Source organism: Lemur catta, chromosome 14 (assembly GCF_020740605.2).
Source record: "Lemur catta isolate mLemCat1 chromosome 14, mLemCat1.pri, whole genome shotgun sequence".
Lineage (NCBI taxonomy): Eukaryota > Metazoa > Chordata > Mammalia > Primates > Lemuridae > Lemur > Lemur catta.
Window position 1 is genome coordinate 10,115,366 of NC_059141.1, and position 144,179 is coordinate 10,259,544.

A 144,179-nucleotide genomic window follows, 5' to 3' on the forward strand; every position below is an offset into this window, starting at 1 on the left:
AAAAGAATTTGGGGCTGTTCAGGTGTATATAAATATTTAAAAATTGTATGTGTAGACTGAAAAGGGTCTCAAAAGCAGGTTTTTCTGCTTTTGAGAAAAGCTCTGAATGCCACCACTATCTAGTTACATTACACTATATATTAGGGTGTCAGTTTCCACAGTGCTAACTACTCCCATTGCCCCCTCTTCCCGTCTTAAAAGGCAAGACCTACAATCTATATTGAGGCCATGAATGAAAACTACTCAGATGAGAGCAAACAGGGTATTTATTTAGAGCAGAAACTCAAAAGCAGGCAGGGCGATGGGGGGCGTGGTTCATAGCAAAGGTAAAGGAAGACGTCACGCATGCTCTGACCGCAGGCCGCGGGCATAGGAAGCTGAGGCAGACTAATTAGAAATGGGGTGTTTTATGTGACTGGTCCTGAGTTGGAAGCAGGGGCAAAAAATAGGGGTGCTGGCAGTCGGGGGTCGGGGCCGACCTTTCTGGCCAGCTGCTGCAGAGGCTGTGGCTTGGCTTCCGGGCAGGTTGCTGCTAATGTTGTGGATCAGAGATGTGTCCTCCCCTGGGGTCTGGCCATTGTCTGTTTGTATATTCAGTCTCTCCAGAGCCATCATAGAAAGCCCCTCCTCAGCGTGGCATGAGGAGCTGTGGTCCTGAAACTATTTGTGTGGACTTTATTGGGGTGACGGAGGGACTCCATTTTTCTAAAGGCACTTGCCACCCATTTTCCCTCGGTTATGCATGATGCTTTCTTTGTGCCCAGTATAGGACTTTGCAGGTGGTAGTCTCACAGCAAAGGCTTTTCTGGAGGAAGAAAAGAAGAAGGAAGGAAAGAAGGAAAAAAGGAAGAAGGAAGGAAGGAAGTGACTGTCAATGGAAAAGAAGACAAACTGTAAAATAATTCAAGGAGGTTTATTCTGAGCCAAATTTGAGGACCATGGCCCGGAGCCAAACCCAAGGAGCCTTGAGCAAGTGGGCTCACTGTGGCTGGGTTACAGTTTGGTTGTATACATTTTGGGGAGACAGGAATTACAAGTAAAGTCACAAATCAACACACAGAAGGCATACATTGGTTTGGCCCAAAAAGGTGGGACATCTCAAATCGGCAGCTTACAAGTTATGGGTGGATTTAGGGATTCTTTAGTTGACAATTGGCTGAAAGAGTTAGGCTTTGTCCAAAAGACTAGGAATCAGCGGAAAGGAACGCTTGAGTTAAGATAAGGGTCTTCCATCTTTTATGTGATGCTACACCAGAATCAGGTTGGGAAGTAAACCACATCATAAAAACCTGTTTACTGAGATTTTATCATTTGTAGGCATGACTCACCAGGCCCCCTTAGAGAGGAATTTTTTGGGCAAAGAAAAAGATCAGAGTTCAGTCCTCAGAAGGAAGGGAGGGAGGAAGGGAAGGTCCTAGGTAGGGTTGACAGATAAAAAGCAGGACACCAGTTAAATTTGAATTTCAGATGAATGAATAATTTTTTGTATGTTTCAAATATTGTATTGTAGGTAGATTTAAAAATATTGCGTGGGACGTACTTACACTAAAATACTTCTCATCCTCTCTCCGAAACAAATTCAACTGGACCTCCTGCATTCCTGTTGCGAAATACAGCAACTCTGGTTATAGGGCAAAAACCTAACCAAACTTGAAATTAGTCTGACTGTGAGGCTCAAAGAAAATCTCCCTGGTCCACTCTTCCCTTCCCCAGTTTGCAAGAACTGTGCCCCTGGGGCTGTGCATGCTTTGCTGACGTTGGGCTGACGAGATAAAACCCCAAAGGCTGGCTCCTTCACTGGAAATCCGAAAGCAGGGCTGGCGGTTGCCTAGAGAAGCTTGGACGCCTCTAGGGGAGGAGAAATGCATGGAATGTTAGTGGGAAGACCGGGAGGAGTCCTTAAAGGGCCCTTTCCTAAGTCCCAGGCACTTCCTTCTCATCGGAAGATACGCGGTAACTGTGAGCTACAAGGAGGACGTGTTCCTCTGTATCAGGGAGGCCTTGTCTGATGATGCGTGGTGTGCAGAGAAGCCCTGCATGGTCAGGCGAGAGGAAAGGACAAAGGTTGGTCCACACTGTGCGCTGACTCCCTTCTGGATCCCACTTCACCCTTGAAATCGTGGGGAGGACGTGTGCAGTGGGTTGAATGATGACCCTTAAAACCTGAGAATGTGACCTTATTTGGAAAGGCGGTCTTTGCAGGTGTCATGAAAGATCTTGAGATGAGGAGATCACCCTGCAGTATCCGGGTGGGCCTGGATAGGGACACATGGAGGAGGAGACAGACACACGGAGGAAAAGGCAACGTGAAGACGGAGCAACGCAAGCCAAGGAGCGCTGGAGCCATCAGAAGGTGGAAGACGCAGAAAGGATCCTCCCCTCGAGCCTTCAGAGGGCAAATGGCCCTGATGACCCTTCTACTGCAGACTTCTGACCTCCAGAACTGCAAGAGAACAGATTACTGTGGTTTTTAGCCACTGAGTTTGTGATCATTTGCTAGGAACGCTACAGGAAACTAATAGGACATAGGGCTAGAGTCCTAAAGCAAAAGGCACTGTTTCACATTTTAATATCATGTGCAGAACCACAAACCAGTGGTCTCCAAATGGGGTGTTTGACACAATCCACTGGGCTGTGTGAGAAATACTGGAACTTTGGGGCTAAGAAAATAAGAAAGCAATTATACTTTCCTAATCTTTTAAGATTCAGATTGACACTAGTAGCTGCCTTCAGTGGGTGAGTCAGAGGGTCCTCTGTTACCCACGGCTCGGGGACATGCTCAGAGGCTCTGCAGTGTGGGGGCCAGTGGTGGTTAGCCACCACCTGCAATCGGTGCTGGGGGAATTTGCGATATTACAGTCTACGTGCACTTGGGTAAGCAGATTTACAAACAGCATGATCTAGTTTTAACTAATCTTTATGAAATGAAAAAATGGTTTTAATAGATTATTATAGAGAGACTGAGGATTAAAGGAAACATGAATAGTACAAGTCCAGAAAATAAGAAATTAGCAGAGCATACGTGGCTAGTATGAACTTTCTATTAGCACATTATGAGGGAAAAATGAGATCTGACAGGAATTCAGCCTTCTTGTTCCCCTAAATTAAAATTATCAAGAAGGTCCCTTGAAAGATGGATGTTGTTCACGATAAAGCTCACCCTTAGTGTATATTGTGTCTTGGAATATTAGTTATTAATAGTAAAAAAACCATCAAAAGTAACATTTAAAATATTTCTTTTCATCTTTAATTCATCTATTTAAAATTTCTATCTAATGGAATGTGCATGTAATATATACATAAATATGCACACATTGTAGATGCAGAATTTTAAAAGTTAGAGATTTCTATGGACTGAATTGTGTTCCCCCAAAATTCATATGTTGAAGCCCTAATCCCCAGCATGACTGTATTTGGGGATAGGGCTTTTGGGAGGTAATTAAGGTTAAATGCGTTCATAAGGGTGGGGTCGTAATCCAATAGGATTGGCAGCCTTCTAGGAAGAGGAAGAGAGAGCTTGCTCTCTTCACATAAGCGCATGGAGACGAGGCCATGTGAGGACTCAGTGAGAAGGTGGTCCTTCTCCAAGCTAGGACAAGGGGCCTCCCCAGAACCTGACCATGCTGGCACCCTGATCTTGGACTTCCAGCCTCCAGAAGTGTGAGCAACTACATTTCTGTCGTTTCAGCCACTCAAGTCTGTTATTTTGTTACGGCAGTCTGAGCGGACTAGTACAGGGACATATGATCAAAAACATTTGGGGACCACTGAGAAGTGGGTCAGTGTGGTTGATCGTGGGAGTAATAACCCTGTTTGTTCTCAATTCCCTTCTTCCATGCCCTTGGGTGGTTTCTTCCCACAGGACTCTGGCCTTGGCCTTGTGACTTGCTTTGGCCAAAGGAAAAATGGCTAATGTGTTGTAAGAAGAGGTTTAGAAAGTGCTTTTGGGTTGGAGCTTGCCTTCTTTCTTACTGTGCGACCTTTTGGCACCTACTGAATAGCCCACCATAGCCTCCTGAAGGTTGAGAGACCATGGCAGGGGCAGCTGCAAACATCCCAGCTGAGACCCAGGACCCACGTGTGAGGCCGTCCTGGACCATTCGATTCTGGCTGGTCTGGTCCAGACCACAAGAATTGCCCAGATCACCCACAGAGTCATGAGAAAGTAGAAACATTTATTGCTTGAAGCCACTAAGTTTTGGGATGGTTTGTTATATAGCAAATGCTACGTAGTGCAGTAGGGTGGGTGCATTATAAGATCTTTTGCCCAGTTTAAATGCATTGCAATCTACAAAATAGACGATCATCAGATGAGAAGACTTTGAACAGTCCTTCCAGTTTTGTCTTTGCATTGCTAGAGCCTAGAATAGGACCTAGCACATATTAGATGCTCGAAAACATTTGTTGAGTGAGTGAATGAAGAAGATGAATCGTAGCAAACATACATTGAGCATTTTTAAAATACTTAATCCTTCACCTAAAATATGAGGTGGGTACTATGATTATCATGCCCATTTTAAATGGGGCAACCAAGGCTTGGAGAAGTCACCTGTCCAAGATCAGATCATTGGGAATAGCTGAGTAGGGACTGGAGCTCTCCCTTCATAGTAGCCGCTCAGGTACTGTGCAATACTACCGACTCTAGACTGCCTATCCTTCTACATGGAATGAAATTCTAAGAATAAAAGCTAGAAACAGTCTTTAGAGAGTCCCTCTGTTGCTTCAGTTGTCCTTAGCTCATCAGGTTCTTGCACGCATACAGTGATGGTTGGAGTCTGATCACTTAGCTCTGAGAATCAGGTTTCTCATGACAGTGGCAGCTGTGGGCCTGGCGGGCCCTGCTTGATTGGGAAGAGGTCACCAGTGGAGGTCATTAGGAGTAAAAGACACATGGCCCAGGAGCTGGCTGCCTCGATGCCAGTACCTGGGAGAGGAGCCAGGCTGCTGCTCCAGCTTGGGCTCAATGAGAACTAATTGATGCCAGTTGCATTCCCTAGCACCCAGGTGGTGCCCATTATGCAAAGGAACAAAGCCAGCTCAGGGGAGAGACTGTGCTAGGCAGGGCCTCTGCAGCCAACAGCTTCCCCTGGTAGCAGTCTGTGGGAGGCCTTCTGTCTGTCCACCCTGACGTCCATTCATCCTCAGACAGAAGAAGCACAAATTGGATTAGCCTGGTAGGGTCTGTGCACAAACTGCATGCTGGTGCCACTGGGGCTTTGTTCATGGTAAGCTCCTACTTAAGGGGAGCAGGTCTGGCAGCTTCCAGAAGAGGACTCTAATAGTAACTGGTGCGTGTGCTCAGAGTGTTACATCAGGTTATTCTCTCAGTTCTTGAAGGGGATGAGTTCCCAGTTCCCAGTGCTTCCATGCTGTTATTCTCCACGACAGTGTACTGTTCTGTGCTTATTCTGTTTGCTTATTTATTTGCTTTCTTTACCATCTCTCCCCCATTGGACTTCCAGCTCCATGAAGGTCAAAATCTTGCTTGGACTTGGAATGCCTTTTTTGCTATGGTATCTTCAGCATAATGTCTTGTGAATAGTAGATGTATGATAAAAAAAATGTGTTAGGTAAATTCTTAAAGACAGATATTATTATTCTTATTTAATAAAATAGGAATCTAAAGTTCAGAAATGTTGGGTGACTTGCCCAAATTTATACAGCTAGTAGATATTAGAAAACCAAATTCTAACCTGGGTTCAACTGACTTCAAAACATATGAGATTTTTCTAAAGCATGAGGCATCTACCACCTGTGGTAGGAGAGAGAATTTAAGTCATGCGTAAGTACATTTAAGAAATACGATATTATGATGCAAAAGTCATTTCCTTTCCATTTATCTTTCAGTTCTGATTATTTTAAGAAAATAATTTTTCCAAAAAAGAGCAGACTTCAAGCTCAGCACCTGAATATCAGGATGAGGTTTGGCTGTGAGAGGCAGAAAGCCTGGTAAGAGTGGCATAACAGGATAAGCTATGTTTCTCTCTCATGTAAAAGAACCAGAGGCAGACAGCCCAGGGTTGGAAAGGCAGTTCCATGATTGTCAGGAACCCAGACTCCTTCTACTCTGTTGCTCTGGCATCCTTATCATGTAGAGTTGACTTTATGGCCCCAAGATTGCTGCTGCACTTCCAGCCATCATGTCCACCTCCCAGCCATCAAGAAGAAGGGGAAATTTCTGCCTCATTCTTTCAGGATCACTTCATGGAAGTCATATGCAATAATTAGGTTTATAGTCCTTTGTCAACTAAGAAAATTGAGGAAGGGAGGAAATAATAATTTTGTTCCTATCACTGTGTGAAGAGCCTAGCTTTCACAAGGCCCGTGGGCCCATTGCACTCAGCAGAGCCTCCAACCTGGAAGCTTTGATCAGAAGCCCAAGAAGTACTTGATTATTGGACAGGCTGTAAAAACAGGACTTGCCCTGTGGCTCTGGGTCCAAGAATGATGAGGACAGGGAGTCACTCGGTACTGGGCCTTGTAGGGGAGAAGAAATGTCCTTTCCTTCCCACGGTGAGTGAGTGTGTGTGGGTGGGAAAGGGCCTCTCCCCTCATTGTGCCGCCAAGCCCAATGAAGGGGAAAGATTGCAAAGGAATCCCTTGCAGGGCTTGGGGTGCTCACAGGAGGTAGAGCCTGACAGTCCATCCCAATCAGATAGTGCCTGGGCCCTGGACACTCTGATCTCTGGATGGGCCTCATTGATCAGGGTAGAATAGGGGTAGAAAGAAATGCCAGAGCAGAGAGCAGGCTGGGGCAGGCACCTGTCCACCCATGTGTGGCCCTGAACACCCACGTGTGTGAGTTTCCCAGGCGTCCAGGGTTCATGGTGGAAGGTGGCTGCCTCCAGGCAAAAGGACCCCCAGCAGCTAGAGGCTGCCAGTGTGACTGCTCAGGTGGGGGGTGCAGTGGAACCAGACCCTCACATGAGGAAACTAGGCAAGGGGAGGCCCCCTTGGGTCCAAGGCACCAGCATCTGCCCCCAGTAAGTGTTAGCCAGGCAAGAAGCACCCACAACACACTGAGGACTGCAACGGGACAGCATCACCAGGAGACCTCTGCGCTCTCCCCTGAATTTCTGACTCCCAGCATAGCCGCCACCCCTGAGAAGCTGCAGAAGGGGAGGGCAGTCCCAGAGGCAGACCATGCTCCCCTCCACTCCCAGGTCAGAGAGGAGGAAGAAGAGGAAGAAAGCAGACTGCCTGGACCCCCAAGCCCAACCGTAATGAGGAAGGGGCCACCTTGGAATCAGATGAGGGATTAGAGTTCTAACCTGGACCCGGCTGAGTTTCAATAGGGAAAGGGATCCAAAAGCTCTGAAATCTGCCCAAGATCTTGTGAAGCGATGGGAAAGGAAGAGTTAACAGAGCCCGGTTCATTCTTTTATTCACCAAGCATACTTACCCCCTACTACGTGTCAGGCACTGCCATGTGCACAGGTCTCCGTCCTCATCAAGGAGTGGGAGAGACATGACGGAAAATAAACACACTCCAGGGTCAGGAAGCGAAGAGTGCTGAGAAGGACTAGTGGGGCAGGGAGGGAGGTGGCCAGCTCTGGGTGGGGGGCTACTGAATGAGGGCTTGAGTGAGGGAGGAATTCCTGAGACTGCTGGGGGAAGACTGGTTTAGGGAGACATCAGCGTTTTCTCCTTCCTTGTCACCGGAGGTGGCCCAGCCAGCCTGGTAGGGGCTCCCGGAGTGTGTCAAAGCTGGCTGGTAATTAGAATCTCAGATCCCAAATCCAACCCTGGGATTCTATCCAGTTGCATGAGGAGGGGGGCCAGGAACCTTTCCCAAAACTCCTCATCTGGCAGTCGGAGAGCCGCTGGCTGAGTCAATGCTCACAGCTGCCACTCACCAAGCACGGGCTGGACTGAGGAGGGAGTTAGAAGCGTAGGCTCTGAAAGCTCTCACTGTGTATCAGGTACTTGGTGAACCACTTTACCTGCATTATCTTAAAAAATATAACCCCCCTTGCAAGAACACTGAGGTGGGTACTATTATTCTACCCATTTTATAGATGAGGAAAGCAAGGCTCAGAGATACTAAATAATCTGCTTGCGATCACAAGGTGACAGGTGATGAGGCCGGGTTATGGCCTGGGTGTGAAGCTGCAGCCCTGCCCTCTGCTCTGCAGAGACGAGATAGACACCCACTAAGGGGATCCAGCCACTCAGGGCACTAAATTCCAAGTGACGAATGGGAGTGGACCACACGCAGCTTAAGATTTCCAAGGAAAGAAAGAAGCGAGTGAGGCCTTGATGTTCAAGTACAAGGGCTGGCATCTCCCTGGGAGGTGAGCCCAGGAGTGGGGGAAGCAAGCAGAAGGTGACAGCCTGGATGCAGCGTGAGGGACAGCTGCCCAGAGAGAAGCAGAACGCAGGGCCCACACAGGTTGGTGGGCCGGTGGAGATGGTACCTGCCTCCGCTCTTTGCGGCAGGACTGTGGGTCCCCATCCCAGGGCGGAGGGAGAACAATGGAGCCTGGGCACCACAATTTGCCTGGACAAACCCCTAGCAAACTGGAAGTTCCATGTTCAACATATCTAAGACAGTAACTCAGTGCAAAACCAAAATAGTAACCATTCTCTACCTCTATCTTTGTGGCAGCCCCCTTGACTGACTCGGGGACATTTGTCCCTTCTGTCCTCCCCCTTAGCTGTGCCTCTGATAGTTTACAGGTGCTTGGATGGACTTTGTCTTCTGTCTCCAGGGCTCATGAGATCTTGGTGGTCTTCTGATAAACCCTCCCTGTGTTCCAGTTAGTTCGAGTGGTTTCAGATCCCTGCAGCCAACATAGCCCTGTCTAGCAGAGAAATGACGGAATGGTTTCCGATATAGGCAAGTTGAGATGCGGGAGTGGACTGTACCTGTAAACTCTACCAGGAAGCTGGGAACTGAGAGCTGGAACCTGGGTGATGTATTAGTTAAGATAATGTCAGCTGCTGTGACACATAAATGCTGAAAACCTCGGTGGCCTAATACAAGTTTATTTCTTGTTTGCACCAAGGGTGTGGCTGTTCCTGGTCAGGCAGCCTCGCCAGGGAGCAGGTCCTTCCACCTTGTGGCTCCTCCTGGCCCTGTAACCTTGGAGTCCTCTTAGTCAACCACACATGGGCCAAGCCTGTAGGAGGCACTCCTGCCCAGATATGACAAAGATGCCCTCACTCACTTGTCATTGGCCAGAACGCATCATCGGTCACATGATCCCACCAAAATGCAAGGGAGCTGACGCTGTGGAAAGCAGTGTGGCCATCCCTCAAAACGGTAAACACAGAATCACCTTCTGACCCAGCGATTCCACTCGGAGTTATAGACCCAAGAGAATTAAAAACAGGTGTTCAAACAAATTCTTGTACACAAGTGTTTATAGCATTATTCACGATAGCCCAAAGGTGAAACAGCGCAAATGTCCATCAATGGATGAATGAATAAATAAATTGTGGTCAATTCACACAATGGACTATTACTCAGCCATAAAAAGGAATGAAGCACCGATACCTGCTATGACACAGATGAACCTGGAAAACGTGGTGAGTGAAAGAAGGCAGACACAAAGGGCCAGATATTAAATGATTCCTTTTATAAGAAATATCCAGAATAGGTAAATCCATAGAGACAGAAAGCAGTTTGGTAGTTGCCAGGGGTTAGGGGAAGGGAGGGATGGGGAGTGATTGCTTAATAGGTACAGGGTTATCTTTTGGGTGGTAAAAGTGGCACTTGGAAATTCAGACTCCATATAGGAGGTGGCCACACAATGTTGTAAATGTACTAAATGCCACCGAATGATACACTTTAAAATGGTTAGTTTTATGTTATGTGACTTTCACCTCAATTTTCTAAAAAGGCAGCAAGGGGGCTGGGAACTGTAGTCCCTGGCTGGGCAGCTGCTCTTCCCGAGTGACGACCACACACTCCAGAAGGGGGTCATGTATGTTTGGTGACCAGCTAAATATCTGCGTGTGTATATCTGCCCACACAACGCTCCCAGAATTCACATTCACCTCCTCCCCAAGGGAGATAACCCAAAGACCTCTCAGGTCATTGCATCCAGCTCAAAGCTGAGGATGTGCCGTCCTCTCTCCAGTTTTTGGGTGTTGCTTCTCGTGCCTTGGTGATGTGTAAACTAAACGCACGAGTTATCTGAATTTGTCCCTCCTCCTCCCTGCCTAACACACAGGTGGAGTGGAAACAGCATGACTACACTCCAGTTTTATATCCAGAAAGGGGGAGAATGGCAAGAAGACAGCAGCCTGGGCTATGGCAATCATGAGAACCTGCTGGGCAGGCATTGAAGAGATGGGACCCGCAGTGAGAAGCCCCTCCAGTTAGACCCCATTCTGATTCCTGGGAGGAGCACCCTGATCCATTTTTCTTTATGGCCCAGACTCCACCCTTGGAGAGATTTCTCCTTGATCGTCATCTCCTGGGCCACATCTAAAGTGAGTGTTGGGGATTTACCCCACTTAGAGGATGTGCAGCTTGCCAACTTCCCGCCTGTGCAATCTTGGGGCCCCAAGGGTTGTTTAATGCCTGAACAGTCAACATCTTTCCTAGTTTGGGCTCATCATTTCTTTGGCAATGAAATGCCCTCAAAACTGTAGTAGGCTTTTTACCAGACACAAGAAGTACATACTATATGATTTTAGTTATCATGTTCAAGAACAGGCCAAATTAAATGGTGACACTGTGTAATGGCAAGTACTTTATGAAAAAGAATCCCTTTAATTGGAATCGTACAGAAAAGGAGACAGAAAGAGTCTCAGAGGGACTGAGTGACTTGCCTAAAGTCACACAGCCAGGTTGAGCAGAGGCAGGACTAGAGCCCATGTCTCTAAATTCACAGCCCGGGAGCTCTTTCACTCTAGTAAGGACTGAACAGACACAGCAGTTACCAAATGCAGCTTTTTCTTTTGGTGCTTTTAATTAGCATATATGAAATACACTGCCAATCTAATTTAATTATAATTAGGTAACCAGAAGGCTGATTATGTTGTAAATTTAGATTAAAGAGCTGTTGTTCTCAATTAGGCTTGATTGTAAAGTGCTTTGACACTCTTCCTGGCCTCAAAGAAAGTTCATTATATAATTTCCCACTTACTTTCATTTTGCCCACAGGTCTGGGGTGGTAGTAACTGGACTAAAGTTCCCAGGGTTCCCCCAGTCTGGGACAGATCTGGACCTGGTCCCTATGCTGTTGGTGGCAAGGCCCCCAGCCGCTGTTGGGCGGTGGTGTTGGGGTGCTTTCGGCTGTGTGTAGTGGAGGATCCAACCGAAAATGCTCAAACCTCAAGAGGACTTAAAGTCTCACATGGAGGTAAGGCAGTTCTAGGGTTGGTTAATTTGCTTTCAAAACATCCCCAAGGACCCAGATTCATTCCATCTTCCTGCTGCGCCGACTTCAGCATGTTGGATTCCATCCTCAGGGTAGTCCCTAACTGGTTTTGTGATTGCTGGAGCCCCGAGCTTTCCCATCCACCCAGAGGAGAACATTTCCTTCCTTGCTTCCCTTGAGCATCCAGTAGGCTTCCTCTCATGACTCCTTGGCCAGGATTGCAGCACGGACCTGTTTGTAGGTCAATCACTATTCCTAAGGAATCACCATCTTGTCGGGTCTTTCCTGGAGACCACGGTTGCCTGTTGCCTGCCAGCAAGTTAGTAGAGGCAGTCGGGATAGGGTGTGGCTGTTGGCTGGGTCACCAGCAGTCCATACCTGCAACCAGTGTGGCCACACCCTAGGCAGGCCTGGCTGGGCCCAGCCTGAGTGTCCAGTGTGATGACCGAAGGACTCCAGCTGCAAATAATTGCTTCTTGACTCTCCATCAGACGTCAGCCTTCTCCTGTGGGCTGGGCTTTTGCATGGCTTGCAGGTATCAGCAGTATACGGCACAGTCAGGTAGGGAAAAGGATAGGAAAGAGGGGAAGAGAGAGGACCTTCTAGAAGATGATGAAGGCACCCCCACAAGCCCTGTTGTCTCTGGGGAATGTCGAGAGATCTTCCCCTTGGAAAGAGGGTACCAGAGAGAAGGAAGCTGGCCCTCAGCACCTCGGCAGTCCTCAGAGCAAAGTATTATCTGCCCAACTTTCCCTCTACTGGTCCCTTGTCCCAGGCTACCTCCAGATGTGACCATGCTCTTGCTGGCCAGCCACCTGGGACTTCTCCAGGGCCTGTGCCACCCATGGCCAGCTCTGCTTCCCACTGCTGCTGTATGTGGCTGCTTCTGGGCAGAGTGTGAGGGGCAGGGACACAGCCCAGGGGCAGAATCCTGTGCTCATGTCCAGCTCCTCTTCCCGCTGACCTTGGGAATCTCCTCACGTTCTCTTCGCCTCAGCTTCCTTGTCTGTAAAACCTCTACCGCACAGGCTTCTTGTGAGGATTAAATAAAATAAGGGCCTCCAAGCTCTTTCGAACATGACCCTCAGTAAGAAACGCACAATTTATATAATGACACAGGAAAATGTATAGCATATAACCATTGAAATTAAGTGTGATCCATTCTGGTGTTTTCTGTTCTATTCCTTTCCATCCTGTTTCTTTAATAAAACATGCTGGTTGAGACCCTTCGGGGAAAGAAAAAAGAAAATGCTTAGCACAGTGTCTGGCACATAGTTAACATGCAGTGAACATTTGCTATTATTATTATCATCACTGTTAATAGTAGCCCTAGTGTTGCTAATACAGTCATGCGCCATAATAATGATGTCTTGGCCAACGACGAGCCGCATGTATGACAGTGGTCCCATAAGATTATCCTGGAGCTGAAAAATTCCTATGGCCTAGTGATGCCTTAGTGATCCTACCCTTGTGTGGGTCTAGGCTAATGTGTGTTTGTGTCTTAGTTTTTACTTTAGTTTTTTTTAATTTTTATTTTTTAGAGATATGTTGTCCAAGTGGGCCTCAAATTCCTGGGCTCAAAAGATCCGTCTGCCTCAGCCTCCTAAGTAGCTGGGACTATAGGTATGCACCACTGCACCTGGCTGTGTCTTAGTTTTTAACAAAAAAATTTAAAAAGTAAAAAAAGAAAAAAATTTATAGACTTAGGATATAAAGAAAGAAAATATTTTTGTATAGCTGTACAATGTATTTGTTTTAAGCTAAGTGTTATTACAAAAGACTCAAAAAGTTGAAAAAAATTTAAAAGTTTAGAAAGTAAAAAAGTTATAGTAAACTAAGGTTAACTTATTATTGAAGAAAGAAAAATACTTTCTTTATAAATTTAGTGTAGCCCAAGTGTATAGTGTTTATAAAATCTACAGTAGCATAGGCCTTCACATTCACTCACCACTGACTCCCCCAGAGCAACTTCCAGTCCTGCAAGCTCCATTCATGGTAAGTGCTCTATATAGGTGCACCATTTTTTATCTTTTATACCATATTTTTAGTGTACCTTAGATATGTTTAGATACTTACCAATGTGTTACAATTGCCTACAGTATTCAGTACAGTCACATGCTGTACAGGTTTGCAGCCTGGGAGCAACAGGCCGTACCATGTAGCCAGGTGTGCAGTAGGCTATCTTGTCCAGGTCTGTGCAAGTGCATGCTGTGATGTTTGCACAATGACAAAATCGCCTATGATGCATTTCTCAGAATGTATCCCTGTCGTTAAGCCATGCTTGACTTACTATCCATGGTGCTCTGGGCCACATGGAGAAGCTGGCCAATGCTCTAGCCACCACGACCCTCGTACTCCTCAGGACCGGTTTTAATGGCAGTTCTAGTCCAGAGGAAAGGCAACCCATGCCCTGGTGTGGGGCTGACACACAGCTCTGCACAGTAGCCATGAGTTGCCTTCCCTGACTTAGAATTGTGCAGCCACCTTGGTGACATTCCCATTCTCTTTCCCATTCTCAGACCTCAAGAATGATGCTTGAATTCCCACCTCGGAGACACCGCACCCCTGGAAAGAGGTTTGCATTTTGAATCTCTGATGGCTGCAGAGGTGGGCCTCTGCTACCTCACACGGTTGGGTCAGCTGAGTGCATGGAAGTTGAACAACCGAGCCACTTCGCTGTGAGAGGCTGGTCTGTTCTCATAAAGCTGAAAATATTAATATTATAAAATCTTCAATGTCAATTGTCCTTTTCGACAGTCCCTGACAGTACTTGGTTGCCTTTTGGATTTAATTTTGTTCTTTACAGTTGAATACGTGAGTGACCGGCTGAAGTCTAGAGAATGCCTGATAGAGATTAGACTCCCTGCTGCCTCGCTCCTAATGATTTCTCTCTGTGCCTAAACTGGGTTCACTTTATAGCTTTTTAAAAATCGCTGGTATTAGTTCATCCAGTTTTCCATTTTCTAATCATTTTTATAAAACAATGAGGCAAAAAGATGCAATTTGTATAAACATATACCGTCGACCAGATAGAATGTTGCTGACCACTCTGAGCTGTGGGCTGGCAGGAAGCACCATTGTGCCAAAGCTGGGAATGTTTGGGCGTAGGGTGTAAATCTGAGGTACGATGTATGCAAGGGCTTATTGTGTTAAAGAAATGAAGTTGAGACTCATTCGTATCTGCTTCATCTTAAATGTGACAAGATGGATACCAACTTCTCCTGGATGATCAGTGTGGCCTTTAAAAGGCACCCTGGCCTCTACCCAGGGCTCATCCACTGAGAGTGTTGGTGCCAAGTCAGGAAGCATCTTGGTCCAACCACCTGGAATGCCAGTGAGAATCGCCTGGGCTGACTGGCCATGAAGAACCAGGTGTCTTGTGCTTGCTGCCGCCAACCACAGATCTGCCCGTGGCACCTGCCAGTGATGGCTGATGGCAGAGGGCCAGTCCCACATTTCAACCCCAGGAAGGGCCTCCCTTGCAGGACACAGCTGAACTGTATTAGGCCTGAGTACCCTCTTCCTCTAAGACTCCACAGGGATTGGACGCACGGGACCACCCAATGCTGTTTTATCCTCTGAAGTGGAAGCAATGACTTTCAATAAACTTCCGAATTCTCATCTCCAAGCTTCTCTGTAATCTTCTGACATAATCTTTCACTCCTTTCTTCCAGTGCGCCCCCTTCATGGTGCCTTCTGGAACTCTTGCTCCGCAATCAGCACATTCTTTTATGTATTTTTTCTTCAAACACTCCCTCCAAATCCTTGCCTTAATCTGAATTTAGCTATCCTCTGAGTGCTTCTTCCCTTGTGACCAATCAAGGAGACACTCACTTCTCATGCCCTATATTCCTCCCACAGGGAGGTAGGGTTGGCACGTTTGTTCCCATAACTGCACCCATTCCATCTTCCCTTCCCTCTCGTGAGCTCCACTGAGGCTCACGCCATTGGGGTTTTCTACCCTGCCTCCTCCTAGTGACTATCTCCCGGTCATTACCATCCCCTCACTGTTGTTCCTGGGTCACCTTCATCTCCGTGCCAACTCCTGCCATGGTCCCCATGAGTAGCCCTCCCAGTCCCCTGGCTCGCTCTTTCCTAGCCTCCTCACGAGGCCCAAGTCTAGCATCGGCAGCAGGAATGCAAATGGAGGCTCATTTGTACGTCTAAATATTTAAATGGTGTAGATCCATTCAACAGCTGTTAAATAACACAGGTCCTGTCCTCCTTCCTTGACAACGATACCTTTAGATGTTGACAAAATAAAAGGCAAAGTTATAGTAAAATATTAAGGATGACTTAAAGTAACTATTATTGTATATGCCAAGGTGCTCTTTTGATGGGCTGGCAATATTTGGGTAAATGATAAAAAAAAGTCCTACATAATTCACAAATTATATTTGTATTTATATATTGCCCTCTTTTAAGTAAATTACTAATTATGTTGTTATAACCAAGAATTTCACTTAATTTGTATTCTATTGATTGTAATGACAAATTGGACCATCTTTCTGGGGACATTGTTGTTCTTAGGGCGTTTTTTCCTTAGTTTCAAAATGGAGAAAATATATTCTTCTGAGGTCAGAGCAACTGGAATTGTCAACTACATTCTTAAAGCAATAGTTAGATTGGAAATGAACCACAAATATAAAATATGATGCTCAAACATTTTGTTGGAGTTAGATTGTATATGATCAATTATTGTCAAGGAAAATAGTACAAAATATTTTAATTTCTTTATATAGATTGCTATCACTAATATCATAGGTTTCAATGTCTCTTAAAACAACAGCAAGATCCATACAGTATTTTTAAGTATTTTCCTTTAGACTTCTTCAATGCTGGGATATAACAAGAAAATTGACAACTGCAGCATGTTATTCAATTTGTTGAAATCTTTCTTCGGATTGCATCTTGATCTATAAAGGGCAAAAATAGTCTCTATAGAAATTCAAGGAAATTTTGGGAAAATTGTACATGAATCTGCCTCATAGTCATGCAAACATGTTTGTTTCCTTTGAAATTTTCTTTAAAAGTTAAAAATGATTTAATCCTTTAAAAAGTGAAATAGACAATCTTAACTCTGGTTTTCTTTTTTTTGAGACAGAGTCTCACTCTGTCGCCTGGGCTAGAGTGCCGTGGAGTCAGGCCAGCTCATAGCAACCTCAGACTCCTGGGCTCAAGCAATCCTCCTGCCTCAGCCTCCAAAGTAGCTGGGATTACAAGCATGTGCCACCATGCCTGGCTAATTTTTTCTATATATTTTTAGTTGTCCAGCTAATTTTTTTCTACTTTTTTTTCAGTAGAGATGGGGTCTCACTCTTGCTCAAGCTGGTTTCGAACTCCTGAGCTCAAAGGATCCACCCGCCTCGGCCTCCCAGAGTGCTAGGATTACAGGCCTGAGCCACTGCGCCCGGCCTCTGGTTTTCTTTTGTAAGCAATAGTTCACACCAAATAACTGTGGATAGTGCAAATGCTAAAGTAATTTCATTTTCCACTAAAGACCACAATTCACTCATATTTGAGGATCTTTTATTGTTCCGCTTAACTCTTCAGTGCATCTCATCTATCTTGTCTAAATTAAATTACCTTAACATAGCGAGTAGCTCCAGGACCTTAAATTAGAAAACAAAAATGGACACTTGGCACAACTGGGAAATGATACTTTGTATGCAAGAATCTATTGCATTAATGCCAAGTGGAAAGGATTTGAGAAGTTAATTAATTTGTTTTCTCTCTTGGTTAAGTGCTTCCGTTGCTCAGATATTTTCTGTGCTCTGAAGTGGTCTGTCTCGAATGCCGGTGGCAGATACCGCCCAGAAATTTTCATGGCATCCAGATGTGGTTGCTTTTTGTTTTAAAGATGTAGAGTATAGAGAGGCACTTGCTGGGAGCTGCATGGTGAGAATGAATGTGCAGGGTTGTGCTTATGTTATACCGTTTCTGAGCACTGAATCCCAGGTTGCAGAGGTGCACACATGTCCTTTGATTAGCTTAGCATGTGTGTGTATGTGTGTAGTATGCAGAGCCCTCTAAAATGTGGGGCTCAGGGCAGTGGCCCTCTTTGAGGTGAGGTCTCCCTACCTCTAGGGACTTCTGCTTCCTTTCCATCTTGGCCAGCCTTTCCCACAGTCCCACTGTACCTGTCTGTATTTTTGGTTGCAAACAACAGAAACCAACTCTGTTTAAAGTAGAAGAAGAATTTATTGGAAGGACATTGAGTAGCTCGTGGAATCAGCAAGACTTTTGGAGAATCTGGCCTGGACCACAGAAACCAAGCGAGGCCGGGCAGCTGAGGATGCAGCCCTGGTCACGCTAAAGGGCCGTCTGGTTAACATATTGCCTCTAGTGCTGCCCTTACTGTGAGACTTGGACTCTGCACATGTCATGAATCATTTCCAGTGACTCCTGTGGTTTTGTGTCACTCTCTTTAGACTTGAGTACCTTGGCAGCAGGGCCTGGTTGGCTGAGCGTGGGTTGTGTGCCCTTGCTCTCGACGGTGGCGTGTAGGGAGAGGGAATGTCTGGCACCCTTTGGCTTCCTGCACAGCAGTAGGCAGGCACTTGCGTCTCACCAAAACACACAAAATGTGAATGTATCCAAATGAGAAAGCAGTCAGGGGCGTGGTAGCCAAACAAAAAGACAAATGTCCTCTAGTCCCATTGTAGGTCTTGTCACCAGCAGCAACTGCAACACCCTGGAAATCATTAGTACAGGCAGTCTCCCTTTGGGTTACCACCTACCCTGCTAGTTTCTTGCTTAAGGACAGACATCCTTGCAACAGCTCTTCCACTCTCATCCATGAACAACCCTGCTTCTCTCTAGCCATCTGCTCCATCTGTCTTTACTTCCTTATCCAGTTGGAGTCCATAGCTGATTCATCATTTCCACCGCTCACCAACCTTTCCTTCCATTGCATGTATCTGATAAATTCTGCCTTTGGAGAGAATGTGATCATCTATCCGGGTCTATACCAGAGTGAGTTACCCTTGAAAGCTTTCTTTCCCTCACCCTCAGTGTCTAACCCACCATCAAGTACTGTCTATTCTAATGCCAAAATCTGCAGCCTTCCAGTTCTTTCTATGTCTACTGCCGTTCCCCTAGCCCAAGCCACTGCGATCTTTCCCCTGCAGCAAATCCCTAATTGGTCTCTGTTTTCACTCTTTCCTTTTGCACAGGACACTCCCCTCAGGGTGGGTAGATGCCCTTGTAAAGTGCAACTCACAGGATGTGCCACTTCTCTGCCTCTTTTCCATTCAAACAGAAACACAGAATCCTCAGAGGGACTCACAAGGACCAGCATAGTCCAGCCGTAGCCTATCTTTCTGCTGTTCCGTCCTCTTCACTCCACTGGGGTCATTGTCTTTCTTTCAGTTCATAGATAGTGTCAAACACCTTCATCCTGTTGTTTCTTCTGCCTGGAATGTTCTCTCCCTAACTTGTTGTCTGGCATGCTTCTACCCATCCTTTCGTCTTAGCAGAAATATTCTTTTTCAGGGATGTTCTCTATGATCCCCCAAAGTCAAACAATTTTCTCTCTAATGCCCTCTGATGGCACCTAGTATTTTCCTTCATAGTGCCGGCCATGCTTCGGCTTGTGTGGTTAATTGTTTAATGCTTGACACTTAAATGGAATGAAAACTCCATGAGGGGCAGAAGTGTTTTTTTGGCTTGTTTACTCTCATAGCCCCAGCACAGTACCTGAACACAAAAATATCTGTGAATGCCTAAATGAAAGGTATAGCCCTGCAATGGGGTGCTGGTAGGAACACCTTATTTTTTTTCTTTTCCTACGTCCTCTTTCAGCCTAAAGTCATTTTCTTCAGCTCCCAAATTTATCTGGTTTAAGAGAGAATGTGCATCATTATCTCTTGTTTCCCTGCTAGGATGGAATTTAGGATTCAGATGCTAAGACATAAAAGGAAGGAATAAAATCGAAAATGGAAAGAAATACTGAATAGAGAATACTCCCCCGAGTGGCTACACATCTCCACTGTAAGCAGTCACCTCAGTGTGCTTGAGTTATTTACACACTCTAATCCTCTTACCTTTTAATCAAGATCATTCCAATAGCTTTGCATTTAGACTTCTAACTGCATTATACATTCACAAATCATTTCTTTGTCAACACTGCACAATTATAATCTCCCAGAGATTAAAATGGTATTCATTCTTCTTTATCCTAATATAATTTATCTCCATCAAAGATGCATTTTTAAGTTTTCCATGCTGATTCTTTCACATAATTAATGATAAATTTAAAATGAATAACAATGAAAAGAAATCATCTATATGTATGTTGTCTTCTACAGTCTTCTCTGACTCAATTATTTCCTACTTGACTATTTAAAAGGGTCATGTACACTTTCTGGATTTTTTTCAATTTTTTTCTCCTTTTATGGCTCACTTTTAAGCAATTTCATCTTTTACTAACAATGCCATAATTAGATAGGTAGGATAGATGAAAAGATATAAAAATAGCAATAATAAACTTTGCTTTCTCTTAGGGAAAAATGTATCTAATAGTATAGGCTATGTTGTAAGATTTGACTAAAGAAAAAAAGACTGTTGCTGTGAAATAAGATTTCAATTAGATTTAAGCTAGCTATGCATTTATTCATTAAAAATATTGAACAATTATAGATAAATATTTTGTGGGAAAGGTGACACTAATGTATTTAAAGCCATAAAAAGACTAATTCTTAGTGACATAGTCTCTGCAGCCTCTTGTGTTTAACTATTTTTGACAATTATGCATTTTGTAATTAAATAAACATGAGTTATGTCTTTCTTGGTTCTAACCAGTACATACACAAGTTTGCAAAGATATATTGACTAGGGAGGTATTTATGAAGGGTAGGTAGTGGAGAGGTTGGGATGAGGTTAGGTAATGGATGGGTATCAGGAGATTAGGTGCTTTGGCCTATAATGGACATCGTTGCCTACCAGCACTCATTGAAACCTCCCAATTGACCCCAATATTTGTTGTTAGCCAACGTACTTAAGGAGAAACTGATCCTACTCTGAGTTCTAGGGATGGATCTCATTTTCCAGGAATAAATCCATACTCTTTCCTGCAAAGGGCTCCGGAATCGATGTCCAAGTGCCATGTGGTTAGTTCAGGAATGGGCCAATGAGATATTGAGAGCAAGTTTGCTGAGGGCTTCTGGGAAGAATTTGCTTATAACAGTGAGCTACCAGAACTCACGGGCCCTCTTCATCTTGACATTCTTGTCCATATATGTGAGGACTGGGGCCGTGGCTGCCATTTTGCTGGCAGCCTGAGGGTGAAGCCTGCACAAGAGAAGAGCAGGACAGAGAACAACTGCAGAGAAGCAGGGCTGAGCCTTGCTGAGCCCTGCCTCACCTCCGTCCTTCCTAGACCTTCTCAGTCTGTCAGCTAATGAATAGCCTTGATTTTAAGCAATTTTCACTTGAGATTTCTGTTTCTGGAAGCCAAGAAAAACATTTTAACCTATGGAATCCCAATTTATAGTTCCTTAATGCTATTTTTTATTTTGTAAAGAAAACACTGAAAGATACAAAGAAGACTAAACCATCCATAATCCCATTATCCCTAGATAACTGCTATTAATGTTTCGAGTTAGTCTTTTCTTTTTCTTTTTCTTTTTGTTAACTTTTTTCCCCCAGGGAGACTCAGGTAAAACAAAGGTGTGTTCCCTAGTCTTTTCTTTATGCATACAAACTTACATAGATATTTTACATGTATTTATTCTCATAGTATAGTGGGCAATAGAAACAAACCAAACCAAACCAGAAAACCAAACAAATGGATTGTTAATGGAAAACACACACACACACACACACACACAAACTCTGTAAAATAATTTAAAGAGGTTTATTTTGAGCCAAATATGTGTGATCATGGCCCACAGAGTCATGCCCAAGGAGTCTTGAGCAAGTGGTCCTGAGGTGGTCAGGTTACAGTTTGGTTTTATACATTTTAGGGAGACAAGAATTGAAGGTAAAACCATAAATCAATACATGAAAAGTGTACATTGTTTTGGCCTGAAAAGGTGGGACACCTTGAAGCCAGGAGCAGGGTGGGCAGATGAGAAGGTGGCGGTTGCAGGGCCTTACAGGTTATAGAAAGGTTCAAAGATTCTTTGACTTGTAATTGGTTAAATAAATAAAGCTTTGTCTAAAGGCTTGGAATGTTTTAAGATAAGGGAATCTTAATCAGAGACAAGCCACAATATACTCAATATATTCAGGTGACCTGTTAAGCAAATTGATGGTCTGCAGGTGATTTAACCTCTGCCTTGCATGGCCTTAGGTCCTGTTAGTGATTTAGTATCTTATTGTCACAAAGAATTTGTTTTGTCAGTCTTATGATCTCTGTTTTAACATTAACGCTGGTCAATTTTTGTATCTAAACTCCAAAAGGAAGGGGGTCTAACAAGATATGTCTGACATCCCTTCCCTTCATGTCCAGGAACTCAGTTTTAAGGCTTTTCTGGAGTCACCTTGGTCAAGAGGAGGTCTGTTCAGTGTTTACTCAGTGGGAGCGGGAGGCTCAGGCTCAGGATTTTATTTTAGTTCACAAGATAAATATCTGTGACTAAGGAAGGTTGTAATAATTATTAACCTATGTTCATTTTGGGGTCAGTTTTATTAATAATGTTATATCTCATGTCTGAATCTCAGAACACATCATCAAAGATTTTAAGTTAACAACTATTAAAATAAATATGCTTAGAGTATAATATAACAATGCCTCATAATGCCCACAAAATCAACCAGTTATCAATATGTTCATTTGGTTTCTCTTCAGTAGGTGGTGCTTCTTACTTATGGCAAGTTGTACCCTGTCAGTGACCACTTTGGCCCAACCCTTGTTAGATTTTGCCTTAATGGCTTTCCCAGTATGTTCAATTTTTGTAAATGTTTCTTGAAAGGAATGTGCATTTTGCAGCTGCTGAGACAATGTTCTACACTCATCTATTAGATTAAGCTTGGTAATTGTGTTATTCAACTCTTTTAGTCCCTTAAAGATTTTTTGGTCCCCTTGATCTATACATTGACTTCCTATAACTAGCTGCTGCAACAAATCATCACAAATGGGTGGCTTAAAACAACAGACGTGTATTCTCACAATTCTGGGAGTTAGAAGTCTGAAATAAGTGTGTGGAGGGTCACACTCCCTCTGGAGGCTCAAGAGAATTCATTCTTTGCCTCTTCCAGCTTTGAGCAGTTGTGTGCATTCCTTGGGTATGGCTGCATCACTCCAATCTCTGCTTTTGTGGTCACATCACCTCCTCCTCTGTGTCTTCTGCTTGTCCCAAATCTCCTTTGCCTTTCTAAGGATACTTGTCATTGGATGTAAGGCCCATCCCAAAATCCAGGATGATCTCCTCATTTCAATATCTTTAATTACATCTGCAAACATCTTTTTTTTTTTTCCAGATAAGGGCACATTCACAAGTTCCAGGGATTAGGACATGGACATATTTTGTGGGGGCCTCATGCAACTCATTGCAATTAGGTATGTGAAAAATCACCTATTCTGATGGTGGATTTCTCCTTCTTGTTCTTCCGTCAATTTCTGCTTCATACAGTTTGTAGCCATGTCATTAGAGACACATTTATGACTCCCGTATCTTCCCAGTGTATTGGATCTTTTATTGTGTAGAGACTCTTCTTTATCTCCAGTTACACCCACCCACCCATCTACTTAGAAAGTCTGTTGGTGACAAACTATCAGTTGTTTGTCTGAAAAAGACGTAATTTGTCTTCCCTTTTCTTTCTTTTGCTGCATATGGAATGCTAAAGTTTTATGTTTTTTCCCCTTACCATATCACTTAACTCTGTTTTACTTAAAAGAAAATCTTTTTCACATCTCCAAACATCGAAGGGCCAGAGAATTAAAAACGTGTTGATTCAAAAAATGTATGCCATTGATTAAAATGAGGCAGCATTGCCTAAAATCGAATCACTGCAAGTGATTGGTGAAAACGTTCCATCAAATATAGTGCAGAATATATTGGGAAAGTATATGTAGAGAAGCTGAAACGAATGTGGGTACTGAAGTACATGGGATGTAACAATTTCTCAAGTGGCTGAAGTGATTCTTCACACTAATTACATACCTCGTGGAAATAAAGATTCATTATCCGCTGACTTAAATGTGACAGAGGGTTTTTCTAGACAACTTATCACCAGTAGCCAGAAAAAGCTCCACAATAAACAATTATATCCTCATATGATATACTACTACTATTGGTATAATTTGAGAATGCAAATTAACTCTGAAGAGTGGAGGAAATTATAATAGAATGCACAATTTTCTTCTTTGGCCTTCGCACACAACCTCCAATTTGTAGTCAGACTGGCGAAATAGTGCAGGCAAAAAGCTTGGCATTTTTTTTTAAAGCTGCATTTCTGGCCTCAGTGTGTAAAGGAGTTATGGAACTTTAAAAACACCCACGAATATCTCAAACGCATTTATTTTCTCTGCCACTCTGCTATGTGTGATTCAGTTTTTATTCTCGGAGGGTTTGGGTCAGGGAGCTGAGGACCGGGCCCAGGAACAATCCGACCAAAGGCTGCTCAAGGCGGTCTCACCCGTTTATATCTGCTACTCTCTGGGTCCTATATCTCTGTCCCAAACAAAGGCCAGGCCTGCGAGGCACTCAGAGGTGACAAGGCCCGGTAGGCCAGGGGAGCGCGAGAAAAACACCTCCGAAAGATTGGCCAGTGCCACAGCGACCGCCAGGCCCGGCTTTGAGCGCACCTTCAGGAGCTGGCCGGCTCCTCGTCGTCTTGGTAACCAGACTGCGAATGCGAATGCGCGTGCGCAAACCAAACTCCTTTATCACGTGAGGCCGGGCAGGGGGCGGGGCCGAAGAATGCCAGTCCGGACCCGTCGCGCCACGCCTCTCAACGCCTGGCCGAGGCGGGACGAACCTCTGTCCTATAGCGTGGGGCTGACTCGCAGCTTCCGCCCCTTTTCGATCTGCTTTCTAGCGGCTGGTCTCTCGCACCACGTGTCCTCCTGGCCGCTCCCTCATCAGCCCTTTCCAACTGCCTGTTGGAAGCTGCTGTAAAATGTCGTGAGGGACGCCCCTGCTTTACGGCTGCCTCTCCCAGACGCTAGCCCCGGAGCGCCCACCGCCGTCAGCGGTGTCTTTAAGCGAGTCTGCTCCGCCGAGATCAAGGGAGCCGGCGCGCCACTGTGGTCTCCGCTTCGCCTGTTCCGGTCCCTGGCGATGTGAGCTCGTGGAGGCAGCGGTGCCCCCTGGCCCGGGGTTGAGACGGGCAGCAGGTGCCTGTGAAGCGGGCGGGTGCCGGGGCCAGCAGGATGGAGGAAAGCATGGAAGAAGAGGAGGGGGGCAGCTACGAGGCGATGATGGACGACCAGAACCACAACAACTGGGAGGCCGCCGTGGACGGCTTCCGGCAGCCCCCACCACCTCCGCCGCCCCCCTCGTCGATTGCAGCCACTGCCCGAGAGCCTCCGGGGGGGCAGCTGCTGGCGGTGCCCGCGGTCTCCGTGGACAGGAAGGGCCCCAAGGAGGGGCTCTCGATGGGGCCGCCGCCACCGCCGGAGGCCAATGGGGTGCTCATGATGTTGAAGAGCTGCGACGCGGCCGCAGCTGTGGCCAAGGCGGCCCCCGCCCCCACCGCCAGCTCCACCATCAACATCAACACCTCCACCTCCAAGTTCTGTGAGTCCAGCCTTTCCCCCAGCAGCCTTGGCTTTTCTCCTCCCCACTCGGACGCCGAATCCGCCCCCTCTTGGAGCAGCCCGGCTTCCTTTGTTTCAGGCCTGGGTCTCTCTTCTCTTCTCTTCCCGCCCCACCTCCCCCCTCCTTTGGTGTCTGCGGCCAGCGCCTAAGTGGCCCTGGCTTCTTGTATTACCTGGCCTAGAGAGGAAGCCTGGTACTCACACAGTCCCAAGTTCTCCTACAAACTCGATTCTTATCACAACTGGCTGTCTCTCAATATTAGGAAGCTCTTTTCTCATCTATCTCCCCTTAAAGTTTCACCCCTAAAACTGAGGGGAAAAATCAGGCTGAGTTTCGTTAGGAAATGGCCTTCAGTCTTTTTCTGCAGCCAGAGAGAAAAGAAATCTGGCAACTTGCGTGCTTGTGTTTTTAGCCAGTATATGTTAAATAAGTCAGAAATTTGAAAGTTGGCCCATGTCTACCGTGTTCTTTCTCTTCTGTGTACACCCTTGCATCCTGCTAGGGAAATGTGCTAGTTGCTTTCCAGTGCAGTGGCAGCTGCGACGTTTTGAAGCTAATCCATAAAATCACTTTTCGGAGCATACACTCATAAAAATAAGCCATTCAGCACGTGTCCAAACCCAAGCTTCTGTTGCACGTTGAACTTTGTTATGTTAGTGACCTGTGTTAACGCTCAATTGCAGGTGGAAAGATTTAAGACCAAAATCTGTTTGTAATCTGAAATTCCCTCCAACCACGATGTATGTTTCCATAGCTAGGAAAAGAATGTCCTTTTGCTTTGAGTGGGTTTTTTTTTTTTTTTTTGCTAGTGGGTTGGTGAAAATGAATGTGACTGTCACAGCCAGGTTTTTCTCTCCTATTATTAACTGCAAGTTTTGAATGGCATCTGGTAAAGCAACTGGAGATTTCGTTTCTAGTTACTAATTTTATCAAGCTGTACCAGTAAGTGTCCAATTAGCTGTGCAGAGAAAATATTTGCCTTGCTAAAGATATAAAGTCACAAATGACACGAATTTTTGTGTGTGTGTGAATAGCACTTAAATCTTATTTGCCTTCAAGATACTGCTTTAGTCAAAGACTGATATGTAGGTATGATTGGTAAGATTTGTATATGATTTTTTCTCCTATTATGCAAACATGGGAATAATGTTTATATTGTATAGTTTGTGTGTTGAAGGCTGTGCCGTGAAACCAGAGGTTGTACAAAGTGGCTGGGTGACTTACCTAAATGCTGAAGGAAGCTTGCTTTAGTGCTTAAACAAAGTTCATTTGAAGAGTTCAAAAAACAGGCTAAAGTTAAGAGCAGAAATCAGTGAAATTGAGAACAAAAGAAGAATTTGCCAAACCAAAAGATTATTCTTTGAAAAGATTTATAAGCAAGACAGACCTCTGATAAGATTGATCAAAAAGATGCAAATAAAATAAATGAAAAATGGAAAACGACTGTAGATTAAAAAAGAATATTATGAAAAACTATAGGTTAATACATTTGAAAGCCTAGAAGAAATGTATAATTCTTAGAAAACTATTAACTGAAAATTGGTATCATAAGAAATAGATAGCTTGAATTGACTAATAAGCTGAAGTAGTAAAGACCTCCCCTTTTAAAAACTTTTGATCCAGATACTCTTATAAGTGACTTCCATCAAACTTTAACACTTAATTGCTTTTTACAAGTTGTGGAAAATGGGGTATGGGGAGATACTAGGCTCATTTTATAAGGTTAATGAAATCGTGATTCTAAAACTAGATAAAGACAATGTAAAAAGAGAAAATTACAGGTCTGTTGCATTTGTTAGCTTAGAAATGAAAATCCTACACAAAATACTAGCTCATCAAATCCAATAGTGTGTTAAAAGAATAATGATCCATAGTTAGTCCTAGGAATTTAAGCATGGTTCAACATCTATTTATCTATTAATGTAATTTATCTCATTAATAGACTAAAAGCAAAAAGTCATGATTATCTCAATTAGTGCCATAAAATCATTCAATAAGATACAGTACCCATTTATGATAAAAACTCTTAGCAAGCTAGGAGTACAAGATAACTAGGTAAAGGTCATTACCAAAACCCTATAGTAAATAATAATACTTAGTGGAGAAATTTTAGATATATTCGCTTTAAGACTGGTAACAAGATAAGGATGCTCCCATCACTACTGCTGCTTAATATGGTAAGAAAGGTCCGGGATACTGGATTGTAAGGGAAGCGATAAAACTCATTATTTGCAGATAATTTGATCACCTACCTAAATGAAACATTAGAATCAAAAGAGAAATTGTTAAAACTATTAAGAATTTAACAGGATTGCTGGATTTAAGATCAATTTACATAAATTGATAGCATTTACTAAACTAGTGATAAACAACTAGTAAAGGTAATCACAAGTAAATGTATATAATAATAGTAACAAAACTATAAAATTTCTAGAGATTAACCCAAGATTACACAGTACTTTTAAGGAGAAAACTTTAAAGAGAAACTAGAAGATGATCTAAATAAATGGTACAATTTTCCGTGCTCTTGGATTGAATTATTTATTATCATAAAAATGTCAGTTTTTTCTATTTTAATCCATAAATTTAAATGCCATGAAAATTACATTTGGTTTGTTTGCCAAACTCAATAATCTATATCTAAAATTTATATGGTGGGTGGAATAAAGTTTGTGAATAACTAAATCAATCTTAAAGATTTGTTTTTTAGAGGAGAGAGGCTTTCTTTATCAGAAGTTAAGATAATATTTCAAGGCTGTAGTAATAAAAACTGGGATAAGTACAAGAACAGAAAAATAGACCAAGGGACAAAGTAGAGAGCAGAGACTTACCTATATATGTATATTTGGGAATTTAAGGTAAAGATGGTTGAGCTGGGCACAGTGGCTGTAATTCCAGCTGCTTGGGAGGCTAAGGAGGGAGGATCACTTGAGCATAGGAGTTCAAGACCAGTCTGGGCAATATAGCAAGACCCTGTCTCTATATAAAAAGAAAGATAAAGGCGTCATCATAAATCACTGGAGAAAGGAGTCATGTTGTTATGGAGAGTGGCTCACGATATGGAGAAAAAATAAATTTAATGCCATATACAGGCTGAACTCTGAATGAATTAAGACCTAAATATGAAAAGAACTATCAAGTTAATAGAAAATGTTAAAGAACCTCTTTCCCTAGAGACAGGGAAGGACCTATTAAAGCTTTAAAAGCTTATAAAGGTGAAAAATTAATGATTTTAATTATATAAAAATTAAGGATTTTTATTTAGCAAAGAACAGATAAAAGAATGAGGAAGATATTTACTATGCCTGAAATTGACAAGGGATTGTTACCTGATTAGACAAGAGACTAGTATTCCTCAACAATAAGAGAGCAAAAACCTCTGTGGAAAAATAGACAAAGGGGATTCATAAGTAGTTTACAGAATAGGAAATACTGATAAGAATAAGAAGAGAGGAAATTATTAATAATCAGAGACATGCAAATTAAAACAATGGAATGTCTTTTTTCACCTATTAGGTTGACAAAAATTAGAAAGCTGTAATATAATAGTGCCAGGTGTAGGTGGGGATATGGAGCTATAGGAAAACTCATACTTGCTGGTGGGAGTAACAATGTAGTGAGTGGACTTGTGAAATATTGAGATGCCCAAAGTCTCTGTGGACCAGATAATCAAAGATGGCTGGAGTATTGATAAAGCACTGAGCTATGACAGCGAAGGTATGCTCAGGACTATAAGGTGAAAACAGCTCTGGTGGTCTTTGTTTTGGGATAGAGAAAAAGCATTTTTTAGCTTGGTTGATACATACTAAGTTACGAGGGCTGGTGTTAATTTGTCCCAGTGAAGAGACCATATCTGGAGCAGCAGCTAAGATTGGAGTCATCATTGGATGTAATTTACTGTAATCCATAGTCATTCTCCTTGGAGAATGGACCCATCTTGTCTGCTCTGGCCAAATAGGCTAGTGAAATCAAAATGTTGTAACAATCACCATTCCTATCTTTCAGGTCTTTGAAGCTGGTAGTGTTTTCTGCAGTTCCTACAAGGATGTGATGTTTGTTGCTCTGTGTTTATGATTTTGGTAGAAAGGGGCACACCTAGAGGATTCCACTTGGCCCTTCCCTCACTGACAGTCCTGACTTCATAGGTCAGGGAGCCGTTAGCTTGTGTTCAGGAACTGGGGAAATATCAGGGTGTGACCATGGCCCCACTGGCCCCACTGTGAGATGGATTGAGGTCAAAGCGCTATTTATCACATGATGTCCATAAGCCCCTGAAGTGCCTATTATAATCATCATTTCCAGTTTATATCTGAGAGTTGTTTCTACTTATCCTTTGTCACTTTGGAAATTGAACTATCCCATTGAAATCAGGGAGCCCCTTTTAATGGCGGTATTGTCCTTCTTTAACTCAGAACTGCGAAGGACAATCTCCACAGCATTTTCTAAGGATATTAGTGCATCCCTCACCAATATATTTCTCAATTACTTGGTGAGAGACCTTCTCAGAGCACAGTTTAGGATGTGTGTGTGTGTGTGTGAGAGAGAGAGACGGGGGTGGGTAGTATATGATAAATCCACTCTTTTTTTTAATTTTTTTTATTTTTTTATTTTTTAAAGAGACAGGATCTTGTGTGTCACCCAGTCTGGTGTGAAGTGGCATGATCAATTCACTGCAGCTTCCAACTCCTGGGATCACTTCCAACTCAAGTGATCCTCCTGCCTCAGCCTCCCAAGTAGCAGGGACTACAGGTGTGCATCACCTCACATGGCTAATTCCCTAATTTTCCTAGAGACAGGGCCTTGCTATGTTGCTCAGGTCGGTCTTGAACTCCTGGCCTCAAGTGATTCTCCTGTCTCAGCCTTCCAAAGTGTTAGGATTACAGGCATGAACCACCGTGCCTCGCTGATAAATCCACTGTTAACATTTCTGTCTTCTAGTCTAGATTCTTTTCTCCACAAAGTAAGGAATTTCTCTTGTCCTAGACCTCCCCCTCCTATTCCCTCTCTCCTCCTCTAGCTTTTCTTCATTTTCCTCTCTTTCCTCCTCTTTTTCTTCCTTGTTCATTTCCTTCCTTCTATACCTCTTCTCCTCCCTCCATTTATATTCAATAAAGTGTACCCATTTTAGGTGTGTAGTTTGAGTTTCAACCCATATAACTGTCTTATCTGGGATTTGATTTTACCCTACTTGTAAGCAAAAAGCTAGCCTATTACTGTTATGGGTTGAGTATCCCTCATCTGAAATGCTTGGGACTTTTGTTTCAGATTTTGGATTTTTTTGGATTTTGGAATACTTGTATGATACTTACTGGTTGAGCATCCCAAATCTGAAAATCTGAAATTCTCCGTTGATCATTTTCTTTGATCATCACGTTGGTGCTCAAACTGTTACTGATTTTGGATTTCAGATTTTTGGATTTGGGTTGCTCGACTTGTATTACTGGTTGCTAATGGAAGCCAGGAGACTTCTGGGTCAGAGACAAAGGAACATAGCACAGCACACAGCATGAGAATCACCATTATTTGGATAGATTTCCCTTCCCAGGTCCCAAGAGGGTGACACACTAAGGCCAAGATGGATGCTTTATCAGTGGGTTCATTTTGCAGCTGAAGAATATCAAACTTGAGAAATATCGTGCATTTATAGAAAACAGTAAGCAAGCCTGCTCTTTGTCCAGGGGGAGTACTACCACATCTTTCAAAGTTATCAGGTGTGGAATGGCCCAGGTTCAAGAGCAGTTGTTCACAGCCTTGCATTCCTGGCACACTCAGTAAGACATGTAGGAGTGCATGAGGCCCAAGGAGGACTGCCTTTCTAACAGTTAACCACCACAACAATCAAGAAATGGAATATTTCTGTCACTCTAAAATACTCTCCTATGTCTCTTTGCAGTCAGTAACTCTGCCCCCAGCCCCAGACAGCCACTGATCTGCTTTCTGTCTCTGTAGGATTTCATATAAATGGAATTATACAGTCTATATTGTACTGTACTTGGCTTCTTTCCTATTACTCTGTTTTTGATAGTCTTCCATGTTCTTGCATGTACCAGTTACTATTCCTTTTAATGGCTGAGTAATAGAGTAATAGTCTTTTTTTTTTTAATATACGACATGTTGTTTATCTGTTCATCTGTTGGTGATCATTTGAATTGTCTCCAGTTTTGACTGTGATGAATAAAGCTGCTGTGAACAGCCATGTGCAAGATTTTGTATAGACCTGGGTCTTCATATAGATGGAATTCCTTGGTCATATATTATTTGTATGTTTAACTTTTTGGGAAACTGCCAAGGTATTTCTAAGGTGGTTGTACCATTATATGTTCCTACCAGCAATATATAACACCTCTAGTTGCTTCACATACTGGTACTTGTACTGGCTAGGTTCTCCATTCTTGGTATTGTCAGTCTTTTATTAATAAATTTTGGATACATGGTTTGTCAGATAATATGTATTATGAATGTTTTCTCTTTGTGGCTTTTTTTTTAACAGTGTCTTCTGAAAAACAGATGTTTTTAATTTTGATGATGACTAATTTGTCAGTTTTTTCTTCTTTGGCTTCTGCTTTTTGTATCCTAAGAAATATTAATATTTGTGTACCCAGCAAGATTTTTTTCCTGTGTTTTCTTCTAGAAGTTTTATGGTTTTAGCTTTTATATTTAGACCTGAATTATGAGTTGATATCTGTGTACAGTATGAGATAAGGATTGTGGCTCCTTTTTTTCTATATGGATGTCCAATTGTGTCAGTACTGTTTGTTGAAAAGACTGTCCTTACTGAGTTACTTTAACTTTGTCAAAAAAGAATTGAACATGTATGTATGGGTCTCAATTTTGTTCCATTAATCTGTTAGTTGGTGCATTACATTTAGGGTTGTTATGTCCTGATGAATTGGCTGTTTTTTCATGATGGAATGTTTATCTTTATTCTTGGTAATATTTTTTATGCCTAAAGACTGTTTTTTTTCTTATAGTCATTCCAGGTTTTTCAGGATTATTGTTTGCATGATATATTTTTTCCCATTATTTTATTTTTAACCTATTTGTGTAATTAAAATGTATTTCTTGGGCCGGGCACGGTGGCTCACGCCTGTAATCCTAGCACTCTGGGAGGCTGAGGCCGGTGGATCGCTCAAGGTCAGGAGTTCAAGACCAGCCTGAGCAAGAGCGAGACCCTGTCTCTACTAAAAATAGAAAGAAATTTTCTGGCCAGCTAAAATATATATAGAAAAAATTAGCCGGGCATGGTGGCGCATGCCTGTAGTCCCAGCTACTTGGGAGGCTGAGGCAGGAGGATTGCTTGAGTCCAGGAGTTTGAGGTTGCTGTGAGCTAGGCTGACGCCACGGCACTCACTCTAGCCTGGGCAACAAAGCGAGACTCTGTCTCAAAAAAAAAAAAAAAAATGTATTTCTTGTAGACAGCATATAGTAGTTGGATCTTGTTTTTTTTTTAAATCAGTCTGAGAACCTCTGCTTTTTAATTGGTGTATTTAGACCCTTTATATTTAATGTAATTGCCAATATGGTAGGATTTAAATCTGTTTTCTTGCTATTTGTTTTCTCTTTGTCCATCTGTTCTTCTTTTTGATAAAAATCTCTTTTCTTGTCTTTTTGATTATTTTTATGATTCAGTTTTGTCTACAGTTTGTCTTACTAGCATGCTTTTTTTTTTTTTGCTCTTTTAGTGGTTACTTTAGGATTTACAATATGAAAATTTAACTTATAACAGTCTACCTTCAAATAATATTAAGCCACTTCACATGCAGTGTAAAAATCTAATAGCAGTGTACTATTATTTCTTCCCTTCTGTCCTTTATGCTATTGGTGGGATACATTATACTTCTAAGTATGTCATAAGCCCCAAAATGCATTATTAATTTTGCTTAAAACAGTCATTTATCTTTTTAAAAAATTGAAATTCATGTAACATAAAATTAACTGTTTTAAAGTGAACAATTCAGTGGCATTTAATTCACAGTGTTGTGCAACTACCCCTCTATCTAGTGCTAAAACGTTTTCATTACCCCTAAATAAGATCTCATACCCATTAAGCAATTAGTCCCCAATCCTTCCCCCACCCCCACTCCTGGCCTCCACCAATCTAATTTTCTGTCTCTTCTAGATACTTCATATGAATGGAATCATAGTGTGTGAAATTTATCTTTTACATAATCAAAAACTGGAAAATAAGTCTTTTTGTTACCATTTCTGTCATTCTTTGTGTAGATTGAAGTTTCCATCTCTTATTTTTCTTCCATCTTAAGAATTTCCTTTAGTATTTTTTACAGTGCAGTTCTGTTGGCCTTGAATTTATTCAGCTTTTGTTTGCAGAAGTCTGTTTTACCTTCATTTTCTGAGGATATTTTTGCTGGATATAGAATTCTAGATACACATTCTTTTTTTTTCTCTATCAGCTTTAAAGATGTCTTTCCATTGTCTTCTGAACTTCATTTTTATTTATTTATTTTTATAATAAATGAATAGTCTTATCTTTGTTCTTCTTTATATAATGTACCCTTTTGGGGGGGCCATATTTAAGATTTTCACTTTGTCTTAAATTTTCATTGATTTGATTTTGATGTTCTTTGGGGTAGGGGCTTTTATGTTTATCCCTTTTGGTGTTTATTAAGCTTCTTGGATTTGTAGGGTTTTAAAATTTGTCACATTTGGAAAATTATCATTCATTATTTTCTTTTCAGAACCCTCCCCCTCAACACAGTTACACATACGTTAGATCACTTGTTATTGTACTGTCTGCTCCTATTCCAAATACATTAAATGAATACAGAGGTTCCCTGAATGTGTTGGGGAACGGGGCATGTGGGACTGAGGGTATGAGGATAAAAGGCCATGAATGAGTGGAGGATCTTGCACTCACTGATGATAATGTGCCGTGATCTGAGGAGACTTATTAACTCAGCCCAGTGCACCAAAGTTTTCTCCCCTAGGTGAATAAAAGCTTCACAGTATTTTAAACTGGACTCAGTGAAGTTATTCTATTTTTAAAAATTAACTGGTTCAAAGATGTGTTAAAAATTGACTTCATAATTGAATAAAAGTGTTAACTGATTTTATTAAATCCTAAATAAAGTTGCCTTTAAATTGATCAGGTCCTATCTCCCTATTTGCAGATAGGTTGATTGCTTTATAAGTGGATCATTTAATGTATTCAAGTCTTAAAACATGCACTGTTTGCAGCATCTGTGGGGTGGTTCGGCACTTCTTCCATCTTAGTGGAGTTGTGCTGCAACAAGCATCACTGTGATACTGACCCACCGGCTGAACGTCAGGATCTTGTTGCAGATCTTGTCTTGCCATTTTTTGACATGTATTGTGCAAATTGACATTGGTGAAATGCTAAGAGAAAGCCATTTTAGTATTTACTTAAGGCCCAGTCCCAGATTGCAAAAGAAAATGAATCCTGTTTACATCTTCTGTAAACTATAATTCTGTATACTATAGGTGATCACATGGTAAACTGTTAAACAGTTCATAAAAATTTGTTGTTGATGTCCTTTAATAGTATGTCTTGGCAGGGCAAACTGGCTTCTATTTCTCCTCCTACATTTTTGGGTATTGGGCTGTTAACATCTATAGATAGGGTTGCATAGATCTGTAATATATAGTTGTAGTTGTGCTAATTAGACATCTGAATGGTATTTTATTCAACACCTATTCATTTATTTATTTTACGCCAAAGTGTTATTTTAGCTTCTGGTAATGAGTGAGACACAGTTTAATATGGAAGATGATGGAAGACAGATAATTATGATACATTATGATTAAATGCTATAGTAAAGTTATATAAAGAGTATGTGGGGGTGGCATGGGAGGGGAGCTGGACTTGAAGAGACTTCCTTGCTGAGGGGCAGCCTGTGCCAAAAACCTGGAGTTGATGTTATTTTTTGGAACACAGAATGTGAGGAGGGAGTGGCACAAATTAAATTAAACTTGGATATATAGAAAGGGCTAGATAGTGAGGGACTCACCATGTTAGAGGAAGGATTTTCTTCTGTAGGATTGAGAGCCACTGAAGGGTATTAAGGGAGTCAACTTGGTAAAATTTATCTTACTGTGTTGATTTATATTTGAATGGAGAGAGAATAGAGGCTTAGAGACTAGTTAGGGGTTGTATTTATTGTAGTCTAGACAAGATGAAGGCTTAAACAAATAAAGCTTTGGAAGAGAGGAGGTTTCAGATTTTAGGGATACTTAGAGACTGGAGTCTACAAAAGTTGAGGGTCGGGGAGGGTGAATGAAGATTCAGGATTGCTGGCTTAGATGACTGGGTAGCTGGCACTGCCTTTGACCCATATATGGAAGAAGTGGAGGGGTGTTTGTGTGTGTGTGTGTGTGTGTGTGTGTCTGTCTGTCTCTTTTCAGGTGTCTGTGGAACATTCAGATGAGAGGTACAGAGACAGTTGGTAAATCTTGAGCTTTCTCATTTCCTGTGCCTCAGAACATTGGAAATCCTGAAATAATAATTTAACTTCAATAGATTTGTTTTTCTGTTTCTGAGGATTTGAGATTCACTGAACTCTTTGGACTTCAACAACAACAACAAAAACTTTGCTCTTATTAAAATAATACAGGTTTATAATTTAAAAACTCAAATGGTTTGAAAAGATACATAATGAAAATGTGTGGTTCCCTCCCCTACTCTTTCCCATTCCTAGACCTGTTACCTAAAGTCTGCCGATTGATTCATTTAACTGTTTCTTCTGGTATTTATGCACACATTTCAGTGTTTTAATGTAGCTATTGCTTAATTTATCACTTTTATTTATTGACTTCCTGTTACTAAGATGAGTATTTAGCTCTCTTATACCTCTACTTACCTCACCTTTCCAGTTCTTTTAATATCATGATTTTTGGTTTAATCAATAATCCATATTTACATTATAGTTGTGCAAATATTCACTGAAGGGCCAAAAGTGTACTCAAGATTACATTTTCTTTCCCATAGTACTTTGTTATTGCATTGTTTGTGCTTGCGTAATTTTTGTTGAACTTAATCTTAAAACTTTTTAACAACTTCACTAGATTGACCAAATAACTGTCACTGGTGTTTTTGAAATGCTGAAGGTCTTTTTGTTTTTTGTTTTTGAATGCCTGTGAAGCTGTTAGTCCTTGTTCCTGTTTATTCCTTAGGGCCAGTGCATAGTTGCCACTCATAGATTTCCCAGATAGTTGGAATGATTGCTTCTTTATGTCTTCCTTTTTATTGGTGAATTCGTGTGTGTGTGTGTGTGTGTGTGTGTGCACACGCACACGTGTAGAACATATCTTCTAGTGGCTTCCTGAGAAAGAATGTGTGGATAGTTTCCAGTCTAAAAATGGCTGCTTTCACACTTGGTCGATAGTTTGGGTATAGAATTCTTAAGATAATTTTTCCCTGGAATTTTTAAAATGTTGCTTCATTAATTTTAAGCTTACATGTTACAATGGAGAAGTCAGGTGCCATTTTAATTCTTGTTCTTTTGTGTGTGACATTTTTTCCCCCTGAGAAAATTCCTGGGATGTTTTCTTATATTAATGTGTCAGTGTTTCTCTTCCTTTACCTTTTCTCTATTCTCTTTCTTTGGAATTATTGGTAGTCAAATGTTGAATTTTCTGTTTTGATTTTCTAAGTCTGTTAACTATATTTTGCTATATTCCTTTTCCCTTAATGCTCTGGGAGAGTTCCTTGATGTTGGATTTTTAACATGGCTATATTTTTAACTTTGAGAGCATTTAGATTGCTTCTTTTTCATGACAGCATTTTTTAGTTTTTATTTATTTTTTTGATGCAGGGTCTCGCTCTGTTGCTTGGGTTAGAGTGTGGTGACATCATCATAGCTCACTGCAACCTCAAACTCTTGGGCTCAAGGGATCTTCCTGCCTCAGCCTCCCTAGTAGCTGAGACTACAAGCATGTGTCACCATGCCGGGCTAATTTTTCTATTTTTTGTAGAACTAGGGTCTCATTCTTGCTCAGGCTGGTCTCAAACTGCTGGCCTTAAGCAATCCTCCCACCTCAGCCTCCCAAAGTGCTAGGATTACCAGCATGAGCCACTGTGCCCGCCAGCATTTTTAATTTTTATTGTATCTCTCTGAGGATGATAATTATAGTTTTGAAAAAAATTTTCTTCTATTCTCTGAATTATCTTTGTTTTTAGCTTTTCAAATTTTGTTTGTTTTTATCTCTCTTGTCTGAAACTTTCTGTAAATCTTTGGTGATCCTTAGCTGTCTATTCCTATTTAAAGGTAAAAAAGGCTAATTGCTATTTCTGTGTTTATGTGGGACCTTGCCAAGTTTAAGTGTTGGGCATCACTTTAGGCTGATTGGATGCAGAGCTGCAATTTTGTTGAGGAACTGCCAAATATTAGTACGTGGATGCCTTTTCTCTGGGACTGTTCAGTTTCTCTAGGGAAGGATTTTCCATTCTGAGAGAATGGTAGAGTAGATAGGTGGAGAAGGAAGTAAAGTGCATTTTTCCTGACTGATGGCATTCTAGAGAAGGAGCAGAGGTAAATGTTTGAGCATTTCTTTTTTCTTATTTTGACTTTTACTTAATCCACCACTTTTATGCTTTAAACCGCTCACCCCTGCCCCTGTGTATCGAAGTCTCAGTTTCTCTGCAGAATAACCCTTCTCTTTTCTTTTTATTGTTTAGTCTGCAGATTTTTGCAACTAATCTCTACCCCACCTGCTACCTCCCACCCATTTCCAACTCTCCCTGAAACCCACATTCATCGTATCCTGCCCTGATTCCTAAATTTCTCAGGGTCTTGCAGGGCAAGATTAGTTTTCTTAATATTGATATTCATTTCAGTATCTGCCTTATGCTACTACTTCAAGGTTCAAACTTTCCTGGTCTTAATGCCAAGGAGAGATTGACTTGTTTAAATCTTGGAAGATACCACAGAATTTCAAAAGTATGTCAGACCGGCAGTTAGCATGGTTTACACCTATGTAATCTCTGTGGACCAAATACTTTCTATTTTGAATTTTGAATACTTGAATTTTGTGAGATTTTGGATTAGGTGGAGTTGGAGCCATATGGATGTCTTGATAGCCCTTGACCTTTTCTTTTTTCTTTCTTTCTTTTTTGTTTTTGAGACAGAGTCTTACTCTGTTGCCCAGGCTAGAGTGCCGTGGCGTCAGCCTAGCTTACAGCAACCTCAAATTCCTGGGCTCAAGCAATCCTTCTGTCTCAGCCTCCGGAGGAGCTGGGACTACAGGCATGCACCACCATGCCCAGCTAATTTTTTCTATATGTATTTTTAGTTGTCCAGCTAATTTCTTCCTATATATTTTTTAGTAGAGACGGGGTCTCGCTCTTGCTCAGGCTGGTGTGGAACTCCTGAGCTCAAACGATCCTCCCGTCTCGGCCTCCCAGAGTGCTAGAATTACAGGCATGAGCCACCACGCCCGGCCCCTTGACCTTTTCATATATGTATGTATCTCATAACATGCTCATTTTAGGGACTGTGTCACAGGTGCAAGTGTGATGTTGTAATTGTAAAACAGTGCTGTGCAGTAGATCTCAATCTTGCTGGTAGGCCACTGCAGGCAGGTTTTGATTTTTTTTAAGATAGTAGTGATGATAATAGTAGAAGTTTCTTCATCACTACTATTTTAAGAAAAAAAAAGTTATTTCATTACATTCTGAAGTTGAAAAATGTGTGGGTTTTTAAGCTGTAAAGCAGTAACAATGTATTACCTATACACGTTTTACAGTGCTTTGGGGGAAGAGGCACTTCATTTGAAGCAAGGAAAAGCAGGTTACACAGTTTCATGTAGTTGGTATGTTACAAGCCTTATCTGGACCAAAATGTTTTCTTGTTGGGGGATAGGGGACACAGAAGCCTTAAAGAATGTGTTAATGAGGACTTTTATAAATGAAAATAAGAGATCAGTGTTATCTGGTTATTTGTTTACATGAATGTAACTTTACCTTCAGGTAAATGTTTACATAATGTAACGATATTATGAAGAATGACTTTTAAATTGCCTATTGTGCTTAAATTGAATTATGCAAACCATAAACCCTAAAACTGAGAAATGCCCCAAACACCTAAAGCACGCAACTTTTAAAAAGCTTTTAACCTATCTTAGAAATTGTTGCTTCATTAAGGACTTAATATTTGCTGCCCTCTTCTATTGGCAAATCAAAAGATAACTGAGTAGGTGGTACAGGTTTTTTTCTTCTCCTAATAATAAAAAAAAAAGATGTGTAATGCTTTGCTTAAGGATGGGGATATGTTCTGAGAAATGTGTCATTAGGTAATTTTGTAGTCATATGTACATTTTAGAGTACACTTACACAACTTAGATGGTATAGCCTACTACACATTTAGGTTGTGTAGTATAGCCTGTTGCTCCTAGGCTACAAACCTGTACATCATTTTACTGTACTGCATATTTGTAATACTTGTAATACTGTGGTAAGTATTTGTGTATCTAAATATATCTAAACATAGAAAAGGTACAGTAAAAATATGATATAGAAGATAAAAAAAGGTACACTTATCTAGGGTACTTACCATAAATGGAGCTTCAGGACTGGAAGTTGCTTTGGGTGAGTCAGTGAGTGAGTGGTGAGTGAATGTCTTAAGTCCTGGGACATTACTGTAATCTTTATAAACACCGTACTCTTAGGCTACACTAAATTTATAAATTTTTTCTTTCTTCAATGATAAATTAACCTTAGTATACTGTAACTTTTTTATTTTCTAAACTTTTGAATTTTTAAAAACTTTTAGACTTTTTTTGTAATAACACTTAGCTTAAAACACAAACACATTGTACAGCTGTACAAAGATATTTTCTTTATATCCTTAGTCTATAAATGTTTTCTGTTAATTTTTTTTTACTTTTTAAACTTTTTGTTAAAAATGAAGACACAAACACACATTAGCCTAGGCCTGCACAGGGTCAGGATCATTCATCAGTATCACTGTTTTCTACCTCTACGTCTTGTCCCACTGGAAGGTCTTTAGAGTTGTAATAACATGCATGAAGCTGTCATCTCTTATGATAACAATTCCTTTTTCTGCAGTACCTCCTAAAGGACCTGCTTGAGGCAGGTACAGTTAAATTTTTATAAAAATAAGTAGAAGAAGTACACTCTAAAATAAATAAATACTCTCTAAAATAAATAAGATAAAAAGTTAATAGAGTAAACACATAACCCAGTAATGTAAGTCATTTCTTATCATTATTAAGTATTATGCACTATACATGATTGTATGACTGGTAACACTGTATGTTTACACCAGCATCACCACAAACACATAGTGTTCTGATACACTTAGAATGGCTACAATGTTACAATGCCTCCTACCATGTCACTAGGCAATAGGAAGTTTTCAGCTCCATTATAATCTTATGGGACCACTATCATATATGCAGTATATGTAGTCCATCATTGACCCAAACTGGCCAGTTCTCTTAGGAGCAAGTAATTATCACTGTCTCCTTTGATAGTATCAAGTTATTGTATTTTCTTTTTGAGAAAATATTAGCTGGGATTTTCTTTTTTTAAAACAAAGATTAACACCTGCCCATTTATTTGTTAGAATACAGTATTTTGTTCTGATTCAGATTCTCTTCTTCTACTGTGACCATTTCTTTATTCCCAAGGGCTTCTTCTTTCGTGTTCCTCAGATTTTATTCTTGGCCCTCAGATTCTCCCTGTCCAGTACTTGAAAGAGTTCAGTCATCCCTTGCACAGCAGGGAGCAGAAGATTCTGTCAGAACATTTAATCAGATTTACTAGATTATTCATAGATGGGCACACTGTGGTAACAAGAAGTCATATTTTTTCTTTTAGATAACATACACTAGCTAGATTTAAGTAGGTAACCCAGAGCTCTTTTCTCCTCATCCATTCTGTTTGATTATCTAGTTATAATTAATTATGGTTAATCTAAAAAGTCATTATATTTTAGACATAATTTAGCCTATTTAATTTGTCTTATTTGTTTTATAATTGCCATTGCTGTATTCTTAAAGTTAATTCTAAATGAAGGTTGCTTTTTTGGTAGGGAGAAGGGATATGGAAGAGTAGAATTTTAGTGAGTCTCTGGTAGGAAAACAGATGCTTAACTGCCCTTTTAACATTTTCTTTTCTATATTCACACCTTTATTTGACCCTCCAATTCAACTTGTTGAGAACAGACAAAGCATGTGTTAGCAACTGAGAAAAGAGGACTGACCACCTACCACCTAAGTGATCCCTGACTGTCCTGAGCTGCTGAAGTAGTAGCCTCAGGTGGTGGTTTTCAAACTTTAGCTGGCATAAGAATTATATGGAGGGCCCGTTAAACAGCTTCCTGGGTTCCATTCACCCTGAGAATTTCTGATTCAGCAGATCTGAGTTGGGGTCTTAAAGTTTGTTTATATTTGCAGCAAGTTTCCAGGTGATGCTGATGCTGCTCTGGATCTCACACTTTGAGAACCACTGATAAAGGTTAATGATCAGTCTTTGTAGCAGACCAAGAATAAATTAATAGTGCCTGCTATGATTTCTGAATTTCTTCTTCCCTTACAAAACAAAGAAATAACAACAACAACAGAACTCAAAAGTATTATCTAGTATGGCTAACCTGATTTGCTTTAGCCTGTGTTAAATTATATCAAATATAATTTAAGCTTTGATTCCAAAACAACCAGTAGGTAGTGTGCCTTGGACTAGTTTACTATTAAGCATTTATTTTGACTTATTAAGTTAATTCACTTTACCGATTTTATTGAGTACCCACCATGTGTAATGCACTATTTAGAGTTGGGACTCTAGCAGTGAATTCCTTCTTTGTGGGGCTTATATATCTAGTTTGAGGGTGATAGACAACAAACAAATAATATGTCAAGTTTTGATGTTATTTGGATTAAAAAAAGTATGAGATTGAACATATTTATTCCTGCCTGTTATGAATTATAATCTCTAATGATTTCCTATTTATTTGCAACCTGATAATATTTCTTGTATTTCTTGAACCTAAGATTCCTTCTATTCCATGTGTTTCAGACTTTGTTTCATATTATGTTAGTAGAGGTCAGTTAAACTACTTTCTTTTTCTTTTCTTTTCTTTTCTTTTCTTTTCTTTTCTTTTCTTTTCTTTTCTTTTCTTTTCTTTTCTTTTCTTTTCTTTTCTTAGGCAGAGTCTCACTCTGTCGCTCGTGCTAGAGTGCAGTAGCATCATCATAGCTCGCTGCAACCTCCAACTCCTGGGCTCAAGTGATCCTCCTGCCTCAGCTTCCTGAGTAGCTGGGACTACAGGCGTGTGCCACCACGCCTGGCTGATTTTTTTCTATTTTTAGTAGATATGGGGTCTTGCTCTTGCTCAGGCTTTTCTTGAACTCCTGGCCCGAAGTCATTCCCCCGCCTTGGCCTCCCAGAGTGCCAGGATTGCAGGCATGAGCTACTGCACCTGGCAGTTAAACTACTTTCTCAGTAGGATTTAGGCTGTATAAGCTTGTTATCTTATAAATGTGTGTTTCTAGGTTTAAACCTTGTGGCGTGATGTTTTGAAGCTTATCTAAATGTTTTAAAATTATTTGAACTTGAATGTCTTTAGAGGGTCTGTGCATTCTGCAATTCACTGAAGCTCTCACCACTCCTTTTTTATCCTTATACTAGGCCTGCTTCACTCATTTATGTTACTGATTTGGCCTTTGTAGGCATTTGAGTTTGTGGTGCCTTCTTTAAACAATTTAAAAAGTACTCTGTTATTTTCAAGCTGAAAAATCTAACCTAAATGAAATGTAATAATTTAATAGTAATTTAATTTTGTTTAGATTTCATGCTTTAATTTTTGCTCTTATTTGCTGATATTGCACATTATAAACAGAAGAGGAATTTAGTTAACTACCTAAAGAGTAGAATTCAAGGGATTCTTTAGTTCTGCTCTGTATATACTCTTTAATCATATAAAATGTACATTGAGAAAAGACTGGCACTGTGCACCAATATATTAGTAGTGGAATTATGAGTGGTTTTTATTTCTTCCATTTGCGTATCTATTTTCTAATGTATACTTAATACTGAACTACTAAAATCAAGAAGCAAAAAGTTGAAAAATATTGTCTAAATTATGCAGCCTTGCAGGTCACCTAAGATTACTTCATGGTGCTCCATCTTGTAGCACTCCATGTAATCTTTTAAAATTAGTAAAATAGCTATTTTCTACATATAGTATGAATTTTGGCTACTGTTTCTTTTGGTCAGTCTAAACTTTTCTATGGGCAAAGTTGAAAGTGAGTACATTTCTCTGACAGGAGGATCTAGTTTTAAAGTCCAAGACTGTACACATGCACACACTCACACACTGAGGCTGTATGTGTCAAATGTTAAACTGAAGAAAAAGCTAATGGTTTTTGTTTTTTTAACCAGGGATTGGATTGAGATAAGGAAGTAAATAGCAAATATCCGGTTAAGTTTACTGGACTGTCTTTTTAAGTATTGACTGCACATCGTTATGAAGAACTGTCCTAATCTTGGCTAAGAGTGTGTACCAACTAGGGTGTACCAACTTCAGCCTGTCTCTAGTTCTGCAGATGCTTGTCTGTGTTCTGTTATTCTCTTGCCACTGTGGTAAGATTGGCTGGTCTCCTGAGAAGAAAGTTTTGTTAGCTAGTATGTAAGGTCAACTGAATTGGCTTCCTGTTTATTGTTCAAGTAAAATATATGTGGAAATAGATGTATATTATATATAATACACATGTGGAAATAGATTCAGCTTTTTTTGTATGTGGAAATAGGCTTTAAGATTTTCTACTGTGACTCATGCCTTTTTCAGTTTGCTTTTTAAGTCTCTTTTCAAAGATATTTAAAAGCAGAGTATTCAAAAAGAAATGCCACATGAAAGAAAGATACCCGAGAGGCATCAGCAATCACTGCTTCTGTAGTGAATCTCTGTCTGTACTTTAAACTGTAGGACTTTACATTTTAGTTTCCTTTTCCTCCTCCTGCCAGTCATTGATTTGATTTGCTAAAGTGTGAAGCCTGTGCTTGAGCAGTAGGAGTGCTCCCAGCTGGAGCCATGGGGGATGTTTATTGAACTAAGCAGTGGAGAAGCCCTTGGGATTGGTATGTGAATTATTGGCTTTCCTGCTTGCAGTTTTCTTTGGGAGCACATCACTTACCTTTTTCAAGTCTCAACTTTTGGTATAGAGCAGGTATATGATGTGGTTTAGGTGGTACACTGATAAGGGATTCAGTAACTCAGAATCACACAGTGAGAATGTAATTTCTTTCTCTGTTTTCTTTGAATCCTGATTACATAAGCAGAAAGATAGTATTTTGGAACTAGTGTGTAACACCTTTCGACATCTGCCAATCTTCCTTTTTAACAGGGAAAGCAAACTTCAGGCTCAGAACCTTTTAGGACCTAGCTAGAATTTAAGAACACTGCATTTATTTCTATGTTGTCTTCTGTTTAATGGCAAGTGACACAGCTTTTCTATTTTTGATAGATTCGTCTTATTTTTTGAAAGTGCAAGTAGTTTTTCAGTGCAAGAGAGTGACCCTGGGAAGCAGCTATAGGGAAGTTGGGGAAGGGGGAGACAAGGGAGGTAAGGAAGTTGGTTAAGTCAGTCACTACTGTGGGCAGCTAGAGCTTAATCCCTGTGGGGAACTCTGGGAGTCAGTGTAGCACATGTGGCTTAGAGCTATCTCAGCAAAGGCAGAGGGACACCGAATCCTCAGTCATTGGTTGAAGGCAGCTCTGGGGATGTTAATTCTCCAGAACTTCCGGCCTGCCTCTCCTGCAGGTCGAGCAAGCTCTGGCAGCCAGACAGAACCCTGAGACAAGTAGTCCTAGGTGTGGACGGGGTAAATGGGTGGGGCACCAACAGTATCTGCTACACTCCCAGACAAGCTAAGTTTTTCCTGCAGTCCTCCTCATCTTACTAAACAACAGCTTCATCCTTTGGTGCTCAGGCCAAAAACTTTGGAATCATCCTTGACCTTTCTCTCATGTGTCACATCCAGTCCATCAGCAAATATCATTGGCTCTGCCTTTAAAATATATTCAGAATCTGACCTCTCCTTATTATCCTTAGTGCCACCACCTGGCCCAACCCGTCTCCCTCCCGATCCCCTCACAGCCTCCTAACTTAGTTTACTCTCAACACAGCTGCGGGAATGATCCATATAAAACCTAAGTGAGGTCACATCACTCTGCTCAAAACCCTCCAGAGACCCTCATCTTACTCAGAGTAGAAGTCAGAGTCTTTACAGTGGCCCATAAGACCCTAGGTAATCTGGCTGTGTGTGGTGTGTGTGTGCCTGTGGGTTGTTTTCATGTCCGAGCACGTGTGTGAGCATGTACCATGCTTTTTGTCTTTAGTCGTACATCTAGTGAAAACACTCCTCTCCTTACCCTTCCCTCCAGTGTCGGTTATGTGATTCATTTGTGAATTAGGTCATTTGTCACAATTTGCATTCCATCTTTACCACTACAGCCTAGTTGATTTTTTTTAAAAAAAATTTACATACGGTAAATTCACTTTGTGGTGTATAGTTCTGTTGGTTTTGACAAATGCATGGAGTGATTGTATCCACTACCACAGTTCGTATATAACAGTTCATTGCCCTAAAAATTCTCCTGTGCTCCCCCTACATAGGTAAGGTTTGTCCCTACCTTCCAGCCCCCTGGTAACCACTGATCTGTTTTCCTCCCTACAGATTTTTCTTTGTTAGTGTCATGTAAGTGGGACTCTTGCAGTATAGCCCTTTGGGTCTGGCTGCTTTCACTTAGCAAAATTCATTTACGGTTATGCCATGTTGTATGCGTGTTTCTCAGTAGTTTATTCCTTAAGTGTCCATTAAAATAAATTTAAGTAAAAACAAAAGTGAATTAATTTAAAGAAAATATTGAATAAAAATGGTATAGGTGGTACTGAGATAGAAAAAAATCTTGAGCCTGAATGACTAGGTTTGGAAATCAGGAATGTGATAGAAAGATGCCTGGAAAGGCTTTGCTTTACCTGGGACCTCTGCCAGTCATTAGCTGTGTGGCCTTGGGGAAGTCACTTAACTGCTCTGCTTCCCAGTTTCTGGTGTAAAATAAACAGTAAAAACCTGATCTAGAAGTTGTTAGCTCCTATCTCCAGGGCTAACTGTGGTTCATAAGACACAGATACTGGTAGGTTATTTGGGTAGCTAGTTAACATTAGCATTTCATTGCTGTGAAGCAGCTGGCTCCCCTGGTTTTCAGAGTTATTAGGACCAGCCGTTATAAATGGTTTGTAAAACTTAGAGTGAGGGAGTAGGGCCTGTCAGTAGGAATGAAGAAAGCCTTCAGCGTAAGGCTCCAGTTTATTGACTTTTTTCTGTTGGGCTTACCCAGTTTAAGAGATAGTAAGAGCCTGAGTTAGAGCTATAGTAATGTCTGAGAAGTACTGGTGGTACCATAAACTCAGCAAATTTTCTATCAACCTCTTTTGTGACTATAGCATTTGGATCTTAATCCCCGTAGTCCTATCCTTAGGTGAGTTTCCCAGGGATGTCTATAAAGCGTGATGGTCAGTGTCCACAGTTTCCCAGAACATTATTGTGGCTCACTAATAAGCCACTTTGTCACATAATTGACAGTGTACGTTTGAAGGTCAGAGCATGTTTGAGATTGATCCACTGATGACAGAAACTTACAGAAAACCAAGAAGGAAACCAATGAAGATTGCTTGTTTTGTTATTTTTAAAGATGGACGGATTCATAGCAATTCCTTTTAAACTCATGGCTGCTTAAAATCCCTAACCAGGTTGCCTTTTTTTTTTTTTTATATTGAAATGATGTTAGGTGTTGGAGTGTCAATGTTAAATCAGAAGTGTAAGTGAAAGGAATTTAAAAGAGCAAAATTGCTATGATTTGTGTTTCCTTTGCATGTAGCACATAGTAATTTATTTTACCTTTTACTTTTAGTAATGAATGTTATAACTATTGAAGATTATAAGAGCACATACTGGCCAAAATTGGACGGTGCCATAGATCAACTTTTAACCCAGAGTCCTGGTGACTATATCCCCATTTCCTATGAACAGATATACAGGTAAGTCAAGATTTAATTTGCCTGGGTTTGAAAGGGTATATATATTGAGTTTTAGGGTAACTTGAACTTACACAGCATGAAAGCATGTAATTAATATATAATACATAAGGTGAGGCTCTGTAAGTATATATTCCACACTTACTGATTGGAGATTTGATTTATACTTTTTGATCCAGAAGTGGTTTTTAAGTCAAAATGGATTTGAAACCACACTCTGTTAGACTTCCTCCTACCTCAGCCTGCCACCTCTGCCATACATAATGCAGAAACTGGAGGTCAGTGTAAAAAGCAAGAATGACTGAAGTATCTGGTGTAAAAATATGTGTTTTCAGTCTCGCAGGGAGACCCTAGTTTAATCTGTTGATGTTTATTGACATACAGTTCTAACTCTCTTTGATTATTTTGTTTCCCAGCTCCTGGTAAATACAAGCAGCAAATTAGGAACTGGGGTGGGATATGAGATCAGCACAGTGCCAGGAGGAGGAAGTGACAACTGTGCTGTTCCACATACCTGATGTACAAAGGGTTGTATTGCAAACATTTTTCTGAGTTGGAAACTTTCTCTTTACTGATTATCACTCTTCCTTATTTTGACATTCATTTAAAGGAAAGAGAGCAAGAGAGAACCTGATTTATAAGTAGTTATCATATTCAGACCTTAGCTTATCACCCAATGTTAGATTATCTAGTACTGGTTAAATTTGTAATAGACTACTCCAAAGAGATTATTTGCAGCTGGTGGTACTATCTTTTCTATCTCAACACTGATTGGGGGAGGGCAAATTTTTATTTAAAAACTGTGATTGGTCACTTTTTTTAGATCTGAATTTCACTGTTTTGAGATCTGAATTAATTATTTGATCAGTGGCTGTATATTGAAAGTGTGCTTTAACCTTAGGTTGGGTTAAGTGCTTCATCATTAACTTAGTTTTTTTTTTTTTTAACAGTTGTGTGTATAAATGTGTATGTCAGCAGCACTCGGAACAGATGTACAGTGATCTGATTAAAAAGATAACAAATCACTTAGAGAGAGTCTCGAAGGAGCTGCAGGTAAAGAACTGATTGTATTGATTTTTGCTCCCTTGAGTTTTTCTGATTGGAATTAGCCTAAAATACATTTGGAAGCCTGTTAATTTGATTATGATACAAATTTATAAACATTTTCTAGATGAATGTTGACCAAATCATCTAATTTTTGGAATAGATTATTAGTTTGAAAATTTTGACATAAATTGTGGAAATTTTTAGATTGAGTATATTTCAGACCTTATCTGATTCCATTTATTACTATGTCAACATTTCTTTTATTTAAAACCTTATTTTTCACTGTTAACTTTTCATATTTGGTGACTTTTATAATATAAAAATATGTGTGTATTTTTTGGTAACTTGTATTATCTTTGAAGAGTGGTTTACCTAATACTTGCCAATATGAACAACTGAAGTCAATACTTTATTGATAAACCTCCTATAGATGGGCATCACCCCAACTCTAAAATCTGGGTCAGGTTGCAGAAAATATTCTAAGAGGGAGCACTTGGCTTGATCCCCTAATTTGCTGTCCCTCCCTGCCTCAGTAAAGCTTCCAGTCCTTGAAGGTCAGGTCCTATCTTTATGTCAGGGCCAGATCCCAGTTTAGTTTTGGTGTAGAACTAACGTAATGCCTAGAAAGATCGCTCAGCAATAGATCTATATACCACTATTAAGAAATGGTCCAGCATTTTGCAATATTAAATAACTACTGTTTCTAGCAAGTGCTGGGGTGTGCTTTTGGCTCAGATATTGTTCCTCATATACTTTGAGGTCTGAGGTATCTTAGTGTTTTTTTTTTTTTTTTTCCGCCTAAACAGTTGTCCTAAGTAGCTTCTTTATTTTTCCTTTTTTTTTTTTTTTAAACTATAGCTAAGGCTGTGTTTTATCATAGTCAAATATATATTTTTCCTGTTTGTGTAAATTGTTTTGTTTTTTTCCACTAAATACAAAATCTTTGTTCATTAAAAAATATATTTAGTGCCTAGGCATTGTATATAAACTATAGATGAAACCCAAGGTCTGTGCATTATAGCTTTGAATGATTTGCTTTCTAATTCTTGATGCCACTCTTTCCCTGAATTCTCATCTGAATCCAGTTTATTGCCAAATCCTGTTTACTCTGGTCTCTCTCTGGACTTCATGCACTTCTCTTCACTTGCTGGTATCCTAGTCAAGGTCACCAACATCTTGCAAGTATTCTACTAAAATGCTCATTTCAACTGGTTGCTCAGCCTTACTTTATTGATGTGTGCCTTAATTTATTTAACCAGTTTTTGATTGATGAATATTTAGGTTGCTTCCTGTCTTTGGCAATTACTAACAAACAATGCTATAGTGAATAATCAGTCTTGTAAGTAATGTCATTTCCTAAGTCCATATTGTGGTTCACAAAAGTTTCAAGTTGTACTCCTACCAGTTATGAATATATCAGAGTGTCTGTTTCTCTCACTGCTAATATAGTCTATTAGGAAACTAATTTTCAGCTTTATATTAATATAGGAACGATTCTTATTAAAGATTAAAACATAGATAAAGGGTGATATCTTTTCTGATGTTAGTATTTTTAAAAGGGATAGTATGTAAAACCAGGGAATTTAGTTTATTTGTAGAATCAATACATGTCTCAGTTTCAGTTCAGCAATATAGTCGTATAAAAAATCTTGCTTCAAAATAATCCTTTTTATAGGATTATAAAGTTTGTAACACATTATTAAATAGCAGGGTGGAATGGTTAAAGCCCTGGGGACTGGGGTTCTGTTCTTACTCTGCCACTCAATAGTTGTATGTGTGCCTCTTGATCAAACATGCCAGTGTCATCTTGTAAATTTTCTCCACATTAAAATGAAGTAGATTTATCCTTTACACTAAGTTGTAAGATATTTTTTTCTTCTGCTTCTTGCCTAGCAAATCCTTCTTCATTCTTTTCTCAGGCTTAAACTCATTTGTGCTTGTCTGTGTAAAGCCTTCCTGGAACATCTGCACTCCCCTCAGAACAAAACAGGACAGAATAGACTATTGGCATTTCTTCTTCTGTGGACCCATTGCATCTTGGCAGTAACAAATCTATTAGGGAAATGATTGTGTTATTGTTTCTGCTTGCACGTCTAACTATTAATGCTTCATAGGCCCTCCCTTGAGGGCAGGGACTCTGTCTTGTTTGTTTTTTTATCCTTAGTGTCTGGCACAATTACAACTCAGCAAATGTTTGTTGAATGAATGCTCAGTAACTATGACCTAAACCAATGAAAAGAGTAGCATGATTAGCTTCATAGTTTTTTTATTAGCATAAAAAGACCACTAATCTTTATGTTCATTAGACACATAGGCATTTTATTAATTAATTTAGTATCATAAGTATGTGGCCTGGTATAATCTCTTATTTTATAGAGATCATAAGGCAGTTTTCGTGGGGGACAAAATAAGAGTATATACCAGGCCTCAGGAGCCAGAGACGTTTTATTTGGGTGGAGCATTTTGTTTGTAGCTCTGGTTTTCATAATGAAATATTGTTGTTAGGAGCCAAAGCAAAAGTGTGGGATGAGTTGCATCTGGCATATAATCAGAAATTGAGTGTTGGAGTTGATAAATCAATGAGTTAGACCTACGAGGCATCATCCTCTGTCTGTCAAGGGCATCTTAAAATAGCTGTGGGTTTGTAAGTTTATATGTCAGAGTGACTTATCTCTATCCAAAGGCATAATCCTATTGGGGAGACTGAAGAGTATATGAAATAATGTTCCATACACCCCAGTTATTTTTGATATTTACTAAAAAATCTAGAGAATACTGTTTTTGGAGATTTTAAAAGATTAATGTGTTGAATGTAAATATTTTTATATGACAGTATAATCTAACTTGCTGCCTCTTTAAAAAAAAAAACAACACACATTTCTTTCATTTTCAGAATAATGACTTTTCTACCACTTCAGTAACTTCGAAAAGTTTTTCCTGGCCGGGTGCAGTGGCTCACGCCTGTAATCCTAGCACTCTGGGAGGCCGAGGCAGGCGGAATGTTTGAGCTCAGGAGTTCGAGACCAGCCTGAGCAAGAGCGAGACCCCGTCTCTACTAAAAATAGAAAGAAATTATATGGACAGCTAAAAATATATAGAGAAAAATTAGCCAGGCAGGGTGGCGCACACCTGTAGTCCCAGCTGGATGAAGTTTGACAACCTTACTAAATATTGCTGACAAAAGGCACATCTAAAATACAAGGATACAGAAAAACTGAAAGCAAATGATGGAAACAATTATACCATATAAACATTAGCCGAAAGAAAGGTGATACAGCTGCACTGATATCCTGAAAAGTAGGTTCAGAGCAAGAGATATTATTGAATGTAAAGAGAACTTTTTATTATGACAGAGGGTTCAATTATTAGGAAGATAACAATTCTAAATTTGTATACACCTAATAACATAGCCACAGAAATTAACAGACCCAAAAGGAGAAACATAAATTCACAGTCATGGTGAGAAGCTAATACATTTTTCTTGGTAACTAAGTAGACAAAACCAACAAAAAACAGGAATCTAGAAGATTTGAACAACATGATAAATAAACTTACTTAATTAGAGCTCTGCATGCATTAATTGCAGAATACATATTCTGTTCAAGTCAACCCAGATCATTTATGAAAATGACTATGTTGCTCATAAAGTAAGTCCTAACATATTTTAGAAAATTTAAATCATACAGAGTATGTTCTCTGACTTACAACAGAATTAAAATTAGAAATCATTAGCAAAAAGGCAACTAAAAAAATCTCTATATGATTGAAAATGTATAATAAAAATATACATTCAAAAACCCATGTGTGAGAACAGAAATTATAGTGGAAATAAGCACATGTTTTGAACTGATACGTAGTGTTAACACTACATATCGGGCCTTGTGGGATTAAGCCAGAGTCTTTTGGGGGAAATGTAAAGCCCTAAAATGCATATGTTAGAAAATAATAAAGTCTGAAAATCAATGGCTTTAACATTTTATCTCAAGAAATTAGAAGAAGAGTAACAAATGAAGCCCAAAAAGGATTAAATGACCGTCTCTGCTAGTGGACTATTGAAAGCATAAGAAATATTCAGGGCACTATGGTACAAAGCAGAATAAGGAACGTGCTGTGTCAGAGAAAAGGTGAAATTATCATAGTCAGGTAGAATAAAGAGGAAGGCAGCATTGGCAATGGTATGTCATGAAGAATGGGTAGGTGTTGGGAGAGCAGGTGTTTGGGCTGAGAGAACTTCATGAGCAAAGGCTGCACTTTGGAGAGGTTTGGGATGTACTCGGTAATGAGTATTCTATGAATATAGAATATCTATGAAGATAGATCGTAAGGTATTCCAGGAGATTGGGAGGAGATAAGGCTGAAAAAGGCAGATTGGAGTTGAATTTGTAGAAGCCATTAAATGCCAGAAACTGCATCTTGGAAGATCAATGTGGTAAGAGAATGGATTGGAGTAGGAAAGAATGAGATATGGGGAAATGATGATTGTGGTAGACTAGGTGAATTGCAGGTCTTCAGTCCTGTATCTGTAACTCCAAAATCCAAAGAATGCTTTGAAAATGGGAAGTTTTAAAATAAATTTGTTGCCAAAACTCATGTGGTAGTAAAATTTGATCTAAACTCACGTGAAGAACTTGAATGGGAACATTCTTTCATTTTCTGCCAGAAAGATCGCTGTGTTGTCTCAGTTCCTACTGGGTATTTTGCATAGTATATGGTATATGTATCATAATACTTTCTAAATTTGAAACGTTGTGAATTATGGTACATATCTGGCCCCTAGGAGTCATGAATAAGAAATTTCATACTTGGTGAGGAAAAGGGAGGAATAAGTGTCGGGGGATGCATTGTGGAGGTCAAAGAAACAGTATAAGACTTAGTAAGTTACCAAATTAGTAACTTCCATATTTGTAAGAGAGGTAGAGTGAGAAGATTCAAAGATCATTTTAGTTTCAATAGAAATGTTAGGATTTTATTAGAGGGGACTTGAGGTAGGGAAGGAGAATGATAGTGGTTTTAGAATGTTCAATTCAACAAACTTTTTGTGTCCATGTGCAAGGCAGTGTGCTAGATGCTAAGGGTATGGAGCAATTAAAATATGTGTTCTTCTTTAGCACCTTTTAGGTGAAAGATATAATGATACTTTTAATATACTAGAATTTGATGGGTGATAGGATAGGGGAATAAAATGAGTTCTAATTTTCCCCCTTGTGAAATGTCTCAAATTTATCCTCTCCACCTCCCTAGTTTGAGTCCTCGTTGGTACTTGACAATAGAAAAAGATACCTAGTTTGTATCATGGCCCTGTATCTTCCCCAAATCCGTTTTGTTTATCGTTCTCAGACCTACTACGTCACCTCTTTTCGTAACCTCTTGACTCTCCATTTACCTAAAGAGCAAAAATCATACTCCTTAACAGGGATTTAAAGGCTCTTCACACTCTGAACTTAGTAAGATAGTGCAATAATATTTTGCTTTTTAAATTTAAGGCGTCTGTGTCTTTTCATCTTTCTGTCTTTTCTCTTTTGATTTCTTTTGCCACTACTTTGCTCCCTCTCTTTCTGCAAGGGGGAGGCTTCTTTTTGTCTGTTAGGTTTTGCTCAGCTTTTAATTTCACTATTCCTGGAAGGCTTAATCAAGTTCTCTTCTTTGCTTTTGTAGTACTTTATTTATGTTGCTACTATAATCTTTAGTTTAGCACTTTGATATATATTTAATTACCAGTCAGGATTTCCCCTTTGCAACATTGTGAGCTTCTAAGAAAAGGATCTTAATTTACTAAACTATGTTTCTTTTAGCCTATTGTAGTCTTGAATTAAGTAGCCATTAAATAAATGTGCTAGTCACAGTACTATTGACTAGATGTTTTCAGTTCTCTTCCTTTTGGATACATGGTAGGATTGTACTTCTGTGTCCCATTAAAGTTAGACTTGGTCAGGTGACTTGGTTTGGCCTATGAATTGTGAGTGAAAATGAAGTTGTGTATGGTGAAGTGTGTACCCAAAGAGCTGAATCCTTTAAGATTGGTTCTGCAATTTTCCTGTTTCCCTTTCCCTGCCACAATGTTCTAGATGGTAGAGGCTCACTTAACCCTGGGGTCCAAGTAAGGATAACATGGAACAGGCCCTCAAGATAGGCATTTAACATGAATGAGAAAGAAAGATTTGCTGTATATTTTTTTCTGATTTTTAATCCATTTAAAAAATTCATATTTTATTGAAATATAATTCACATACTCTAACACCCTTTTAAAATGTACAATTCAGTGATTTTTTAGTATAATCACAAAGTTTCGCAACCATCACCACTAATTTCAGAACATTTTAGTCACTCCAAAAAGAAACCAAAGTACCCATTACTTTTTGTTTGACTGATACAATAAATATTTAAATTGACAACATTTAGAATATTCTGTTTTGCACCACTGCAATTTGGATAATTGACTTTACAATAGTTCCCCCTCTGTATCTGTTGGAGGAATAGTTCATGACCCCCGGAGGACACTGGAAACCACAAATAGTAATGAACCTGATTGCCATCAACACATTTCTGTTCATGTCTTTAATACCTTTTTCATCTTAACTAAGCCCTTATCATGCACTATGGCTGTAACTTTTGCAGTTTGAGGTGCCACAGCAAAACTAGCTTGGATTTCTTTTTCCTTCCTCACAATTTCACAGTTAGAAGATTCGTTCTTATTGTAGGTCCTGGCAACCTCAGCATACAATTTCTTTTCTTTCCTTACTAAGTGGAGAACATTTACCTTTTCATTTAAAAGATGGCTTCTCTTTGGCATATCCGTATTGTCAGTATCACCCCTTGGCACTTTGGCGCCATTGTTAAATAAAATAAGGGTTTCTTTAACCTAAGCATGCGATATTGGGACAATCCATCTGATAACTGAGATGGCTACTAAGTGACTAACGGGCAGGTAGCGTGGACAGTGTGGGTACGCTGGACAAAGGGATGATTCATGTCCCAGGCAGGATGGAGCTGGATGGTGTGAGATTTCATCACGCCATTCAGAATGGCACAGAGTTTAAAACTTATGAATTGTTTATTTTTGGAATTTTCTATTTAATATTTTTGGACTGCAGTCAACTGTGGGTAACTGAAACCTCAGAAAAGGAAACTGGAATGGGGGGGTGCTACTGTAACGGATATATAATCCTTTACTCTTAAAACTGTCTTAAATGAGACTTCCATATTTTGATTTTTGTGTGTGTGTCTATCAGAATCCAAAATCCATTGGAATAATTGTGAAGCGTTTTCTTCCCAAGTAATGTTGATCAATTTATTGTTTATATTAATGTACTTTGTCAAATTGAGAGTATGTTTTCAATTTCACCAAATAAAAATACTCTGACATTTTGATGTAGTAGCTTTATACTCAGTAACCCATTAACCACGAATGTTCCTCCCAACAGTTTTGTCAGTGGTTTGGACCGTACACTGTACGTTAGCCCTAGTAAACAATGTTTAAACAGATTTGGTTCCCAGATCAGGACAATAACTTAAAGTGGGAGGAATGGCACCAATAATACTAACCTGAGTTGAGGGCCTTGAGGAGGAGAGGCCATAAAGACAAAGAAGGGGAAGGAGGAAAATGTTCCAATTTTTATTCTCAATAGGGCTGAATTTATAATAGTTTAAATGAGTATTTGTCAACTATCTTAATTAAATGGAAGTTAATTATATTTAACCATTCATTTTAATAAAATTAGAGTAATTTTGATGTCTTTAAGCTAAATATATCTTGGTTTTAAGCTAAATATATAATTTGACTCTAAATCCAATTAATAATGGAGATTCATAGAAACTAAACCATAATCAGTCAACAGTACTTAACTTTGATTCACTCTACACAGACACCAGACTGCATGTAAAAGCTTTACTGCCAAACTGCCAATAAAGTGAACAAGAGTCCTTTGGCGTTTAAAATCAGAACAAAGATTGCTTTGCTATTTGTTTTTTGTCCAGTGGGTGGCAGCATAACTCAACTAGTTGTATGTGGTCATTTGAAATTTTATATATTTTTGAGAGGCTTTAATTTCTGTATCTGTTGAACTGCAGAGTGTGTTCCAAGAAAACTTTCCTCCCCCAAATACACTATTTACTCCTTGCTAGAGTGAAGAAAATTTTAGATAATAAGAAAATTGCTTGATATGCTTTCTTCATGGATTTCAAGTAAGATAAATATCATTTAAAACTTGTAAATAGCTCCTCACGTGCATTTTACTGAAAAATTTTCAAAATGAATTATTTGGAGATTTATTTTTTACTCTAAGCTAGAACTTAAAGCAGTTGTTATAGCAAAGTTATTATTTCAGAGAATTTGCCAGTGAGACACCGTAACCGTCAGTCATTCCATAAGCTATCATTGAGACTATAATTCTAATAAGTTTACTATTATCCTTTAAAAGCAGGGACTGTTTGCTTTTTCCTGTGCCCTCATAGAGCTTAATATAATGCCAGGCCCCAAATACAGATCCAGTTAAAGTACTTATTATAAGTTAATAAAAAGCATGTGCTTGGTTTACAGCTGATATTCCTAGAAGTATCTACTTGTTACAGTTAAAACAGCATCTTGAATTCAGAAAATGAGGAAAGTAAAATCACTTAAATAATGGACAGTTACTTGCATTTGTTTGTTACCACAGTGTACAGAGTATTAAATACAATTATGAATTGTATTCTTTTAAACATACAGTCTTTGTTTTGAGATAGAGAGTGTACTTAAGTTGGAGAAGATAAGGGAAAAGGTTTCCTTAAAAAAAAAATTAAGCAAATAGCTATAAGTAGTGTTTGCTAAGTGTTATGAAATGAGGTACAGAGGAAAGTGAGAAGTCATCCTGGCCTGTCTGGCTTCTTTGGATATTTTCTCCATTAAGTAATCTTTGAACCTTTTATAACTGCTCAATGTTAGAACCCAGATTATCTCATGGTTGTGTAGATAAACTAGAGGAATCACAGAGTCCAGACTTCACTTTATTATTCAAGCTGAAATAGTATTTGGAAAATGAGAAAAGTCTTATTTTAGAAATAATCAAGAACAATTTTCCATATGGCAATAGTAGTAATAATAGCAGTTAACTTTGAGAGGTAAGAGATCTAAGTGAAAAGAGAAATGTCTACTATCTTGTTAGACTCAGTTGGACTTCTTTATTGTAGCTTTTAATTGAAAAGTATTCTTAAAATTTATATTAGGAATGTTTAGTATGTGTATTATAGCTCATAATAGCTCCTGAAGATCATTTACCTTGTATATAACTTACTGTTTTTTGGACATTATTCTGCTGTGGAAAATAATATCTGCACAGCAAGAATGGGAATGGAATGAGAATGTAATGCCAGGTATAGTTGTCTGTTTAGTCCCTGGTAGTCCCTGTGCCCCTGAACCTTGGGAGTGGGGCGTTCTCAGTGTTCCCATCCTCCTCCTTCTCACCCTAGTTGCAGATAGCCTTTGCATCTCCTCAGCTGAGGGTCTAGAACAGGGATTGGTAAACTTTTTCTCTTAGGGGTTAAATAGTAAATATCTTCACAGGCCTTATGGTCTTTGTCTGATTTCTATACTCAACTCTGCTGTTGCAGCCATAGACATTATATAAATGAATGAACATTGCTGTGTTCCCATAAAACTGTATTTGTAAAAATAGGTGGTGGACCAGATTTGGTCTGCAGGTTTTAGTTTGTTGATCCCTGGTCTTGAGCATAGGTGGGTTCCCCCTATCCCATCCTGGGGCAACCAAATTTTGTCTTGTATCTTTGGGGGTCCTTGGGAGTGAGCAGGTTTCCTGCACTTCCATCAGCAGCAGTATATTTTTGCTTTGTAATAGTGTAGAAACCTGGGCATGAGTGGATTTTATACCATGCTGAAAATGGTAGCTGAACTTTGCCTGTCATAGGAGGGCTGGATGATTACCTGCCCATCTTCCATTGGCAGACAGTTTTTGCCTCAGGTTAAAGAAGGGTCACCAAGGTGCTGGTGGGTTTGTTACCCCTTCCTTTCAGCAAATGGCTTTGCGGTTCCAAGGCACAGAGAGTTTTTGTTCATGTCTTCCATTGGCAGCTAAATCTCCACCTTCTTGCTTGTGTAGGACCTGTATGAAGTGTTTGTGGGCTTTTTAAGGTATTCCCAAACCTGGCCAAGCCTGGCACATCTGTGCCAGGAGACCGTGGCCCTCTCAGTTCTCTTTCACTGCCCTCAGACCTTTTCTTAATGACCCAGTGGAAGCTCATTGAAAAAAGTTGGATAATAGGTATGGAATGTCTTTGTGTTGAAGCTCCCAGGAATTCTATTCTGCTAATTCACACTTGGCCTTTAATGATTCATTACAACTTCTCTTGTTTTGTTTCCTGCTTTGATGACTGTCATCACCAATGGAGAAGAGTTTCATGTATCCTTTTTTTCCTTAGAGGAGCTTGTTATTCTTTGGAATTCATTTCACCTGGTTGGACATTGCAAATGGAAGGTAAAGAAACCTTAGGTGTCTGATGAGCTAAAAAACATCAGGATCATTTTGGTTAATCAGCTTTTTCTTATCATAAGGGTGGGAGTGGTGTTCTCTCACAGCTTTCTGCATTCTCAGCTGAGGTGGAATTTCACAGTTACGTTTTAATAACTGTGTAATCACTGAATTTGATACTAGTCAAGAAGCTGTTAAATTTTAAAAGAAAAATTCACCTATATTTTACTGCTACTGTTAAAATGTTAGTGTGTCATACTTTCACTAATTTCAGTAGAGTTTGCAGCTAAATTGTCTCTTGTCACACAGTAAATGCCATGTGTTGCATGGGTGATTGCTGCTCAGCTTTCTCTTGAATCCTCCAGACCTCCTTCCTGTAGGGAAGGCCTACAGGCCTCTCAATCCTTTGAGGAGGCCTAAGGTAGAGGCTTCTAAATGCTTAACAGCTGCTGGGCCAGCTGTTTACAGAATCCCTGTAAGTTCTCATTAAAAATACACAACTCTGGGTAGGTTCTCAGTCAAAACTTTGGAGTGTGGCAAAGGAATCTGTATCATTACCAATCTCTTCAAGATGATTTGGAGAGTAGCATTCTTTGGGGTCCTCTAGCTTATGGAAAATGTACCGTTATTCCTGAACTTGGTCTCTCTCTCCTTAAGCCGGGGAGTGCAATGTATCTTATGTTTAAGATTGTGTTGCTGCTAAAGCCACTCAACACATCTGTACCACCAGAGTGCTCATCTGGATTACAAGCATCCACACAAACCTGGATAATGTAAACCGCAGAGCACAGCCTAAGTATCCAGTGATGATGGACATGGACAGTAACATGTCCAGACAGTTGTTAGAATTCAGTTGTGGAAAGAAATTTGACCTGGGAGAGATGTTGATGTATAGCTAAGTGATAGAAGCAGGTTACAAAATAATCTACATTTGTTTAAGAACAGATACATACACACAGAAGAAAAGGTACAAAAATGTTAATAGTAGTTATTTACCAGTGTTGGTAGTGGTTATTTTTCTACAGTTGCATTTTAAATTTTTAAAAAATTTCAGTGAACATGTATTACTTCTAAAAATATGTTAGCGGCTTTGTTATGTTTTTTAGATCCTTCTCTCCCATCCCTTCTTTCTCCCTATTTCATTTTAACATGCAAAAGTCATTTATTTATTTGAAGACAATCAGAATGCTTTTATGTAGATAAAAGCACATATTCTTAATTATTTTCGTGTTATCATCTCTATGAGGTGGGATGAGGGTAAGTAGAGGAGGAAGGATATAAATATAAAATGTGGGATATAAATATGTTGCTTGTATTTTACATCTGCATTGTCAAATCAGCCACATGTAACTATTACAATTAAAAGGAATTAAAATGAAACAAAAAATTCAGTTCCTTAGTTTCCTTAAACACATTTTAAGTCCTCAGTGGCCACATGTGGCTAGTGGCTATCATATTAGTGCAGATGTAGAACATTTCTATCATCACAGAAAGTTTCACTGGGCAGTACTGACCTAGATCAGAGTATATTTAAGTCTATTGCCTAGTAAAATTATTTAAAAAATCATCCTCTTCTAAAATTAATGTAAGTCTAACTAGGGTGACTGACCAACCAAACTTCCTTGTTTAGCTTTGAAAATTAAAGATGACAAGCTTGCTTTCCCCTTCCCTTCTGTGATGGTATAGTATGTATATCAAATCTCTCCTCTCTTCTCCTGCTCTGAGGCATTTCTCACACTTTACTTACTAGGACCATATATGTGTGTGTGTATGTGTGTGTGAGTATTTTATTTTCCTTTTTAAGAGACAGTGTCGGCCGGGCACGGTGGTTCACACCTGTAATCCTAGCACTCTGGGAGGCCGAGGCGGGTGGATCGCTCGAGGTCAGGAGTTCAAGACCAGCCTGAGCAAGAGCGAGACCCCATCTCTACTAAAAATAGAAAGAAATTATCTGGCCAACTAAAAATATATATAGAAAAAATTAGCTGGGCATGGTGGCGCATGCCTGTAGTCCCAGCTACTCGAGAGGCTGAGGCAGTAGGATCGCTTAAGCCCAGGAGTTTGAGGTTGCTGTGAGCTAGGCTGATGCCATGGCACTCACTCTAGCCAGGGCAACAAAGCGACACTCTGTCTCAAAAAAAGAAAAGAGACAGCGTCTCAGTCTGTCACCCAGGCTGGAGTGCAGTGGCGCGATTATAGCTCACTGCAGCCTTGAACTCTCGGGCTCAAGTGATCCTGCCGCCTCAGCCTCATGAGTAGCTGGTACTACAGGTGTGTACCACCATGCCGGGCTAATTTTTAAGTTTTTTGTAGAGATGGGGTCTTACTTTGTTGCCCAGGCTGGTTTCGAACTCCTGGCCTTGAGTGATCCTCCGGTCTGGGCCTCCTAAGTGCTGGGATTACAGGTGTGAGCCGCTGCTTCTGGCCTGTGTGTCTGTATTTTCAGTAGTATTACTATTTAGCAGATTGTCTATTTAAAACTAGACACTAAAATTATTTTCTTTTTATATGATACATAAGATTATCATTTAGTTCTATGTTTTTAAAATTTTTCTTTGAAATTACTGCCTACAAAATATCTGTATGTTATTCATTGCAACATGGTCTGTGGTAACAAAAGATTAGCAACAAGCTATCAACATGGGATCTGATTAAATAGTATACTCAAGCATTGTATTTACAAGAATAGATCTTAAATTGTGTATGTTTCTAGGACCTCTGAGGGTTCCGAAAACTCTTTCAGGGATCTATAAAACCAAAACTTTCCAAAAATATTATTAAGATGTTATTTGCCCTTTTCACTACGGTAACATTTGCTCTGGTACTGCAAAAGCAATGGTGGGTAAAACTGTTGGTGCCTTGGCATGAATCTTCACTTCCACATGCTTGCAGTAGGTTTTTTTTTTTTTTTTTTTAAACAAGCCAGTTTTACTTAAGACTATCCTAGATGAAGCAGTGAAAATTATTTTTAATGTTATTAAATTGCGACTTTGAGTATACTTTTAAAACTATTTTGTGTGAAGGAATGGGAAGCTGCAAACAAAGTACAGCGGTTGTTTTGAGAAAAAGCACGTGTGGTTGTATGAATTTTGAGCTAAACCAGCCTCACCTCAGTAGAACACTATTTTTAGTTGAAAGAATGACTGACAAACTGTGGTTATTTAGACTTCAGTGTTTGACATTTTCTCAAAAATGAGTGAAATAAGTCTGTCACTTCAAGGAAAATGACTAACAGTACCTGGTGCCAGACAGAAATTTGAACTTTGAAGTGAAAACTAAAATTTTGGAAAATTTGTACGTACAACTATGATCTTGGTAGTTTCCCAGTATGTAAACAGATTCTTCTGATGAGATAGGTGGTGATACTAATAAATTTTTTTTTGATATTGGGTAATGAAATGTATCAACATTGGGAAGATTGCATATAACTCGGTGAATCAATATTTCCCAAATGACCAATTCATGATGTTAAAAATGTGTGTGTAAAGGATCCATTTAAAGTAGAAGATAGACCAATGGGCTCTAATCTAATAGAGTGCAAAAAATCCATTAATAGTTTCAGATTTCATATTGCAACTAACCTTTTAAGAAACTACCACTTACCAATTTTCAGAGAAGAATATCTGCAATTATCTGAAAAGACCATTCAAGTATGCGTTCGTTTTCCATCTACATATCTGTGTGAGGCTAACTTTTCTTCATATATTAATACTTCAACCAAAACAACATATCACAGCCAATTGAATACAGAAGCAGATAGGAGAATCCAGCTGTTCTAGTAAGCCAGGCTGTAAAGAGACTTGCAAAAATGTAAAAACAATGATACTTTCCTACTAAATTTTTTTTGGTTTTGGAAAATAGTTATTTTTTGTAAAAATATATTAAGATGCAATGGGTTTATTATTGTCATTTTAGAATGAATACATATCTTTAAAACCCAGTTTTAATTTCTATTATGATAAATAGTCATAGATATAACCCACATATAAACAAAAGCTTTTTGGAATCTTCAGTTATTTTTAAGAATGTAAGGGGTTCCAGAGACCAAAATGTTTGAGAATCACGGAATAAAACTGACTCCAAGGTACATTGTTAGGGAAAGTGCAGATCTGTGTGATTATACCTTATCATTTGTATAAAAAGAACTGTAAATAGGAAATTTATTTTCTAGTGTAGGCGTAAAATCCTTCTGGAAGGATATAAAAGAATTAAGTATTGGTTCAGAGAGGAAGGAATGAAAGGTAAACTCTTTTTTCTAAACCCATTTGAACTCACTTGAATTTTAAACCAGATGCGAATGTATTACTCATCAGTGAAAAAAAAAAAAAAAAGAAAGAAAAAAGAAAACATTCCCACCCAGCTAAATTGCAAAATTAAAGGAATCTAGGTTTGTTATGAAAAGTTGGAGCAAGTTTGGAATAATGGATATTATTTTTCTGGCAGCTTATTTTTTCTTGTTTTGTTTGAGAGAAAGTGAAGCTTGCTTATTTTAAGGGTAAAAAATTTCATATAATATCCAAGCCAAATACCAATCATGTTGAAATAATGTAAATCAAATAGGTAACATTTTTCTTAGTGGGGCCCAAAGTATTCCAAAATTAACTTTTAAGGAGGAACAATTTTACTAGATTTTTTAAAAATGGCATTTATTTCTAGGTTCCTTGTAAAGAGATTGGGTTTATTTTAGAAGACTGTTATGATTTACCATCCTGTCATTTAAAAGGTTTTGAATAATTGCTGCATGAAATGTAGAAGTAAAAAGGCTAAGTAAGTGTTCTGATGTTTGATTCAGTACAAAAAGTACCTTTTAATACTCTTAACCTTTGAGGCTTCGAGAATTCTTGAAAAGAATAACTAAGGAATTCAATTTTATTTATTCTGTCTACTATTAAATGTGCCTTTTGATCAGTGTTCATACTTTTAACTTTTGGATAGATAAAATGTCCTTTTACGAAAACGGAAAATTATTTTAATGCAATAGCTTTTAAGATTTTCTTTTTTCATATAATTCTTCTAAATTTTATTTCTTTGAATGCTGAAATATCATTTCCAGAGTTCTTTGAAACAGTTTAGAAGAAGATATTACATGTGGTTCTGTTCATTAGTTATAGTTAAAAGTTTGCCAACAATGTTCAACCATTTTCCCCTAGTTCTTTAGTAACAAAGAATACTTTTAAAAACGTTAATGGATTTTTTTTAAGTACTAGACAGATGGGTAGTTAGAAAGGAGTTTTACTTACTGTTACTTCGTAGCATATACATGTATAATACCTGAGATTTTTGAAAGCACTTACACATTATTTTCTTTGATTCTCAGCACATCCAGGAAGTAGCACAGTATTTTTCCTACTTTAGATGTATGGAAATTGAAATTTAAAGGGCAAAAGGAATTGCCTAATGTCATACAGTCTTGTTAAATAATAAAATAGGATTTTAGATTAAAACAAAACTCTGTCCTTGCAAAAAAATGCATTTATCTATATCTACTACGTTCTAGGCACTGTGGTTAGCAGCAGAGATAAACAGATAGGACGCCTCTTGCTCTCCAGGGGCTTGAAGTTAGTGGCAGAGGACAGCCAGTGGGAGAAGCTCATAAGTGCGGTGGTACCCCATTGAAGGGCCATGTAGCCCAGACATTTTTGAGGACGTGACACAAATCTTGAGGAATGACTAGAAGTTAACGAGAGTGAGTCTGATTAGGGGCACAGAGAGAGATGTTCAGGTAGAAAGGGCAGCAAAAGAGGCCTTAACACACTGGTGTCTTTTGAGAAGTACTAGTAGTTCTGTTGTCAGTACGTGAGAAGGAGCAGGCTGTGAAACCAAGAAAGGTAGACAGTGTACTTGAAATTGAGAAGTTTGAGCTTTAAAAAAGAAAGGTTTCAGGGTGCCAAAAAGGGAATTTAAATAGGTGTAGAAGGACTCAGATTGACCAAAATTTGAGTCTTAGTTCTTGGGCTTATTAGCTGTGGAATCATAGTCTCAAGTGGCTTTTTCTGAGCCCAGTTGCCTCATATGTAAAATGGAAATAACATTCAATTTGCAGGTAGTTAGGAGGACTAGAAAAAGAAATGTAAATAAAGCATCTAGCATGTCCCAAGCTTGTAAGCACTCAGTAATGGAACATGAATTAGGAGAAATAAAGATAGTTCTCCACACATATGCTAAGTAGTAGAACTGAAAAAAAATGAATTGAATCTTATTTTAAAATAGTATGGAACATTTAGACATTTCTAAAATAGCTGGAATGGTTTTATAGTTTCACATGTTTAAATTTAATATTTGGGAATCTTTTGGTGTAGCATTTCTTAATATCTTTGTTTGAAAGCAAGACCTTATGTATAAGATATGGTTGTCAGGTTATAGAGACTTCTACAAATTAGACCTTGTTTAGAATCAATTTTGTTTGCCTTGTTTTGTACCTTGTCCATCCCCCAACACTCTGGCCTAGAAATGAGTTCTTAGTTGGAGGATCTGGATCTGTCATTTGCTAACACTCTAATCTTAGGCAAATTACTGACCCATTTAGGTGGTTCTTTAGTATTAAAATGGTATACCTAATTAATTTAGCTTTAGAGAATAAAATGAAATAATACATGGATGCCCTTTTGTAAAATACAGTGTCTTCGCTTAGGCTGCCATAAGAAAATGCAATTGACCCTTGAACAACATGGGTTTGAACTGCATGGATCCACTTATACATGGATTTTCTTCTACCTCTGCTGCACCTGACACAGCAAGACCAACTCCTCCCCTTCCTCTTCTTCCTCTTCCTTACCCTACTCAACTTAAGGATAAAAACCTTTGTGATGATACACTCCACTTAATGAATAGTAGCTGTATTTTCTCTTCTTTATGATTTTCTTTAATATTTTCTTTTCTCTAGCTTACTTTAAGAATATAGTACATAATACATATAGAAAATATGTTAATTGACTGTTTATATTATTGGTAAGTCTTCCTGTCAACAGTAGGCTATTAGTAATTAAGTTTTGGGAAATGAAAAGTTATACACGAATTTTCAGCTGTGGGGGGTGGGGTCGGTTCCCCTAACCCTTGTGTTTAAGGGTCAACTGTACCACTGACCAGGTGACTTAAACAAAGAAATTTCTTTCTCACAATGCTAGATGCTGAGAAATCCAAGATCAAGGTGCTAGCTGATCCAGTTCCTGGCGAGGGCTCTCTTTCTGGCTTGTAGATGGCTGCCTTCTCACTGCAGTCCTCACATGGCCTTTTCTTTGAGCCATGTGGGGCAGTGGGGAGAGAGCTCGTACACTCTGGTGTCTCTTCTTGTAAGGATACTAATCCTATAGGATCAGAGCCCCAACTTTGTGACTTCATGTGGCCTTAATTCCTTTCTTACTCCAAACAGAGCAGCACTGGGGGTTAGGGCTTCAACATATGAATTTTGGAGGAACATAGGAATTCAGTCCATAACACAAAATGAAGTTGGAAGTGCTCTCTTTTGAGGACTTTATGATTTGGTATTTTGTAAGAATGAGTTAATACAAGGCATGTATTGTATTTTTACTACTCTCCAGAGTTGCAGATGTATATGGATCATTTGAGTCCATGCTTTCTACCTAATAATGTTTATAATTGATTAGCTACAGAAGCTGTTTACAACCAAGTTAGCATAGAACTCAGAATATTAGTGTGCCTAAGGTAATTATAAAAACTCATTAGCCTATTAAGTATACTATTAATATACTTAATATTGTATTAAGGTAATATCACTTCCTTGAATTTCTCCTCCCCCAATCCCATTCCAGGCTGAAATATAGTTTGGTTTCCATAAAAAATGTCCACATATTTCAGTGATAATTTAAAAAGTCGTACTGTTCATCTTAATTTTGAATATACCTTTTTACTCATGAAGAGAGTAAGCCTTTTAATTAACATGTTAAGGTTACACAGTTTTTACGGATGGCTAAATAAAACCTCAGTTTTACATAGCAGATTTTGGAACAAAGATAGAAGTTTAACTAAACTTTGGGGTATTACAGGCACCTTCCTTTTCTTTATTGTGAATCTCGGTATGAATTTTGAATTCCTTCCAAGTCTATTTTCATTTCAGATTGTGATGGAAGGTCTTTTACCTGGTTTCCCAGAATCATCACATTTATGTTCTTTCTCACAGGCCAGCCCTCCAGATCTCTATATTGAAAGATTTAATATAGCTCTTGGACAATATATGGGAGCATTGCAGAGCATTGTGCCTCTTTTCATATATATGGTAAGTTAGAGCTGTTGCCTCCTTTCAAAATACCTGGTTGTATTGGTCTAAGCATGTGTAGATGCAGAGAATTAAGCATGTTCTATTTTTCTTTCACTATATTTTGTGTTAGAAATGGAAAATAAGTTATTTCGGTGATGTTTGATAGTTGTTGACATAGAAGAATTATTTAGTTATTTTTCCTTTTTCTTTTAATATTACTTAAGTAACAATTGCTGAGTAGAGAAGTAAGAATTAATGATAAGCAATTACCCAGTGAGCATTTATTTTATTTGTGCCATGTGAAGGCACTGTGCTTGGTCCTGGGAAAATGAAGATACATAAGATTTTTCATCCTCAGAAAGTAGAGAGTTAAGACATGTATCTAAAATACGATGTATTATAAATGCCAGGTAAGTCATTCCATAAAAAATAGAACAATAAAGTATTTCTTCTTTCCTGATGATCTCTTATATTTGGAGTTATGCTTATGGGTATAATTTGTAGACTGTGACTTTATTGATTTGCTTCCTCCCCATTTTAAATATACAAAGTCATAGAATCTTAATGTTATTAGCTCTTGTTGAACAGAGGGGCCATTAGAAACCATTATTACCCCCAATTCTTTGTTTATTAGATTAGGGAATAAAATGCTTAGGTGGATCCTACGTTCTATAGCATATAGATTGCTATATGTGCATACCCATCTTAAGAATGACTTAATCACCATAAAATGCACTTTACTTACAGAAAAAATTTAGCTCCACCTTTAATTTAGAAGGCACTTTCCAAAAGATCATGTAGTACTTCATGATTTTTATTTATACTTATTTATTCCTTGGATACTGACAACAATTTTAAAAGTTAATAAGAGTTTTCCAGTTAAAATAATGTAGGAGAGGCCAGGCACAGTGGCTCACGCCTGTAATCCTAGCACTCTGGGAGGCCGAGGCGGGAGGATCACTTGAGGTCAGGAGTTGGAGACCAGCCTGAGCAAGAGTGAGACCCCATCTCTACCAAAAATAGAAAAAAATTAGCCAGGCGTGGTGTTAGGCACCTGTAGTTCTAGCTACTTGGGAAGCTGAGGCAGGAGGATCACTGGAGCCCAGGAGTTTGAGGTTGCAGTGAGCTATGATGATGCCACTGCACTCTACCCACTGTACTCTATCCAGGGTGACAGAGCAAAACTCTGTCTCAAAAAAAAAAAAAGGCAGAAGAAACTGGTTTTTGCCTTCTCTTTTACCAAGAGTTATCTTAGAAGAAATTGATAATAAGGCTTTTCTTTTGGTTTAAATGCCAGAACTCCTTTATGAATCATGAAACTAGTGAAAAATATTACTGATGATATTAGAAATAAGTTCATCTGAGTTAGAATTAACTTCTTGGAAAGGATCAGGAAACCTGGGAGGTAGCCACCATTGTATCATTTTGGTGAAATCCTTTCATGGTTTATTCACCAGGAATGTATGTTAGGTCTAAGTATCTTGTACTTATAGAGGTAATATTTTATTTCCATTCTAGCAAACGCCTTACTCTGGCTGTTTTAAAGTTTTCAGTGGAGACTGTGAATGGAAGTGGAGCTGAAAGACAGGGCCTATTTATGGATAAGGGCATTAAGGGAAGGTAAATAGGTTTCAAACTTCCATGTCTACCATTTTAGTGGCATTTACCAATAAGCATGTTGGCTAGGTGCATTAGTAATTAAAAAAGGTCTAACTTATCATGACTTGGATTTTGAGTGAAAACATGAATAGCTAATTTGTAAAAAATTAAGACAGGAAAGTGATTTACACTTTTCTGCAGTGCCGTTTTTACTTTCTTAAACTTTTTAGTAGGATCTTGGAGTTTTTAAGAAGTCTGTATCATTTAAGAGTAAGTGAACTTCAAACTTATCCTTCCAGCTAGCAAAATTCAAGTAAGGCATCTTAGGTTGTAAAGTAAAACTTGTTTTTCTTCTCTCACATTTGTGAGGACAGAGATATTTTTCTTATAGATTAAGAGCTTGAATTTGCTTTCTAGTTATTTGTGAAATTTTGCTAGTAAATTGTTTTTATTGTCCAGAAGATAGAAATTCTTCAAACTTTGGTATTGTTTTGTTGGGAAAGTATATTACTTAAAGAAAATAGCTTGAAATGTTAACCTATTAGGGCTATAATTGGCAAAATGTCCTTTCCAACAAACCATGGAAACAGAATTTTTTTAAAACATTACTTATTATTTAAAATTAGTATCTTTGTTATAAGTCTGTCTATATGAATATTTTAAGAAATCAGTCATTAAACTAGAAAATAAATTGTGTCTAAGACCCTCAGTTACCAGAAAAGATTCTTACTAAAAGACACAGAGGTCAAATAAAGACATATATTTTTGTTTAGAATTTTGAAACTTAACATTATTGTACCTGAGAAAAAGTTGAATATCCTCTATTATTTAAAGAGGTAAAATGAGAGTTTCTACGTACTTTTGAAGTTTTCAGACTATTTCTATTTAATGAGTTCTGGTTACTTAGTAAAGAGTAGGAAGGGCATGTTACAGTGCTGTGCATGAGAGTCTTAAACGTTAATAGGACAATATACCAGGAGAAAAACACACTATAAATGCAGAAAAATTTCCTTTGGGAGTTAAACAATTATATTACCTTTTATTCTTGTGTATAAACTACAAAGTTTCAAAGAGATGGCTAATTTACTTCAAAGACTTTAAAGTATACTGCCAAATCAACTTTTGCTTTAAATTTTGATTTAAAAATCTCCATTATAAAATTAGCTTTATAGTTGAAATTTTTTATTATTTTAATTAAAAAATAAAATTTCACTAGATATTTCCAAAGAGGAAAAGAAATTCTTAGAAATGAAAATGGCAGACAGTTAACTTAATCGCATGTGATAAAATTCATGTGGGGAGAAAAAAAACCCTAATAGTTAGGAAAAGTGCTATAAAAGTTGAAAAAGAAGAGGAGATTCAAGTTCTTTTTCATCTCTTTGCTGTCCATACATCTGTTTTATCTTGTTCTCTTCATGGTTATAAGATCACTGTAAGAAAACTTTTCCCTCAACCCGAGGTTTGTCTAAGTCCGAGTGGGCTGCCTTGAGTGTCTACCTCTAAACCAAACAAAGGTGGTCCCTAGGGAATGCCATAAACATTAGATTAATCATTGAAGTTGAATATGCATTGGTGAGTCAGGCAGTACGTGTTCACTGCCTGCTTTCAGCCTAGATCATTGATAAGTGGTGAACCTTTCATTAGATGATGATGTATTTTTAAAGGGCATGCCGCACAGTATGGTTCCATAATGTCTGTATATTCATCTTGTTAATGTTGGGTATCTTCATTGTTCTTTTGGAGATGTATGGTTCATAGCAGTTTATCTTTTCATTCTTTCAACTCATGCCAGAAAGACATGTAACTAATAGTAGCAGGGCTTTTGTTGTTCGATGTTGGTTTTTTTTGTTTTAATTGATGCTTTTATTCATTGTTTCCTAAAATAATATTTAGTAATATTCAGTGCTTCAAGTTCATTAGACTATTCGTTTCCCCAGTTGATACATGCAAAGTAATTTATTTTCTTTTTCAGAATAAGTTTTACATCGAAACCAAGCTTAACAGAGACTTAAAAGATGACCTTATAAAGCTGTTTACGGAACATGTTGCAGAAAAGCACATTTACAGCCTAATGCGTAAGTAATAGTTCAACTTAGAGGGGTGATATAATACTATCAGTTATCTTTTCTTTTTCTTTTTTTTTTTAAAGTCTAAACACTGTCGTATAAACCCCAGTGTTGGCATCTTCTGAACCAGATAGCAGGAAGTGTTGAATCCCACCCTATTCTGTAGGGAGAGACATCGAGGAATTGAAAATGTGACTTGAAGGTCACCCAGTGAGCTAGGAGCAGCTTAGCCAGGTCATGGGACATGCTTTTGTGTCTGGCCTGATGCTGAGTTTATCACATACTTATCGAGCAATTACCAGGCATTATACTTAAGAGTAAGGGATACAAAAAGTGACTGCTAGCCTTGTTGGGTTGGGCTTCAGAACAAGGGGCTCTATAGATGTTTAACTATGCTGTGTGGATGATCATCAAAAGGTTTTTAAACACACACACACAGTTTATATGTGGTAGGACCTGTTCCATATGCTTTACAAATATTAACTTAATTCTCACTACCCTGGAGGGTAGATACAGTCATCACCTCCATTTTATAGATGGAGAAACTGAAACAGAGAGAGGTTAAAATGAATTTAAACTAGAATAACACAGCTATTAAGGATTGATGTCTTGTCTCTAGTTATACGTTTTCCTATCATTTACCCCCTTACTCCAACAAAACAAACAACTGCACTCAGTTCCTGTGATTTTCTAAAATCTGATCAGTAATTTCCTTCTTGTGGCTTCAGATACACTTGGAAATGCTAGTGTTCCGTTTATTATTGCTGGATAACAAAATCATCCAAAAACATAGTGCTTAAAACAACAATAGTCTTTTATTTTGCTTTGTGATTTAGGGAGGGTTTGGTGGGGCAGTTTAGCTCTGCTCTGCTCAGCACTGGCTGACGTGGCTCACCGGGAGGCTGGGGCTTTCCTTGTGGCTCATTCACATGGCTGGTAAGTGGTGCTAGCTTTGGTTTCTGTCCTCTTTACTCCAAGAATGATTATTGAAAGATATGGGAAATGGAAACTGCCAGTTTCTTAAGTCCTGTACTCAAAAACTGGCACAGTGTCACTTTTGCTGTATTTTACCGGGGAGGTGGTCACAGAGCCCAGATTCCAGGAGAGAAGACATGGATCCCTCCTCTCAATGGGGGATTCAAAAGAATTTGGGGGCCATGTCTTGAAACCAAATAACAAGGCCAAGTGAACACCCTCTCTGCTAATAAAGAATTGATACTCAAATGCCCCATATTATTCATTAATAGTATGTTTCATGAATGAAGACAGTGACTTCTTACTGGAGGTAAAGCTAGTTTTCTGTCAGCTCCATGGTATAATCATTTATGTATATATTTGCTTATAAAATAAAGTGGCTTCTGTTTTTGGCTGGTAGTAAAATTGTTTTCCTTTGAAATTAATTTTTAGTTTGAATTAAACTCTGAAAACAGCAGAACTACTAGGATCTACGTTGATCAAGGTATCTACGTAGTATTGTTGTGTTGGTGATTCTAACGAAGGTGACAGAATAAATATGTAGCAATGGGGTCAGCTAATGGTAGAAATTTCCTGAAAAAATGTAATATGTTGGATTTTGTAGTTGAAGATTCATAGTTCAGTTTGCATAGAGAGTTTTTAATGATTACATTATAATAAATTTCCTTAGAAAATTCTGCCTTTTAGTTCAAACACTTGTAGTTTGAAATTTTTTGAAGTCAAGAGTTAGTTTTAGTTATGATTTTAAGAATTGATTCTCAAACTAGTAAAGGACAGGAGCCCCTGAGCAAGCCTGTAGCACTCAAGAATACTTGAATGAACACAGAAGCTTGGTTCTGTTCTCATTTCAGGTATAAAAAGGTACTTTTAGTAAGGCACTTACTTAACCTGTCTAGACTGGAATGTCATAATTTGTGAAGAAAGAGATTAAGATTGGAAGTTATCCAGTTATCTAAAAAACCACAATACTAGTTTTTAAACTGTAAAGTTTATTGACATTTATGATCAGCGGGGTTGTTAGAGGACGCTTGTTTGTTTCTTTACTATATGATTTTTAGAAGAAAACTGTTACTAAGGGTAATACATTATATATTAGTTGCATATAAAAGCAGCATTTCAGTGGTGGTATGGTAAAGTAGAAAGAGCACAGAATTTAGAGTAAAACACAAGTTCTGGAACCTCTTCTGCCACCAGCTAGCTCTGTTACTTTATATTTTTCTTCTTCTATTTTTATTACTTCTCCCCCCATCATAGGAAAGCTCTGTGACTTTGGATGACTTACTCAGTGGGTTTTGTTTTGTTTTGTTTTTAGCCTCAGTTTCTTTACCTGTTTTATAAAAATAAGTAGATGATGATAAAGTTTGTGAGAAATTCAATTCTAAATTAAATAAAGCATGTAAGAATTAAACATATGTAAAGTACCTGGCACCTGCTAAATACTCTTTCCTCTGTCAAGTTATCTCTCCTTCAAATTCCTATTTCCTTTTCCTTAAAAGGGGAAATTAGTGAGAAAATCTTTTAAATTCCTGAAAGGAGTTTAGGTGGAGAGGATTTTAGTGAAATGTTGTAACACTTCCTCAACTCTAATAATCTTTTGTTATTGAGCGTAATTATTTTCAATTATTTCATTTCAAATTAATTTATATACATTTTTATGTATATCTTTGTAGCATATTTAATTTATCATTCCTTCATAGATAGCTATCAAATTTGACATAGGTGATTATAATTACGGTAGGGGTTGTTTATAAATGTATATACTTGACCACATAAAGAGTATGTGGTTGAATATGAAGAGTTAGTGGGAACAAGGCTAATTAAAGTCCAAAATGGTGAAAAAGTAGGAAGATGGATAATACAGAGAGCCCTTGGATTTTGGGTACATATTGAAATTAGAACCTTGAGTAGAAGAGACTCTCAGAACCTAATATTTAGAATTTCAATAACTAAACATTGCATTTTAGAGCAAAAGATTTTCTGAAATACTTAACATTTTTCTTCTTTAAAATTTATCCGTGCCATTCAATATTGTAACTATTAACAGATGATAAAATTGGAAGGACAAATTTGAACAGTACACCTTTGATGATCTTCCTCATATAAATTCAAATGAAACATTGTATGTTTGAAACTATAAAATTCTCATTGGCCTAGTAAAATGACAGTTCCATTTTTAGGAAGGCAGGGACAGAGGAAAATCACTTTATATGATTTTGCAAGCCTGGCTTAATATAAAATCATGCTGGGTTTTTTCTTGTTAGTAAACTGCAGGTCTTTGAGAGATAAATTAAAAATGAACTGTTTTAGGTTAGTAGTATCTGTTGTATCCACTAAATAATGGAATTTGATTATATCTCTTAGTAATGTTATCTAGAGGAATTACTCTTAATCATTTAAAAAATTTTTAAATGTTTATGTGGCAGTATGACAACCTAAAAGAGAACTAACTCTGTTGTCATGTTTAGAGTCAGGATCATGTGATTACCAAAGTCATGAAAATGAGAAAGACGGGCCATCATCATTTCTAGCCCTTAGCTTTCGTAAGAAAAAAGTAGATGCAGTTATGGCATTTGGAAAAGTGAGTTTCCGTCTCTGATCACAGTTACTAAAATTACTAATATGTGTCTTTCAGAAAAATGGGAAGAGCCTCAAATACGATGACTTAGGGAAGGAGAAATGATTCAGGGGGGTTATTTTATGATATTTTGTTCCCCAAATGTAATGGAAGCACTTTCAGTTCACTTACTAAGTACCATGAATACTATTGCTTTTAGATAGCTTTGCTTTACTTCTCAGAATCTCCATGAATTGATTCATTTCCCTTAGTGTTCCAGCAGACCTTTATGTATTTACCTGTTAGATTGAGCTCTGCTATACTGGATTTTTTTTTTAAATTTCCTTAGTGTATAATTTTAGTTTCCTTAGTAGATAAACTCTTGATTTGTCCTCTTGGGCTGTTCTTTCTTACACTTGTTTACCCTTCAGTCTCTGGGTGAAATAGTAATAGAGAAATCTTGACATTCAGATTAAGTTTACATTCTTTTTAACCCACTTTCTCTTCTTATTTCTCTTCTTATTTCAGCTTTACTTCTAGAAGCCCAGTCAACACCATTTCAGGTTACACCTTCAACTATGGCAAATATTGTGAAAGGCCTGTATACTCTCAGACCAGGTAAATGTTCGTTACTTCTGTTGTTGGACCTGTTTGTTTATGTTGTAGCCTTACCCAAGGGGGCAGCGGTTCTATGTGTGTTTTGTGAGGCCTAAAGGTATTTGGATTTGCTAGAACAAATTGAGTAGATATTCATTGTTGTGAAATGTAAACTCAGAACTCACTTGGAACTCTTTCTCTGCTCGTGAAAACCAACCAGTTTGATTTTTGTAGGACCTGTGAGGGAAATACAAGAAATAATTTGTAGGCTACACATTCGATAAAACTGAATCTCATGTTTGGTCTGAATCTCTGTGTTTGTTATTAGAGTGTTTCTCCTTCACTTCCTACCCCATGCTACAATGCACAGACATACACATTCACAACTCCATCTTCTTGGGCCTATTATGTATCTTGCAAGGAATCGAGAAGTGTTGGTTAAAAGTTATAGTTGGTTAAAGTTATAGTCATTTCATAAGGATGTTTTGGGGAGAGATATAATCAGAAGAACAGAGTCAAAAAACAAAGATCACTATATTCAAAGGCATGGTTTATAAATTATCTTAGTATATGTATTTTAGAATAACAACATTGTTGATATAAAGGAATCCCAAGGTGCTTTTATATATATATATCTTCCTGTTTGTAAGCCAGAATCTCAAACTTGTCGTAGAGTTGTCTAGCCAATTACAAAATGTCTACGGGAGAGAGATTATATAAATTGTCAGGGTAGAACATTATTCTGCAACCCATAAACACAAGGGATGCTTTTTAGACAGTAATTACCTTTTCATGAAATTCTTTTGTTGTGTGAGGATTAAATGAAATAAAACATGATGTAAAAAGCTTAACACAGTACCTAATAACATAATAAGCATGCAAACATTAACTGCTGTTACTACTATCACTTTGAGTTTAATGGTTATTTTATAGTATTTTAATTAATTGATGCTTGTTTGCCTAAGTAATTTAAAAGACATGTCAGAATTTAGCTAAAATGGAAACCAAGTAAAAACTGTGGTATCAGCAGCATGGACTGTGATTTTAGAAGCACCTTCTTAGGCAACTTTAAACGATTAGTGACTTCTGGAGTATTCAAATTTGCAGTTATCTAAATTTAAATCTAGGTCTTGAGCTCTATTCTTTATAATTTTTAACAGAAATTACTTGTGTAAAGTAATTATTTGTATAACATAGCAAAAATATTTTATCACATATGTCCAATAAACTGATATGTTTCTTTTTCTAGTTTCTCAGAATTTTGAAATTTATTTTACTACAATGTGATGAAAATGGTTCATGATTTTTTTGTATGTACTAGGTTATGAATGGTTTTTTTTTCTTTTATGTTGGAAGGCATCCAAGTGTAGTATGACAAATTCTACCTCCCAAGTAGACAGCTTTATCAGCTCTGGCTTTTATCATAAGTAACAAAATTGCCGAATAAAGCTAATCACTAAAGGTAGCAGAAATTGTAGATACATGTTTATCTAAAGCTATTTTATCCAGGTTCAAGCTCTTGTAATAGGATTTATACTACTTGTGAGGAGAATTCTGTTTGAGAATTGTCCTTTTGAAAGGCGAATTTTATCACTAACTTACCTTTTGCTGCCCTAGGCATTTTCTGAGATACTTTTAAACAAACTTTGACATTTACATGTCTTGCCAGTGCCCATTATGTTCCTGGTTTATTAAAGCAATTTTATTCACCTGGTAGATTAAGGTTAGAATATTTTAAAAGCTGAATTTTGAATGTAAAAGTTTCTTGCATTGCAGTGGTTTTCAAGTGCTGGTCTTCATGTGACTACATCTGCATCACCTGAGAGTTTTTCAAGCTGTAGATTCCTGGGCTCTAACTCTTAGAGATTCTAATGACTTGCCATTTTTGTTTAGTTTCTGTCTGGTCTTTAGAAGCTCAGTTTAGAAATAGTTTCAGCAATCCTATTCTGACTTTTTTCATTTAATACACACACTTTCTTTGTTTCTTCGTCTTTATTTTAATAATCACCTGGAGTTCCATAAAATATCAGATAGGTTTTCCTTCTGCCAGCTCTGACTGGTTAGTGGTTCCCGGGAGCATGTTAATTGAGACCTTTCTAAAGCCATATATGAGCTGAGCTAGATGGAGAGACACTATTGAAAATGTTTTGCCATGAGTTTGTGCAAGGTGAATGGTTTGGCCCTTGTATTATTGAAGTACTTATTTGCCATCTTTAACTTACCTATTCTCCTGTTAGACGTTTTTTTACTTGCACTTTTTTTACTTGACCATTGACACAGCATGCCACAGATCAAATGAGGCTTTTTCTGGTTTAGAATTATTTACTCAGTTTATAGTTTTAAAAGTGGGCTTACTGGATTAAAGAGCATTGACACTTTTATGGTGTGTATATATATGTATATACATGCATATATGTATCTCCAAAATGTTTTCCAAAGGGGAACATTTGAAAGGGCTAGATTGCTAGCTAGATTAAAACGATTCAAAAGGGATAACAGTGTTAATTGAGGACCACCAAGGAAGGAGAATACTGGTTTCATCATGCCCTTGATGCAGGTGGGTATTATTTATATTTAATGTTCATTGAGTAGAGGGAAGAGACTATATTTATTTTAGCTTGAATTTTTTGAATATTAATTTTTGAATATTCCGTTTATTTTTTCTTGTGAATTATCCAGTCCTGTCTTTACTCATTTGTTTGGTCTTACTGATATTTACAAATTATTTATAATAAAGATACTAATTCATCTTTGTCATGTCTGTTGCAAATATTTCCCTGTGAATTCTCTTTGCCTTTTTATGTTCTATAGATTAGTCTCTTGATCTTTTTCTTAATAATTTGACAACCACTTAATTCTCTTATATATATTTAATCTGTTCTAATTTAACATAGGTGAAAAAAGATTTTTATTTTCAAAGTACTAACCAGTTATCTCTAGCTCACTTATTAAATGTTCAGTCTCTGCGCCCAGCCCTTTTTGTGTTGCCTCTTTTTTTTCCAGTATGTTTACTTATTATTACCTGTACTGTTCTATTCTGGGGCCAGTATATTGTTTTATGAGGCCATTAAATATGAAATGTCTGATTTCTAATCATAAGTTTAGTTTATTATATCTCAAACAAGAAGCAGTGCAATTAATCAGTGTGCCTAAACTATCAACACAGTTTTGCCACCTTAATGGTAGCTTGCTTATGCCAGCAGTGAAGAAGCCTGGAGAGCAAGTGGTGATGAAATCGTGAAAGGCGTTTTCCACAGCTTGTTGAGAAATGAATGTTTTTCCTTGTAAGAAGTGGATGGTCAGTTGGTGCAAGGTCTGGTGAATATGGTGGATGACAGAGAGTTTCCAGGTCTAATTTCTGTGGTTTGAACAGCATTGTTTTTTGCAACATGTGGTCTTGCAAGAGGATTGGCCTGTCTCTATTGACCAGTCTCGGCTGCTTAATCACAAGCATCCTCATCATTTCGTCCAACTGGTTGCAGTAGACATATGCTGTAATTGATTGACCAGGTTTCATGAAGGCTGTAGTAGATGATATGAGCTCTGGACCACCAAACAGACACTGTTAGCTTTTTCTGATGAATATTTCATTTTGGACAGTGTTTCGGCACTTCATCTTTATCCAACCATTGTGCTGAACACTTGCAGTTGTCGAAAAGAATCCATTTTTCATCACATGTCACAGTGTGGTATAGAAATGGTTCACCTTTATGTTGTGACAGCAAAGAAAGGCAAGCTTACAGACGATTGCTCTTTTGATGCTTGTTTAATTTGTGCAGAACCCATCTCTCCAGTTTCTTTACCTTGCTGATTTGTTTCAAATGGTCTAATATTGTTGGAATAGTAATGCCAAACCTTGCTGCTAATTCATGTGTAGGTTGAGATGATTTCACTTCCACTATAGCTTTCAGCTCATCATTTATCCACCTTGATCTCAGGTCACCTGCATGGCTCATTTTCAAGATTAAAATCACCAGAATGGAACTTTTCAAACCATTGATGTACTGTGCATTCATTAGCCACGTCCTTCCCAAACATGTCATTGATATTTCAAGCTCTCTGTGCTGCATTGGTTCCACAGTGTAACTCAAACTTTTGACTTACCCATGGTTTCACAAAAATTGCTGTAAAAAATTTTTTTGAAAGATAATTGTAAGCCAAAACATACATTTGAAAGAATGAGGATATATTTTCACAATAAAAAAAAACAAACAAGAAGTGTCAAAGTGAAATGTCAGAGATATCGACTGTGTCAAAGTTAGTACTTAAGGAAATCAGACATTCCATACTTAATAACCTAATAATTAATGGCTAATAGGGCTGGTATTTCTACTGAGCCCCTTCCCTCCAGGTCCCCTTCCATCCAGAATTCTTTAGTAATCTCATACATGTTTTCCTCCATATTTAGAATTTTCTATAAGATCGATTAAAAAATTTCCTGGGGATTTTTATTAAATTCTGTTAAATCAGTAAAATGTAAAAATATTTGCTTTCTTCATACTATAAATTCTTTTTAGAAAGGAAATTTAACTTCTTTGTTATGTTCTTTACCAGAATGAGATTGCATTTATTTTTTCCCATTTTAAATTTCCCAGTTTAATTTACTCTTTGAACAAAAGACGACTTTCCCTTTTGCATTTCATTTAGTTTGTCTATATGATTTTCTTCATGAATCTTTTCATTTCCTCACAGAGTGGGTTCAGATGGCTCCAACTTTATTTTCTAAATTTATTCCAAACATTCTCCCTCCGGCCGTGGAATCTGAACTTTCAGAATATGCTGCTCAAGATCAGAAACTTCAGAGAGAACTTATACAGAATGGTTTTACAAGGCAAGTTGCTTTTTTTCCTTTAGGTACAAAGTTATATTCATTTCCCTAGGCCAGGTTGGCTTGGCAGGGGAGAGGTGTCAAGGTTCTTAGAATGGGAACTAACTGTCCACTGCAAGAAGTAGTTGTTAGCTCCTTGTCTGTAGAAATTTTAAGCCGAGTTTTGATTTTGTGGAAGTTGCTCTTCATTACATGCATTTTGAAAAAGGGATTTCTCCTTGGTTGGGCAGTTAGTTGGGGAACCTCCAAGAGCTCTTCCAACTTTGATTTTCTCCTATTAGTCCTGAGCATGTGGAAAAACATTGTAGAGATTTTATGATCAGTTACAATGTATTTTTATGACTACACTGGCAAAGAGGCTTTAAATTCTATATTTCATGTTTTTACTTTTGCTCTAAATTCTAGTTATTTCTTTAAAATTGGGGTATTTCTTTATACATGTCTAGAAAATTTGCCTCCCTTGGTTTTGATATATATACTTTGCTCATTTTTTTATATTTTTTGCAACTCATTATCATGGCGCTATCCCAGAAAATCTTGCAAAATGTATTTTTCAACTAAAATACATTAATATAAAATTTTTGTGATTCCCCATGGGAAAACACCCTGTTACATTACCAAATCATTTAAGTAATACATTTTCATAATCTATACTCTTAGCACTTTTGCATGTCTTCTGTTATTTGGATCCCTGACATTCAGGAAGAAAGCTGTAGAAAGGAGTATGCCTGGCATTTCTTATGCGTTGTTATGTCTACACATAAGAAGGTTGAGTGTTGGCTCACTCATCTGGCTAGGGCAGGGGTTGGATATTTATCTTTCAAAGGTTCTGAGGCCAAACTGAATTTCAGAAAAACCAGCCTTGACTAGAATCACTGTTTCTGAGTCTCCAGTTTCAGCACAGATTAGGAAAGAAAGCAGATAATTTGTTGTTTGTTGGTCCGTGGATTGGCATTTATTCCCTTTTTGTGTCCTGTATTTGTGTGGTAGTGGAAGCACTGAGTCATCACTGATCATTTATACCCTCACTGGCAGCTTATGCAGGAAAGGCTCAGTGAAGCTGTATAGGTAAGCCTGGAACACCCGGCTCACTGTGGCTAGGGGGGAAAGAAGGGCCAATAGGAAATGCTGGATGTCCAGAGCTAGTTTCACCTGCATGTGGAGGGGTTGGGTGTATTAATTGCAGTATTTCTGACATTAATTGCAGAATTTCTCAATTATTAATAGAGTGGTATTATTTCCATATACAGAATGAGGCCATTTAATGCCATATTAATTTTACTTAATCTCTTTTGAAGACTAATTAGTATATTTATGTGGTTCAGACATCAAAATGATATAAGAAGTATACATTGAGAAGTTTTGCACCCACCTGTCTGTCTACTCCCATCCCATCAAATGTCTATTTGATTAGTTTCTTTCTTGTGATTCCTTGTGGTATTTTTTTTTTACATACAGATACAAGCAAGTACAATATCTGTCCTTATTTTTATTTCTTACACATTCCATTATGCAGATATAGTATAACTTATTTAACCCATCTCCAGTAACTGGCTAGTTGAATTATTTCTAGTCTTTTGCTATTACAGGCAGTGCCGCAGTGAATAACCTTGTATGTGGATAATTTTGGGCCTCTTGCAGGTATATCTGGAGGGTAAATTCCCAGAAGTGGGAAAGCTGGGTCAAGAGTACGTGTGGTTGTAATTTTGATTAATATTACCAAATTGCCCTTTGTAGGAGATTCTGCCATTTTGCATATTCACCAGCAAAGTTTGAAAGTGCCTGTTCTTTGTGGCCTTGCTTGTATAGTATGTAGTTATGCTTTTGGATTTTTACCAATGCAGCAGGTAAAAATTACTTACTCGGAATTGTTTTAATTTGCATTTTTCTTACTATAAGTAAAGCGGAGCATACTTTCCTGTTTGTATTTCTTTTTCTGCAAACTGGCTGTTAAAGTCCTTTGCTCATTTTTCTATTTGTTAGTCTTTTTTTTCTTGATTTCTAAGAACTCTTTCTATAGTGAAGAAATTCTTTGTCCAAGACAAATATTTTTCTCAATTTGTCTTTGCTTATAGGTGGTTTTTTGTTTTGTTATTCAGAAGTCATACAAAAGTATTTATTTTTGTCTAACTATATCAGATTTTCAGGTTTTTTTGTGGCTTATGTATTTGGAATTATAGTTAAAATTTTTTCCTTAAATGTTTTTAAATACAAAATCTGAGCATAATCTTGTTTTTTTCTAAGCTCACCGTAATTTTGAAGTCTTTTATGGTCTTATTCATGGTTTTATTTTTTATTGTAGCTGCCTTTTACTTTTGACTTTCATACATGTTGTATTTGAATGTTTGCTTTTAATTTGGGATGAGCTTATTAATACCTTAAAAAAAAAGTCTTCTGGAAACTTTTATTTGTGTGAAGCAGCGTAGGAATATAGCTCTCGTGGCCTTCTGAGCACCTTGAGTTTGCTTTCTGGTACAGTGTGTGGACTGTTTAAATATGTCCAGAGACACTTCCCTAATCCTAATTTTGGAACCGGAATAAGACAACAAGGTGTAGGACTGCTTGGCATGTAGTGGGTCTTGTGTCAAATTTGCTTGGGATGAGATAAGTAGGTAACTGGGTCGTTAAATAGCCTCAGGTAACATCACCTTGAAGGACTCACATGGCATTGTTCAGCTAAGGCCCAGTTGGTTGCATTCAGGGAAATACCTTGGATTTTTGGTGTAAGGTGGAATTCTTGTATACAGCTTCTGGCTGAGATTTAAATGTTAGGCAGTATTTGAAAAGGTGATAAAATTATAAAATGTTTTATTTTACAAACTGAATTGGGCCATTTTATAATTAAATTAAAACTTTATTATACATTTACTATAAGGATTAAACTCTGTCTCATAAATTATTCTGACAGGTACTTTGCACAGAGTAGGCCCTGCCAAAGCCGACCTTCCCATACCTGCTTCTGAGCTTACTCGCACTGGCCAGAAAGGACATGCACACGCCATACTTAGTAGCTGATGGAAAGGCTGTCTCTGCTCTTTTGTATGGATCTTCCACATTAATGTCATCTTTGATCACTGTTTGGCTAGGATTATTTTGGAAGAAGTGGTGTCTAGTGATGCAAAAAAAATTTGAGAATATAGTATAGGCTATCTAATAAGAATTATGTTGCTGGCTATTCTGATATGAGCAGTCATTTTATGGTTTATGCCTAACCAGCCCATGATTCCTGTCCAGTGTTGTAAACTACTTTTCCATGTAAGATGATGTTCTACTTAGGATGTGGGGGTCCTAAATAGGTAGCACATAGCTTTAATGTGGAGGGTGCAGACTAAGTCTTTTAAATAATATGTGGATGTTGTCAAATTTATCTTCTTTTGCAGTTAATGGACAGATTCTCATTTGAGCTGGAAATTTTGTGAAACATATTGTTTAGGTGCCTGGAAATATAGGGTAGACTTATTTCAAAGCTAGAATTATATAAAAGCAATATTTTCTTTTTATCTCAAGACATAATTGAATTGATTGGGGAGAGGCTGGTGTCTGTTGTCAAAGATCACTGTGGAGGATGATGACTAGATCCAAGTGACCTAGGTAAGAAGAACCTATGTATTTTAGCTGAGAGGGTCACCCCCAAATTTGGGTTTTTTCATTTAGTAGTGGGTCTAGTTTTGAGATAGCTTTCCAGACTTCTGGAATTAGACAACATCTTTGGCAGCACTTTGGTCCATCATATTTATATTCTTTCTTCCTGCCTCCTGTTGTTTTCACATCTGCATTTTTCTCCTGTTATGTTTGCATGTTCACTTTTTATTTACCCCTAGAAGGGTGGTAATGAAGGTTGTGTCTAAAAGTTGAGGCTGCAGATACAAAATTCTCTTCTTTTTTGATCATTAACTTATTTGTTTCAGAATATTTGGTGACTGCTACTGTGATAATACTAGCATAAATATAACAATGTAAGACACTCAGTTGGCTTTGGCTAGGTGTAGTGTTAATAATAGAGATATTTAAAAAGTGGCACGAGGGCCGATCTGTTTAGAGCTCTTTAGCCTGCCAAAGGCTAGTTCATGCTAAATGTTGTGCCTGGAGAAAAACCTTTCAGAGGTCACGTGATGTGTCCTCTTTCTGCCAGTCATAAGGCTCTTCACCCAGCCTAGCAAGAGGTTTCTGCCCTGGTCCTAAACGTGACCAGAGAAAGAAAGTGGGGAACTTTGGTTATCTGGGAGATTATTCAAAAGCAGGAAATGATGATCTGGGATAGCATTTTAATCTATCTATGGGACTGTTTATGAATTATTCACTGATTTGTTAATTCAACAAATATTTATTGTGCCTTCTATGTGCTAGACAGTACTCTAGATACTGGGTTGAACAAGACAGGCAAAGTTCCTGTTTTCATGGAACTTATGCACTAATGTTGGAAGACAAATAATTACATGTAAAAAATAATTTCAAGTAATAATAAGTACTATGAAGAAAATAAAACAGAATAGGATAGAGAGTGAGTGATGAGCACGTGTGGAGGCTGCTGCAGCCAGTGTGTAAGGTAATGCCTTCTGAGGAGGCGACAGTGCAGCCAGCGCATAGACAGCGCATAGACAGTGGGGAGACAGTGTGCAGCTGCCTGGGGTGGGGGCAGAGATGTTAGTAAGTACAAAGGTGCTGACATGACCTAGGGACGAGAGCCAGGCTAGCTGAAGTGAAATGAACAGGGATGGAAGATGAGGTTGGAGAGGTAGGCAGGAGCCATGTCACAGGGCTGGGAAAATGAATTGGAATTGATTTTTAACTGTAAGGGGAAGCCACTGAAGGACTTTAAGTAGAGGTGTGAACTAATCTTATTTATGCCTTTACGTAAGATCTCTCTGGCTCTTGTCTGGACTAACAATAAGGCTCGTGCAGTTGTGTAGAGAAGCGATGATAGTGGCTTGGATTGGGATTGTAGCAGTGGAGTTGGTGAGGAGTGGTTGATTTTGGATAATGTTTTAGGTCAGAACGCTCCGGAGTGAGAGAAAGGGGGCAATCAAGGATGACAGGGGACTTTGGCCCTCGTGGTTGGATGGATGGGGGTGCTGTTCATCGAGATGGAGCACTGAGAAAGGAGTGGGGATGCGGTGGAGCCAGCATCATATTCTGGCTATGGTAAACTGGCAGTATATCTAGTCACCCCGGGACATGGTGACAAGGCAGTGGGACCTACAAATCTGGAGTGTAGGGAGGAAATCAGAGTTGGGTATAGAAATCTGGGAGACTCTGGCATGTGGAAAGTATTTAAACCATGGGGCTTTTATGATCACTATCCTAGACTAAGAAGAATGTCCATGGAGAAGAAAAGATGGCCAAGGACAGACTGTGGGGCAGATCCAACAGAGGAGACTAGAAAGGGAGGGTGGAAGGAAGGTCGGGAGTGTGTGAAGCCTAAAGGAAAAAATGTTTCAGGAAGGAAGAGATCAACTGTAAAAATTCTGCTTAGGAGACTGAGGAAAAAGCTAGTGAGTTGGTCATTATTACTCACTACTTAAGCATTTTAGTCATTTGTCTGGATTATTGTCTGAGAAGCTGGAGAGACAAAAATAGGATTGGTAGGTAGCACGGAAACCTACTCAGAACATCTATTGCCTGAACTCTAAAGTGGAACTAGAACTTCTTCTGTGTGTATTTGAGGATGAACTGGTTAATATACATAAAGGTTCATGTTCTTCCACCTGCAAAAAGGGTATTAAGATACATTAAGATTGTGAGATTTTTTTCCAAGGCTTTAAGCAGTTTTTGGTTTCAAAATAGGGATTTTAGGGGAAGATTTTTAGTTACCCTCTCTGTTTTGTATTGGAAATTTGCCTTAATATGTTCAGGTAAGGATGTTGACAGCAGAACCCAGGTTTGTCTTCAAAGATGTATTTTAGTCTGAACCCATTTCCAAAACTCAGTGTAAACCATCTTTATAGATGATTTTTCCTTCATTTAATAGCTTCCTATATTGAAAAGACAGCTCTCTTTAGCTAAGAATATTCAGGTTATATGTTATAAACTCAGTTTATGTTTAAGTTTAATGTCTATTATAAAATATGTTGTTGGGTTAGAACTGAAATATCTGCTATATTTCCATTATCAAATATGTCAATTTGTTTCTCCTGTTTTGGTGTGTAAAGTCAGTTGTTGACTGCATCTTCTTTTCTTATCCCTAGAGGTGACCAGTCCCGGAAGAGAGCTGGGGATGAGTTGGCTTATAGTAAGTAATGATGTTCCTTCTCATTTTGATAGTTTTGTGACATAAGGCACACAGTGGTGATAACTGCGCAGTGAATGTGATCATATCCATGGTGTTCTTGATAGTGTTCTCATAAGGCATGATGTGTGATCAAGGTCAGGCTATTCTGCAAGCTGTGGCAGCTCTGAAGGCCAGTCGGTGGTGGGGTTCTCAGGCAGTTGTCAAGAGGCCACCAGATTCTTTAGTGGCTGTTAGGATAAGATAACGATGATCTCGGCCCCCTTGCGCTGCCCTCCAAGCCACATGGTTTTAGGGGGTTGGGGAAGAGGTGAGAAAAGTGTGATGAAACAGGTTTCTGCCATTATCAAATGCTGTCTGCAATTCACACTAGTTCCTCTTCTGATGTGTTCTCAGACAGCTCATCAGCATGTGCAAGTTCCAGAGGGTACAGATAGTGAATGTAGTGAAAGTACTTTCCTTCCTGAAAAGAGGACACACTGGAGCTGCAGAGACTGTATTCAGAGCACAGCGGGGGCCTGCAGACACTCAGGAGCTCTGTCACAAAGCTGTTCTTAGAAGAGGATGTTGGACTTCTTACTTTGGTTTGTAATTTTAAAAAACAAAAAACTAACAAAAAAAAAAACCCGATAAAAACAGTTGCTGCTAGACTTGGGGGTGATTTTGAAATGGGACAATCTTTTAATGAGTTTATATATTGATTCTTTGAGGAATAAGCATCTTGGAAAGTGACCATTGCTAAGTGAAATTCAACAACCAAAATCAGCAGTTTCCTCCAAAAATACAAAGCAGAAGAATCTTTTTTTTTTTTTTTTTTTTTGAAGCACTTGTTTTGTTCATTGGTGTACTTGACACTTCGGCATATTGGTTTCACATGTCAAGATATCTTTTGCTTTAAAACCAGGCAGATCATTACAATACAGTATTTTTCACCCATAATCAAAACAACCCCCTTTAAAAGAGTTGGTCTTTGTTTAGCATTAGAAAGTCTTGTTAAAGGAAAATGCTAACTCTGCTTTTGCTAGAATGTTATCCCCTATCAGTTCACAACTTTTTTCTACTCTGTGCCTTGAGCTTTGTGTACTTTGCAACTGCATAACCATGTTGTCAAACTCACAAATGCCTCCTGGAGAAGTTTATGGTATCCCAAACTAACCCACAAAGATGGCAGGTGTGACTTTTTGCAGGATGCTGATTAAGTGGGAAAATGGAAACCTGTTGCACATTGGTCAGATTTGCCCCTGCTTTGCCAGAGCGTGTTCATATTAATGTTGGGGACCAACTCTTGTAGAGCATTTCCATTCTCTGTCACTTAAACACGATTTCACCAGCTGCTGTAGGATTGGCCGTACTCTAGTTTAGGGGTGGGTGGTACTTTAGCATTAAAACTCCCCTTTGAACGTTGTTGAGAGGCTGCTTCCTGTGATGCTCTAGGAAGCAGATACAGTTATTAAATCCAAATATAATCAGTGGTTTGGGGTTTCTGATCCATTTCATTTTAAATGAGTGAGATAATTACTTTTTAAAAGTCTGCAGTCTGCATCTTTTAAACATTGTATTTGAGTGTGATAGAGAAGTGGCACTGCTGTTTTAAGACTCCCTTCCAGCTGTGGCAAAGCTGTATTTTGTTTCTCCCCACCCACACTGTTATTTAGTTCTTCATAAAAGTCTCTGAAGCTTATTCTAGCTGTTTTTGAAAGACAAAAATAGAAAGATATGGCAAGGGAAAAATACTTTTTCTTCTCATTTTGCCTGAATCTAAATTGAGCATAGACTTCACTCTATTGGGCTATGTCAGACTAATAGTATTTACTTCTTCAGAGAACTTGAGGGGAAAAAAGATATACCAGGGACACCGTCACACTTCTGATTTGCAGATCTTTCATACAGCTGCCTCTGTATGATGAGTCCAGTGAGTCCAGTTTGTCATTTTGGGGTATGGGGCAGGTGGGAGAGTTAGAAGTGCGATACTGGGAGCAAGTCAGTCATCTAATAGTAGAAGTCCTTGATTTGTAAAATCATGATGCAGAGAAGTAAAAGTAAAGGTTGTCAGATTTATTTATTTTTTTTAAGTACTTATCAACCAGAGTTGGTGGATTTTGTGGAGGACTTTAACTGGACTCATTTAACTCCATAAACATCTTGGATTGCATTGATGAACACCAAATTACTGTAAGAATTTATACAGGCTCTCACTATGACCTGTACAGTTTGATTGCTACCCCAGTAACATTTTATTATCACAGAAGAATTCCATTTTATCATGGTGATCAAATTTTACTTTTGTCAATGGAATGCTTGCTGCAGGTTTATAAATGACACCTGGAATGGAAGTCTCTCTTGAGTGGTTTTAATAATTCTACAAGGAGTAAAATTGGAACATTTCTTTAAATGTGGATGAATTCTTCAGGATCCTATTAATATACCCAGGTGCTTTTTGTGGGAGAGAACATTCTTTTTTGGCCAAAAACAGAAGAACTTTCCCTACAAAAAGCATTGCATTATGATGTGAATTAGCATTAAAATCTTCGGATGCTTTTGCGTTATTAAGTTAATGGAGAAATATTTTATAATTCTTTTAATTATTGTGTATACTAACAAAAGGTTAAGTAAAGTTTGCAAAATTTAATTTCTCTAAATTTTTGCACAGTGACTGCAGCCAGCTATATGGGTCAGGGCTTGGTACTACAGAGCCATGGTTAGAAGGCACTCTAGAAAGGTGTACACATTCTCCCAGTGCGTGTGTCCTGCTCGTTACTCATCTTGACTCCTGAGGTACCTTGCAGTATGAAGAACCTATTTCTTTTAAGTTGAAATTAACTTTGCTTATTTATTGGAATTCTTGACAAAATTCTTAGTTTGCAGCATGAGAGGAAACAAAATTTTCCATCCCTTCCCCCACCATCTTGTATTGACTAAACACTATTTGCCAGAAAGTATTTTCTTCTTATGTTTTCTTGTATTCATCTTGCCAGTACAGTATACAGTTTTTCTGCCCCAGTGAAATCCTGGCTTTTGTACCAAACCATTGAAGACAGAAAATTATACATGTAGATTCATTGTCAGGTTAGTCAACACGTGCAATTGATTTGGCTAAACTGAGGAGTATGTCTCTGCAGCCTGAAACTAAAAAGAAAAGTCAGTCATCTTGAAATAATAACATGTGAAAGTAAATAGATCATAATTGTTTTGAGAGATGGTACATATTTTAAAGGTAGGCCTTAAGCTTCAGTAACAGTGTCAATTTCATGACCTTTGTTATCACAGCTGTACCCTAACCTGACAGGAATTACTATTTTCTTTTCTGTGGGGCAGAAAGCAAAACCTGGTATTGTGACTGTTAGCCTAATATAGTTCTTATAAGAAGAAACACAAACCTGGATGCACGAGTTACGCATTGTTAAATTTTGTAGAAATGTTACTTTTTTTCCTGCCCCTCTTGTAAGTTTGCAGCAGTTACCTTCACTTTCCTTGAGGTCTAGGATGAAAGCTAATTTGTGGGTAGATGAGACTGCAGAAGAATGGATGCTCAGCCCTGTACAGCTGCCACTCCCTTGCTGTATGCCATGCTTTCTGTTGGGTTGCAAATTTGCACACATGAATAATTCCTCAGGAAGAGTTTGCACGTGTATCACCTTGCAATATTCTGTACTGACCGAATAAGGGATTTGAATGTTTTTCAGAACAAAAGTGTAACTTCTAAGTGGTGGTCTGTACATGTACTAGGCAAAGGTAATGGTGATGTAGCAAACAAAATTGGTTTCTGCAGTTATAAAGTGAGCAGGCACACTTGTATCATAGTATTTAAATAATCCTGCTTAATCTCCCTTTAAACAGAGTAACCCTTCCAGATTTTGTCCTATTATTGAGGTTGGCTGTATTTTCTTCTATTTTTTCCTGATTTATAGCAGTTAATTATTTCCGTGATCATTATTCAAAAGCATTTCCCTTGAGCTAAAATTTAATTGTTTAATAAGCAGCTATTATTAAAATAACAGCATTGTTTTATGAATATACACTAATCTGAGATACTGAAAAGCTTTACAACTAAAAGCAAAACAGAAAACGTACATTAGCTATCCAGCCATCGTTTGGATGTTTTGAGTTGATTTTTTACGGTGTCTCATTGGGTTTTTTAGCTTGGAATATTATGTTTATTTTAATCCAAGTCTAGGCCTCTTAAGGGAACATAAAAATTAAAGGTCAGAATGTCAGTCCCTTGACTGACACCTAGAAGAGGTTTATAGGACCTTTTGGTTGTGATTACTGTTTTCAATAAGACTGTATAAGATGAAGTTCACTTTTATCAGAAGTTAAAATGGAGGTCGTAGGAATTCATGAGAAATTGCTCTCCTGTTATTTTCATTACCTTGTTGAAATTCACCCTAGTTTCTGGCCATCAGAATATATGAAAGGAGCCCTGTTCTTTTCTAACTGAAATGATTACTCTTCTGTCTCTATGGTTGATTAACTGAAGTCATCACTGACACCTTCCCTCCTCCACTGGCCAAGATCCTACTTTGAACCTCTCTTTAGAGCCGAGTGGAATGAGTCACATACACTGTTTCTGCTTATGTTGATGGAGGGGCTGTGGGGGAATTAAAGAAAATGCTCATTGGAGACCTATTCTTATGGGAATCTAGTATATATCGCACCCCTGCTGGTTGAAAATTACCTTCATTTCTGGTTGAACTGCATTGTTCAGAAAAATGTTAATGGCTTACAATTCTGGGAAATTTATAGTATGACTCTGGGGTTAAGAATTCTATGGTTTGGAAAAAAATAAATATTTTGTATTGATTCTCACATGTCATTTTAATGTTGTGACTGTGTACCAAATGCAATAAGACTGTGGATAATCTCTTAGAAGGGTGTGTTTTGTTAAACAGATGGCAATTTACTTGCTCTCATTAGTCCTATTTGTCAATATTACAGCCATGCGCTTCAAGAGAAATTATTCAAATGTGAAGTTGTGGGGAGCTATGGCTAGAAACAGGAATCCATATGAATAATTTGGAGGTCAAGTACAAGCAAAAGGCTTTTGCCACCCACCAGCACAGCCAGAGCAAGGATGAAGCAATGAAGTCTAGTCCCTGGTGGTGCTTGTTTGTCAGAAGTCATGGTGAGCTCAGAACAGGGTGTTCTGTACATCAATTCTTTATTAATCCAAGAAAAACAAAATGGTGGATGACACTCTTATTGACCTGGAATACAAAGCCACTGACTTTGGCTCTTGACCTTTAACTCTTGGTGGATTTTGAATCACTCCTTTTGTATTAGGGTGTGTGCTATCACTCTAAAACATTGTGGTTAATGAAATAAATCTTGTACAGATGTCCTTGGCCTTGTTATGTTATATTATAAGCCTTGTACAGATGTCCTTGGCCTTGATATGTGGTTCACTGGAACTTTGTTATTAATAGAGAACATTTGATTTTGCTTACAGTATATTCATAATGCCTCCAAAATGATAACCACACTCAGCACGTCTGTTGCCATAGTTAATTAGCCGGCAGGGTGAGTGTCGATCTTGACCTCCGTACCAGTGACAAAAAAACAAACTGTGTGTGTGAGGGGGGTGTGTGTAAACATACACACACACATGTTATATATATATATGGTATATATGTATATGTAGTTTTTTTTTCTTCTAACACTGGTACAGTGTCTTTGTGGGCTTTTAATCAAAACTTTCAGTCTCTGGGGTTTTTTTTGCATGTGTCGTATCATGCTTTTTCTATAATCGTTTGTGTTTTCTTGCTATGAAATTAATAATATCCCCTAGGTTTTTTGTAACGTTACTTTATGATTTTAGTTTTTCTTGCTGTCTCTTTAGAAGTGTCCTTTCTTACAGTGTTCTCAGAATTCCAATTCTCATCCCCCTCTTTTTTTTAACCTTAGCTCTGTTGTAATATTATCTACTTTTTAGAATTCAGTGACTATCTTTTCTTTTTCTTTGCATTTAAATCATCTGACAGCTTCCCTTTTCACTCTCCCCCAACTCCCCAAATAAGGTGCTATTTAAACCCTCTCCCTTTGTTTAACAGATTTTTTTAACTGAAACAAAAAACAAAAACTTTTTTATTAGAACCAGTTCTATGTGTTTATATGTATTTATTTCCTCTATTTGCCTGTTTCTCAGTAATACAAAACTCTAAAACATCTGGAATTTCAAAAACATGATAGTAGAAAGAATATAACCCAGAGAATCTGAGAGCAAAGGTTTGTCTCAGCTTAACTAGTTGTGTTCTTGGGTTATTTCTTTTGAAACTGCTTCCCCGTATTAATAGTAAGCACTCCTCCCTCCTTAAATTATTAGTGGTAGAGAGCCAGTAAGGCGTAACAATTCTAAACTTTCTAATAATGCTCTTAAGTGTCTAATAATATACCTCAAAATATATAAAGAAAAAATGGATACAACTCCAAGGAGAAATAGATCGATCTACCAATATAATGGGCACAGAAGACCAAATTATTAAGATTATTAAGAATATAGATTTAAATAGCATAGCTAGTAAATTTGATCTGATGGATATCCAGTCCTGTATCCTTGGCAGATTAGTTCCAGGACCTCTGTCCACAGATACCAAGATCCACCCATATTCAAGTCCCATAGTCAGCCCTCCGTATATGTGGTTTTCGTATATTGTGAATACTGCAGTTTTAATCTACCTTTGGTTGTGGATGCAGAACCAAAGATGTGGAGGGCTGACTGCATTGATTGAAAAAAATCTGTGTATAAGTGGACTGACAAAGTTCAAAACCATGTTGTTCAAGGGTCAACCGTATGTACATATATACACGCACACACATACATATATTTAAAAAATTGCACTTTTCAGTAGGAAAATAAGCACTTTTTGCAAACCAAAACTAACAATGTATTTAAAGTATAATAAATCATGACCAAGTTGGATTTATCTTAGGAATGCAAGATTGTTTTAATATTAGAAAATCAATCAATGTGACTCATATTAATGGATTACAGTTTTGTGATCAGATTGTCTATGAAAATTCAAAGAATTTACAAGACAATTTAGAAGACTTAAGAGTTTATCAAGGTTTTGGGGACAAAATCAATATGCACATACATGTCAATTTCATCTTTTTATGTAACAGCTACAAGCAATAATGGGTTTTAAATTTTTTAAGTAAATGAAGAAATTCAATTTATATTTGGAATAAGAAATATAAAATACCTAAGAATAAATCTTAATAAAAAAGTATGTAGCCCTTAATGAGAAAACAATTAAAAAAAATCAAAACTTAATGGACCTTAACAAATAGAAGGATGTGATGGATAAGAACACACCCAATATTATCTAGATCTCAACTCTTTCTCCAAATTGGTTAATAGATTCCATATAATTCCAATAAAAATTCCAATGGTTTTCATCATGGAAGTTGACAAACTGATCCCAAAATATAAGTGGAAGAGCAGAGGACCAAGGGTATACAAAACATTCTTAAATAGAGTATGAAGAAAACTAGCACTACAGGATTATAAAACTTACTATCAAATGTAGAGATTAAAACTAGGTGGCTGTGGGGTATGGAAAGATTTTATAAATAAGATAGAAAATTCAAACCATGAGCTGGGTGTGGTGTCCTGTAATCCCAGCTGCTTGGGAGGCTGAGGCTCATAGGATCACTTGAGGCCAGGAGTTCAAGACCAGCCTGGCCAACAGAGCAAGACCCTGTCTCTTAAAAATCAAAATAATTAGCTGGGCAGGGTGGCTTACCTGTAGTCCCAACTGCTTGGAAGGCTGAGGTGGGAGGATCACTTGAGTCCAGGAGTTCAAGGCTGAAGTGGGCTATGATTGTGCCATTGCACTCTTGTGGGTGACAAAGCAAGACTCTCATATCTTAAAAAAAAAAAAAGGCAAGCCGTCAATTAAAAAATAATTTGGCTACATTTATAGTAAGTACTTTTGTTTACCAAATATGCCATAGAGTGAAAAAATGAGGCCAATCTGGAATAATATACAGATATTCACAATATATACATAACTATATTACTGTTAAAGAGCACCTGAATGCAAATTAGTAATGCAAACAACTCAGGAGAGTTGAACACGAAACACAGGCATTTCATAGAAGAAACAAATGGCCTATAAAGATGAAAAGACATTCAGCCTTATTAGTAATCAGGAAATGCACATTAAAACCATAAATACTATTTCCTAGCCACCAAATTTGCAAAAGTTATAAAAAGTCCTGTGACGACAGGAACCCTCATCTTATACATTGGATTTGGAACGCATGCATGTGTACCAAGAAACATGTACAGAATGTTCATAACAGCATTATCTGTAATAACCACAAGGAAGAAAGGGAGAGGGAGCCAAATGCCCATCTACCACTGTACAATGACTAAATGAGGTGCATTTGTGCAGTGGAATTCTGTGGAGTGGGAAGGTCATCATACCATCACAGGAGTCAACATGGATGCGTCTCAGAAATCACATGGAGTGAAAGAAGCAAGTCAGAAGAATAGAGCCAGTTCTTCATATAAAGTTCATAAACAGGAAAAACTAAACATAGTGCTTAGGGATTCACCCGCAAGTAGTAAGACTATAAAGAAAAGAATTATTAATCTAGCATTCAGGGTCCTGCTCTCCTTGGGGGGTGGGGAGGTAGAGGGGAATGGAACAGGGAAGGGCACAGGGGCTCATAAGCACTCGATAACAAGAACATTCAGATCATGGGAGACATGTCAGGTTTCTTTGAATTAATACAAAAATTCAGTGCAAAGCCAATCCAAATACCAAACAGTATTTATTTTTAATATAATTAAAAAACTTACATGCAAGTACAAACAGATAAGAATAGGAAAATCTTTATTGAATGAGGAAAAATAGAAGGAACCTGCTGTACCAAAAAATTCACCACTTTAAAAAAATATGCAATTAAAATGGCTACACTGGTGTGCACATAGACACATTAGTGGAAAGTAGTTTAAAAAATAAAAACAAACTTAAATACTTTTAAGAATTTAGAGTATGTTAAAGGTGGCTTTTTGAAATTCTGGCTATGATGGAGTATTTAATGAAAAGTACTGGTGTAAATGGAGAGAGACCCTGAGAGACCCTGAAACAGAGAATTTATCAAAGCTGTGCCCAGATTGCTGAGCCAGGGAAACCCTGAAAGAATGTGTAGTGTTTTAAGCTACTAAAATTTGAGGCGATTTGTTACACAGCAATGGATAACTATTACATACCTGGCAGGTATGATTCCTTTCATACCATTCACCAACAGAAATTCCATGTGGACTAAAAAAGAATTGTAAAAAATAGAAGGTAATGTTGGGGGGGCAGTGGTTGGAGAATTTTGTTCTAAGGATACAAGCAATGGCATAAAACAGTAAACTGTGTGTAAAGCCACTCACCTGCCTTTGAACTCCATAGAGTGCTCACCCCCAGCACCGTGTGTATATGTATACATACATATATATTTTTAAATGTTTAAATTTGAACATATGCTACTATACTAATACACATAAGACAGAAGAAATAGAAAATAAAAAGATGAGGTAAAAATGTTTTAAAATATTGTTTGTGGTATTTGTGGTTAAACAAAACTTTGCTCTTTGTAAAATTTTATTTTCTTTTAATAAGAACCATATGATTAAAAATGCTTTGTTTTTGAAACTCCTAGCTTTAACACTTTATAAAAACAATGTTCTGGTCTTAAGTTTATTTTAATGTTTGGTTTTAATGGCTATTATAGCTGAAAAAGCCACTTCATTAAGACCTGTGGCTCTGAATATGGCTGTGCTTACTGAAAAAATTTTCCAATTCCATCCACAAAAAGGTATTTGTGACATGTTTATAATACATTTCCATCTTCCTCCATGTCAGTTGGGAATGACATTTCCCAGTGTTGTTCTTGCTGAATAATTAGAAGTGTTGCATTTTTATTATTGCTAACAAATGCGTTCAAACTCTACTGAAACTTATTTTTGAATCTTGTTTCCCAAATTTAAGTGTGCACTTTTAAGAGTTTTTATACGTGACAGTTTTGGGCAACATGTTTTCATCTGGCTGGAAACATTTCTAACCACTTCAAAATGCTCTTAATATGAATCTCTTTTGGAAAAATAACTACTTTCTTGCTTATGGTTAGTAGGTCATCTTTACCTTGAAGGGTTGGATAAAGCCTTCTAGAGTACATACTACTTACAGACAGCTGTCACCATAGGAAAAGTTGGCAGATTCAAACATTTTCTTTTCATCAATAAACAATATATAACACCTTTAAGTTTGACAGTCTTTAAATGTTACTATGAGATAACCAGCAAACCTCTTGGGGGGTTTAAAGTTGTTCATGTCATTATAAACTATTATAAGGGTGTTCTTATATAAGACTACGGTAAGAGCTATAGTCCAGCCGGCTAGAGGGGCATACAAGTACAAGGTCTGGAAGGGAGTAGCGCCTGTCACTCACGCTGCACCGTGCAGCTCTCGCCACTCCTTTGAGGGTTCCTCACTCACTCCTTCCTGCTGCCTGACCGCTTGACATGTGGACTGTGGTATCAGGTATTGGTAAGGCTTCTTTACTCTTAAAAACATGTTTTCTTCCTGCACCTCAGTGGATCACCTTGTTCACTTTGGAGACCACTGGCTTAAACCATAAGGGAATTTATTCCCCCACGGAAGCCCCAAGGCTGGGCAGTTCCAGGGTCAATAAATACAGCAGCTGGTTGACATCACCGAGTCCTGGGTTTTTCCCAAGTTTCTGCTCTGCCAGCCTCAGTATTTTAGCTGTCCTCATATTGCTTCCCTCAGGGTTGTCATTTGGCTGCTCTAATGTGACAACAACTGGTAGAAGAAGAGGGCTTTTGTTCCTCAGCATGTGTTTTTTAAGAGCAGTGAAGCTTTATGGGAGCAAGCCAGCCTGCCTCTTGGCCTTCCCCAGCTACTGGCCAGGGAAGCCACTGTGCAGAATCCGGGCCTCACCGCAAACGGACCTGCACATCCACTTTCTTCCTCGAGGCCTCGCTGCTGCCTGGCCTCAGAAGTCCTGGGTTGGACAAGTCTGTCTCTCTGGGGAAGGTTTCTCTCCATGTCGTTGCTCCCTTGTTTCCAAACCTCCTAGACCAGGACTTCCTAACCCTGCTGGGGCCAGCCACTGTGGCAGCACTACCAATTAGTGGGAAGTCAAGTGGAGCTCTTGGAAAGACTGTAGGTAGTGTTTTTTAGCCAAGTGGGTGCTTTTAATGTGACGGCGCTGTGCTGTCCATATAACTGAGAACGTTTCTCGGAACGTTTGTACTTTCTATTTCCCCAGGCCTTCATCTGTCCTCTGGCCCTTGAAGTCAGGAAGGCAGAAGTCATGATCTCTGTGTGGGCGCAGTGGCAAAACTTGGGCTTTGGAGTATAAACGAGCAGGGTTCAGCCTCAGCTCTGTTCTCTCCTAGTGATGTGCTTTGGGCAGGTTACTCATCTGAGCCTCAGTTTCCACTATGTGAAGCAGGGATAATTCCACCCAGCTTATGGAGTGGTTGTGAGGATGAAAGGAGAGACTGCATGGAAGTTGCCTGGCACAGAGCTGGGTGCTGAGCTGCACCCAGTAACGGCCAGCTCTCTCCCAAGCCCAGGCCACACACCTGTTATAGTCCAGTCAAGCCCAAGTGGGGTCTCCACGGTACAAAAGAGGCCTGGGTGAGTTAGTAGAATCCTTTCTCTAATCCTGAAGACCATTTGCCAGATAAAATGACTCCTTTTAAAGAAGTTGCTCCCCAGTTCTCTCTGCCTGTAACCTGTCACCAAGACCAGTCAAGTTCTGGGGCTGCTATTTTGTGAAGATAAAGTCACATCCTAAGGGGAAGGTGCTCGGCTCCCTGTGTGCAGTGGCTGTTGGATGTGTCTCCTGTTTGCCCAACAGCTATGTCACAAGAGGTTTAACGGAAGCCAAGGCTGGAACTGAATTTTACTCAACATCATTCGAGTTTGATTTTTTATTTTATCAAAAGCCTGTTGCAGTCCCTCCGATTTGGACAGTGGTACCTCGCACAGGCTTTGAGAAGCATTATGGCCCGGGAATAGATGGCTTGGTGAACAGATGGCTTCTCACTTTGGGACCAAAGGCTGAAAAATGACACAACGTATTGTTGAAACCAACCGTCTTCTCCATGAGATGAGACGCATTAAAGCAGCAAGTGGTAATAGTTGGGCCTAAGCATTGCTTCCCCTTCCCACAAGGCAATGGAAGGGAGATTCAGGCCCGCAACATTTGGAAAAAGAAACTGGAGATTTGAAGACATGTCGAGCAGACCAAAGAAATGTTTTATCTCAGACAAAAGAGGTGATTTTTGTTTTTGTTTGTTACGAGACAGACTTAACTTCTTGAACCTGTGGTGTTGAGACAGAAGTTTGACAGAGCTTGGGGCCCACTCCCCAGGGCAGAAGCTGAGAAGGAGAGGACAGGTCTTTTCCTGGGTGCCTTTTGGTTTTAGGTGCAACTGATGGAATTCCTGGATCCACCTGGAAAGAAAGCCGAAGTCTGTTGCCTTCCAAACCCCATGGGCTCCGGGAAGAAGGGATAAATCTTTCTTTTGGGAGATTTCCAGATAATAAATGTAGAAAGAATGGGGGAAAAAAGCCATCAATAGAACATGACAGTAATAGTGGCTACAGGCAAGATCAACTGATGAATGCTGGATTAGGGGGTGGAAGTTCATGGAGAAATAGAATAGTTGCATATCCTGTTGCAGAATAGTGATTCATGGCCTTGGCGGTTCTAAACACGTCTGAGTTTCTTGGTTTTGATGAATGGACCATAGTCATGTAAGGTTTTAACAGCAGGGGAAGCTGGGTGAGGGATTTACGGAAACTCTCTGTGCTACTGTTGCCACCTTTCTATAAATCTAAAATTATTAAAAATATTTTTTTTAGTCTCATGGTTTCTCAGAGGCTTATAAAGGGGCATAAAGTACCAGTCCTCACAGGAATCTCAGCCTCTAATTCCTCTTTCAGAAGCCACCAGGGAGCAACAATAACTCCAAAGTACACATGGGTGATGGGCCTGATGGCTGAGTTCCAAGTTCATAAAAAAAAAAATTGTTTCGAAATAATCTAAATGTTTTTCTTTAAACCAAATGGTTGGCACTTAAGCTGGCATGCGAGTTCACCTGTGCTTTGCTGGCAGTGTTATCTTGCTGGCTTTGACTGTGCACTTTTGGCTTCTAGTCAGGGATTGGAGAATTGAATTGATACTTGCATAGCTTTGGCCAAAACATCATTGGAGCCGGTCGGGGGAAGCTTTGGAAGCAGGGTGTTTGAAGTCCCGGGGAGCCGATCTCCTGTAGCTTGAGCTCTTCCCTGGGCAAGGAAGCGGCTCCCTCTGTCCTGGATTCCTCGCACTCTCCCCTCGGGCTTTCCAAGGATGACCTGGTTGTGGTCAGACTCGCCCAAGTCTCCACAGACCTGGAGTTTCCGAGTCTATGGAAAACCGTGCTAGATCCAGCGGATGATCCAAGGTGGCGATGTGAAGTGTGGAATTGCTTCAGAGCTACACACACAGTGAGGAGGAGATTAAAGGCACCAGGCCCATCTGCCAATACAGGAAGGACATCAAAGGCAAGAAAGCGGGCACGAAAGGGCTTTCTCGTGGGGGTGCTGGCTCATCGGGCAGGGGCGCCTTGGAAGAAACATGGGAAGGAACATCCAAGTGACAGGCAGCTGCTATGGGGAAGATTAGATGCAAAAGCACTTTTGGGAGACTATCGGTCACATCAGGCCCTGGCCGTGTCCACCCAGGCAGGCCACCTCGGGCTAGAGCCAGGGCTAGGAGAGCCCTCGTGGGCGGGAGACGCGAAGGACCTGGAGACTCAGAGGCGAAGGGAGTGAGCAAGTGGCAGAGCTGGGACATTGGCTAGGACTTCTGAGAGGCAGCACAGTGCAATTGAAAGAATAGATGCTTCAGACTCGGGGGTACCTTTGGGGTCAGCTGGCTCCAGGCCCTGTGAGTTGTGTGTTCCTGTGCGGGTCACGTCAGCTCTCTGGGCCTCAGTTTCCTCTGCTGTGAAACCAGAGTTGTCCTGCCTTCACTTTTGCCCTGGCTGCGTGTTTCTCACCCTCAGGTCTCAGGAGAACGACTGTCCCTCCTGTTACTGCTTCCACTTAACTATTCACTGAGTGCTTACCGTGTGCTGGGCACTGTGCAGCTCTGTGGCTATTGTCTCAACTCTGTCAACAGCCTCATTTTCCAGTGGGAAAGCTGGAGCTCACAGCCATGAAGTGACCTGCCCAGTGTCACCCAGCTGTAACACAGCAGCTGGTCCTTAACCATCACACCCTGTCAGGTGTTGATTAAGAGAGAGCTTCTGATAAGGAAAATTTTTCTTATTTAACACAACAGCCACCCGAGACTCCCACCCCTCATGAAAGACCCACATCAATATAATACTAACCTAACACCTGGCCCACCGACTAATCTATTACCTGACACATCAACATAACGCTAAACCTATTGCCTGGTACAACAACTACCCCATTACCTGGTACATCAACATAATACTAACCTGTTACCTGGCAGGCATTAGTCACCTGAGACCCCACCCTGTAAGGTCTTTTGGAGTGGCCGGTGCCAGAGAAGGAAAGACAAGCAGAGTTGAAAGGGATAAGTAAAGAGGCTTTATTGGGGCACTCCCGGGTGAGGGTAACGGGGCCCAAGAGAGGGGGACCCAGGCGAGATTCTCGGGTCCTGGAAGAGAGAGACAGAGACCTGAGAAGTCACATCGCCCAGAAGTCTGAGTGGGTTTATATATGTTTTTAGGGCTGGGGGTAGGGGTTTCTTTCGCAGGAAGATTTATGGTGGGGAGAGCAAGGAATTGTCCCTTGCAGTTTTAGGGCGGGTATTGAGAAATAGGAGAGGCTGGTGGTATGTGTGGACTCTAGGAACCGTGACTCTTATCCAGGGTAACCATCCAGGTGTGGTTGTCCTTTAACTTAGCTGGGCCTTGCAGGCATTGTCCTTGGCAGGTCTCGTGGGCTTCTTCTTTTTCCATTAGGGAGGGGAAGGGTGCCCGCCACCAGCCTTACACACCCCTTGGATCACCCCAACTTAATAAAAGTGGGACAAATTGAGTAGACGGGGCTCAGAATTTAATAACAAGACCCCTCTGAGCCCGCCGACAAATAAACCTTGATTCTCCGACTCTCCGTGTGCCACTCAGTTTGTCCTCGGGACCACTCACTATAACTCTTACTATAACACTGCAAGATGTAACCGTAACACACAGCCTGGCACAGAGCAGGCACCCGGTAAGTGCCCACTTCCTCCCTGTGGCTGCAGATCAAGTTGTGCTCCACCATGGCTCAGCTGCCTAGATGGCAGAGAGCCCAAGGGCCACGAACTCAGGTTCCCTGTGACCTGCAGGCCATCTGTGTGTCAGCAGCATTCTCTGTTGGGCAGTGTCCCCTAAGCTGAGTGACCTCTGGGCCTGCAGACAGAACCCCAGCATGTGGAAGGTACAAGACCAGGCTTTTGGGACACATGGAGGGAGAGGTACCCTACAGGGCTGTTAAAAGCAGGATGTCTCAGCAGGGCCAAAGACTCCCTAAGCTACAATGACACAATTGAGTGGCTAATCATTATTTGCTGTGGGGAAGGAGAGAGATGCAAGCCTAGGTCAAACATACTCAGGGAGAGCTCAGCCTAGAATGTGGGTCAGACTAGGAATTAATTCACTAGGCCAGTCACTGAGCCACTCTGACCTCCAGTCTCTTCACCTATAAAACAAAGAAATTGGCCCATGGTTGTGGACACTGTGGTTTGGGTCTGCTCAGCCTCCACTTGCCGTTCTTGTAATTTGCTTGGGGGAGCCACTTCTCTCCAGCCAACGTGGTTTTGCAGGGGCTGCTGGTGAAGGGGTTCTTCCTCCCTCAGCCAGCAGTTGGGCATGTAACCCAAGTCATTCAGGCCCTTTCTCCTGGAGGTGGGGTTGTGTTTGGGCCTGCTCTTCCCGAGAACAGAGACTCCCAGGGACCGTGCTGGGGCCCGTCTGATGCTTGCCCTCCGAAGGCTTCAGCACAATGTCCTTTGCTTCTTCACCTTGAAGGGCAGGGTCGGTGTGCTGCTCGCAGGCCATGTGCAGGGTCTCCCGGGTGCTCTTGCTTCCATGTAACCCGCTTCCTGTAAGTGGGGTCTTCGTTATCCGCTTTGGAGCATTTATTTGCGAACAAATAAACGAATACATTTAAACTGGCTTGCCAGTTTCTTCCCTCCTCTGCATTTTCTCTCTCTAAAGAAAGGGGAGACTGGGTTGATCCCCAAACCAGGGATCCTGGGGTGGAGTGCCCAGGGACACAGTCCCTAAGAGCCCCCGATCCTGGTCACCCACTGGCAGAGAAACCCAGGTGTCCCTTCACCCTGGTGTCTCAGGGGCACCTGCCCAGCTCCAAGCGAGCCGGAGGAGCGTGCTCGGGTGAGCGCATGCCTGCGCACGGTGACAGCACGTCTCTCGAAGCCCTGGTCCACGCTGTTTAATGAACTGCAAAACACACGTCCAGCCGCGTCTCCTCCAGCTGACCGTCTGTAAATTGCCTTCGCCCTGGTGCCTGGCAGGATGGAAAACGCATTTCCCGTCTCCAGGCTGCAGTGCGTGTATCTGCGCCTCCGCAGCGGGAGCTCGGAGCTGCGTCTCCCGGGCTGCGAGGGAACCAGTGTCCCCTGGGAAGGAGTGGGCAGGCAACAGGGACCCATTCAGGGATCCTTGCCCACACAGCAGGCTCCAGGGGCTGGGGAGAGGCGGCGGTCAGGGGTGAGGGCAGCCTCAGTTTCTCTTCTCTAAACAAGGTGCCTGGTGAGTGAGCCCTGGCCGTGTGCACTTCTCGCACTTTCTTTCGCCCGTGGGGCGGCGCTACCTCTCTTCCCTCCATTTTCCACTTGAGCTTCGTTGCTGGGTCCTGAGCAGGGCTGTCTGACTCCAGGGGCACTTCCGGTGCACTGGTGGCACTGTGAGGCCAGCTACCCTGTTGTCCTTGGGGCCCTGCCCTCTGACAGTGCTGCTCCGCACCCTGGGCCCGGCCACACTGGTCACGGTGGCCGTAGGTTCCACCTACTTGGAGGGCTGCTCGGGGCCTCCTCGTTGGTCTGTGGCTTCTACCCGGCGAGACGGAGAGGATGAGAACTAGACGCTGCTGATCCCCTTCCCGGCGTGCAGCCCGTGTGCCGGTTAGGAGCACAGGCTTCTACGCTCTGCCACTGTGGCCGTGTGACTCTGGTCTCTGTCCCCCACCACTACCCTGGGGGATGCCTGCTACTAGAAACGAGGCTAGTGCTAGCATTGGGGAAAATGACAGTAGCCACAATTACAGTGAGTTTAGAGGACTTTTTTCTTTAAAGGAAAGCAGTTATCACTTAGCGTTGGAAAACCAGCAGTAATTACTATCATACTGTCTAGCCAAAGCCCATTATTCAAGTTGCCTTTTAACTTTCTCTTCTTGGGGCTAAAAGTAGATTGTTTTCTTTTTAACTCGATAAACAGTCACTGAGCGGCCTCCACGTATTAGATTAGACGATCTCCATGGTAATCTGGAGCGCCCACATCTGATTCAATCTGTACCCGGCCTCCGTCCAAGGCTGCAGTCCCTGAAAGGTGTCCTTGTGTAGAAACACGGAGGCTTTCAATTACCGAGGGCTTCTGTTGTCGGGCTACGTGCTGAGCACTTGATTAGTAAAGCAGGGGATGAGTTAGCCCCTGACTGCTAAGCGGGCAGGCAGCCTCTTCCCAAGCAAGGAGTCGGGGGGCACTGGGAGCCTGGGAGCCCTGTGATGGACGGCTCTGTCCCCGACGGCAGGGCGGGGCGGCTTAGGTCTGGCTGCAGAGGTGGAGCTCAAGTTTCTCCCTCCGCCCCCTCGTCTGCTCAGAAACGGAGTGAGGGGTGTGGGGAACATAAATTCAGCCCCAAGGAGTCAGGAAGGACCCGAGAGACACACACTGAGCAGCCTGCACCACCCCGTGTCCCCCACAGCTAGCCTGGGAAGTAGGTGCCCCGATTATTCCCAGTTTTCAGATGACGACTAAGGCTCAGAGAGGTACCCGGGGTCACACAGCCAGTAGATGGCAGAGCTGAGATGGCCAGACCCAAATCAGAGTCCCACCTGAAACCAGACCCCAGCCCAGGAGCCATGCTTCTTCCCAAAGACCCCATGGGGCTGAGACCCCACCACCTGGCCTGCAACTACTTTGCCGACTGAAAGAGCTGCCTGCCCAAAGTCCGGGTTCCCTTGAGGGCAACTGAGCTTCATCTTGCTGCAGGAGTCCAGAGCCTTATGTCACCACTGCCCCTCACCCACTCGCAGCCAGGGCGGCATTTCCTAGAGCTGTGCCCAGGTCCTGGCATCCCCTGGCCTGGGGCCTGGGGCCAGCCGGCTGCCCTTCTGTTTCCTCTCTGGCAAGAAAAGGGGACTCCTAAACTTCAGTGTGCAGAACTGTCACTAAGGGAGCTCATAAGTAATGCAGCTTTTCTCTGCACCCCATCCCTCCCCACCTCCCCGAGATTCTGACTCTGTAGGTCTGGAGCAGGGCCCAGAAACCCGCATTTCAGCCTCATGCTCCAGGTGACGCGGATGTGCACGGCGGGTCCACCATACGAGGGACGAGTAGGCTAGATCAGGTCCCGGATTCTAACTTCTATATTGTGTGCAAGTTGTTAGAATCAGAATGGAGTCACTAACGTCAAACAAAACCCTGACAAACAGAGCCCAGGCAGGCTAGGAAGTGAGAGACGTTCTCTCATGTGTACGCCTCAACAAAAACTAGCACAAAAGACTCCGCAAAAACCACAACCTTACACAAAAAATTCTTCTGCAAAGACATCCACCCAGCAACTGCCTGTCCAACCTTCGACTGGTATCACCCTTGTTATTGATCTTTATAGCTAAGGATAATTATAATATTTCAAAACAATCACATGATCCTCATTTCTTCCTTTTAAAACCCTCCCTGAATATGCGTATTCCCATTGCAATGCTCTATTCCCACATAACATCGTTAGGGAGACTCCCTGTTTGTTATTTAGGTTGTCAGTTGCCTAACAGAAGACTAATTCTTAAATCACGTTTGTACTTTTCAACTGGAATTCACGCTGTCTCCCCGCCCCAGTGCTCCCGGCCTCCCCAGCAGGGATCCCGTCCCAGCCCCCTGGCCCCTCGCCACAGCTCGGGCAGGGATGCCACATCTTGGTGGCTGGTCAGTCCTGGTGAGCTTGCTGTCTATCTGCCGGCACAGTCAGGGTGCGGTGATTACCCAGCTAGCTGGTGATGGGGTGGGGGCTTTGGAATGGAGCTCCCCAGAGCCCTCCGCAATCAAGGGCTTAGGTTAATGGGCATACACAGGATTCGTGAATTCCTCCAATAAATGGATTTTGAAAGATGACTTGGGTAACCAGGCCCAGCCCATTCATCTCCCAGGGAAGGAGGCTGGATGGGAGGGCGAGGCTCACCACCACGGGCCTTGAATGCCGGAGCAGGGACTCTCTGTCATTCAAGGACAGCATGAGCATTGCCAGCAGACCTCTGACCGAAGTGCCCTGTTGAGAGGGTTTGAGGGCCTGGCACAGACTTTGGGCAGGGCTTGTACCTTGCTGGGTGGAGTCTCCCGTGTGCCACCCTCTACCTGGCCTCCCTAGGGCTCCCTACTGTGAGGCTCCTGGGAGGCAGCAGAGCAAGAGCTAGAAGAGTGGACAACACTCTCGGGACAGGCTAGACCAGCCCAAGGAGCACCAGCAAGGGGCCGCCTGGCAAGTATAGCCCAGGTGGGCACCAGCTGCTCAGAATTCTCTCTGCAGACACACAACTGACCTGGCATGGACAATGACAGCAGACTGATGCCAAAGGCGGGTCCCAGGGACAGCAGTCTTCCAGAGTCAGGAGGAGCCTCATCCTCACCCTGTGCTAGCAGCGTCTGCTTCTTGAGCACTGTGTTAAGCTCTCTCTTTGCACACCTGATCTCATTTCACCCTCCCAGTAGCTCTGTGAGGCTCAGAGAGGTTTGGCGCTAGTCCAGCGTCACAAGCACAGGTCTAGGGCTCCAGCATCAGTCCCATGTCATCCTTCCGGCCCTAGTCCCTGCGGAGGCTGACGGGATCTATTTGTTGCCAGAGAGACAATTGCCCCCACTTCAGCTTGTGGAACACGGGAGAGGAACGGTCTTCCAATCCTCCCGTCAGGCTCTGGCAGGTACATCTGCCAGGTGAGAGCTAATCCCCGCCCGCAGCTGCCCTCTGAGCGAGGCCGCCAGGTCAGGAAAACCAGCAGGGTGGGTCTGGCACTTACGTGCAGAGGGGTGGACGCAGGTCTTGGCCTCTCCTGGCGAGGATTCCAAGTCTCCCTGGACGGCGTCCCGGCCCTTGCTAGTGGGGCCACCCCGGACTCTCATTGCCTTAATATGACACCTGCTTCCACTCTCCCAAGAACCGCAGAATCCCCGCCCTCTCGTCAAGCTCAAAAGGCACACCTGGTGTGCGGGGAGACACGCTCCCCAGAGCAGACTTTTCCAGTTAACTCGTGCTCCGCCCCCACCCTCTGCCCAGTGATCTGAGCCTCCACTCAGGGCAGGGATTACTGCGGAGCCGTAACAAGAGCCACGCCGTCCAAATCAGTAGCCACGAGGCACGTGGGGCTCGCTAATTAAATTTAAATTTTGACTCCATGAAACCCCCACCGAGTGCTCAGGACGGCATCTGGTCATTTCCACTTCCCCGTCTCTTTTCCAGGAGGTCAAGGGCTCATGAACTTCCTCTCATGAAAATTGGCATGTGTTTGTGTGTGTGTGTGTGTATGGGTGCACACATATTTTTAACTTTTTAGGAAGACCACCCTATGCAGATGGATCCTTCCGTTAGTTTACTAGCCCTGTAGAAGAATCTCAAAGTGAGATCCTTTCACATAATAGCTGGGGAAACTGAAGCCCAGAGGGGGAAAGTGACTAGCCCAGAGTCACACAGCAGCCTAGTGTCAGGATCAGGCTTCCTGATTCCTTGTCTAGACTGATGCTCTGGAACTTAAGGTAGTGATGATCTGAGGTTTGAGCTATGGTCTGCGCCGGGGAGAGTGACAGGTCTGTTGAGAAGTCTGCAGAACCTTGACATTGGAGAAAGTGGAGGAAGTTGATCAATAGCAATCAATTTCTACTGCTCAGCAGTCAAAGGGCAACTGTCAGAGGGACGAGGCTGCTGCCTGAAAATCTGCGGGTAGCTGAACACCACCTCTCTAGCGCGGTCTGGTACATTTATTATTCTTGATTTAATCTTTTTGTGTAGAAATCACTCACATGGCTCCAAAATTTTAAAATATAAAAAAAGCACATAGTGAAAATGTTTATCCTGCATCTCTCATCTGCCCAGAATCTCTTTTGTGCACAGGTAAGCAATCGTGTTAAATAGCTTCTCGTATCCTTCCAGATTATCTTTGTGTAAATGCATTGTGCAAATACAAATATATATTCTAAGTCCTCCCTCTCTGTCCACTGTCCTTCACTTTTGCTTGGACAGCTCCTCCCTGCAGTCCAGTGAGCCTGTCCCCATTCTTTTGTCCCAGCTGCATGACATTCCATGACACTCATGTATCCAGCTAGTCCTGTATGGATAACTGTTTAGGCTATTTCAAATCTTTGGCTAGTTTAGGTATCCTGGAAGAGGATCTGGTGGAACATGAGCATGTTCATCTCTGGGATTAATCCCCAGAAGTGGAATCACTGGATAAAATAACATATGCATCTAAAATTTGGCTTGCGATTGCCAAATCAGTCTCCTTTGAGGTGATACGAATCAATGTAGACTCCTGCAACTATGTATGAGAAGGCCTGTCAACCCACAGCCCACCAACAGAGTGTGTTTTAATAACACTTTTGGATTACTCCCAATCATACAGGCAAACTGTGGTATCCCAGTACAGTTTAATTTGCATTTCTCTAATTTTTTTAAGAGACAGGGGTCTTGCCCTGTCATCTGAGCTGGAGTGCAATGGCATGGTCACAGCTTGTTGCAGCCTTGCTTGGGCTCAAGCGATCCTCCCACCACAGCCTCCCGAGTAACTGGGTCTACAGGTGTGCACCACGATGCCCAGTTATTTGTGTTTTTTCCTTTGTAGACACGGTCTCACTGTGTTGCTCAGGCTGGTGTCAAACTCCTAGCCTGAAGCAATTCTCTCACCTCGGCCTCCCAAAATGCTGGAATTACAGGAGTGAGTCACTGCACCCTGCTTGTATTTCTCTAATATTGGTTAAGGCTGAGCCCTTTTTCACACGTTTAGGGGACATTATGTTCGCTGCATTTAATCAGCCTGCATTCTTCTTGATAATGGACCAAAGCTATCTTTTCCCTTCTAATCTGTAAAAAATTTAAAATACAGAAAAGAACAGAGAACCATTGGATCAAGGCTCTAGAGTGGTGCTCCCTAAAAGAACTTCATGTGAAGACGGGAATGTTCTAGTTCTGCACTTTCCAATATGGTAGCCACTGGCCACACGTGGCCACTGAGCTCTTGAAGTGTGGTTAGTGCAACTGAGGAACTGAGTTTTGAATTTTATTTAATTTTAATTGCCAGTAGCCACATGTGGCTGGTGGCTACTGTATTGTATAGCACAGCTCTAGAGGCAATAAAACTGATAGCCACAGGGTCCCACATTCTAGGAGACTGAACCATTTGTTCATTAAATAACGGAGCGAGGCTCTCTGAAAGAAAATGCTGTTTATTAGTGAATGGGACATTGCAACGGGAATACGTGGGCCATAGTAACCTACGTGTGTATTCAGGGAGGTAAAGGAAGACACAGGTTTTGAAAAGGAAAATGAGGAGGACACATGACTGTTTTGAGATAATTATCCTTGGCTGCTAGGGTCAGTAACAAGGGTGACGCCAGCCCGAGGTTGGACAGGCAGTTGCCGGGCAGGTGTCCCTGCAGAGGTATTTTCTGTGTAAGGTTGCCATGGCCTTTGTGTAGGGGGTGGTTTTTGCAGAGTCTATTGTGATAGGAATTTATGCATAAGAACCCTTCTCTTCATGACTTCTCCTGGCTCTATTTGTCAGGGTTTTTTTTTTTTTAACAGAAGCGACTCCATCCTGATTCTGACAACTTCACACATTGTTAGTACAAGACTCCACTGGACACAACCCATTTGTGCCCAGTAAAGCTCAGGTCATAGCAGTTCGGTGGCTATGAACAGGGTGGCAGGACAGCAACTGAGTCAGCAGCCAGGGTTTGAATCCTACCCCTTCACTTCCTAGCTGTGTGACCTTGGGCAAGTTACTCAGCCACTCCGAATGGGTTTTCTCATATGTAAAATGGGGGTATTACTGGCTTCTGCCCCAAAGTGCTGACCGCCTTCCGGCAGGCCAGTAACCTCCATGGCCGTCACACAGAGGCAACTGAGCCCCAAGAGGAGTCAGTAGAGGAGGAAGACAGCCCTGAACCGGCCCCCCACTTCTGACTCAGGGCTGGACTAGCATCTCCAGGTGTCATTCCCATCTTACCTCCCCTCTCCTCATCTCCCAGTGGGAACAGGCTGGACAGGGCAGGCCTCAAGGACTAAACAAAGCTGGGGACGTTGGAGTGGAAATGATGGGGAACCTTCTGAGGGGGATTTTGGGGTGGAGCAGCTGCTGGGAACAGGGCTGGGCCTGCACCCCCTGGCTGAGCCCAGACCCATGGGCGGGAGGCTCCTGCAGACGACCCCCTGCAGGGACTGAAGGGACTGAAGGGCTCTGCTGGGGTGGGGGTGAGGGTGCCCCGCAGGGTGGCAGTGGTTTGCCTCACGGTTTTCTGGGCAGCCCTGCCCACCCATCTCGTGACACCCCCCCATCCCATATGGACTGTTGTAGGGTCCCTGTCCCCAGCCAGGGCCAGGCGCAGGCGCCCGGACGTCGAAAGCACGTGGGCTGGAGAGCTGAGCAGACCGTCCTCAGCATCTGGCTGATTTTTGTCAACAGCTCTAGTGAGTGGAGCTGTGCCTCTCTCGTCCCCTAATTGGAGGTGGGATTTTTCTATTTCCGAGAGGCCTGTGCCAGGGAGGAAGGTAGGCGGCGTGGACTGCAAGTGGCCAGCGTGGGGGGAATGTTTTCCCAGCCCTAATTTGAAAACTGAGCTGAAAAACAGACCTCCCGACTGACTCAGCGCCATTATCCCTAATTACATTCATGATGCACCAACCTCTGCCTTGAAAAGTTCCTATGGCAGCGACTCGAGCGTGATCTGCACGTTGAGGGAGGGAGAGAAGCGGTCTCGTGGCAGGCCCGCTGGCTCCCAGCACCTGCAGCGTTCTGGCAGGGAGCACGGGCCGGGGAAGGAAGCCCCTGGCAGGAGGCGCTGTGGGAGGTGCCTTATCCCAGGGGGGGGATGGGGGCGCAGGACGGTGCCTTCATTTCAGCCCCAAGGAGCCTGCAGGATGTGGGCGCTGCTCCATGGGAGCTTTGCAGGCTGGTCCCAGCCATTCCTGGTTCCTGCCTCAGCCAATCTCAGGTTGCTGCCCTCGGGGAGTTTCTGTTCTGAGGCAGAACATATCGACTTAGATGCACACGAAAAGCCTCCATTTCAGAAACATTCAGTATAAGCTGAAGGTAGGCATGAAAAATGACAAGGTAGCTCTTATAGGAAAGAACCCTAAAACATACCTACCGTACCCCATTAAGTAGAAAAAGCAGTTTCTAAAACAGTGTGTTGAGTATGTCTTGACTGCTCAGGATGTCTAAGAGAGTATCACAGACTGGGGGGCTTAAACAACAGAAACCTATTTTCTCACAGTTCTGGAGGCCAAGATCAAGGTGCCAACAGGGTTGTTTCTGGGAAGGGCTCTCTTTCTAGCTTGCAGACAGCTGCCTTCTTGCTGTATCCTCAGACGGTCTTTTCTCTCTGTGCGTATGTGCAGAGAGTGAGACCTCTGGTGTCTCTTCTTCTTCTTATAGAAACACCAGTCCAATCAGATTAGGGCCCAACCCCATGACTTTATGGCCTCATTTAACCTTAATTATGTCCCTAAAGGCCCTATCTCCAGATAGGGCTTCAACATATGACTCGGGGGAGGGGGTACATAATTTAGTTCATAGCAGAGTATGATCCTGTTTGGGTCAACAAGCATTTATACGTGCAACAGATTTGTTGTTGTCATTGCTTTTCATAACACCTGTGTTCTCAGAAGGGTGGATCTGGTCAGATGGACCCCCCTTTGGTCTGTTGATCCTTGGAGGGAGCGCCAGGTGTGGGGTGGAGCTGGGAAGCGCCGACTCACTTCATCTGGTGGGAGCTGGGCCGGCTTGGGGCTCCCAGGGCAGTTCTGGGAGTCAGGACTGACGGGGAGGCCACCACATGGGCAGGGCACTCCCACGTGTTCGGGAAAGCCGAAATGCCTGAGAGGATTTTCCACGGAAACTGGCAAAGCAGCTGGGTTCTGTGCATGGGTGAGTGGGGGTAGAAGCAGAGATGGTACATGGGGTGTGGGGGTCGCAGTCGAGGGGGCCAGGAGCAGAGGAAGCCCTGGGAACAAGCAGCGGCAGGGGCTGTGGCTGTGAGGGGCTATGAGTTGGCGTGGGCTTACCAACCGCACCTGCATCTCTAAGGGGCAAGGGGCCCAGTGCATATTAAATATTTTGATATTAGAAAAACATCTAAGAGAAGGAAGCACATAAATATTTTAGCATGTGCTTTGACGTACGTGGGGTGGGCATGAGTGTGGGAGAATAGGAGTAAGAATTATTTCCTTTTTTATAAGTTGATGTGTTACCTGATTTTTTATGAGCATGAATTTCTTATGTAATCATAAAAACAATAGCTTAATTTTCCTTTAAGAAGTATATAAGCTGAGAAGTGAATTCAAAATTACCTATTGCTATGGTATAAATGTTTGCATCCCCCCAAATTCATATGTTGAAATACTCCCGAGGTGATAGTATCGGGCAATAGGGCCTTGGGAGGTGAGTAGGTCATAGGGGTGGACCGCTTGTATCAGCCTGTTTTGCGCTGTTGTAAAGAAATGCCTGATGTCGGGTGATTTATAAAGAAAAGAGATTTATTTAGCTCACGGTTCTGCATCTGCTTCTGGTGAGGGCTTCAGGGAGCTTCTAATCAAGGCTGATGGTGAAGGGGCAGCAGGCGTGTCACATGCAGAGCCAGAGCGAGGTGTGGGGGGGTGAGCCCACGCTCCTTTGAACAACCACCTGTCACATGAACTAAAAAAGCGAGAACACACTCATTACCTCGGTGAGGGCACCAAGCCATTCGTGAGGGATCTGCCCCCATGACCCAAACACCTCCCACCATGCCCCACCTCCAACACTGGTGGTCAGATTTCGTCATGAGATTTGAAGGGGCCAAACATCCAAACCATACTGCCCCTCACGAATGGGACCCGTGCCCCAGTGAAAGAGGGCCCCGAGAGCCCTCCTTCCACCATGTGGGGACGCAGAGAGAAGCGCTGTCTATAATTCAGAAAGCAGGCCCTCACCAGACACTGGACCTGCTGGCAACTTGACCTGAGACTTCCTGGTCTCCAGAGCTGTGAGAAACGAGCTTCTGCCGTCTGTAATCTGCCCAGTTGCTGGTGTTTTGCTATAGCAGGCCGAGCAGACCAAGGTAACTATTGAGCACTCACTCTGTGCTAGGCACTCTTATAGACACAGAGATAAACCAGATAGATGACTTTATTCTTCTAGCAGCTGATTAAAGAATTTAAAACACAAACAAAATAGGCCCAGTTTGGCCCACAGCCCAGCAGGTTCTAACCTAGGCTGCCCAGTGTTGTGGGTGGGGTGGGCGGGGCGTGGGCTTGGGAAAGAGAAAGGAGCTGGAAGGAGATTGGGTCAGGTGCTCCTGGCAGCAGGTGGGTGGAGGCTGGACATGCTGCTAAACGTCCTACTGTGCACAGAACGCCCCACCACAAAGAACGAGCCAGCCCAAACTGTCAACAGTGCTGAGGGTGGGAAACCCTGGTGCATGTTGGGCTGGATGATTCTTGCTTGTCCAAGATTGTTCTGTGTATTGTAGGACACATATACACACAGACATGCACATACACACACCCTCTTAACTCAGAGCTAGCCAGCAGGAGATTGTCCCTTAATGTTTAGCCTGGTGCCACGTCTTCATCTGAAACACGTTCAGGGCAGTTCCAAGCTGCCTGTTCCTTGTTCAGAAAACAATTTTTGGAACAAAGATGTTTCTACAAGTGTCACCCCCTCTCTCCCCACTTCCTCCTTGTTCCCAGCCTCTCTAGGAGAAAAGTGCAACCTAAATGTTGGTTATTATCATGGTGACAAGATTTCCAGGGGATTGTATCTGAAATGTTTCATCTCAAGTACGATCAACTGGGCTCTTCAGGACAGAAGCAAACAGGCTCACTTCCTTTACGCTGAACACTTCCCATTCGGAACCCAGGTTCCTGCCCCCTTCTCCTCCCCGTTGCCACGAGGGCAGCAGGACGGAGGGAGAGCCCGCTCTCTCTGAGAAGGGAGGACACGCAGCCTGGCTGTCCTGGGCTCAGGGTCCTTAACAGTTTCCAGGGCTACTTCTCCATGAACCGGCACTCGCAGGAGTGCATCTGCCGTATATTATTTGATTAGTCTCTCCAAGGGTATCTTAATTTCTCCTTTCCAGGCACGTACTCCAGCCAGATGGCTTGAGAAATTATATCTCTGGGCCTGCTCTAATAAGGCAATTATTCCAGCAGCACAGCAACAAGTCCTGAGTGTGGTCACGGCCTTAATTTCCATCTGGGGTGAGAAAACACAGACATTTTGAGAAGCTGCAGCTTTCACATGCCCCATGCACAGAGAGAAGATCCAGGCAGGGCCATGACTCCGGGGTGCTGTTTGTTCTGTTCCCCTTCTTGTGGTCTTTGGAGATTTGGGAATGGTGAATGGGAATGAGCAAGGGATGGAGCTGGAATCCCAGTTCTGCATGAAGTGTGTAGCCCTGAGAAAATTATCTCACCTCTCCAGACTCAGTCTCCTTATCTGTAAAATGGGTATGATTAGAACCACCCTAAAGGTTTGGTGGACATTTGCTGTTTATTGCTGCTCAATGCCTCTTCTCCCTCTTTAGGGGACAATTCCTTGACTTCCTTTTGGGGAATTACCTCTCCACCATGTCCAACCCCAGAGGGATATAAACCAAAGTGTCCTGCCCTTTCCTGTCCAGGGTGGTCATATAAGAGTGATTCTAGGGACATCCTCAGACTGGCCAGTGCTCCTCGTCCTGACAGGCAGGCCTGACTGGACTCCTGGGTGGTGCTGGTGCATAGATCTAGGGGTCTGCCAGCTTCCAGGTCCAATTCTGATCCCATGTCTCCAGCCTTCTTGTTACGTCCATGACAAGTACCCTTGTCTGTGACAAGTACCATCTATTAGTACGCTTCTAATAGACGCTTCTTTTCTTACGTTCTCCACAGTTAGTTTCTCTTGCTTGCAAGCAAAGAATCCTAAGTCATCCACAGGCTTGCTGGGAGATGGGAGAGAGCGAATGTGTTGTATAAGTGGCTGCCTCAGAGCCCAGCATACATGGCACTCAGCCAACAGGGGTATCTCCCACTCTCTGCCCGGGAGAGCAGAGTAGAGGAGATCACCCGAGACAAGCGACCACTGGTGAGGTGAGGCACACTCCAGAGAGCCGAGGCTCTGTCTGGGTGAGGACTCTCCACTTCCTTGCTTTGCTTCACCTGTTCTGGGAGACGACAATTGCCTTTCTCTCTGGGATCCTTTTCTCACTCCCTTCTGACTCCTTAAGGTGGTGGTGGGGACACTCAGGGGAGGGGCTGGAAGGGGCCCTGTGAGTGGGGGCAGCTGGGCCCCAGAGGGGTGCCTGCCCACCTGCCCTCCTCCGGCGCAGCAGCAGAGCCAGGGGCATTTGGGATCGCAGCTCTGTACGCCAAGATGAGCCGCCTGAAGCCTCATCGATTTGCCTAAAACTCAGCGGCAGGATTTGCCGGGGCCTGCCTGACAGCAGTCATAACATCCAAATGTGTCAGCAAGAAACAAGCGTTCATTGAGTTGCATTACATGTGCAAAACCACTTCAGAATCACTCACCTTTTTTTCTTAAAAAAAAAAAAATCTATTTTGTGAGAAATTAAATTGCACAGAAAAGTACCGTCTTAGTCCATTTGCTGTTGCTATAAAAGAATATCTGAGGCTGGGAAATTTACAGTACTGCAGGCTGTACCAGAGACACGGGCCTGGATCTGCTTCTGGCGAGGGCCTGGGGCTGCGCCCACTCACGGCAGAAGGCGAGGGAGCTGGCGAGGGGAGCTGGTGTGTGCAGAGATCACATGGTGGCGCAGGAAGCAGGAGAGAGAAGAGGGAGGGGCCAGGCTCTTTTTAACAACCCACTCTCATGGAAACTAACAGGGAGAATTCACTCCCCCTGAGGGAGGACATTAATCCATTCATGAGGGATCCGCCCCCATGACCCAAACACCTCCCACCAAACCCCACCTCTAACACTAGGGATCAAATTCCAACATAAATTTTGGGGGACAAACATCCACACTATAGCAAGTACAAAAAGGATATAACCAACACTTGCATTTTCACCACTTAAATTAATAGCAGTTAACATCTTATCCTATTTTCTTCCACATTTAAAAAAAAATGAGCATTAGCAATGGAGGTGGAGTCCTGTTGGACTATGCTGGCCAGTCCCATTTCACTGCCCCATGCTCCCGAGTTAACCACGAGCCATGGATGCTTCCAGGCTGCGATGAGCATCCAACATTGTGCTTTTGAAATCAGTGTTGATATATATGATCTAGATTCATACACAGACTTGCTTTTAGCTTCAGTGAAGTATTCCATGCTGTGGACATACCACTTTGTGACGACCGCTGGGCATTCAGGAGGTAATTCCCCCCAGCCCTGTGTGGCCGTGCCTGCACCTGCCTCCCTGAGCACGTGCGTGAGTCTCTCTCAGAAGGGGACTGAGTGCATTTTCAGCTTTATGGGGTCCTGCCAGTGGCTGCCACTGTTTTACTGCCTGGCTCTTCCCTGTTGCCATCTGTATCTTACAGGGGCGTCCTTTCTGATGATTGGTGGCCACTTCCACCTTTCCGGTTTCTCTCCCTCCCCCCTCACTCTTGCCTCTGCTGCGTCCTTTGCTGGCTTGTCTTCTCCTCCCCACTTGGGGTACCCATCCAGGGCTCTGCTCAGGCCTCTCTAGTCTTGGTTTATTCCAGGGGCCTCATGCTCCCAGAGCGAGGCAGACGTGGCTGAGATGTGTCTCATCCGGCCAGCATGATGTTCTTCAAGGATTTTGAATCCGAATCTTGCTCCCTTGGGTACTACCTCCGTTGTCTAACAACAACCACACTGTTACCCACTCGGTGCTTGTAGCGGAGACGGTAGGTTGGCTCACTCAGCCTCTGTTCCTTCCTCCTTCTAGGATAACTTCCTCTCTGGTGGGGGTGGAAAAGCTGAGCTCTGCTTGTCCCCAACCCCTGCAGGTGTGGTTCTGATTTACCATCAGAGTCACTTCTTGGAACTTGAATTCAGACCTGATTTCAGTGGGGACAGTCGCAGTATCTATTTTTGGTGGTGGATTCCAGCAGGCACAGTGTGGCCTGGAGCCAACAGCTCTAGGCACAGCTCCCTGACCCTGACCGCCAGTGATGCAGCCCTCCGGCCAGTGGCTGCTTCCCGCACCCTCGGCTTCCTGATTATAGCGGAAGTGGCAAGTCCCTTCCCTCGGTGGAGTGGTTCTGTGGTGTTTGGGGGAATCTCTTCTCAGCCTACAGATTATTTATTCCTCCATCCCTTCCAATGCTTCTGTAAGTACCCCATCCCCTGACTTGAGTTCACTTCTACTTACACTAGCTAGAGTGATTACTGTTATCTGCAACGGAAACCTGAGTAAGAAAGTCCCTGAGGGAGTGGGGTGTTTGACCCCTGATTTAATCCCTTCCTTCCTCTGAGAGCATGTCTGACTTCAATTTCATTTGCCTATTTATTGAATCATCCAAAAATATTTATTAAGCATCTACTAGGTGCTTATCACCATGCTGAACATGGGGGATTCAATGATGAAAGAAGCTGGTAGCAACCAGCACCCCTGCTGCAGTCTTGGGGAGCACATTCTCTCTGTCTTCTAAACTATTTACTAATAATACAAACCACACACATGCCTTTGGCTCCTCACACCCGCATGGCCCCTCTGTAAGTTCTGGTATCCCAGTCAACCTCAATAAATCAATGACTTGATTCCACAGGTTCAAGAATCCCAAGGCCCCACTTTATACAAGCTTATCCCTGTGTAGACAAAATGACAGACAAGCACAAAGGAGGAGGCTGTTACCCGAGAAGGTTACCTGTGTTCTTGAGGTTTCCAAAGGGCAGCATTAGCATCCGCCTCGCCAGTGCAGTCAATCTGGGAGCCGGGCGACTTGGGTCTAAGACAGCTGATAAATTGCCGCTTCTTCCCAAGACAAAGTGCCTCGTTAACTCAGCTGACAGAAAGAGCTGCTTCCCCTGCAGCTGAGTTGGAACCACATCTGGGTAGGTTTTAACCAAACAGACCATTTGTTTTTGTAAAAAAGGATGCTCTTAACATTGAGATCTGTCATGCCCCAAGAGAGGGAGTGAAAAAAAAAAGCAAAAAAACCCATGAATATCTTTTACTTTAAATGAGTCAGGGCAGTTAGTTGCAGGGACATACATACTTTCTTTTCTTTTCCTCTTTTAGAGTTGGAAAGAAGCTTATGAATTATTTAATCTAGACTTCAAGATAAAGACTATTGCCAGAGATAAAGAGGGACCTTTCATAGTGATAAAAAGGCCAATTCATCAGAAGACATAACATTCCTAAATGTGCATGCACCTAGCAACAGAGCTTCAAAATATAAGAAGCAAAAATTGACAGCACTAAAGGGAGAAGCAGAAAAATCTACTCTCACAGTAGGAAATCTTACTACCTTGCTCTCAGTAATTGGCAGGGCAAAGGATCTTTGGTAGACAAAGGATATGGAAGGTCTGAACAACACTGTCAATTCACTCAACCTGGTTGGCATTTATAGACCCCGGCACCTGGCAACAGCAGAACACATTCTTTCCCCACTCAAATGGAACATTCACCAAGGTAGACCATGTGCTGGAACACAAAATAGATCTTGACAAATTTCAAAAGGTTAAAATCACATAAAGTATGTTCCCCAACCAAAATGAAATTACACTGGAAATAAAAAGCAAGATATCTAGAAAATCCCCAAATATTTGGAAATTAAGCAACATAATTTTAAATAATCTATTGGTCAAAGGAGAAATTACCAGGTGAATCAGAATTATTCAGACTGAATGATAACAGTGTTCTCTTTCACTCAGAAGTACAGTGACCAGCCGTCCCTGTCTGCTCAGGACTACTCCAGTTTTGTTACTGAAAGTCTCCTGTCCTGAGAAATCCCTCAGTTCTGGGCAAACCAGGACAGTTGGTCACCCTATGAAATGTTTCGGTGTGGACTATAAGTTGTCCACAGGGCTTCTCTCTTTTCGTGGAGGTAGCATCAGTGGTACGATGAAAAGCTTTGGGCTTCAAGTCAAGCTCTGCTGTTTATTAACTATGTGACCTTGGGCAAGTTACTTCACCTCTCTGGGCCCCAACTGTGCTGTCTTCCAAATAGGAGCTCACATTATCTACCTTGCAAGGCTTTTTATGAGAAGTAAAGGAAATGATGTGACCATAGTGCCTGGCCCAAAAGTGCTTAGTAGACAATGTCTATGATGGTTAGTACATCAGCTTGTTAAAAACAGAAGTTTTGTTTGTTCAGCTACAAGACAGGAAAGGGCCTTGGACATGGGTCAGTCCAAATGTCCCATTTAACATTATTATAATAATGGCTAATATTGACGGAGCATTTGCCATGAGCCTCTTACTGTTCTAACTGCACCTTATAAGGCAACTAAGTCCCAGAGAAGGGTAGTGATTTCCCTACAGTCACACAGCAAGAAAGAAGTGGATGTGGCATCAGCTTCCAGGTCTCTTTAACTCAGGGATCTTTCCATAATATCTTGCAGGGGTCTCCCAGATTTGAGAGGCATCAGAAAGCACAGGGCTGAGGGGTCAGGCAGGTCGCAGAGACCCTGCACGGGCCCCAGCCTTCCCCGAGCTTTCCCTGCTGAATGCTCAGGAGTGACCACGGGACTAGGCTGGCCTGGGCAGCCACTCCCATAGGCCCTGCCAAAGCCTGGGGAGGCCCAGGGGTGGGAGGGGGCTGCATTGATCACAGGCTGCTGTCACCAGCAGGAGACTCTCTTCCTGATTCAGTGCAGCCCATCTGTGAGCCAGCTCTGAGCCCTGCTTCTCTCTGAGCTGTGGCACTATTGCTCAGAGCTTCTTTCCTACTGCAGGGAGGGGAGGGCACAGGGCTCCATTGACCTCCAGCTGTGTCTCTTGTGAACTCCTTGCTTTTTCCCATATCGCACCTTGTGTGGGTCTCCATTCAGCTGACTTGGTCAAAGCTCAGTGCTGACTGTGACAAGTATATTTCCAGACTATATTATTGTGGTGGGGACAAAAGTCGGTGTGAAGCCACTCTGACCTCACAGAGGTGCTGGTGCCCTGGACGCAGGGCTCTAATTTCCTGCTTTATTTCCCCACTAAAAGGGCACACATTTTTCTGGGTGGCAAAATGCTTTGTTAGCAACTCTTTTATCATTAATTTTTGGAATTATCTGATCCCTGAGGCTCATTTGCTCTAAGTGCTCCCAGGGTGCAGAAGTCCCTGCCCACACCCAAGGCTTCCTCCTCCACTTGCACAGTAAAGTGCCCAGTGACCCGAGTCATAAATCCATACCGGGATCTCTACCTGGATGGCAACACCCCAAACACAGACGGTCCCAAAGGGAACCCTAACGAGTTTCTCTTTCCTTACATAAGCCAGAGCCCTGGAATCTGCCTCTCAATCTTTCCCCTCCCTCCTGCCCATAACCTATTTTCTAAACATGCTGGAGTGTGGCTGTTGATCAGGAGGATGTCCATGATTTTGGGTGATTGGAAGGGCATCCACATCTGGGAACAGAAACTCCTAGGAGCTCAACTGATAAATTCAGGAGAGAAGGAACTGGAGAGGGAAAGGAACACACACACACACACACACACACACACACACACACACACAAGAGAGAAGAAAAAGGCAGAACTGGGCATTAGCACCAACCTGCATTTGAGTGTGAGTTTCCGGGCTTGCTTGAGTGGGAGCCACGGAGACAAACTCTGCAGTTAAGAACTGCTGAGCTGCCAGCTGGCATGGCGGTCAGTTAGGACGAAGAGCAACAGTGAAAGCAGTGGCCCAGCCCTTCTTCGCTTGCTGTGGCCAAGCAGCGCCAAGCCAAGGAGGTGGGGGGCGCCCGCTCCTCGGGTTCCATTTTCCCCGCAGATGGTGAGGATTGGACGGCCAGCAGGGTGGATGGGGGAACTGTCTCACTGCCGAGGATCTCCTAACAAAAGGCTGCTGCCTTCATGCACCTGCGGGGGCTTGGAGAGAAAGAGTACCGAGTCAGAGTGGAGAAAATGTCCCAGCAAAGGCCCCCTGGTAGGGAGCCCTCCAAAGGGAGGTACATTGGGGCTGTGGCATGGCGTGCGCTCATCCACGCAAAATTCAAGATTTTGCACCAAAACTTCCTGTGGTGATGATGGTGAATTTTGTTATATATATATATTTAGTGTGGCTACCAAAACACCTGGGGATGAGATAAAAAATACGGTAATTATTTGATACTGGGAGATAGGTAAATGTAAGATGACCATGGAATTGAAACTGAAATGTCATAATGGGATTGTACCTTTGCCTTTTTGGATCGATTCTCCAGGAACCTGGTATACACATGGCGGAAGACAGGTAAGCGAAGGCATTCGGGCGGTCATTCCCCGCAACCCCGCGCGGCTGTGCCCGCACCTGCCCCCCTGAGCGCTTGCGTGAGTCTCTCGCCCTGTGCGATCCCACCGGAAGGAGCTTCCCTCCCCTATTTGGGACCTACCGCTGGGCCCCAGTTCTTCGAGAATAAAGCTGGAACTGCTTAGCCGGGTTACAGGCTCCTTCCAGATCCGGCCCGGCCTTCCCCACCTGCCTGTCCCGGCGCCGGCTCTCCTCGCTGCGGCCGCCGCGCCCAGCGGCCTGCGCCTCCGCCACTTCCGGCCCGGGCGGCTCCACTTCCGGGTCCGAGTATAACCTGCCCCGTCCTCCCAGGCTGGAACCGGCCGTCTCTTTTCTCTGGGCAGGGCAAGGACACAGCTGGCCTCCAGGAAGACCAGGAGCCAGGTGCCTGGCCGCTGTCAGGACTCTCTCCGTCCGGCCCCATGTCCTTTGCTGCTCTCTGCCAGGCCGGCCATTCCCTCCCTGCAGGTGGGGCTCATCTCCCCTGGTGGGAAACAAGCCCGTCACAGAGGCTTCTGCCTTAGGGAAGGCTCACTCTCTGCACACCTCTGGCTCCATCCACCACGGTCAAGGGCCAGGGTCATAACTGTCAATGGTGTTGTCGAAGCTAACGAGTTAGCTTTCCTATTAACTACCCCTCACAGAGAGTTCATGCCCGACTAACAGCCAGCTGAAACCCTCATGCCACTACACCTTTTCCACGTAGCTTGCCTCGGGGTCAATTCACAGAAAATCAAGTTTGCCGAATGCTCCATTGCCGACTCATCACATTTACTGATAAAATAAATAAAATAAAATAAAATAAAATAAACTGAGTAGTTTTAATTTACTGGTTTTCCCTTTGTCTTCATAGAAGTGTTTTAAGGAATGTTCGATTGGGCTCTGCCCTAGCTCCCAGAGGCCGAACAACAGAGAACGGCCCTGACTACGGAGAACGCGGACTCCCAGAGGAAGAGCAGGGAAGACTGGGGGACACGGATATATTCATAGGGACATGTAAATAAGACTACTGCCTTGAGATGATATACACACTGAATATAATTAATTCATTCAAAAATATAGTCAAGAAAAATATATTCATAAAGAACATTTCTGAATATATAAAGAATTCTTTTGGCTATATTCTTCTTATGAATAAATAAATATTAAGAAGAATGTGGTTGTAGGAATCTTCATATTCAAGATACTCTTAACTGATGCATATTTTCTTGGGCCTCTGGGTCTTTTCTTCTCTGCACCTAAGTCTTATTAACGGCTATTCTTTTGTTTCTTTAACCTAAACAGCCTCAGTGCCTTCAACTTTTCCTCCTAGATGTGTCTTCTTGGCATATATATATATATTAGTTGCCCACATCTTTCTTTCAGACTGGCTTCAGGTCAGGCTGAGTCCTATGTAAGTAAGTGAGATAATGGAACAGTCATCTCCTTAAACTCATAACCTACACTTCTATTCATCCTCCTCCTCCTCCTCCTCCTCCTCCTCCTCCTCCTCCTCCTCCTCCTCCTCCTCCTCCTCCTCCTCACAATTAGTAATGTCGCCTAAACATGTGCTAGTTTTCTTAGTAATAACCTCTCACGGTGGTTCATGCTGAGCTTGCAGCCAGATAAAACCCCTCACACCTCATCCGCACAACTTGCCCCTAGGCTGGGGGAAAGATTCTTGAACAATAAAAATGAGACCACATCTTTGTAGTCTAAGCCCTTATCTTTGAGTGGGAAACAAGGACCTGGGACCTGCCATCATTTTGTACTCCTGAAGTTTTAAAATTGTTTCAGCAGCATTGGGTAGTTTTACGTGGTTTGGCAGTAGTTACAATATTTGTAGCACATGCTTGATACCAATTTTCTGTAAACCGCAGCAACGTGGTGTCTTGATGGCTTGAATCTATCTATTTGTGTGTGTTCACTTGCCACACTCATGCAATTCCCTTGTTTATTAAATCATACCATGGCTTCAGCAGAGTCTTCTCTGGCAAATTCTGTAACTTAATTAGATTTTTATTTAAGCATAGAAAAAGAAAGCATATTATATTTCCAGACAGTGTTTTCACCTGACTTGAAAGCGTTTCCCAACAGCATCTAGGATTGGAGGGCGCTTTCACTGACGCTTTCAACCTGCTTAATTCATTCTGACTTTTGTTGCTCAAGGCACATGTCAAAATTAGCCTTCAAATACTGATTTAATCTCTGGCATAATTACATTGCTCTTTACCCCTGAGGATTTTAATTCTTGAACATGTGCTAAAAAGTGACAAATCATCCGGAAATAAAAAATATATATCTATTTAATATTTTAAAAGAACCCGGCTGATGGTAGGAGGAATTATGCATGGATTAAATTACACGGAGGTGGCTCATCATTTAGGCAGGTGGCTGACACATGACTTAGCAACCAAAGAGCCTCCAGTGTCCCCAGCTCTGTGGATCTGGTCCCGCACAGATGGGCCGCACTCCTAAGGGAGGATTGGGAAGAACACTAGAAACCAACACTAGGTTCTACATCTGTAAATGTGGTAATAACAGCTAATATTTGCTGAGAGCTCACTCTGTGTCAGCTGTTATTCTAAACACTTTAGTCATTCGATCTTTGAGGTAGGTGTAAAGATTAGTATGCCCATTTTAGAGATGGGGAAACTGAGGCCACAAAGAGGTTAAGTAGCAGCTCAAGGCCACACATCTGGAAAGTGGCTCATCTTGGATTTGAACCCAGCCTTCTGGCTCCATAATCCACATTCTTAACCCCATGCTGTATGGCATGGCAGCAGGTGCTGCCCCCTCCGTCTTAGGGAGGAATCAAATGTGTGACTCTATCCACGCTGGGCGAACTGCTTTGCAATGGTGTGCTTAGAACCACCCAACGCCCTGATGTCTGGCGCCCTCGTGTGTTGGGGTTGGGTGAGGAGGCTGATGGATCCGGGTGTGCAGCCAGGTTCCGCCCCTCCAGCCGTAGGATCTCTGGGATGTCACTCAATCTCACGGAGCCCCAGCAACTAAGTCTGTAAAATGGGCATAACCATCTCATCTACTTCTCAGGGCAGCTGTGAGGTACAAGGCAACAAACGTTGGGAGCACCAAGAAAAACTGTAACAGGTCGATAATGGTTGCTAACATTTCCTGAGCATTAATTGTGTGCAGGGACCTGCATGGAACACTTATACAGGGTGTCTCACTGAGGCTCATGGGAGCGCTCGACAGGGGTGCTGTCAGGAACCCGATTTTACAGATGAGGAAACAGGCTCAGAGAGGTAAGTGATTCACCCACCACTGCACAGCCAGGAAGGGTTAGAATGTTTGAGCCCATGTTCTAGCCCCCTGGAGTGCCGCTCCCACTGCAGAACCCACATGAAGGGGGTCTCTGCTCCCCCGTCCATGAAGCCTTCTCAGCGGCTACATTTTGGTGCCCACCCAGTGCCCCCAACGCGTCCTTGCGCTTGTATCGAGCTTGTTTCCGCGTGCACCCTGTCTCCTTAGGCATCCTCCTCCCCGGCCGGCCCCGGGTCTCCATGAGCCTTCCACTTTCACAGCCACTGCTTTCGAGGGGGTGGCAGTGAGAGCATTTTTCCTGCCCTTTCGACATCCCCTATTCCTGCCTCTGGGTTTGCTCCTGGAACTCTGCATGGGGTTGGGCGTTTGGGGCCTCTGGTCTGAGCGACTGAGCTTAGGGAGAGCAGCTTAGGAGACCAGACCTCTGTTGGCACAAAGAACAATTCACAGGCAGGCCACAGGATTCTGCGGGTTACGCTCGAGGCATTAATTCAGAGGATGTGGCTGCGTTAATGCTACTAGGCCAGGACTCCTGGGATGGCAGGAGGGGCGGGGCTGAATGTGGGGCGGTCCCCTGCTGGCCGTGGGCTCATTCACTGCTCTTAGGCCCAGTCTCAGTCTTCATGTCTCAGGGAAACCAAAACCCACCCTCTCTGCTCTAAGTCCAGCTCCTCCGCAGCCGTGTCTGTTTCAGCCCAAAGGCCATTCTGCGCAAAAAAGTGGAAGGAGAACATTTACAAATCAATTCTTTCTCCTATAACGTCAGTGCTCTGCCTTCAAGGAATCAAAGGAGAAATCAAAGGTTTGAATTTATGAAGCAGACATGATACTGTCTCACTGTAGCTCCGGGGAAAACTTTCTTGTCTCATCCCAACCGGCTGGAATAAACACCGTGTCTTATGGGCACACTCTTGCTCACAGCAGGCTTCAGCCAGTTCTGGAAGTTGTCAAGTTTCCTTCATCTAAATTGAATTTAAGCAGAACCTGCAAATGCTGTGGGGAGCAGGAGAGAGAGAAATTGTGTCCCTGGCTGGTCTCATGGGGGCAATTAAGCCAAACAAATAAAACCCAAGAGAAGGAGAGACACCAAGCGCAAGTGAGAGCTGAACCATGGGGAAGAGAGCCGCCAGCTTGGGGGAGTCGGGAGGAGGGAGAAGCCAATGTGAGCTTGAAAAGGTCCATGGTTTTCTTGATTTTACTAAGAAAGCTGGGATTTTAAAAGATAGAAATGATGGAAGATGCCCTTGTTACAGGGGCGAGCAGAGCCTAGACAGAGGCGTGCGTTGGCAGTAAACACGCTGACCCCTGGCGGGGAGCCCTTTTCTCTCTTTTGCTTCCTGTGTGTTCACAGCCAAAGTGGACAGAATGAGACATGTCGTGAGGGGCAGGGATCCCAAGTGGAATCTGCTCCTCTTGCAGATGGCCATTAGTGACACATGAATACCCTCAACACAGATGAAAGGACCCCGGAATGCGAGTTCCAGGGCACTGGAGCCATGGCCTTGCTTGGCTGAGTGACCTTGGCTTGTCCTCCAGGCCAGCCTCAGCCTCAGCCTCCTCCCCTGTAAGACTTCCTTTGCCTTCCAGTTCTGTGGTTGTCTTCCTCCAGGGGCTCCTTGGGAAGTGCCTGGGGGCCGTGGATGAATTCTGCAGTAGCCATCACACCAAGGCATCCATGCATGGTTAAATGGAACCAGGGACCCAAGGGTATCATGTTGTCAACAGTTATCCCTTCACAACCTCCTCCAACCAGAAGGATGTGGGCTCTCTATGACATGTGGAGTTTCAACCCGAAAGCACCAGGTCCCCAGCCTCTACTGTCACCCAGGCCCCCCTAGATTCCAGCTTGGCACTGGTTGCTCCCCCATAGCAAATGCAGAGGCACTGGTAAGAGGTACAGGCTTCAGCAAGGCTTGGTGGGAGGTGGAGGAAGGCTTTGCTTCTTATGAACTTCCCTCATGACATCTCTGCTCTTTCCCTGCAGGGCTTCATCCATCTGTCCATCTGTCTGTCTCCTCCCGTGTCCTCATCCTATTCCCTGTGTGGGGCAACTTCTCTCCCTCCCTCCCTCCTTCCCTCTCTCTTTCTTTCTCTCCCCATTGAGTAGACAAAGACTTGTTTTGGGGGGAGCCTCTCTCCTTAAAATGCAGACAGATTATAAATAAGTCATTTCCCCCATGACACAAAAATTAGGTGAGAAAAGCAGGTGGAAGTGAATTGAGACTACACAAACAACAGGAAGGCGTGAGTGCACCTTGTGCCCAAATATGTGCCTTGAAGCCCTGTGCACTCACAGGGAAGGGCCACAGATGGGGCTCTGGGGCCTCAGCACTAAGCAGGAGGTATAGTCCCTTGCACGAGTCCCAGCCTGTGCGTTAGTTTAGGGGAAGTGCAATGCAGCAGACTGCTAGCTGTCCCCAGTGGCCACTGTCACCTTCTATAAGCAACAGAACTGGAGCTGGGTATCTAGCTGCATTCCCAAGCCTCTCTTGCAGCAAGGGATGGCTGTATGGGTTGGAGGCAGAAGGGGTGTCTAACTTCTGGGTCTTTCCGTGGTAAGGATTAGGCACGTGTTTCCTGGTCTTCTAATTCCTTCATTCTGGCAAAGGAGCGATGAGACCTAGACCCAGAGATGGAAACCACGTGTTGAGGATGGCATAGCCTCTGCCACCCCTAGACATCTACCTCTCGGCTGTTTTAAGAAGAAAATAAACTTCTCTAATCGAAGCGACTATGTATTTGGGGCCTCCTAGAAAAGCAGCTTAGCCTGGATTCAAATGCCATGACTACTCTTGCACTGAGACAAGGAGATGCTAGCTATTCAATTCATCCTCTTCACACTGATTGAAAGTGTCACCTTTATTCTAGGCTGTGCTCTTTTCTCTGGAATGCAAAGCGTCACTTAGAAGCAATGAGCTAGAAATATATGTTGCGAAATGGAGAGACCTTAAAAGCATAGTATCGAATAAAAACATGATTACTCAGAACAAGATTTATGGCACAATGACACTTACATAAGTTAAACTTCTCTCCAAGCCCACACTATTTTATCACAAGGATATACACGGATATTCAAGGCTGTGTATGAAATCGAGTCAATGTCCAAGGAGGGTAATAAAGGAGGGAAAATAATAGATGTTTCTAGGAGAGGGGCCTCGTTTGGACAGATGCTGATAATGGACGTGAACTGCGGAGGCGGCTAACTCCCCACCTGACGTTACACACATGCACACACACGTGCACATGCATGTGCACCACATGCCCCAAATGCACGCACACCCCTGCTGTAGGGAACAGAAATAAGGGCAGATTTGGGTGACCAAAACGCTACCTGTAATCTGTGGCGTCGGTGAGACCTTTCCACTGGACAAACCAGAGAGGGGGGGGAGGGCAGCAAACCCTAAACAGGTCTTCTCCGGGCCTGTTTTTTGGCTTCATAGAGTGGTTTTCTCAGATGACACTGGGGTGCCTGATCGGATGCGGAATGAAGGATGCAATTCTGACCCAGTGGAAAGCAAGAGGGAGAAGCTTCTAGCACAGCACTTACTGAACTGGAACGTGGCACCAGCCACCTGGGACCTTGCTGGAGTGCTGGTCCTGACTCGGGAGGTCTCACTGGGGCCTGAGGGTCTCGTTTCTAACCGAAGCCCAGAGGCCGCGATGCTGCTGCTGGCCCATGGATCAGACCTCAAGCAGTGATCCCCTGACATAGTTGAACCCATTTTTGGTAGGCGAGGAAATAGGATTTAAAAAATAAAAGGGGGCCGGGCGCGGTGGCTCACGCCTGTAATCCTAGCCCTCTGGGAGGCCGAGGCGGGTGGATCGCTCGAGGTCGGGAGTTTGAGACCAGCCTGAGCAAGAGCAAGACCCCGTCTCTACTAAAAAATAGAAAGAAATTATCTGACCAACTAAAATATATGTATAGGAAAAAAATTAGCGGGGCGTGGTGGCGCATGCCTATAGTCCCAGCTACTCGGGAGGCTGAGGCAGTAGGATCACTTAAGCCCAGGAGTTTGAGGTTTCTGTGAGCTAGGCTGACGCCACGGCACTCACTCTAGCCTGGGCAGCACAGCGAGACTCTGTCTCAAAATATAAAATAAAATAAAATAAAATAAAATAAAATAAAATAAAATAAAATAAAATAAAGCAAATAAATAAAAGGAAGTAATGGAAGCAAGAAGGTCTTGAGCCCTAGCATTTTCTCCAGACTGTCAGCTGATTTATGACTGGCCAGCCCTCTACTGCCTTGTATCCTGTGTGTTTTCTTTTTCATTAATGAAGATACTTGCATAAGAAACATCTCGGGCAGGGTGGTGAGGTGGCTTGTGCCTGTAATCCTGGTACTTTGAGAGGCTGAGGCAGGAGGATCACTTGAGGCCACGAGTTTGAGACCAGCCTGGGCAACAGAGTGAGACCCCCACCTCTACAAAAAATACAAAAATTAGCCAAGCGTAGTGGTGTGCACCTGTAGTTCCTGCTACTCGGGAGGCTGAGGCAGGAGGATCACTTGAGCTCAGGAGTTTGAGGTTGCTGTGAACTATAATTGCACCATTGCACTCCAGCCGGGTGACAGGGTGAGACCATATCTCAAAAAAAGAAAAAGAAAAAACCAAAAATCTCAAGGAACTCTCTAGCTATGCTGCTATACTTTGTGAATTTGATGTAAGAAAAAAACCAACCCAAATCCATTAATTATGTTCATGAAATTTGTGATATAACAGGAAATTAGCTGGGGAAACCACAGAAAGACTATTATACATTATCTTTTAAAAAATCTTACATGTAAAGGCCTCATCATAACCAGGAGAGCCTTCCCATGGCTGGAAAACGCCTGAAGAGCATGAGTTAGTAATTATTTTGATCAGATCTGGTGAATCACAGGATCAAACAAACACCACTTCCTACACCCTGAAGACTGCCAGGAATTGCTCAGGCTGCCTCGCCCTGCAGTTTGTAAAGCCTGAGAGCATAAACATTGCTGGGGGCACGCAGGGAGGGGACTGCTTCCCTCTGGGGTCCTTCCCTCAGCAAATCGAGAATCCAAGGGCCTAAGGTTATATCCTGGACATGTAGGAAGGCCAGACTTGTGCGGAGAAAAAGCTAAAGTGAGTCTTAAAAGGATGTCCAGGTACATCAGATAGAAAGCAGAGCACCTTTTTGAGAGGTGGACCTGGGGACAGGTGTGTGCAGAGAAGTAGTGTCACCCAGCTGTGCGGATAGTTGACAGGAATATCTCAGGACCACACCGTCTGACTCCCAGACTCTCAGAGCTTGTAGAGGCCTTAGGGGCTGTCTGGCTCTCTTTCCCAGCCAGCGCTGCAGATGAGAACACGGAGATGCCGAGCTGGGCGGGGTTGCTCTGGGTGACTCGGGCGGTTTTTGTCCATGTGGGGTTCATGCCCAGGTGTCCCGGTTTGCAGGCCTGGGAACATTACTGTCCACCTTTAGGTCTCTTCAGGCTGTCTTCTCTTCCCCCGCACCCGCCCAGCCTCCAGCTCACTCCTGCAGGGGCCTGGCTGGGGGGCCCCTGTCGGACTGAGCCCAGCTGAGCTCGGCGTCCAGTGACTTAGATTTTGGCCTCACATTTTATTAGCTGTGGAATTATGAGCTTAAGTGAAGTCTCCCATGGGCATTTACATTTAAAAACAGATTAAACAGAGGTCCCTCTGCTGAGCCCACAGCCAGGTGGATGGCGGTGCTTAGGGTGATGCATGCACCTCACACCGGCTCTACTGGGGGAGCCAACGCCCCTCCGGGAGAATTCGTCCTTCCCGGCAGGTTGCACGAGGCCCCAGTTGGCCATGGATTGTGTAAGGACAACGGCAGCTGGCTGTGCCTGTGGGAGCTCTGGACAAGGGGGAGGACTCGCCAGGAGAAAGGGGAACATGCAGGGAAGACCACTTTTGGGGAGACGTGGGGGCCTTTCCCGGCGTCCACAAAGAACGCCAGCATTCCTTCCTTTCCACACTCACCGGACCCTCATAAGCCCTCATGCAATACATAAAGAGCTCCTACAATTCATCAAGCAAGAGTCCCCTGAAGTGCTAGTGAGGGTGAATGGGGTCATACCTGTGCCTCCTGGTTTCCCTTTGCTGAGTGTTCCCTGGAGAAGCCCTCCCCAAGGAGGCATGTGGGAACGTGTCTGTTGCAGTGAGGGTTGTCACAGCAGAGTGTTGCAAACAACCTAAATGTCCATCAACACTACTTCTTTTCCACAGGTTCAGATATGTATGTAAATGCACAGGGAAAGGTCTAGAAGGACAAGTGTACCCTCTTCAGGAGGGATGGGGATTGAGGGAGGAGGTCAAAGAGGACTTTAGGCTTATCTGCTTTGTATAAACACGAGAATGTGTTCAGGTGCTACTTATGTCACTCACAATCACTTAAGAAGAAAAGGATGGCACACAGAGACAGCACTAAGCTGGTACCGCTCATCTGTCTTCCGGTATCTACCATGCAAGGAGCGGGTACGGCTGGAACCGGCTGTCGAGCTGTCCAGGCAGGAGGGCAGGCTGGCACGCGGATCATTCGGGAAGGAGGGAGCCAGGCTCACGGATTCACCGTCAGTGGCAGACTGTGGGTTAGTGGTTATCACCCCCAGGTGTGCGTCAGAGTAACCCGCAGTGCTCGCTGGAAATTCGCTTTCCCAGGCCTCACCTTCAGTGGTTCTGATTTAATGAGTCTGTCCCGTGGTCCAGCCAGCTGCATTTTTAATAACCTCTAGAGTTGATTGCAATGAAGGTGGTCCTTGGGCCGCACTGAGAGGAAAATAATACCTTTACTGAGATAGTGCCTCATGATCTCTTTAAGGATGAAAGGCAGGGCTGTTTCCTCGGCGACAAAGGCCTACTTGCCAAGATCGAACACAGGAAGGATCCACTCTCCTATACATTTAGACGACCAAACTGCCATCCCCAATGTGTGATGCAATTAAAAAACATCAGGAGGACCATTCTAGCTCTGTATTTTGTCTAAACAAACAAACAAAAAACAGGAAAAGGTCCCCTCATGCTACATAATGACACCAGAATGAACTTGGATGTGTCTAGACAATAATTCGGAGGCAGGCATAATGAGATGCGGTTTGGATTCATCACCGTGTTTTGTCGGGAGACATATATTAATGGAAACCCAAATCAGGGGCTTCTGCAAGGTCAAGGTCCTCATCTAAATGTGACTACAAAGAGCCCTTCACTGCTACATACCACGATGCAGATGCCAGATGATTTCCACCATCCATAAAAGCTATTTCCGGTGGATAATGAAGGAGAGTTGAATCAAAATGGGAAGGCAAATTGCCTTGTCCCTGCCTCTGAAAAAGAGCGTCACAGAAATGGCTTTCAAGTGTTCTGTTTTGGTCTCCGTGTTTATTTATTTAATTATGTATTTGTGTATGTTGTCTACTCCTCACAGACTAAGCTGAGATACACGTTCATGCTGCTGACATCTGAGGATTGACAAAAAGACCAATCAAAATTAGAAAGTGGAGACCTGCTGAGATCCTGAATTGGGCAGGGTGCTCCAGGCTTGTGTCTTGTGTGTGTGGAGGGGGTCGGGGGGTGGAGGGAGTCTTTGTACAGAGTGTCACCAGAGAAGGTGCCCTGGCTGGGCCCTGGACCTTCAGGAATACAGTGAGGTCCAGGGATGGTGGCAGAGGGCTTCCTGCGACCAGAGAACCCAGATAAGCCGAGGGCAGGGGCTGGCGCTGCGGTAAAATCTGTTAGGGGCCCCGGCAACTCAGCCTGCTTTGCCTCCCCCAGCCCTGGATAATCACATCCAAAATAGGCTTCATTGTCGGCATCGTTTGTGGGCCACTTGAGATATTGTTAAAGAAATACATTTCAAAATTAAATGAAATGATGGGAAAAGAGGAGAAAGGGGCAGTGTTCTGCAGCAATTTTACCCTGTTGCTCTACCCCAGGGCCTGGCAGGGATGTAGGGGATGGCTGGGAGCCCTTCCCCGAGGGAGAAATGACACTGAGGAAGTGGCTGGGGTAGCAGAGGGACACAGTGCCAGCCGCAGAGCACGTCAGTGATGCAAAACACAGGATGAGCACTCCCTTCTCATTCATTTTATACCATCTAAGCACTTAAACTCAAGGAGATTCATAATGGGCCCAAATTGTGTATGTTATGTACAAACATAGAAAGAGAGATGCAGTTAAGCAACAGGTGCAATGTTGATATGGTTCAGCAAACAAATGTTATGAACACTTTAAAGTGCATTTCAATAAATAAGCAAGAATTCCCTATAAGAGGGAACACAATTCTAATCTACAAAAGCAATTAGTAAATTCCCCAGTGATCATTACTATCTTTCTTTAATAGCATGTGGTACTAACATTTCTCATGGTTCGTACATCACAGTGATTTTTGTAGGCTTCTTTCTCACTCACTAGACTGCAAATTTTTAGACAATAATGTCTTTTTTTTTTTTTTGTCTCTCATTTTTTCTACAATATCTGGCCCTCGCTTTGCATGCCTGGTAAACAATGATTGAGTGAAGTAGACTGAAACACAGCGAATTCTTCTGACTGCAGTTTGTCTTGTGGAGAGACGTTCAAGGGGAAGAATTGGGAATTGCACCCCAAAACCTCCTTGACAAGAGGCAGTGCTGTAAGGCGGACAAAACAGTTATCCAAGCATGGCCACCACGACTATGTGCTAGCTGTGTTCCTTCCTGCGTATTGTAACACTGGGTCTTCTCAGCACCCCCCAGAGGTAGGCACTTTATATTAATATTTTCCCAAACTGAGGTTTTTCCAGTGTGAAGAACTTGCCCAGTGACTCCCAATAGTGGCAGAGCTGTTACTCAAGCCTGAGAGCTGTGTGTTCCCCCTTATTTTGGTTTAGGGATTGGTGATGAGTTCTCTTTTCCCTTTGGTAATCGACTTTGGCTATTTTTGAGTTTTCTTCTTTTTTAAAACATCATTCTTCTCCATTTTCCCTGCTGCTGTTTCAGGAAAAGTGGTAAAACAGACTAGGAAATGAAATGATTTCAAAATCCACTCTGGGCTCAAGGTGATTGAAGAGGGCGGCTGCGGAGGCTGTTAGCGCTCTCATGTCCAAGGAGAACACTGGCTGAAACTGAAAAGTCCCGCGTTAGTGTCAGGCAGCAGTTCTCAGCCAGGGGCGATGTTGCCCCTCACCCTCTCAGGGGATACTTGACAATGTCTGGAGACTTTTTTTTTCTTTTAAGACTAGTCAAGTGCAGTAGTGAGAAGAGGGGAAGAGTAGAACAAGGAGTTCCATCTGTAACTGTGAACAATCTAGTGAGATAACTCACTACCTTTGGACCAGCCATGGAGACAGTTTTGATTATCACAACCGGTGCGTGTGCTACTGGCTTCTAGAGGGTAGAGGCCAGGGCTGCTGCTAAACATCCTACAACCCACAATCCACAGGACACAGGATTCTATGCCCCAAAATGTCAAGTGCACAGCATAAGAAACCCTGGTATACGGTACCTATATTTCCGCATCTTTGGAAGCTTGTTTCATTTTTCAGCTTTATTTCTCACAAAGGGGAGCACATGTAATTACATATATTAGGGAAAACTAAATTAATAAATACAAAAGGTCCATAATACTTTTCCATCCATGACTCTCCCATGTTTTTCTCTGCCATTTTCACTCAAAATCATGGAGAAGCAAGTAGCAAGTGCAGAGAGTACGTGGGTCTCTCAATAGCGTTTGCTCTTTAAAATTAGTGTCACTGCTATTAAAGACTGATGACAGAGGATAGTGGACATTTGTCATGACTCATGGTTACTCATCATCTGCTTATATTTTGGGGGGAAATTCCTCATTGTTTTCCCAAAGTGGAAGCCAGAACCCCGGATAGGAAGTCTGACTTTTGGGAACGGGGTGACAGCTGGAGCTCCCAAGTCATAAATGGCCTTGGTGCGGGCAGCGGTGGCAGTGGGCGTGTGTGGGTGGACGATTCGTCATCAGCGGGTGGTTCAGGAGGGCTGGCCTTGGTGCTGGTCCCCCAGGCTTCCCAGCAATGATGTGGGCACTTTCCCCACCCCCAGCCAGTAGCACGGAGATTAACTCTTTGTCTGCTATGACACAACCTTTGCTTAGAGAAGCTTTTTATATTTTATTTTACATATTGATCCCCTTTTCAATGTATGTTGGGGGAAAAACTTTGTGTTTGTGTGAAAAAATCCATTTATTTCTTTGAGTATTTAGATAATAAAGAAACATTTCCAGAGGTGGGTGCAGGGATAGTCACCCAGGGGTCACGCAAGTGTGCCAGTCAGCATGAGGGTGGGCATCCCTATGTTTTCAATATCCTGAGTGCTAACTCGAGGTGGATAATTCAAGTATAACCATTAAGCTAAAGAAATAAGAAGTGATTGAAGAAAAACAGCTATAATGAGATATGCAAGTCTGAGAAGAATTGGAAATCAAGAGTCTCAGAGATTGTTAATTTACTAAAGCCACAGGGCTCTTCAGTTTTAAGACTGGATTTTCTAGAGATTGTTTCCACAGTCCCTCCAGCTAGCTGACTCTGTCTCTGGCAAATTCTGCACCAGACAGTGAGCTCTTCGAGGGCAGGGAGTGTGTCTTACTTGCTCATATTTCTCTTAGGGTACTTTGTCCAGGGCTGTCAAATAATAGAGATATTTCAAATACATATGTTATATATACTTATGTTGAATTAGCAGGTTTCATCATTCTCTTTTATCCTGTGGCAGGAAAGAATTTTCTACTCCACCACAACTCCTCTGTTCCTCTGGGGGGCTTACCCACCCCTCTTCTGGGGAGGTAGCCCACACTCAGGACAACTGAAGGCAGAGAAGAGACAAGACTTTGCTAGTCTAGTCACAAAATTATGCTATTGCAGGGAGCCTGCACTATAAAATAAAGATGTTTTTGTCTTACAGATTTTCTACTCTGAGGCCATGCCAGGAATAGTCACCTCTGTCCCCTAGAGATTCCCTGGAATCCATGTAAAGTCTGCCTGAAACAAGTATAGCTTGACAGGCGATGCGTGTGAAAAATAAAAGGCCGCTTTATTCCATCCTCTTAACTTCCTGTGGGCAAGACCATCTAGGACTAAATTTTCTTTCTAGAAAAGTCCTGTGCCTCCTACCTTCCAGCATTAAGGGAATAGTCAAGAGCTTTCACACAAGCTTGGCTAGAGAAAGCTCAGAGTTTGCCAGGGCTTCCAGCCCCAAAGGTCAGGACCCAATACAGACCCCAATGGAAATGGGGCAAAAGCAAGATGGACAGCCCCACACACCACATAGGGATGCCTCTGGGTTAGAGCACACAAGGCGTGTGGGACTCACTTTTCATTTTTACAGGATACAAAGAAAAGCCCAGCCAAAGAAAGACCATTTCTGGTCAGAATAACAGATTTTAAGCCTTTACCCCGTGTTTGGGAAAAACTAGATGGAACAGTTAAGACACAACCAGTGTGTGCATAACTGAGCTGGAAGTGATAATTAGTATGTCTGCAGTCTGTGATGAAAAGTGCTTGCTCACAGTCATCTAATGGAAACATGTGGGGTTTTCATCACTTTTGTAAGAGATGTCATGTCTGTTCTTATATTGTATTGCCTGTCACAGGCTGCTCTGCCTGAGGTGGCCACCTGTGCCATGGCCAGATGGTGAGTTGGAGAGGCTTCTAGGGCTGGTGCATTGCTCAGCCTGAGATGCCAAGGGGGTGTGTGGCTCTTGGAACACCCAGGACAGGCTTAGAAGACAAAACTCACTTCTGGGGGAGCTTCTGTCCTGTTACTGCCTGGACCTAAACAAGTTTCAGACAATTATTCCCTTTCTAGTAGGAATTAAAAACCATCTCTAGTGGTTTCCCCTATGTTTGGGCTAACTACAGCATATCAACATGAACTTAGTTGGCATCAAATCTTCAAATCCCTTTAACCAAGCTTCCTAGACCCTAACTGCATGCAGTTCTTACTTCTGTTGTCTCTGTCTTCGTATTTCCATATCATGTCACCAACTGTCATCATTAGCAAAGACCATCCCCTGAAGTTCATACAGCCCAACGTTTTGTCTCCAACATGAGAAAGTAGCAAGGAACATTTTGAGTGAAGCATAAAGATCTGTTTAACTTAAACATGATAATGTTAGAGTTATAATACAACCAAAATTTTTAGAGCTTTCTTTAATAAACCATTGGGAGGGTTCCTATATTTATTCAATCCCATTTGAACCTGCTTACACTTTCAGTCTGTGCCGGTGCATCTGTCATTCATTCCTAGGCAGTAAAGCATGAAAAGTTGAACAGTTTGGCTGCAGAATCGGATAGATCTAAGCTGACATTTCAGCCCTCCCCTTGCTTATTAGCTGTGCCATTGTGGTTAGTTACTTAGCCTTGATGAGCCGGTTTCCTGATCTGTAAAATGGTTATAATAGTTTTGAGGGCATCAAATGAGACAATTCACATGAAGTACTTAGCACAATGCCTGGTGTGCATAAAGTCTTAATAAATGGAGGCTATTTTTATTAATTCAATAAAAAAAACCAGGTATTGGGTATCTGCTTGGTTCACAGCATATCACAGCTACAAAAATGCTTCAAGACATTGGCCCCTGTACATAAAGAGTTTAAAGTCAGGGGGAGGCAGGGAAGTTAAGCACTTTTGCAATTTGAAAGGCAGAAAGTAATAAAGGACAGAAAGATTATAAAATGGAGAAGTCTTTGAGAACAGAGTAGTATTTTAGCAGGGTTTTGTAGGATGTGAAGACTGTAGACATGAAGAGGTGAGTGGGGATGAAGCAACTGACTTTCTGGAGGAAGAAAACAAACGCTAAGAGAGGAATTGGACAGGAATGGTGGGAATATGTCAGTATGTAGCAAAGGTTGGCTTGAGATAGGGAATAAAATGGACAGAGGTGGGAAGCCAGGCCACAAAAATGAAGGAGCATCAGAATGGGAGTGCAGGCTGGTTGGAAATGCCATGCTGAAGGGTGTAGCCTTGGGTTGATGGGCCATTGAAGGCTTTTGGGGAATGGGAGGTAATAAAATCCCTTAGTTTGCTATCTACTGTATGAAATACTACCTTTCCTTCATTTGCCCTAAAACCTTTTTGTTTATTTATGGTCTTTCAAGTTTCTGGAGCACTATTAGTACAGGAAAGTCTGAACATTAGTGTGGTTTAATCGTGATGTGCTGGCTGGGAGAGGGACTAGCCTTAACTCCGGTGAGGACAAGAGGGAATGAAGATCTAATGTGGGATGTTCTATTCTAAGATGTTCATTTTCTTTCCACCTTGCAAATATTGATAACACTGAAACCCTTGCTAGACTTTATTTGGAACTTGGCAAATGATCACCTCTCTTCTCTGGAATATCAAACCCAATATTGAACCATCAAATACTGATATTTGCATGGCATTTAGTTATTGACAAGGTTGTCTTATTATTACTTTTACTATTATATGTGATAATTGATCAATATAATGATATTGACCAGATTAATGGCTCTAGCTGTAAGGCCTAAGTACATCCCAAATCCTTTTTTTAACCTACTTTACCACAATTTTCCTCTGCTTGAGATATTTAGAAGCAAAAGCATGCCTCTGCTCTTGGGTATACACAACCCTGCTGGTGAACGTGATGAGAAAAATTACTGGGTAAGGGATTAGACAGGCACAGATTGTATCTTATTTGGAGCTTTGTAGTTTTAAAAAAAATATCATACTGCTTTTAGTGAAATTGATTGTAACTCAGGGAGTGTAAGTTTAGGATAGATATCGGTGCATAAAATTGATTGCTTTTGTTCCAGTGTTGACTTTTCTTCTTGTATGAGTGATTCATTTGAATTTGGAGGGTAGAATAATATATTACTTCTTTACAGTCTAACAGGATATCTGTAGCCACAGAGGACAAAGTACAAGGATTTAAGTACCAGAGAGGGGACAATGAAGCTCTATCCTCTAGAAAAAAGAAAGAAGAGGCTGAGGGATGAGATAGCATTAAGGAGGGAGGTTACAAAGCCCCCCTCCCCTCTAGCTGCCGCCTCCCATGCCCAGGTTAATTTGCATTTCAATCCGGACTTAATACTTCTAAAGATTTTATGAAACTTCCAAGCTCAAATGTTTGTTATCTTTGTCATCCTAGCTGAAATACTGCAATTACTAGTATATATATTTCAATCCTAAAATGAGGTGAAGAGGCCTGTGGGTGTTTATTAAGGGAGGGAGCAGGTAGAGTCCCCGCTGGAGAACTCAGATTCTGTGCCGGGAGAGTCAGGCAGGTGCCGCCGAGGGATTGGCAGCTGAGAAAGAAAGTGCAAGACGGGTGAGCAGGGGCGTGTGGGGGCCAGATAGTGAAGTGCGTCTGTGTAGGATGACCGGCAGGAGGGCTGCATTTTCTGACCCAGGGAGGTAAAGTCTTTGGCACTACGGTGACCCGCAAGAGGAGCAAAAGTCACGACCCTCCTACCCGCACAGACTCCGACTCATCTGCCTCCACTCCACCCTACGCCTCTCGGAGTCGGCAGCCTCAGCCCAGAAAGCAGGCGGAGAGTCAGCCCTTTGAACCAGGCCAGGTCCCTTCCCCTAATGCCTGGGACCCAGAGAAGGGCAGGAATTCCTCAACGGTTGTCCTCTGGCCTCCCCACAGCAGCCACGCGCCGCGCAGCAGGCGGGGCGGGAGCTGTCCGCGGTGCCGAACCCTTCCCTCCTTTGGCCACGCCGGCCCCGCCGGCTGCGCAGGGCACCGCAGCCTCAGCAAAGGTCTTTGCGTGTCCGCGGGAGGGTGAGGGCGCGAAGGCCCGGCACGAGCTCCGGGCTCTACATTTTAAATCCCTGCCCAAACCCTCTGGTGACTCTGTCCACCGTAGCCGGTAGAGATCCAGCGCCTTAAAGACGGGTCCGTCCGTCTCCCCCACACTTCCTGATGCATCTCGAACCCCGCTCCTACTTTCTCCCCTGCTCCTGCGCTCTGGAGACCGCACCGGTCGTCGCCGCAGCCTTGCGCTTCCTGCCTGTCCTCCGTCCCCCTCCACTGCGCTCCTCGGGAGCTGGCCTCTCTGGGGCGCCGCAAGCTCCCGCAGTGGGGCTCTCCCGCTCGCTACTCTGGCCCAGGTTTGCCAGCCCCTGCTCCCTGTTTTGGTCCCATCCTCCCCACATTGTCCTCCGCACCAGTTCTGTAAGCACCGCGGGCAGCGCGCTCCGCCCCCACTTTCCATACACGGGAGCGCTGGAGTGGGGGGCGGGGCGGAGGGTGGCGCTCCCCGTCTTTCTCAAAGACTGCCAGCCCACTGGGAACCTTGCAGCCGTTCAGCTCCCGCGGACAAGCCAGAGCCTGGGCCGCCGTCGCGGGCGGAGGACGGCTAGGGGACAGAAGGAATCCTGCCCTGTCCTCCCCCGGGCGCTTCCCAGCCGGCCAAAGCCCGCTCGCAGGTAGGACCGCGCTCGTGGGTCTGGCCCGTGTGGACTACGAGGGCTGTAAATTCAGCAGGAGGTGTTTAAATAACCCGTGCGTGTCCAACCATGCTTAGGTTTATTTTACAGAGGTGGCAGGTCAGCACTTTTTCTTGCTTTTGCAGTTGTTCTGTGGCCCGTTATTCCAAAGGGAGGACTTGGGTGACGGGGGAGGGGCGCGGTTGGTGTAGGAGGGCGGACAGAGAATGGGAAGTGATGGACTTTGATTGTCTTTGGACAGGTGGCCATGGCCTCACGGCCCACTCGGGGCCCCGGGGGCCCTGACTTATTTTCCGGGCTGCCGCCAGCGGTCACAACTGCGGCCAACCAGAGCGCAGAGGCGTCGGTGGGCAACGGGTCGGCGGCCGGCCCCGACGCTCAGGCCCTCACGCCCTTCCAGAGCCTGCAGCTGGTGCACCAGCTGAAGGGGCTGATCGTGCTGCTCTACAGCGTCGTGGTGGTCGTGGGGCTGGTGGGCAACTGCCTGCTGGTGCTGGTGATCGCCCGGGTGCGCCGGCTGCACAACGTGACCAACTTCCTCATCGGCAACCTGGCCTTGTCCGACGTGCTGATGTGCGCCGCCTGCGTGCCGCTCACGCTGGCCTACGCCTTCGAGCCGCGCGGGTGGGTGTTCGGCGGCGGCCTGTGCCACCTGGTCTTCTTCCTGCAGCCGGTCACCGTGTACGTGTCGGTGTTCACGCTCACCACCATCGCCGTGGACCGCTACGTCGTGCTGGTGCACCCGCTGCGCCGGCGCATCTCGCTGCGCCTCAGCGCCTACGCCGTGCTGGCCATCTGGGCGCTGTCCGCGGGGCTGGCGCTGCCCGCCGCCCTGCACACCTACCACGTCGAGCTCAGGCCGCACGGCGTGCACCTCTGCGAGGAGTTCTGGGGCTCCCAGGAGCGCCAGCGCCAGCTCTACGCCTGGGGGCTGCTGCTCTTCACCTACCTGCTCCCTCTGCTGGTCATCCTCCTGTCCTACGTCCGCGTGTCGGTCAAGCTGCGGAACCGCGTGGTGCCCGGCTGCGTGACCCAGAGCCAGGCCGACTGGGACCGGGCGCGGCGCCGCCGCACCTTCTGCTTGCTGGTGGTGGTCGTGGTGGTGTTCGGCGTCTGCTGGCTGCCGCTGCACGTCTTCAACCTGCTGCGGGACCTCGACCCGCGCGCCATCGACCCCTACGCCTTCGGGCTGGTGCAGCTGCTCTGCCACTGGCTAGCCATGAGCTCGGCCTGCTACAACCCCTTCATCTACGCCTGGCTGCACGACAGCTTCCGCGAGGAGCTGCGCAAGCTACTGCTCGCTTGGCCCCGCAAGATCGTGCCGCACGGCCAGAGCGTGACTGTCAGCGTGGTCATCTGATGCCCCTGAGCCAGGCCTTGGCTCCATGTCCACTGGCCTCCGCGCGTGCCACCCGAGGTCGGACTGGAGAGCAGGTTCCCAGCGCCAGAGCTAAGCCAACACGGGGCAAAATTCTCAGCCCAGCCTCTTGTCCAGCTGTCTACCTTGTCTTGTGTGTTTGTACAATGTTAAGTGGGCTTTGCTGAGCGTCTTGTTCTTTTCTTGGAGGAGGCAACAGAGAGGGAAGAGGATTTATTGTTTCTTCCTTATGTCCTTAAAGGCCAGACGAAACTCTTCCTCTTGGTTCAGGAAAGTCTGAGAGCCGTTGTCTCTTCGCTTCCCTTTCCTCTTGCTCAGCCGTGAGATGAAAGACCGGTGTGAGTGAGATTTCAAATGATTGTAACAGTCGTGGCATAGCTTTTCAGCTTGCCTTTTTACAAGGATCCAGGTGAGACATAATACCTGATATTGCAGTCAATCTGAACCCTTGAATTTCTAGGATTTCAGGTAAATGTGTATTACAAATCTCCATCTAGGATTCCAGCATTTCCCAAATGAGACCTTTATACACCAAAGAGTTTTAGTTTTAAAACTGCCTGAATTTATAGTACAAAACCACCTACAAGCCACCTTTCAAAAGGTCTTGCTTTTGTTTTTCCTCCTCCCTACTCCCCAACTACTATTAATATTTAAAAATGGTGTGAGAAGAATTAGTCAATGAAGAGACAGATAAGTAGAAATAGATAAAGAGGAAAAGGTCCAATTCACTTAAGAGGACATATAACTGTACATAAGGGCAGACATCCTGTGTGTGTGTGTGTGTGTGTGTGTGTGTACACACCCAGTGTTTGCCACAAGGCAGGCACTCAAATATTTGATTTTCTGAATACTCAATGTAAACTGTGTGCCATTCTCTTGCATTCCCCAATTGCTCAGTTGCAACAGATCAACAGCTGTCATCTGACTGCTCAGCATCTGCTCTGTAGTGATACTTGGAATATGATCAACCCAGAATTCAAGGACTGGGAGAAGTTTACTTAAGGACAGAACAGAAACTGCCACCCACAAGATGTGTAGATCAAACACTAATTACTTCTAGGGTTAAGGGAACAGGTGAAGACTGTTGAGCATGACACCAGGCTGATAATCATCACTTTAACCTCCTGAGAGTTCTGTAATTGAGGACAAGTGCACTGGGACAAGGGTCTCCACACTGCATGTTGGAACAACCACTGGGGCAGTGAGGTCAGGAGTCGTGGGAAATGATACACAATGTGCAGCTGTCAGATCAGCCCCTGTGTCTGTGGTGACTCAATCACCATCTGTACTGTTCTAGTACTTCTTCCCCGGCTCCCTAAACACAAGAATCAGTGTTTCCTCTCCTCCTGCTTCTCTTACTCTCGGACATGAGCTCATTCACTCATCAAAGTCTGCCCTAAAAGGAAAGGAAAGAGAGATGATATGGGGAAGACAAGGGTTAAATCCTATTACACTCATGTCAACAACCACGGTGGGGGCATGAATGTTCTTGGTTGGGCTAGTTAGCAGTAGGATTCTGTAGTAGTTGTAGGCCTAGACTTTTAGCATGTGAGGAAGGGCTGGAAAAGCCTGGCTTGGGAAAAAGGAAAAGGCAGGTGAAGATGGGAGATGCAAATTACTCCTGGCAATGGCGCTAAATTGACTTTGAGCTTCATGGCTGGGTTGGAGAACAAAGAGCCTGTGCACTTATAATGCAGCCAACCCCAGCAGCATTGTGTTATAGCATTATGGCCCCTGCCCCAAGTGAGCTCATCTTCCAGGGACCCCAAGGACCCCAGGGACTGGAGCTTGTGCTCCCAGCAGCTCTATTACTTAGGAGGCTCAAGGCCAGACAGTTGCATTTCCTTAGAGCATTTTTTGATGGGTATGTGTGGAGGGCACAGGGGCTAGGGGAAGGAGATGGCTTAGTTGGGGAGGAATCTGATTCATTGTGGTCTCTTTTTTGGAAGGTTTAAATCCATGGTTATCAGCCCTGGCTGCTCCTAGAATCACCTGGGGAACTTTTAAAAAAAAAAAAAAAGGGTATTTAGGCCCTCCACGTGGAGAGTCTAACTGAGTTGAGATGGCGTGGGTACCAGCATTTTTCAAAGTGCTTCAGGTGACTTTAATGTGCATCCACGATAATTAAGAATTATCCTCTTTCTAATGAATCTCAGAAACATCCGAGTAAAGCTTCGATTGCACCTGCCAAAGGTGTCAAGAATTTGGAGTTGAATTTGACAGTGAGTTACACGTTATACTCTAGTCTTCAGACAATACTTGATCAATCACATAAAGACAAATCATTGTAATCAGAATATACAGGGATTTATTCCAGTTTCCTTACACAGTTCCTATGTCTGTGTGAATATGAGTTCAATCAGTTTAGAAGAAACATAGTCCAACTTTAGGTCAATTGCATTACAAAGTTATACACCATGAATTATTTTAAATCCTGGCTGTCAAGGTGTTTGAAAAATTAAAGTGTTCCCTGATTAGCTTGATTTATGTCTGTATCAATTGTGAGAAAAAAGTATCTCCATTAATTACTAGAAAAGCTGCCACCAGTTTCTGTCATGCCTACCTTTAAAATTAAGGTTTTATTTTTTTTTATTTTTTATTTTTTTGAGGCAGAGTCTCGCTCTGTTGCCTGGGCTAGAGTGCCATGGCGTCAACCTAGCTCACAGCAACCTCAAACTTCTGGGCTTAAGCGATCCTTCTGCCTCAGCCTCTTGAGTAGCTGGGTCTACAGGCATGTGCCACCATGCTCGGCTAATTTTTTTCTATATATATTTTTAGTTGTCCAGATAATTTCTTTCTGTTTTTAGTAGAGACGGGGGTCTCACTCTTGCTCAGGCTGGTCTCGAACTCCTGACCTTGAGTGATCCCCCGCCTTGGAAAATTAAGGTTTTAAACATTTATGTGGACTTTATAAAGAGCATAAAGAGGTCATAGAATTAGATTATGCTTATAAACATCTTTGCAAATTATGAAAACTGGCAATTAAACAGCAATTAATTCTTACAACATCTGAAATCTATTTGGGGCTAGTTTATAAATCAAACCAATTTTTAAAAAATTCAGAGGTGAGTCCCAGAGAAATACGCATTGGATTGTAGGTAGAACATTTATTTACTATTTCATTTTGGTGAACATCAAGCAGCTAAGATGTGTTCCCAGGCCTCTTGCTGCAAGGAGCCACACAGGCAGTAGAGCTGGGAACTGAGCCAACCTGGTACTTGGCAGCAGCCCTTCCCAAGGCTGACAGGAGCTTCTGTCATCCTCTTTGCAAGCATTGGCACCAGGTCTCACTTTTGGCAGCTGATCAATACATTTATCTTACTAATTCGGCAGAGGAGTATTTCAATGCGTGTTAGCAACAGTTACCTACCTGGAAATAGCAACTGTGAGAGACGCTAAGGTAATGATGTTCCAATTGATGTAACCTTTCTGATTTTTTGTTCTTGGGAATTTTCAGTCTGCTCTTTTACCAGGATAGCCAGATTCCAGGTTTATTTTCCCAGGTAGGCTCCTCAACCACCTCCGTCCGGTGGTTTGCATTCCTGAATGTCTAGTAATCTTTCAAATGCAAGGCACAAAATTGACCTCAAGGAGACCCAGGCAAGACTGTGACTAGATCTGGCAGTGAACACAGGACCCATCTCTCAG

The 144,179-nt window shown here is 42.1% G+C and overlaps 2 protein-coding genes across 3 annotated transcripts; both read left to right on the forward strand.

Annotated features, from left to right (window-relative positions):
- Positions 1-24,174: 24,174 nt before the first annotated feature.
- Positions 24,175-90,976, forward strand: CACUL1 (CDK2 associated cullin domain 1). Of its 2 annotated transcripts, XR_006739086.1 has the most exons (10): positions 24,175-25,018; positions 46,948-47,074; positions 48,022-48,124; positions 66,716-66,811; positions 70,365-70,467; positions 74,516-74,605; positions 79,277-79,415; positions 85,598-85,641; positions 86,035-86,222; positions 90,574-90,976. XR_006739086.1 is itself a non-coding variant. In XM_045567747.1 (9 exons), the coding sequence occupies exons 1-9, from the start codon at positions 24,652-24,654 to the stop codon at positions 86,073-86,075; spliced, it is 1,110 nt and encodes a 369-aa protein (XP_045423703.1). In that variant the 5' UTR covers positions 24,175-24,651; the 3' UTR covers positions 86,076-90,976. The 2 variants fall into 2 exon arrangements, 1 of the variants encoding a protein (XP_045423703.1); XM_045567747.1 differs by having other exon boundaries at positions 86,035-90,976.
- A 48,307-nt stretch (positions 90,977-139,283) lies between these two features.
- On the forward strand, positions 139,284-140,710 carry PRLHR (prolactin releasing hormone receptor). Its single transcript, XM_045568064.1, has one exon. It carries the CDS (start codon positions 139,401-139,403, stop codon positions 140,511-140,513), a length of 1,113 nt encoding a protein of 370 aa, XP_045424020.1. The 5' UTR covers positions 139,284-139,400; the 3' UTR covers positions 140,514-140,710.
- Positions 140,711-144,179: the final 3,469 nt, after the last annotated feature.

Bases quoted from the DNA above. Each gene is read 5' to 3' on its own strand.
- CACUL1 (XM_045567747.1), top strand. From the start codon at position 24,652: ATGGAGGAAAGCATGGAAGAAGAGGAGGGGGGCAGCTACGAGGCGATG. The intron at 74,606-79,276 runs GTAAATGTTCGT...ATTTCCTCACAG, and splicing joins CCTGTATACTCTCAGACCAG to AGTGGGTTCAGATGGCTCCA. The intron at 79,416-85,597 runs GCAAGTTGCTTT...TCTTATCCCTAG, and splicing joins ATACAGAATGGTTTTACAAG to AGGTGACCAGTCCCGGAAGA.
- PRLHR (XM_045568064.1), top strand. From the start codon at position 139,401: ATGGCCTCACGGCCCACTCGGGGCCCCGGGGGCCCTGACTTATTTTCC.